The sequence below is a fragment of the Rissa tridactyla genome, chromosome 8 (genome assembly GCF_028500815.1).
Source record: "Rissa tridactyla isolate bRisTri1 chromosome 8, bRisTri1.patW.cur.20221130, whole genome shotgun sequence".
NCBI lineage: Eukaryota > Metazoa > Chordata > Aves > Charadriiformes > Laridae > Rissa > Rissa tridactyla.
In genome coordinates, this window is record NC_071473.1 from 3,522,617 (window position 1) to 3,666,795 (window position 144,179).

The 144,179-nt window shown below is 42.1% G+C and overlaps 2 protein-coding genes across 11 annotated transcripts; both read right to left on the minus strand.

Moving 5' to 3' along the window:
• Positions 1-1,030: 1,030 nt before the first annotated feature.
• On the minus strand, positions 1,031-45,792 carry GNA12 (G protein subunit alpha 12). Its single transcript, XM_054211383.1, has 4 exons — positions 45,006-45,792; positions 32,025-32,240; positions 9,527-9,577; positions 1,031-8,488 (listed from the first exon to the last, which is right to left on the minus strand). The coding sequence occupies exons 1-4, from the start codon at positions 45,324-45,326 to the stop codon at positions 7,919-7,921; spliced, it is 1,158 nt and encodes a 385-aa protein (XP_054067358.1). The 5' UTR covers positions 45,327-45,792; the 3' UTR covers positions 1,031-7,918.
• Positions 45,793-47,169: 1,377 nt separating this feature from the next.
• On the minus strand, positions 47,170-113,581 carry CARD11 (caspase recruitment domain family member 11). Of its 10 annotated transcripts, none has more exons than XR_008468004.1 (27): positions 113,312-113,581; positions 90,392-90,604; positions 89,646-89,783; positions 88,701-89,026; positions 87,449-87,628; positions 85,396-85,548; positions 85,177-85,302; positions 84,487-84,684; positions 83,787-83,966; positions 82,683-82,737; positions 81,327-81,442; positions 80,004-80,107; positions 77,497-77,549; positions 76,559-76,691; positions 75,798-75,999; positions 74,818-74,944; positions 73,460-73,700; positions 72,950-73,046; positions 71,752-71,847; positions 70,696-70,828; positions 69,963-70,142; positions 68,699-68,823; positions 67,751-67,866; positions 63,212-67,200; positions 58,767-61,210; positions 53,753-58,359; positions 47,170-50,613 (listed from the first exon to the last, which is right to left on the minus strand). XR_008468004.1 is itself a non-coding variant. In XM_054211381.1 (24 exons), exons 1-24 carry the CDS (start codon positions 113,322-113,324, stop codon positions 66,996-66,998), a joined length of 3,510 nt encoding a protein of 1,169 aa, XP_054067356.1. In that variant the 5' UTR covers positions 113,325-113,581; the 3' UTR covers positions 62,487-66,995. The 10 variants fall into 10 exon arrangements, 1 of the variants encoding a protein (XP_054067356.1); XR_008468007.1 differs by having other exon boundaries at positions 53,753-57,691; positions 58,258-61,210; XR_008468008.1 differs by having other exon boundaries at positions 53,753-57,694; positions 58,258-61,210.
• Between the last annotated feature and the right edge of the window lie 30,598 nt (positions 113,582-144,179).

Genomic DNA, 144,179 nt, shown 5'->3' on the forward strand with positions numbered 1-144,179 from the left:
GCACGGCCCCTGCTGCAATGCCAGGCTGTTCCGGCGGATACTGCCAGGAAGAGCTCGCTCTTGCTCCACTGAGAAACCTGTTAAACTCGTTCTACGTCCCATCTTGCAGGGCTGTAATTCACAGGAATATTTTGGCTCAGAAAAAAGGGCTAATTTGCTTTCACAGAGCTGACCGAAGAGATCACCTGGAGCTGGTGCTGAGAGCTTTTCAGATCAGAAAGTACTTGATGATACCTGGAAACCTCCTATTAGCACACACTGACTTTGCAATTCATCCGCCCTCATTTTCAGAGATGCTGAACACCGACAATGCACCTTGTTATCTAAAGGCCTCAGCACCTCCAGGGAAAAAAAGAGTTAACCATTCCCAAAAGCCTGATGTAGCTGAGGACCTAACATTTCCCATGACTAGTTAAAAGAACAAACAACGCTCCACGAAGCGTCTCAAATTGTGTACCTGCCAATGGAACTGATTAAGCATTAACAGTTCACACAAGAAACAATTAAGACTTTCCACAAAAATCTGCCAGATGTGACCTTTCGAAGTACAAGCGAGGAAAGGCTAATGGCATTCCTAAGAACTGGAGCTCAAATTCTGGCAGAATTAGTTGATGCCAGGACGGCAGTGCTGGGAGAGAGGGATACCCATGGCTCTCCAAAGGTCACCGGTTCCGCACTGCCACACAACATCCCACGGCACACGAGCCAGTCCAACGGCGGGGACTGGACCTGGACAAGGAGCAAGTATGGTTCCTATGGCTGTTATCAGATGCCACACAGCAGAAGAGGAATCCCTAACAGGTGTTGCCAACTCAACAGGCTTAATTGTCTTCTCTTGCTGAGCTGAAAATATACAGGCTCAAACTCTGGCTGTGTCTCCCCTTCCACTTCCCATCAGTTCGAACGCCTAAGTCAGCTACGGCCGGAGGAGTTGGAAGCTTTACACAGGTTAATGTTTCACCAGCCTTCGATTCCTGGACACGCTCGGGAAGAATGATTCAGACCAGAACTGGAGAGGTGCGAGATAACGTAAAGATTACAGAACAAGACTTTATTGCATGACAACCGTAGTTTCACGCAGTTCATGCTTTAATTTAGTCAAAAAGCGGCTCTCTCGCAGAAATTTTTTGAATAAAAGCAAAAAACGTCACTCTAGGCTTTGTTGAAAGATAAAACCCATAAAGAACAGTATAACAAGTCAAGTTTTAATAGATTTATAAAATTCATATATACAAAACAGTAAACTAAGTCACCAAAGCTATAAAATACACTTTTTACACATCACAATATAATTTTATCTAGTACACAGTTTTCATAAATTGAAACTATTACAGCAAGTAGCTGCTTCTATCGTGGATGCTGTTTTGGTGCTAGAAAGACACTTATGTGAGCAGTCTGGAACTGTGCTTTTATTTTATGCATTTTTCACCTTCTTTTAGTTCGTCACTGTTTTTTTAAAGTACTTTCCTGTGAATTGTTAGAAAATTAAGGCTAAACTCAGGCCTTTCTTGCCCAATGCAGTGAACTGGTTTAAAAAAAGAATGATATTGCATAGTATGTGTGTTACAATGCATAGGCACCAGAGAGCAAGTAAATTGCAGAATAAAAGATAACATTAATTGGCTTCCTAGCTACATGATTGTGTCACAAGATAACTTTGTGTTTTGTCAGTTTGCTTTCATACATATTGATTCCATAAACAAGACAACTCATCACAAGAGCAATAAATACTAGCCATTTTGTTAAGTGGAGTCTCCAGAAATACTGTTTAACATGTATCATCAATTCAAGCTCATTACGCATTCCAGATAACGAAACCTGTTCACTGGAAAAGCGCTCATTATCCTCAAGACAGTTAATGGCTTCAACGCGAACAGGAGTTTGAACACGTTTTCAAACCTAAGCCCACCAAGCACGCTTTCCAAGTCTTGTGAACTACCCAAAGGCCATTTCTCCTCCACATCCCCCTTCTCCCTGCCATCTTCTCCCAGCTTTTGTGCCCAGCCACCTGCACACAAGCTCAGCACAAGAGATTGTCGGGAAGCACTAGCAGAGAAGCAGCGCTATTCAAAAGCTGTTACCTCCCTCGTAAGATGCTCTTTCTCCAGGCCTACTCATCCAAAAATGTTGCTCTCCATCAGTTGTAGTTTTTATTCAAATAATGGAAACAGCCTCTTACCTAGCCGTTCCCCTGAAATACCTCTCACGCTCTGGTATCTTGAAGAAAGCGTAAGTAGCTGTTAGAAAGGAGTAAGAGGTGCTGTCTGGCCAGAGATCTGCATACCGTGTTTTAGTAGGAATTGAGTTTTAGCCCTCAGTTATGAACAGATGAAGAGAGATTTACACTGGAAGGGTGTGCAGCTACAGCCGGGCCAGCCTCGCCAGCCCGCCGCTCTCTGGAGTCGCTCAAAGCTGCCGGGGTCAGTGCAGACGGCATTTCACTTCAATACAGCCAGTCTTCAAGCACCATCAGTTTTTGGGATCTGTTTAGAAAATAGCTCCCCTCTCTTGCTCCCTTCCAACATACTTTGGCTTTTTTACCAGAACGCCCACCTTGGAAGTCACAGTGCTGCTCTTTTTTTCTCTCCAACTGAACATTTTCACATCGGAGAGAAGATACGACCTTCGGACATACGCCAAGAGCTCGGTTGTGATACAGTTCGTCAAGCCAGGCACAGAACCACAAGCGCTGACAATCTAGTACCTCCATACTTCCCACCCAATAAGAAAACAAGCATATCGACACATAGACAAACTTCAACACCGCTTTCCAAATGCCATTAGAAAGATAAGAACGTTAAGAATCAAGCTAAACTGTCCAGCCACTGAGATGAGCAAAGAGAGAGCATCACCTTGTTAGCAGAGCGGCAGTTTCAGCTCCAAACAGCCTGGCTTTACTCATTTCCATCTATGTAAAAGAAGGTTAGTGTTAAAACAAAGAAATGCCCACTTCACAGCACAAAGCAGAGATCACCCCAGCTAATTACAAAACAGGCAATATTAAAAAGCACTAGGTCTTTTATTGTCTTGCCAATTACTTCCTCACTAGGCTAGACAGTCCTCATCTAGAAGTGCGTGGAGGCAGCCCGGGCCTGGCCCAGGCCATGCCAGTCTTCCTGTCCCAAACGGATGCTCCCTAGAAATCTGTTAAAAACCCATTTACAAACCTAGGCACCGATGTGTTATGGTTGCTACTGAAACACCCAACCCACCACTTCCCGTGTTACAGAATTAATAGAGCGTATGAGGTAAAGAGTTGGCAGTGCTAGATTAAAAACCCTGACTACACCATGGGATTTTATACTAGAAAAATGGTATCGAAAAGAGGCTGCTACTAAACTTGCAGGAATCAATACAGTTTTCCACCATGAGGGACGAGTGCTTGGCTTACCTGCCAAGCTGCACTGTACGAAGGTGTTATTGCATACCGTGATTGTGTCTCAAGCTGGCATACATCAAACTGTATCAACCCGACAAGTACTCCAGAAAATTTGATGACACAAGCAAAGCTAAGGCAGGTGTCAAAACTCACGACCTGAAAGTCAGAGGGGTCTTCTACAGAAATCCTGTAGTTCCATGCAGCAGAATGTTGGGTTTTGGTTTGGTTTTTCCCCCCCCCCCCTCCTCTCTCCAGGAGAGCTAGAGAGGTACGTACATTGAAGAAACTCCAAAACATGAAGTTAATATCCACAGACATTTGTCTAAAGGCAGCAAAGGGCTTGTTTTCTAAAATGATATTCTGTGGAAGCGAGTTGTCTGTCGCTAATGAAAGCTGCTAAGTTTCTTCAGTGGTTCCATGTCTATTCTGTTAGTTTCATTAATGCTACAATTCTTTGCAGATTACAGTAACCAGGACTGGTGAATACCCAGGGGGAGAATGGGGACACAACGCACAACAGAATGGGACACATTTTTCAAATGCACCGTTTTTCATACCAAAAACTGCTTTAGCTATCCTAGTGGAATTACATTTTTCTCTGCAGTGCCACATATAGATGAGCTCTTCCTACTCCATTTCACTACAGGTTTTTTTGCCATTAGTTTCTCCACTCTGCTTGGCTGAGGTTCAGGCTTTAGTTGGCTCAGAAAGCCTGTAAACTGTCATCTTCAAGAGCTTCTTCATGCTTGTAACATGCCTAGTTTATGTTTTACACAGCAGTATTTTAATAAACTGAATATATTATCAAGACAAATAATCTGTGATTTCATATTAAATAAGATCAATTCTTTGTAGAAAACTGGAAGCATCTTTGAGTTGTAGTGTAAAGTTGAGCAGCCAGTAGTTTCCATTCCATAATCAATATTAATTCATTTTTTAACATTAAGAACTAGTTAATTGCTTCAAAGTGGCAACCGCCTATTAAATACGTCACTTACAGAAAACTATTCTTCCTTTTTAATTCACCACGTCACCTCATAATACCACCTAAGAAGTGTTCAGAGAATGACAGCACTGCAATCAGAAGGCAAGGCACTGACTGACATGCTCTCATAGCTTAAAGCCTGTCTGGAGGGCAACAAATACAAAGCAGTGTTTGATAAATGACTCCCATTTAGTTAGTTTTTCTACTTAAACTGCAAGATGACGTAAGTCTCTCCTGCAAGCACACGCTGCAAGCACTTCCTCTCTTTGTCCTTACGAGAGACAACCCATCTGCAACACCCCTCACTGGCCACTGACCTGTGGGCGTCAGAGGAGGGACAGCAAAAGGCTGCCTTTTTTTTTTTTTTTAAATAAAAAAGTAGTTTTTCAAGGTCTCCATCTGATTATCATCCTGCCTCTGACCCATTTCCTGACCAGCCAAATGAACAATAAGCCTATAAAGTTAACAAAAAGAGATGTTCTCTCCAGCTGTGTTTACCTGCAAAGTTCTCCAGGATGTCACTTAAAATAAAGTTTTTTATTTGTTTCTTGTAAAAGGACTCAGCAACCGACCAAGGCTGTCCCAAGATGTTTGTAAGACCTAAGCTACCTAAGCTCTGCTTTACTAATTAACTGATTTATCATAACGTGATTTTCTGGGTTTATTATGCTACAACCCATCTTGAAAAAAAACCCCCAAACCTCAGTTGTGGCTAGAAGTGGAGTGTATTTTGCAGAAAAATAAATATACCTGCCACTTTAAAAAAAAACCAAAAAGTCCTTTTCCCTCATGGGCCAGATCCTTTGCAAACTTGAGAAGTGCTTGACTTTTGCAAGTAGACTTTCCTGATCTTGGGTTCCTGGCGTGAACCATCACTATCAAAGTTCAAGAGAACATAGAGCCAAACTACTGAGTTTTCTCCCCAGTCTAGAGCATCACACTTAGGCCCATTTTATCAACAGAAGAAAGGCGATAATGGGTCTGAGGTGATCAAACTGGTTCCCTAAAACTCTGATTTAGTGTGCAAAACTGCCATATCATACAAACAAAATTACTAGCAAGCCTGAGAGCTCAATATGAGATATCTCGTGCTGTTTCTTTCCCACGTACAGATCAAGTTACTTAAAATATATGTTGCATTATTAGCTGTGTTCAGAGTTTTAAATCCTTAAGGTGATCAAGGATACAGAACCATGGATGAGCACGAAGAGAAAAACAGAACAGGAAATTCCGCACTATGCCTCCCAGCTAAAACTACAGTAGATTGAGACATAAAACTGAGGTAATTCTTGAGAAAAAATACAGTTGAAAGGGAATGTTTAACTCATTTGAGAAAACAAGCATAATATTAACCCATCTAGAAAATTCAGTGAAAGAACAAAGCTCACAGCAAACTAGGAAATAAAGTCAAGTCAACCAAGAAGTCAGGTGAGCCCACAACTGCCTCCTCTTTCCCAGAGTCTTGAGTGAAGTGGAAACCACTAACAAAAGCTCCAAGAATATCTGAAAGCTTTGCAAAAAGTTGTAGTCTTCAGCCAAATGAGCTAGCTTTGAGAAACAAACCTTATATGATGAGTAAACTTGTTTGCATCACTCTGTGTTGAAACATTTACCTTTTCAAATGTAATAATCTTAAGAGTTTCCCCCCATCTGAATATTACAGTCATGTAACATATTTTACCCCTTCCAGGTTAAAAACTAATAAATATGTAAAAGACAGAGTTGGTCCTGGCAAAAATAAGACTTGCTATAAGGAAGTTAATTCCTGTTTAAGTTTGCTCAAATTTAAGTTAGGTTTTCCCATCTGCAACTCTTCAGTTACTCCTTCCCTCGATACTGTGCGCGTTACACGGCGCTGAAATAGCTGCATCTTTTCCGCGCTGAAGCCTGCACGAAGAAAGCCAAGAGACTGCTACATTAGGAAACGACACAAAAATACTGATATGAACATCTGCAAGCTTCAGAGGGGAAGAAAGATTCCAGATTTTATCCAAATTAACATGAAAGGACAACGGAACAGGACTTTTTTGACCACATTTCCCATAGGATTACCAGCTGAAGTAAAGCGTTGCTTGTTTTGACATGCCATTACAGGCTCAAAGGGGATAAGAACTCCAGGGAATCTGCTGACTTTTTACGGATACAAACAGCCCTTCAGGTTTTATTCTTAGATAAAAACTAGGACAAAAACTGCACAGTAAACTATGTTTGAAAATTACCTAAAGGATAGCACTACAATGTTGATCTAAAAGGCAGATCTTCAGTTAGTCCATGTACCCCACTGTAGTAGAAAAGATCCGATACGTCTGTACACAAAAAAGGCACCTGACAGATCGTTAGACAGAGAGCTGGGAAATTAACAGTTCATATCAACATTGTTCATAGCCTCTTGCAATTTTACACACAAACCATTGCCCAAAACGGGCAACTCCAAACTCGACTGTACTCAGAATTACATGTGCATTAACTATAGGCTAAAGATCCCATTAAGACACAGATTAAAGGCTAATTTTACAGCAAGGTCTTGCTGCCTAAGTACATCAGTGCAGCCGTAAAACTGGGATCTCTAGGGTGTTCAGCCCTCCTATAAGGTCAGCTGTTGGGAACTAATCAAGCAGCTGCTGTACTACCAAAACCTTTGCTTAGAAGTTTAATCAGCTTTCAAACTTTTGAATATAGATAAAGCCCCATCACGCGAGACACTGAACCTTCACAAATATTGCCAGCTGCAGGTGTGAGAACAGAGCCGGATTTCCACGCAGTACGTCTCACTCGAGCACCCACTGTGCGGACACATGGTCGGGTGCTCTAGCACAGGCTGCTTCACCAAGGAAATCGGTTTCCCCGTGATGTAATACCCTTCACATCTAGTGCAAAATAAACCCTTCTCCGTATCAGCAAGGCCTTAACTTCCAATCCAATTTACTCCAACACAGGTTTCCTTCTACAGATTTAGACTTTTGCCTCAGGAGACTCACGCAAAACCTTCAGACAAGACCTGTGCATCCACCTTGGTAAGTGGATTCCAGACCCTTGGCAAAGCTGGACACGCGCACAAGATCTGGTTATATTCCTAAGGCTTAAGAACAGAACTTCCATTAACTTTCCCCGATACAGCTGCCAATCTCATTACGGTTAGATTAGTTTGATTGATTCAGCACCTCCAAACTACAAAAAAAGGCAGTTTGTACGACTAGTGTCTTCGAAAAATGAGCATATTCATTTAAAACAATGCATCTTCCATACATGGTTTGTCAGAGATTTCTTTTTTCTAAGAAGGCAGAAGGTGATTGTGTTATTCAGCATTCCCAACTAGGTACAGAACCTACAACGGCCAGGTTTCAGTAGTGTTTCTAGTCCAAATGATTCAGTAGCTAAGATCAACATTTGACTCCTTCAGCCTATAGCTCCTCTGTTTGGACTGGCTAGTTTACAGCATTCCTGAGCCAAGTAATTAGCATGGGTCCTACACCACATGCAAGGGCCATAAAGAAAGGATAAAAACTTTGATCTAACCCTCCGGCAAATTTTAACAGAACATGGGCTGCTCTCCTTCACTGCAACATAATGTCCTTCAGATTCTCTTGAAGGATTGTGTCCTTCACGGCATGAAACACAAAGCGGATGTTTTCAGTGTCTATGGCAGTGGTGAAGTGATGGAAGAGTGGCTTACTACGGTTTCTCCTCTTTCTGTCAAAGCACTGCACCAGATAACGTTGAACATCTTCTAGCCTGTGAGGGTCGCCTTTGAAGTCCGAGAAATACTTCTTAATGCTGACAGTCTTTACCTTCTCTACAAGGAGATCCATCTTGTTGAGGAATAGGATAATAGAAACATTAAAGAAAAGCTTGTTATTGACTATTGTCTCAAAGATATTCATGGACTCCACGAGTCTATTTGTGCGCCTGTCTTCCATGAGAACCTGATCATATTCACTGGAGGAGACCATAAACAAAATTGAAGTTATTCCATCAAAGCACTGGAACCACTTCTGACGCTGCGATCTCTGTCCACCTACATCCACCATCTTGAAAGGTATTTTTTTAATGATGAAATCATGCTCTACTATCCCCTTGGTGGCTTTTCTAGCCAGCAAAATATCTTGTTTGCTGGGGAAATAATTCTGTAAAAGAAAGGAGAAAAGCGTCAAAAAAAAAAAAGTCCTTCAAAGGTGTTGGCTAATGTCAGAATATTGAGGCAATGGGAAAAAATCAACAAGAGCCATGGTTTTTTTTTAATCATCAAGTGAAGAATGAATACTCAATTTCAAAATAACGGACTGTCGACCACTTAACACATTGGCAAACAGCTACAGAAGATCCTGAGACACATGAGAATAAAAATACAGGACTAATGCACTCATTCACATTTTTATCCTTCAAGCCTCTCATTTTCAAGCTGAAGTCTATTTTATCATTATGAAATTCTCAGCCCCAGTGTTACTGCCATTTAGGTGGGTGTTCAGTGAAGCAGATCACCAAGTCATCACTGAAAGGATTTTAAAAAAAAAAAAAAAAAAAATCTAGTTTTTCCACAGTTCATTACTCTCACAAAGGGCATCTCGCAAGTTTTAGTGGAAATACTTCTTTCAGGTTCACAGTCCATGACCAGCAAGTGCAGCAACACGTTCTACTGCAGGTTGTGGCCCAGCCCACCACTGTCGGGAGATTTGTTCTTCAGGTTATCACTGTTACTGTTTAGGAATATCAACACCCTGCTTCGTCCTCCAGGTCCCCTAACAGATGTTTTCATTACTGATTTTGAATCCTACAAGTACTTTTTTTTTTTTCTCTTTGTTAAGGTTTCATTCTGCTACCTTAAGTAGCTTGAGCCATCAGATCATCGTGAAAAGTGAGTGAGATCCAGAGACTGCATAGAAGGACTGCTAAGAGAAAATACATGCATAAATACAACTTCCATAAGCAGTATTTATTGTCTGTCAAAAAAGATTAAGCAAATACTAAGCCTGAGTCTCATAAGGCTCGAGTTTACTGTTTCTAAAAATCTTTGAACTTATTCAATGCACTGTAATTTAAAAAAAAAACAAACCACACCAACACACCAAACCAAAAACAACCCAAAAAGCATTAAATCATAGGACACCCAGGATTCCATTATCTCTTTGAGCTCTTTTAGTTCAGAAAGGGAAGGTATGTCTTACCAGCTGACCGATCCGATCCAGATTATCCAGGAAATATTTCACCGATTCACCCTGTGGAAAAGGAAAGAGACAGGAACTAAGCTTGTTTCTAGGATAGCAAATCCAACTGAGTGTTTTCACTTTCCAACGCGCACCAAGGCCTAATACAGCAACATCACGTGTGGAAGCTTGGGCAACATCACAATATGCTTAAGGAGCTGGAACAACAGAAGTACCACGTAGCTTAATTCATATAAACTGCTGATAATGAAGTGGAGCTGCCATAATTTACTACTGATGCGTAGGTAAGGTAGTATTTCTTCTGAAAGCAATTTTCTAACAGTTACTTCTAGAAAAGTCAAACTTGACCAAAGATCTGAATAAATGCTCAAATCTACCTAGTAAATCTTTACAATAAAAAGGAAGTGTTATTAGTCAGTCCTTCAGCTTAAAGAATTAGTTTCCCCCCCCGCCCTTGTACGATGAATGCAGTTAACTGACACTGGGTGGGAGTAAAAATGAAACACGTTTATTAGAAACCAATGCATTTTGTTTAAAATGCGTGACAGTGAACAAAAACATATCCTAGACTGGTTGGCATATCTTTAGAAAAGCAAAAGATTTAAGTCACCCACAATTGGTGATAATTTAAGCTAGATTTACTTGTCAAAAAAACCAACAAAGGAACGTTCTGAAGGACTTTCTCTTCTACAGATAGTTTCCCTTTTAGGCTCAAGAGTTTTAATAATGGATTTGCTGATCTTGTACAAAATCCTTTAGCAGTTATATTGAGGAATATAGGCAATGTTTACAAAGAAAATTTATTCTTGTGAGAAAAATGCGTAAGAGGGTTTTTTCTTTAAAAAAAAAAAAAACCCAAAACATTCCACACAAGCTTGTCTGTGTATCAGACTCAAATCAAGTGCGACTTCACACTAGTAGATACAAGAAGCCCTGCACAGATTTCTTAGAAGTAATAAAATTGTTTCCATATAAAAGCAGACTTTACTTCTGGAGGGAAACTATCTTTGGCAGAGCCCATTCTCCTTCAAACACTTCCCTTTCATTTCTTCAGAAGATGATGATGTGTTCAGCAAGAGAGCACTCTTCATTGTTTAGGACATGTGTCTTGCAGTTGCAGCCATGTCATAAGAACGATAAAACAGAAAATCTTGCTGCCTTTTAATACATTTAGGCAGCAAAACACATTACATACATCACAGATCAAGGCAGTGTCAGTAATGACCAAACTGACAGTAAGTGCCCTCACCAAGTCACTAATTCCGAACGAGAACATTCTCAAAATATCGTCTCAGATTCCAACAGCAACATAAATTCTTAAACCATGCATTCTCCTCCATATCATAGGCTTGAGACAGCAGAATAGAATTATACCCCTCCAGTACAACTGTAAATAGACGGCAACACAACAGTTCATTGTGAAGAATCAGACTGGAGATCAGAGGATTCAGTGTTCTGGACAAGTACATACTTTCAGCATAAGCCATAGACAAAACGGAGGTGTCTTTTCTTAAAGGGGAGGGAACACATATATTTGTGGAAAACTACCATGTATCACAAAGATTTACAGTGGACTGCTAGCAGAAAAAAAAAATTACTTTTTTGGAGGGGCAGGGGAAGGTTTCCAAAGAACAATTGCTCTAAGAGCTTCCTTACAATCATGAATTTTCATAAGGTGAAAGTAATTTCCTGTATTTTTTGGCACTCTGTTGTATCAGAGGAGATATCACAGACCGCATGAATAAGAGAAAAGGTCTTCCTGTACAGCATTAGTCATATTTAGGAGATGGTAGAGCCCAAAAAGAAAAGGTCACCGAAGCTACAGAAAACCCCTTCTCTCTCCATTGTGCTTTGTCCTACGCAGTATCTTTAGATATGCAACGAGACTGCAAACAGGCCGGCTCCGGTGCCATTTGTTCCTATTTTCTACCCAGTTGCGTTAAGAGTTCTTGCCGCATCCATACACCCTCCCACGCCGAGAGCAGGAAACAGCTGTATGCATATAAACTGCTGGGACACACACAAGCAAATTTACCTGATTTACAGCTTCTGCCTCCCCGATTTCCTGCCCCACGCATCAATCAGTTTAACATTTTGCACATTTTTAAGAAGGTAACAAAACAATCCCATTATCGAAAAAAAATACGTGTTAATTTCTGCAGTGATTTAAGGAAACTAGGTTTCTCTAGTTTCTTATGCAGCTCTCCATAACATTGCAATTAAGCCAAATAATTCATTTTGGGAAACTTTAAGCAGTAATTGCGAAACGCTTGGATAGCTGGGTAGCCAAGTCAGGTTGTGGAACAGGTGTGAACACCATATGCGTGGTCTGACAGACCTGAAAATGTCTGAATATTCTCTTCCAGCACAGAATTCAAAGTCATCCAGTACTTAAGTCAAAATAGCCGTTTCCAGTCAAAACAACAAATCTCTGAAGCTCCAGAGGGTCTGAAATTAAGAAAAGCTCAAAGCATTAAAGCACACAAACCTGAAGGGAGGAAAAACACACCTACGAAAAACCAAACCAACAACCACCCAAACCCACACCACACACTCAAACCTCCCTACTTTGAAGATGATTCCCTGATTAAATCCTGTGTTATGGACTATGGAAGTGGGGATTCAGTCCCTGCTCCACATCTTAGTCTGAGTCACAGAAGAGTTGGTGGCTTCTGGGAAGCGCGTGGGATATTTCAGTTCATCGAGCAGCACAGAACAACTGCAGACAGCACCAACCGACTCGATGAATAACTTGTAATGTATTTAAATGAGAAAAATATGGAAACTCCAGGTGTTAGGACTGTTTTGTATTAGTATTTTTTAATCAGAACAATTGTATTAACTGAACATTCAGTTAGCTTTTCATTTTTTCCTTGGCATCCGGGGAAAATAAATACCATAATTAATTAGATCTAGAAGTTAAGTTTGTTTAGCTTTATATCAAGCTGCCCTTGAATGCAATTTTGAATGCCATCAATAAATTATTATTTGTGCAAAGCTATTTCATGCTTTGGGTTTTATACACACATACAAACAAATATACATATGTGTGTATAAATATATGCACATATATAAAACATGCACACACACACAGAGTTTATGAGTTGTTCATCAAGGTAGGTTTCCCATTCAAGGCAAATTATTATCAAAATAACAAAGTATCAGCTGCCCCTCTCATGTTGAACTATTTTCTTCTCTTGACGACGCTGACCACAAGCAAGCTGGTTTGGCTCGTTCGGTGCCAATTCTTGGTGTTTCTCCTAAGTCATCTAGCTGTTCCCCTACATTCGAAAGCTGGCTTCGCACTTCAAATGCGCTCTTAGCCAGTTATTTCTGGTTGACTAGCACAGCTTTCTATAGAAGTGGCAGCAAATATTTGCAGCTGATTCATCAGATACTAAAAATATCTTTACACGGATTGACGACTTCAGTTGCATTAGTTTAATGGTTCTAGTGAAAAAAACTACATAGTTTTTTTGAACATTGCAATCTATTTTGAACCATGCTTACAAGCAGCAAAGAAGAAGTGAAAGTCAGAGTTATTTATACGCTATTTAAATACCTGAAGAGAGGTATTTAGTCTATATAATCTACCTAATAGTCTATTAGTATCTTTCCCATTTGAAAGTCCTATTAACAAACCCTGAGATGACCATCATTTATTTTGCTGTTGATACAAACTAGTTAGCGTTTTGGGTTTGTGGTTGGTTTTTTTTTTTTTTTTTTTAAATCCTCCTTGATAATAAAACAAAGTGTCAAAATGCTGTCTTCCATCCATACCCCGTGTTGCCGGGACAGTGGTGGGGGAAGAAAGAGTGACCTCCGAGTTATGAATTTTACGTAATTCAGATACTCCTTTTTAGCACACCAGAGCATAGTATAGACCATTAGTCTTCCTTAACTTCTTGCTCACCACACAAGCGTTACCACAAATGCCTGGATGATTCACTCTCTCACTGCTAATCTCTTCTCCCTCTGCAATACATATCCTCTGAGTAACAGTTTTGCCAACTGGGACCAAGTGAAGGAATAAGAGATGCTGTTCCCATTGTTCAGCGGGATGAGTCACTGCACATCTGGGAACTGGGGGAATCAAGAAACACAAACAGAAGACCTAAAATGAGCCCACAAGTTCCACAATGCAGCATGGCTATTGGATTATTTTTTTTTACATTATTATTATCTTTTTAAACCGTCCTATCTGCAGTATAAAGTTTGGTGAAGCCAGAGAAAATAGTGCGATTTGCTTAAAGACTGACTGGTGGAGGAGAAAGGGAGGAAAGGTGAAATGTAAACATATACTCTTGCTTCCTGAAATAGTACTCTAAAGCTCTTCTTTTATACACTAGACTATCTTGAACATAGCATTCTCAAGGGGCAAAAGCCACAAAATTAAGAAGTTTTTATTCTATATATTTTGTACTATGTGAATGTCATTTTAACATTAGTTCCAAATAAGTCACCATGAAGATAAGTAACTGAATTTAACATCTCTGTCCCTTCAGGCTAGGTTCACAGCACATAAGAAGTTAGCCCACAGAAATATTATAACTAATCTGGCATCACTGCCTTTGCCATTGATAGCCTCATTGCAAAAAGCAAGCAGAAAACACTTGGGCAGGGCTCCCAGGCAGTATTCATTTCATGAAAATAAATACACAACAGATCGTATGTAGATTGCTTTAAAATACCCCCAGAAACTCAGTAATAAGAAACGTTCTGCAAGGCTAGAATTTATCAACTTGTCACTTCAACCCTCAGCCAGTTATTCAAAGTGACAGTTGGTCAGATCATAGATGACAGTGAAGCATTCTATTGTCCAGTTCCCTAAAATACAGGCTCTTTTTAAACTTTTCCTTATGAAAAGCAGTTCCTCTAAATTCTGCTCTGTACTAAAAGACTTGAAAGGGGATCCTCTGTTCCAAATTGGCTTTTTTCCTTTCCTTGTCCCAAGGCCTTTTTGACATAATATTAATTTAGCCCTTCCTGATCATTCTGTTTCTAGCTGCTAAATTTAGAGTGCACAATTTAAGGTAGACCTGCCAGCCTTAGCCAGTTTCTGATGATGAATTAAACCACGCAGGAAGGAAATGTTATACTTCAAGGAAGCATATAATACACATCTAACAAAATTCCCACAAATACAGCAAAACACACGGGGAAATGGATACTGTAAGTAACCACAAACTGCAGCTGAATCTGCAAGGGGAAAGCGGTGATCTGAATAAAAAGAACAGCAGCGTTTGTATCCCACTCTCTGTTCAGGAGTCGTAAAGCATTCAGCAGCAGTGCTGAGAAATACAAAGGAAATTCAGACGACTCCATAAAGAAGTTTGGGAATCTCCCAGCCTTTAACCTTTGAGATGTCAAATACAAAAATGGCATGGACTTAATGCACCGCCACATAATTTCATCCACAGTTGGCCTTTATATAAGGGACTATTCCATTAGGACTGCCAGAATGCAATGCCAGTGCTAACTTTCAATGCTAACTTGCAAGTGAAATCTTTGTTTTTCAAATACCGAGACCTCATTTTTTCTGTGTTTCCTGGGATGCTGATCACCTGTTGATTGTAAGGGGTTTGCAAGTTACCAAGATGATTTATAAAAGCAAGATATCCAAAGCAGAGGCCCAAGGGAAGAGCACAGTTACGAGCACAGAAGTAGGATAAAATAACTAGGAGACAAGCATCTGAAAACGTTGGAGACTACATTAGACCAGCCGCATTTTTGGGTTCTGAGATTAGAACCTGAAACCTCACCAGCAAAGAGAGGTGCAGGAAACTGTTTTCTTAGTGAGACCCTCTGGACATCACAAGCAGGTTAACGTCCTGCCACCATGACACGTGTAGCCTTTGGAAGGGAGCACAGACACACAGCTCCAGTTTCTGCACCTTGTTTTCATCCAAGGGAAACAGCAGTCCTTTACAAACCCCGAAGACCCAGGGTTAAAACTCTTATGAGGAGCAACTGTAAACAAACAATCCCTCTCCTCAAACCCGAGGCTCTTCCCACAAATTACTTCTAAATCTGCACTTCTATTCAGTCTGACTGGCAACAGGGCATGGATTTACTACAGCCTAAAAGCGTGTTCTCTTCTCTGTGACAGCTGATGAATTAAGTATTATTTTCCAAGGAGATAAGCAAGTCTGTGCTTGTTAAGAATTCACTCAGAAGGATGCTGAAGTAACCTAAATTGCCCTGAAATGCTGGTGCCCAATCTACACTGTAATTCTGTTCTACAGATATACTACATCCTGTCTGGGCACCGAAATTTATTGACACAAGACAAACATCAATTTTTCATTCAATCACCAGTTCCAAGGCAGAGACCAACCACGTCTCCTTAGTTAAGCCATACAGAATTCTAACTATCAAATCTCTCTAATGTTATTTAACTTCCTCCTTAACAGGAGACTGAGCTACTGGCTCCCATCCAGCGACTCCAGTGCTTATCCAAGCTGCTGCTATCTGTACCCTACAAACATACCAACTACAAAAAGGACCGTTTGGTTCCAGGCTTCTTCTAAAAACTACCTCTTCTTTCTACTGCCTAGACATACAGTGTAGGTATCAGATGTTAAAGGCTGAAAATATTTCAAAAATTCATTATTTGTCAGCTCAGTACAAACAGATGATGCAAAAATCTAGTGTCCAAGTCAGGATGGCTTTCTGTAAACTCATCCTACATGGCACACTGGCCAAACTGTATGCTTTACAGCACATGGATTAAAAAAAATAGGCAATAAATATTTATTGAATTTCCCCCCAAAAGTCTAGGCTCATCTGAGCTCTCACATCAGTAATAAGAATTGTAGATCATTGTGACTGAGAGAAATTTTAGCCTTGCAGCTAAGAAACCCTCTTAAAGAGGAGCAGAGCTCTTGTGGTGAAGGGCAACTCCTACACGCGTTAGCTTTTCCCAGCTATTAAATACAGCAATACCTTCTGAAAGTGCTGCGAGGGGGAAAAAAAAGTTTTATTTTTCTTGAAATTCTAGGTGTTTCTACATCAACAGGATGTAGATGAGAAATTACTCTTGATACTACGTTAACAATTCTGTCCCTTTGACTCAAATACGCACACTAGCAACAGCGCCTGAAGGAGGGAAGGAATTTTCTGTTAATAGACTAAGGCAGGCTCACCCTACACCATCAGCTTCAAGAACCATTAACAAAAATCCCTATAGTTTTGATTTTACTCCTACTTACTGTCTCTTCATCAGTGCTATTCCTGTTCCACAGATTTGCAATGACTGTAGGAAAAGCAGGTGCAAACAGCAGAGAAAACAAAGATGCACAATACAAAAGGGTTAAAATATTGTGGTTTTTTGTTTTTAATTCTAGAAAAATCCTTAACCAGACGGACTTGTGCATTAACTACAGTGATTTAGCATCTCCTAGCCTTCACAGACTATCAGCTAGCAAGACTCAAGGAGTAGATGCAAGGGGATGTATACCCAATTCATATGAAGAATCACAGTTATGTTTAAACAACAACAAAAAAGCATCTGATGACTGTATCCGACATCAGCAGTGTGCCCAGCTCGCACACACCCATCCTGGCACGAGTGGGCGACAGACCTAGTCGTAAGCATCCCATGAAAGGATTCCTTCCTGTTTCCCTGCCAACTGTCTAAGCGAACACATTGTCTAGAACTGCTGCCAGAACCCTTTCATCTCAGACACCGGAGGTTCTCCGTGAAGCTGCACTAACGCACGCCAGCTCAACTTCTCATTCCAAGCACAGCCGGCTAAAACGCACAAGAGAAGGCAGCTGAAAGCAGCAATTTTGCCCCAGTTAAAAGAAAGTCCCGGGCTGTAAATGGAAGGATGGATCCAAGATCCTGGCCAATCGCTAGCAAGGTATCCCATTTATTCTCAGCGGGCAGCTGCCATGCAAAAACGGGCATTTCCAACTGACACATCAGTATTTAGAAGCAACTGGAAGTTTTTACAAGTCACCAGGAATGATGCACAATCAGGTTATTACGTGACCCTAGTCCCATGCTTTGTGTCCAGCAGCTCAGTATGCAAACCTGAAACTTGCTTTGTTTACAGAAGACAGCTGCAGAACTAGAATAGACATGGACAACAAAAAAAATACTACCTTGTGAATTAAATCTAGTCAGCAGTGCTGACTATCTGATCAAGACTAAATCACAAGTTTACCAGTGAGTTTCCCTTTCAGATCTTATCAGATCAAGGGATGGGAAATAAATATCTTAGATCTTGTGGGCTGAAAAAACGGCTAACACCAGCCATGAGAGAAAGTTGAGCTTGGACTTTTCCATGGCAGGTGGCCAGCTGGAAAGCTTAGCAACTTGCATGCGTTTACAACAGGCATAACCTTGAGTATCTCGCAGAACGATGCTTCCTTCTCCACTTCTACACCAGAGCATTTGTTGCAGACTGCTCTAATGCTCTGCTTTCTGTAGAAACATCAGCTCAGACGTGTTTTACTGAAATTTGTCTACCCCTGTTGTTAAAAGGTGACTATAAGGATTGGAGAGAGTCATTTATCCCCCACATTTATTTAAAAGTTTGTTTTAAAAAAAGATTTTCTCATTTTATCATAGAATGGTGGGTTAGGAGGGACCTTAAAGATCATCTTGCTTGTTTTTAGACGTGATCTAGACTAAAATGATGGTCTTGCAAGATTCAGAAAGCTGCTTGGAATCTGAAAGTTAGGTTTTAGGTAGAAATCAGACTGAGGTAAAATTCAAGTGAAGTCTTAGTTGCACTCAGGTGTGCTATTTGACTCCTACAAAACCAAGCATATAGGCAGTAGAGTGCAGAAAAAAAAAATAATAAAATTCTGCCTTGCTTACATTAGTCTGAAGTTTTTCCACCAGTAGGGTCAGCTATAGAGAACACAAGGCTCGCAAGTCTGAGGGATTCCTCAAGGCAGTTTGTGTTGTATTTTCAAAAAACATGTGCCCTAGGAACAAAAAAAACTTCTCCTTTTTCAATAATAGCTCAGTATTTGCTAGTTCTAAGAGACCGACCAACTTTGAACTCTGAGCTGCACCATTTCTGCCAGCTGTCACTGTGCTTGCTTTCCCGGGGACTTCTCAAATCAGTGGAATTTCACTTGCTCTCAGCACTGAGAAGCAACTCAACTTCTCACATTCACCCACTCGCACTGAGAGTGGTATTGCCTTCCATGAAGTCTGATCCTTACATGCACCTGTAAATCCCGTAGATCACTAGTGATCAAGTTGTCTCATGCCATATGCCAAAACCATTTATTTCATTAGTTCCCAGCTGTACTTTGGGTCCATGAGAGAGGGTTTCACCCCAGAAGTGACTGCCCTCCCTATAACCTCATCTCTCCTGCTCCACCACCTGGTACAACACCACATGTCGAGTCCAGCAGATGAGCAACAGTGAACCTCAAACTACCTTCAGTGATCCGAAATAAACTTCAGTTTCCATTCACAATCAAGTTTTCTCTGTGATCTAATTTATAGCCACTATCTCAAAACACTTTATTTATTCACATCCAGTCACAACATATGAATTATTCCAAACATTCTCTCCCCTACTGAAGATTATTTCAGCATAAGAAGAAGAGGAAGCTCTTCCAAATTTGCACTTAAACTCTTGCACTGTTGATACTTCAGTATGAAGATCTCAAGTAACCTAAACTTCTTTTTATTTCATTTCAGAATTTGTTCTCTTTCAAAACATTCAGGATTGCTTTTCCTGCATTTTTCACTTCAATCTATCATAGCACACAACTCATGTCATTACTTTCACTCGTGAAATCAAAACTGGAATGGATTTATCTGAGCTGAAAATTAAAGCTGTTCAGGTACTGATTCACTAAAGGATCCAGCATCCCTGAGTGAAGACTCACAAGGTAAGATGGGGCTGGTTTCTGCACGAACAACAGCTGTATTAATGGGCAACTCCATCCTATTTTCATGTGCATCTACAGCCAAGTCCTTTGACACAGTTCTCAATCGTTATAAAGCTGCTATCTCAAAGCTCAGGCTTATTAGAAATTACTTACTGTGGCGGAAAAAAGCGCAGAAGTAATGTTGAAGTCTTGTATCAAATGGAAAGCTTTGTTTTTATTCACCCTCACATGCATGTGCTTTATACAAATTAGGCACTATAAGCATCTGGAAACAAATCTAAAGATGAAATAAGCATTTTGAAATAAGTGACTTAGCTTCCATCCTTAAGGTCTCATCTACACATGTAAATTAATCAAATCACAGTGGAAACTGAAGTGGGTTTAACAAACTTCTACAAGCTGTTGAGCAGACTAGCCTTAAAAAAAAATAAATCCTAATTAAAGCCCTGGTCACATCCTTCTGAACTGTAGAGGGAGAAACAGTCCAGCCATGCAGATGGCCATCTGAATTCCTTGCAACTTAGAACGCATGTGCTGGACTGGGAGAAAGAAGCCAGAAAAAGGGGATATGGTAGGAGGTTCTTTAGCCTCCTGCCCACATCTCATGTCATTACGATTCAGTGCTGTACTCTCATCAGGCTGAAACTGGCTGCGTCAAAGTCTTAAATGCGCAGAATTCAGAGATGCAATTAAATGGGAAAGAGTTCCATCAATAAACCACTATTTTTTCAGTCTGAGATTTTACTGAGTTTTCCGAAGTAGAACTAAGTGAATATGAAGGAAAGCAAGTCAACTTAAGAGGCTTTGGGGGCGGGGTGGAGAGCGGACCTTCTAAGGACAAACACCAACAGTTTGTTCAGGAGGAAAGCCAAGTGAAGCACAAGTCTGCCACAGTCTGAACTGCAGGAATCTGTGTTGTATACAGAGGAGACATTTGAAAGGTGTCAATAAATTACTTCTCAGAGCAACATGTTTTCCACTCTCTCAAACAGAAAATCTTGCATGATGTTTCCAAGAAGTTTTCCTCCCCTCCCCCAAATCCTAAATCAATAATAGAGCAAAATAGGTTTACTCCACAGAGCAGATTTAAGTATAGCTGCAAACTAATGAGAAGGTGGAGACCGTGCTGCCTTCTGCCTTTGTAATGGAGAGCCTTCCCAGCGGGTGCACGTTCAGAAAAAGCAGCAGAGCATTGAGCTAACCTTACTCTTCTCCTTGGAGAAGACAACTTAACAGCTCTGCTCCTTCCATTAGTGTTCAGTTATCAGCTGGTCAGTTTGTGGCAGCATGGAGGCTTGAGAGATTTTCTGGAGAAGTACCATGTTCAGATGCGTTATCAGCCATCTATCTACGAAAGCCTCCACTGTCACACAGCTATCTTTTCACATGAACTCAAAAGTCAAAAGACAAATACTGTGCTGCTTCTCTCCCTCTGCTCACCATCTCCTCCACACTCAGTACCTGAGAAACGGAGCCTTGACTTTGAACAGTATGCAAATGCTTCAGACATCCCTGGAAACATCCAAGGTCAGGTTGGTCGGGGCTCTGAGCAACTTGATTTAGTTGAAGATGTTCCTGCTTACTGCATCTGGTTGGACCAGATGACCTTTAAAGGTCCCATCCAACCCAAACTATTCCATAATTTTATACTCTGATAACTTGGAACGCAAACATCTTAAAAACTAAACAGCATCCTTGAGGTACAGGCATCTTATTTTAGCATCAGGAAAGATTTATGGAGGAAAGGAAGAATGAAAGGAAGCATTGCTTGGATGAAGGATCAGCGAGATAAAGACCATCACTCCTGGGCAAGCACCAGGTTAAGGTGACTCATGATCGCTTGTGATGCCAGCTGCTTGTCCCTTCACCAACGCCACAGCACGTCACTACCTCGGCTGCGCTTACAGTCAGCCGTAGGGTTGCACTCTGCCTCAGATGAGTTTCCCAATTTACAGCAGAGCTTCCAAAATCACTTGTGCCAACATAAGCAAGAGCACAGTGCGAAGCAGAACTCCCTAAACCACCATTTCCTATTGCTCACCGTGATTACTCTATCACAGAGCTACAGCCCAAGTTCAGCTCCATCCCTGCACAACACATTGAATAAAACACTTAATGTTTTAAGGCAGAACAGACTTGTTAGAGAGACAGCAGGAGCAGGGGAAGATAACAGAAGAAAAGTATGTTAAAGAAAATTACAGTCTTTTCAAGTCATTGCAAAAGGAGCAAGATCTGAATAGCTAGCAAGAACACAACACAGCCAACTGAGCGAGTTATTGCTACCTAATGATCCTACCTGCATTTTCCTTTTCGGCTTTCTGCCAGGTCCTGCCTTTTAAACAATATACGCTCATTAAACATAATTCACTGTCAGTGTGACAAGTTAAGAACAACTTCAAATACGTGTTCTCTTAAGTACAAAAATCCAGAAGATATGCCAGCAAGACTTCCTCATAAAAACAGACCTAGTTTTGAATGTTTTGCATGTTTGTTCATCTGTGTTCGTTACTTGTTCTTGATCCTACACAGCTTACTATAAACTAGGATATTCAGGAAAGCCTGAAAGCATTCATTACCCATTATCCTATTAAATTCAGTGGCCCCTTTGAAAAATCCAAGCCTTAACCTCTTACTACTCTTCCTCAAGGGAACATTTTAGAGAATTTTGAAAGGCACTGAGCTCACCCTTGCTCGCTGTCCCACTTCTAGGTGGAGAGGACGAGGTCCAGGACCAATATGAAAAAGCTGAATTACTACAGAGAACATGTAAATGAGGTGGAAAAGGCTGACTTGTAAAACTGGAACTTTGTGAAGTGCACCGTCAGCACCGCTCTTCTGAGTGCACTGAGCCATGGCAGGGAGACAGGCTTAACAAAACCATTCACCTCTTCTCTCGCAGTGCCCCCCCCCCCTTTTTTTTTTGGCCTAATTTCCTGAAACCAGCCATAGGGTCAGAAAACTGCTAATATAGCACACAGCAAGTAGCAGGAGCCCTCAATTTTCTTTTACACAGCTAAGCCAGTCCTTGCTGGATCTTTGAGTGGCACACACAGCTTTAATACACCAAAAACTTTGATAACACATACCATGCTAACACAAATATAACGGTCCCTATTTCAGCTGTATCTTTGAGATTGAAGGGTTGAAACCATTCGGACAAGCAGAGCCCTTCCACTAGAAACAATACTCTTTGATTGTTTTTAGACTTCAGTGTAAACAAATATTAACACATGTCTCCGCATAATGCAGGTATTTTGTTGCAACTAGAACAAAAGTTGTCCTCATGTGCTACCATGCTTTTAAACTCTGCATGTTAATTACTTAATATATGAACTCTGTCCTGCTTCCACCAAATTTCAGTAGGAACTGTCTATTAGACTCCCTTAGTCATGCAAAGAGTGTATGTTTGAATGTACTTAGCTTGCTCAGATTTCTGGAACACATTCTCATTACTGGGAATCTCTACTGAGATACTAGTTGCCAATTTTGAAGTCTCTCGAATTATTGAGTTCCAATAGAAACTTTCTGAACATGGAAATTAAACAGCATAATCAAAACCTAAAGGCTGCTGACCGGTTAGATTTGTCTCTGCCCAGAACTTTCCTGCACACCAGAAAGGGATAAAGAGATTACTCCAGTGGTTTTTAGCTGCAGTTGGGTACTGGCTCAGACAGCCTGAACTGAAAGTTTCCTTCCTTGTTTCTCACAGCATGTGCCAGCATTTCTTGATGGGAATGCAAAGATTAATTACAGCTGTACTTGCTCTGAACAAATCCTTATATTCAATACAGTCCTGCAAGATTTAGAGTAGCACTAATTAGTGCTTAGAACAACAATTCTGCAAAGACAGACATACTGAGTATTTTTTCTAATTATTTTATGCATAATAAAATCAAAGCTTCTTTCCGGAAGCAGGGTGGCATTTAGTCTCAAGAGTTGGGAGCCAAAAGGACTTTTTCCAGCCTAAGAACATTAGATTTTGTGTTTTAGTGCTATTGCTGGAGGTAAGACATCAAATCATAACCACTACCACAGGCACACAGAGAGAGGCAAGGATGAGTACAGTGTTTATTCTGTCAATCTTTTGGGACTCCCAGGCAGTTCTCTAACGGGCTCAAGCACTAAGAAATAAAGACAGAAAAGGTTGCTCTTAATAAAAACACACAAGTAAAGAGAAATCTTTTAACTAGAAAAATGGCAATCTGTAGGCCAGATGCAAATTCTCATAATGAATTTTCAACATGGGAGCTGTATCTATGAAGTTGTTTCTCTCATTCACCTTAACCACACCAAAAATGCAGTCAAGATTTATTGGCACCCAAGGGCCAAAAGTAAAAACTCCTACAGGCAGCCTTACACAGTACCATAAAAATACAAGGCTTTTTAATCTACCTTCAAAAACCCAAAAGTTAAAAAGTAGGACCACACAAAGTCTGAGTTTCAACCTTTTGGTATCCAAAGACAGCTGGGCATTAATGAAGTGCATTAATACACTGTACGTTTCACAGACTTTAGAGGTGATTTTGCCCCAAGTTTTTGATCTTCAAATAAAAAAAAAATAAAAAAGGAAAAATTGTAGAGTGCCGGGAATTCACTGTACCAAGTACTAGAACAGCCAGTAGCACAGCTCTTTTCATTCAGCGTCCGTCTCAGTTCCCATATGGTAGGCATATCAATTTCTTGTTATCCACTTATTTATTATGTATGATCTGCTCGTTACTTTCCAACTTATCCTCCCAATTCCATGCAGGCTACATTTCATCCAGCTGTTGCATTCTGTCATAATCTAAGGCCAGGAGCAATTCATGGCAGGAATCCTTTTATTTTTCCACAGAGCATTTAGTACCGAGGGCTTTAATCCTTGGTTGAGACTTCAGGTAGGTACTGTAACAGATTGCTGTTCTCTTAACATTTTTCCGTTTGCACTGTTTTGAAAAGGGCATAATTCAGGCCTTTTCTGGTTCTCGTTATTTCTCCCCAATAGCAGAAAGTATTTAAGAACAGCTAATAACCACTTCACCCATCATACAGCTTTTATGGATGGTTCTGCTTGAGAGAATTGCTTCTCTTACTGAGAAAAGATAGAACACAAGTGGATTTTGCTAGAATTCAGAATGATTTGCAGCATAGCATGCATTTACGACCTTTGATTCTCCGAATGGTTTTGAATTCAGCCTACTTTAAATGCAAGTTCTTCTCACCTCTTGCTCAGTGGCACTTAAAGCAAAATTGAGATTACCCAGTGAAGCATTCCTTGGTGTAGGTGCCAGACAACGCGTTATGAAGCATCCTCGGCTCTGCCTCCTGCTCCAGCTCAGTCCTGAATTTGAATCTTGGTGACTGTCAAGACACACTGGTGCTGGTACAGCCAAACACGCTGCTCAAGGAGTTCTTCTGGTGGCAGCAGGCCCATTAACATATCTCATTTAAGCATTTATTTTTAGAATGCTGCAAATATTATAGGAGACTGAGCATTTAACTTCTGTAGATGCAAAGTGACAAACTATACAGTATTAGCCAATATCCACAGAATTTTGTGCAAAGGTTTCCAGCTGCGTTTTGCTTTATGTTACCTCTCAATTTTTAATAAAACCCAAACTGTAACTCACTAAGTCTCACCTCCTTTAACAAAATGCCACTTTTGTTTGGGGGTTCTTTCTTGAGACTTTGATCTGAAAAAAATTTTCCTATTTGGTTTTAGAGACAGGATTAGAAGCCAGGGACTCCAACTGCTAATCCTTCCTACTACAGACCAGCCACAATGCTCTGCAGTATTATACTTCAACAAGCAATTAAACTTCTTTTGCTGCACAAAGATGAGTCAAACTCCAAAGCTTGACCATAAAGTTTTGAGGTCTTGGGATTAGAGGGCAGAACTAGAACTAAGAATTTAAATCTGGACCTCTGGCACTTAATTGCCACAGTACTGGCATAAAGCCTTGCTTAGATATTTAACTGAAGACACACATCTCTGTAACTCACCCTGCTGTATGAGTCCAGAGCAGGACATTATTCAAGCTGCACAGATAAAGCCTGCAAGTTCACAATCTTTTAAGTTAATATGACATCTTATATCAGATTAAACCACTGTTTCAGAATCCTAACATAACAAAATCAGACTATAATAGACTATTACTGTGATTTTTATAACAAACGAGTAGCAAATTTAAGGAAAGGCTTAGGTTATATAGCACCATCATTCCTTAAGTGTAATAACTAAATTTAAACAGGCCTATTTACCATCCACAGCTTCACAGTTAGCTTTTTAAAAAAATAAATTTTCATGAAACATTGTTAGATACAGATGGACTTTACTTTCAGCATTAACACAGTGTAATTACAAAATACCAAGGCTTGGCAATAGCAAATGTAAGTTTCCGATTTGTAGTACTACTGTCAATCCATTGTTTTTTAAAAACAAACAAAACAAAACAACCCACAAAACAAAAACGTTTTGGCTCAGAGTGGTATGTCCCATTGAGATCTAGAAAAGAAAAAGATCCACGTAACTTCCCCAGGAATAATTTAGCTTCACAGGAGTTCTGCAAACTAGAAATACCCAAGCAAAGCTCAAAAGTAATTTGGCAAAGAGTTGCCGCCTAGTCCCAATTACGTGCATTAAATGGTAACAAGATTTCCCATGCTGGCACTTTGAACAGTGTGGCTATTTCCTTTGTACATCTCACCAGCATTGGTCAAGCCCCAATGGATTTCACTGATGAAACAGGGGAGTTTCATGGCTCTGAAAAAAAAATAATCAAATCATCCTTACAGAATAAGTAACATTCATAGCCTCTTGCGTAAGCTCTTTTTGCAAACTACTGTTTGAACATGAAGAGCTCATTTTTGTGTTATGGCCAATTGTATAAGCTGGAGCTGCTTTGACACTCGGTATTTCCTCAAAAGGAAGGGCATCAGCAAATGCATTATGTCGATAGCAGGCGCAAGTACTGCTGCATTTCAGTGCTGTGGCATGTATGATGAAAGAAGAGTAAAATGCTTAGAAATACGCATCTAAGACTAACTCTACTCTGCCCTTGCATCTTAAAGGCAAACAATCAGTTTGAAACTTCTTACTTACTGATTCAAGAAATCTCTGTTAAAGTGCACTGAAGAATTGAGACAAAATAGAGACCACTCTTGTAGATTTAACATGCCGTTTCAGAAGTCACTTACTCCTCATGGCAAGTGAGCACTCTGCTTTGCTGCCCAGCCTCTCAATTCACTTGCCTTATGGAGGCAGGCAAATGCTGCCACATAACCTCCATATGCTCCAGCAGCTGGTATATAGCCCAACTCCTCATCATCTCACATCGCTGCCGTACCTAATACTCCTGTACCAAAAATAAAGCTATTTAAGCAACAGTTTGTCCACTCTGTATCAAGAACTAGTGAGAATGAGTAGTGCCTCACCTCCATACCTCCCAAAACACACAGCTGGCTGCCTACGAGGCTTTGAAGCCACCTACTCCCTGCGTAAGGAGAATGCAGCAACAAAGCAATACTAAACTATACGGGAGGAGGCTGTTCACTATGCAACATTTCCAGCACACTATCTGTTCTGGCAGGCATGATTTAACCACTTTGATTTACTTCAAGTGTCTGCTTAGAGGGGAAAAAACCCAGTTAATTCATAGGGGAGTGACTCATGTCCTATTACAAATATCTCCCAAATCCCCACACCTCAAAACACCCAGAGAATGGTGAATCGATATAAAAGAAACAGTCTTTAAAACATTTTCCAGAGTCTTCCCACATCCAAGGCTTCAGAGGCTCTTAGTATCTGAAGTATTACTGGAAGTGTTCCATACAATTCCCTGTGCAGAGATCTAAAAATAGCTATGGACACAGTAGTAAGTTTTTGTCTATATTTGCAGGCCCCTTACTTCCCTCTCAGGAACCACTACTTCCCATTAATGTTGACTTTTTTATTATTTTTTTTTTTAAAGGAGCTACTGAAACATTAGAAATTCTTTCAACGGTGCAGTGAACACCAATAATAACAACACATCAGTAAGAACAATTGAATTTAAATTGATACTCTAGCAGTGGATCATTAAGATATTCTGTATATTAAAAATAATTGCATTATAACAGCTGCCTTTGCAGCCTCCTTGGATGGCCATGCTCTTCTGTATGAGGAAGGGTGGGTAGCTGTAAATACAAGTCGGAAGCTAGTCTGGCTACATGCAAATAACTCGGCACAATTGCCTTCACTGCAGAAAGGCTTTGGAGTTCAGAATAAATAGCCCCATCAATCCTGAAGAGAGGAGAATATGACTTGTACCACAGGAGGAGTTCAGGAGCTGTTGAAATACATAGTTACACGCCAGAGAGACTCGGTATTTTGAAAGGAAGCAGTAAAAATCATTCAAATAAAGACATTCCTTTGACTAAGAGTGGTTAGGATAGAGATTAAAAAAACCAAAGTCCCAAAACCAAAACAGTGTGCACATTTAAAAAACCTAATCTGAGAAAACATGTCAGTTTTGCTTTAAAGAACTGATGAAGCCAAATGATGGCCTTTGCAGATCTGCTCGTTGTCAGCTTAAGCTCTGTTAACAGTGCTAGCACACAATATAGATCTGTTCTGACCATGACAAAAGTATAATTTTCTTGCCTGACAAGCCCTATTTGTCCCATCTTTACCCACAATGACATGAAGCATGCCAAGCTGCAAGAAGTCAAAAAAGTAGCTAACCTCAGTTCAGATTTCATGGTTTTTCTGGACACATTAAACAAAAGTGAACGGCTTCTCACATTCTCCCACTAGAGACCTGGGAGAGAAAAAAAAACAAACCAACAAAACAAAACCCACCTGACCAAAGCAATTCCTATGTTGGCCTTAGTCTCCATGATTTATGAAATAAAAGGAAACATCATTTATGGGTGCAAAAAATCCTTGCAGATTATTATACGTGGACCGGAACTCCCAAGTATACCTAAATACTTGTTATTAGGCTCAAACTGAAGAAGCTTCCACCCTTTGAGCTAAATCATAATTGAAATCCCAAGGTCCTTTCCCCAAGGAAGTCATTCAAAATAGAATTTGTCTCCACCTGCTGGCAATGAAGAATTAACACCCAGTTGCCCAAACTACCACCGGCAACCTCAAACGAGCAAATGTTACAGGACATTTTGAGACACGTGATAAATGTATTCCTTTCTAACATACAGACAGAAAATGGGGTAGGATAATGAGGGCAAGGGAGAAGAGAGAAGAATCACATACTGATTACAAAGGAATTCCTATTCTAGCAGTTAAAAAATGAGGACAGAGACGTGACAATGTAACCAAACATACAATGAAGCTTTTGTCCCCAAACTACTTGGCTCACATACAAGGACCAGAGGAACTTGGGTCGGTGGGGACAGGCTGGGGTGGGGGAAGAGCGAGAGGCTGATGTTTGTGAAAAGAAAGTGAAATTGGTTAGTACGCTTTAAGAAAGATGGTAAAGGGGGAAAAAAAAAAAAAAAAAGGCAAAAAAAGCACCCTGCTATTGTAGAATCCACCCACTCACTTCTGAAAGGCTCAAAGACCCAGACAGGGATTTACAGCCAGCACTTCTAGGCACTGAGTATGAAGCAGAAAACATTCAAACGCCCAGAGGCTGCTTCTGTGGTCCTGGAAAAGCAGCTTTCAGATTGTACGAGGTTATGGTCAGAGCCATTTTCTTTCAACAAGTTTGCTGCTGCTGAGTCAGGCATTAAGCTGAGCATTACAGACCATAGGAAGACACCTGCACGCTGCAATTTTCAGCTCTAGTTAACCAACCAACATGTTTTTACTCTTTATTTTTAAACAAAGTCACACAGCTTCCTGGAGAAATAGAGAGTTCAAAAGCAGACCAATATAATCCTATGGCTTAGAAGCCAAAATAACAACAATAATAAAAAAAGAGCTGATGTTCAGTTGACTGTAAGACCAGGGTGAAGAAAATCCAAGTGCTGAGCAAGGGCAATACTTCAGACCTTGTCCACAAACATTCAGAAAAATCACAGTAACGTAAAGCTCCAAGATTTTGGTGATGATTTTGAGACTATTATAAAGACAATAAATTCAGTTCAAACCAAGTATATTCCATTTAATAGCTCACATATACTAAATAAGAAAGGGAGTCCTGATGCAGAGGTTTTCTTTAGACCTAGTTAAAATCAGTTCAGAAAAGATTTATTTTCTCAGAGTCCGCTATATCTGGCTTCTATTTATTTACATGAGTCTATATCCAGCAAGGGTTTAAACTAAATTAAGGTATGGGTTTATACACATCATATGCGAGTATAAATAAGGCATCTCCTTAAACCACCTGCTTTCTTTAAAAAGTTATGCAGTTTTAAGTTTTACTTTTTTTTCTTTTTTAAAAAGAAATTTTACTGCTGCTAATCCCCGTGTACTCAGCAAATCAGACTTCTGCTGAACCTAGAAGTGAGGCGTGGAAACTTGTTCAAGTTAAAGTCTTAATAATTCGATTAGCAACCAGTCCAGAAGCAGCATTTGTATCCTTGAGAACAATCTATTACATGTTAAAAAACCCCCTTATGCAGTAAGTGCTTTTTATTTACATTTGAGGTACTTTATAAATTCCTGTGCAATGTGCACAGTAAAATAATAGCACCCGGCATTTTCAAGTCGTTCGCACCCCAGATGCATGCAGCGGGACTGAGTTACACATTATTTCTGTAACACACCACACTGTTGCGCTAGTGACAAGTTCACAGCTCTGGTCCCTGCAGCAGTTTCAGTTGCCCCAGTAACATGAAACGGGTTATATGACTGCCATCCAAAAAGATGCAGGATAGAACCATACCACGACGCTGAAGATGACAGCATATTAAACGATCGCTTGCATGCCTGTATGCTTGGCTTTTATGGGGCTTTTTTATTTTTTGGTATTTCCTGTTTAATCCTTAAAGCCAGAGAATGCAGAGGTAGGCTGACTAGTCTTGGAATGCTATTTATTCAACAAACTGGACTTCTTTTTTCCAGTTTGATGCAATTTTATTGCTAACCGGTATAGGAATGAAACTCCCACATGATCCCAATCTGAATCTCCCCTTAAAAACAAAACCCATGCTTGATCATAGCATTTCCCAGAAAAAAAAAAGAGTTCTTAACAGGCTGTTGATGCAATTATTGCTTATTATACTGGATTCTCTTAGTAGTTGTCTCATGTTAAATTCAAGTTCCCTGTGGCATGAACCATCTTTTTATTCCACTTTTGAACAGTGTTTAGAACAGCAAAGTCTCAGTCTGTGTCTACAGACACCAGGAATTATGAATCAACTGATTTATCTCTCCCTTGCACACCTTTCCCCCCCCAACGCCAACATGGAAATCATTACATTTCTAGCCTAAGGAAATGACATTTATATAATCATCCTGTGGCAATTTTACCTAGTCATTTTATTTACTCTTTAGCCATTTACCAGTCTCAAGATACTTCAGACACAGATTTCAAAGGTGCAACAAGAAGACTCAATAGGCATCTTATAAGTGGAGACAGATGAGCACCTAAGGGCTGCAACATGAGTTTAATTACAGTATTAGACACTAGAGAACCCATGCAGAGGAGCAGCACGAGGAAACAAACTACGAGAATTTCACTGCCGAATTTCTCTAGTTTTTGTATAGCTATATTGAGATCCTTTGTAAGAATCTAAGGGAGACTATACAAAGTCATGTTTCTAACCTCTACCCACGTCCTCTAATGAAACTTTGATAACATATCTAGGCATGAAGAATTTCACCTTTAACTGCTTACCTTTTTTTTTTTCTTCCTAAGAAAAGCAGAATAAAGTTTAGGGACAGAACACCCAAAACAAAGAATTCTACCTACAGATTAAAGCAGAATTAATAAGTTAAAATCATAAAGATAAATTCATTAGAACAATTAGGCTATCACCCCATATCATACAGTCACTGTGGTACTAGGTCGCATGGATCAGTACCTTGTTTCACTGAACAGAGAAGAGAGAGAATAAAAGCACCTCCATCTTGTACACAGGAAGAAAAAGTAGTGGATTATGAACAGCTGTCAGAAACATATTCCATACCAGAAGTGCAGCTATTTTGGCACGAAAACATAATAACAAGAAAGCAAGGAAGATAGCGCATTTTTAAGCTCACTGTCATCTTTCAGTCGCTTATCCAAGTTTCACTTGCAGACGTCAGGATGAAAAGAAACAGTCAAATAGCAGTAGCCGGAATGGGCGTTGCATTCACTTCAAAAGATCTGCATGCAGGAACAGTTTGCCAGTATCAATATAGTGCAAGCTGGCAGGACTGGAAAGTTACAAATTAAGTGTGCCTTCATCAGTGACCTACTATGAACAGACCTACTGAGCTGCTAAAATATTTTTAGTTCAACCAATTCCTGCCTTTTTTGGTTCCTCTTGCTCTTCCAGTTTATCCAGTCATGTGCACTTTTCCACTCCCTCTTACTGCCATGTAGTTTTTCAAGTTTGGCTCCAATTACCACTTGTTTCTGCTGCCGAAGAGCTCAGATTTACAGCATGACTATGAACAGCTCATATAATGGCTAAATCTCGCACGTAGCAAGCAATCTTTCAACGGAAGAGATATTTATACAGCAGGGAACTTTTCTCCTCCCCCCATGACGATGGATGTACTCACCAGCTGATACTCGCTCCGACGGCTGAAGGCTTCCTTGATTCCCGAATCCCTCCAGAGCGCACCCAGTGCGGGTACGTAGAGCTGGAAGGTGGCAGGCTCGATGGGCATTCCAGCTTTGTTTTCAAAAGCCATCAAAAACATTCCATGTTTCTCATTCTCTGTGTACTGCCAAGGGATTCCCAGTTTGTCCCGTGCATCGACCAGAACCCTGCAGCCCTAAAGAAAGATTCAGATAAGAAAGTCAGTGATAAAAAGATTAAAGTGTAAAAGAACAAGGATTCAGAGGTACTTGAAGCTTTCTTTTTTTTTTTTTGACACTATTCTGGCCAGACTTAACTCGGGAGAGAATCATAAACATTGTTTATTGCAACATCTCCAGCAGAAAGAAGACAGAAAGAGCTTCCTTGTGTTAGCAACTTCGCCCCAATAAATTTCTCCAGGTGGAAAAAAACCCAAAACAACAACCTAGCAGCAACAGGTAGTTGCAACAAGCAATACTACCAACAGATAATAAAAGTAAACATCAAATGCACAAGAAAAGCGCCTGGGAACTAATGTATGATCCTCATAGCTGTAGTTTTAAAAGGAACACCATGCCTGAAACCATATTCTTCCATCTTTATCTTTGCATTTGGGTTTTAGATACCAAAAAGGGCATACTAGCTTTCTCAAGCATTAAAAAAATATTGTTGAAAGAACATAGCATATATTTTGGTGAAGCAAATGGATTCTCTTATCCAAAATTGAGGCAACGTAGTAACTTCCAGTGCTGGGTGCATCCACAAACCAGTGAAACATTCAGGTAAAAGAGATTGCAATACCAAACTACCAAAATCCAAAAAGCTTGTTGCTGTAAAGTACAATTTTGACACTATCTCCTTAGATGCTATACAAACACAGCTATCAAACCTTACAGGCTTCTGGAAAACTTGCTGTAAATGAGCATCTTCTCTTGAGACACTTCCACCCAAATGGCTACGTCCAGCAGGAAAACCCAGCAGCAAGAGGACTGAAGACACTGTAGATTTCAGGCTACTGGGCTCAGTAAAGCAGGTGCAGTATTCTGTCACCATCAGCTCACTTCTTGAATTTGCGACACATTTGCTAAGAAGTCATGACAGGTAAGTGTGGGCACTCTAATTCTGGAAAAGCAATCTGGAAAGAAAGTGACTTAGGTCTCATATTTAAGTTCAGATTACTGAGACTGCTTAATTTCACATTTTGCAGTTTTTATGGAAACTTAATTTCATATTCCTGGCAACGAGCCAAACACATGAGGTTAAGTAACTTTGAAACTTCAGTCTTGAATCTAACTACACCTATACTGAATAGCTTCAGATGGCCAACAGATATTTCTCAATAGCAAACACCAGTTTAACCGTGGACAGGTCTGTGATGATGGCTTAACATCTCAAGTACTATCTAATTCACAAGTAAAAGCTCTGGGTTATATTAAACTACTTTTCTCATTGTATTCATCTTTTGGCTTTACAGTTTATGAAAGCCAATAAAAGAAGAAAAACCCAAAAGTGAAGTTTTGTTTCCACAGTTACTCACATGAACCTCCACATTACTGGACTGATTTTTTTTGGGGGGGGCATACTTTAAGCTATCAAGACTGCACATATGTTTTCTTAACACTTGAACCTTTCACCTCTCCAGTCCTTTAACAGCACCACGCAGCAAGAACAGTAACTTTCCCAATGGAAATTAAGATTGGAGAGGGAAGTGAGAAGCAACTTAGTGTGAGTGTCACAGAATAGGAACTCAGAGTAAAGCATCGCTGTTGTCACTATGCAACAGTGTTCCTGAAGTGCAGCTTCCCCAAAATGTAAATATTTATGGTTCTCCAGTGATTGTTACTTTCCTTTTATAAAGTAGAGAATCTATTTCCCAGAATAGCATGAAAAGACTAAAATTGAATGTATTTTCAAACTGCTGCTTTAAATTCCAGACATAACTATCTAGTAACTCTGTCATACAGACCAAAAGCCAACTCTCATTCCTAGTTTCAGAGTTTATCCCTTTATTAACAGAACCCTTTAGATCTGCTGTATCTGAATGGTGTGAACAAATGTAAGCATAAGGGAAAAAAAAAAACCCACCACGTACAACATTTTGTCTCCGAATTGGCGACGCCTGCACTATGTCTCTTACCCTCAGACACTTGCAAACCCATCACTTGCACAGACCGCCAGCCCGGCTGCAATTCAAAGTCAGTGTCAGCTCCCCTTGCCCCCAGCTGAGAAATTCAAGATTAATTTTTTCCCAAAGCACGGTGGTGACCGAGACAGGCGGGACACGGCTAGTTCTAGGTATTTAGTGCCAGGTTTGTTTCTGCTCAGTGAGGAGTGTTTACGGAGAGAAACGGTTAATCTGCACCCCGTGTCAGCAGGCGATCCCCATCTCTCCATCATCTCCCAGCCGGGTGCGGAGCTCCTGGCCCACACACGCCAGCTCTGACCTTTCACCTGCTTCAGCTCCAGCTCTCCAAAGCCATCTCTCCCTCTCCATCTGACAGCTCCCAGGCTGATTTAACCCTTACACAGCCCACAGCTACCACAGTCCCTTCAGAGCCTCTCCAAGGAAAGACAGCAAGATCGCACAATTCCTGTTGGGATAAAGTGGCACTGGGACCTCAGTCTCCATGTGTTTCCCTGCACTGTCGCTCTGCCTTTTCCTGCTCCAACTGGAGATACAGGGGATCTCGAGAGATGGTTGTTAAGGAAAAATTCATCGTTTGTTTGGAGAAAACCACAGGACAGAGTTTCAATTGAGGGTGTAGAGACTGCCCCAGTCCCAGAATAGTCACTTATCTGCTGGCTGCTGCTCCTTGGAAAGGCGGGTTTGAGTCTCCCTGGGGCAAGAGAGGGAACCCAACTTAGACCTCACAGACCCTGCAAATTCAGTATCATAACGTTACCTACAGGGAGCACGTAGCATCAGCACCTTCCTCTGCTTGAGAGGGAGAAATGGCTATCACCAAATCACATACAGAGCCCCATCTGGGGCAAAGCAGCAGATTCAGATGTAGAGCCATCAGCATTGGCAGAGACGTAAAATGACGCTTACAGAAGGTCAATTTTAAACACTAAATGAAGAACATAAAAAATAAGAAACAGGTTAGCAGGAATGCTGTCCTACACATATCACAGGAACAGCACCTCCCAAAAAAATCAGAATTTGTGGAACACACCAGCTTCGAGATATATATACACACACCTAAAATGCATCAGAAGTAAAAGCTTTACATAACGAGCAAAATAGCCAATCTTTCTTCCCCCCAGCTCTTCACGGTTAAAAGTATTTGTGACTCAGCAAGATCCCCAGAAAGTGAATCTAAACTTAACATTTCACTATCTCCGCAAAGCGGTTCTATAAGTGCTACAAGCAGATATCAGAAAGATGAGAAGAAACAGAGAAATCGCCAAATTTAGATCCCATGTATTACTATTTCTGCATTTCAGAGTTACTGATTATACTATTTTTTTTGCAGCCAAAATGAGCATTTGATAATCCTTGCCCCATTAATCTGCAGTATAAGTTATCATAGAAAAGGTTTTCTCTTTCTGGGAGCACATTCAAAACACCCTCCATATCTCTTTCCTCCAAAAAGACCATCATGGGAGATAGCGAAAGAGTCACTTTTATCTGTAGTTAAACTTGCTGAAAAGTTTATATGTACTGTTGATGCCCAGAGGTAAAGATTTCATTTAAAAGGTTAAACTTAATTAAAATTCACAGAACTTCCATTTATTATAGAATGAACAGAATGGTTGAATGTATTTAATAATAGAATATATTTATCAAAACTGAATTTGGACTCAGACATCATTGGTACAAATAAGAAAGAAAATCCACCACATAAGTCTTATTGCATGTACAACACTTCCCCCTGAGCTCTAACAATGCAGGTAACACCTGACTGTTTTCATTGCAGTGCTCATTTCACAGTAAACCATTCCAATACTGCTATGACAGGTTTTCTGATTTTCCACTATTGTAGAAAATGTCAATTCAACCTTTCATTCAGAAGGCCAAACACCGTCAATTACCATTCTGTTTTCAAATTTGGAATATGGAAAAAAAAAGTGGCAACAACTTTTGAAAAGCTTCTGAACAGTTCAACTGATCTAAAGCTTTTGTGCTGCAAAGTAGGACCCAGAATAAACACAGGTGGAAAGAATGAAAATTCACAGATAAGGACAGTGTCAGGCATTAGAAAATGGCAAAGCAGCAGCATACTGGAAGCACCAGTTCAGGATAAGAAGTACGAAGTTCTCTGTTACATTTCTTTCCTAATAAATTTTACATATTCAAGTCACTGTATAAATCCCTGGCACGCACAAAACTTAGAACCAGAAAAGGTGTAACAAGCGTGACATGCAATCTAACTCACAAAGTATCGTATCCGACACGGAAGAAAACACTAAAGAGATCTAGAAATCCACAGTTTTGAAAAAAGGTAACTAAGGCATGATACATCAGAAATCTACAGAAATTGCAAACCACTTGGCGAAGGGGAGTCGAAAGAGACTGTTCCTTCCCCACCCTTTGCTACTCAAGTATAAGTGGTACAGCAGCACAGTTATCCAACAGAAGGCTGAACTACAAGAAGGGTTTTTCCTATGCGCCCCCCCCCAGTGAGACAAACTCATTTACATAGGATGCTGGCCAAAAGTATAAATGGACTTAAAAAGCAATCTAGACAAATTGCTGGAAGAAAGGTCCAAAAAGGACTATTCGATTACATTCCAGATGCAACCCCTGGCTCAAGAAGTTTCCGAAACCAAAGGCTGCCAATAACTGGAGGAGTACACCAAAGTATCACATTGCTGCCTTCTTGTACCCGTTTTTGGTTGTGTTTTTTTTTTTGTGTCAGAGGCAGAGCGCTCGATCCTTGGCCTGACGGAGCACAGCTGTTCGGCACGAAGTAGAATGTTTGCTACTCAGCAGCAGTATGAAGGTTTTATGAGCGTTTGCACAAATGCTCGTTACTAGGACTGGTTCAAATATATTTTGTCTCCTTTACTTTTGAAAGTGCTCTAGCTTTGAAAAAAAATAATCCAGGTTGTCTTACATTTTTAAATAATAATAAAATGGTTTTGTGGGAATTACTAGAAAGGTTATCACCAGATCACTAGCTAATGTCATTTGAAGCCAGCGAAGCTTGCTAATGCAGGAAAAGTGTTGCAGCAGTTAAAGAGCAGCTTGATTTAAGAATATCTTATGCGAGTAGTTACACTACTACATATAACACAACATTATCATTTTAAATTATTCATATACTCCAGTACTTAAAGGATTTGTTATCCTAAAAATCCCATACCTTTCACCAGACAGACCAACACGGAGGCTGAGAGAACACACCACAGTTAAGCACCAAACACACAATGGATGCAATAGGCTTGAGGGGCACTTGCACATAAGCAAGGGCAGGTTCTTCCATGCGCAAACCAACAGTCAAGTGATCAAAAGATCTGGTTATTCTACTCAAGTGTCTAGAGAGAACTTGCAAAACTACTTAGAGTTTGTATACAAATTGAAAAGTCTCCTACAGTGCGTTTTCTCAAAATAATTTTAAGGAACAATTACTGGGTATGAGATCACAGACAACAGAGTAACTGATACACATTAAATACTGCAGCAACTACTTTTTAAGCTTTTACCATTAATAAAATTGCTCAACCTCATACCAAAGTCCTAGATGTCCAGCATCTATATCACTTATGGAAACTATTGTCAGAGAAGTGCTGATCACTGCTGAGTAGTTGACTAGGGGACTCCAAGTCACAGCTAACAGGCGATACTGTCTTCTCCTACGGCTGTAAACCAACATGAACACTGCAAGCAACAGGGAGATTCAAATCTGTTTCCTACTGTGTGTTTTTCCTCATTGTTGTTGACAAGGAACTGGCAAGCCCTGGGGATCACAATTCACAGAGACCAATATAAATCTGAGCTAATGCCAAAAGAAGTGCTCTCACCTCGGGAAGATATTTCCAATGCACCCTTTACGCCAGTGGAAGAGAAGGAAGCGATGCAGCTATATGAACACAGGCCCAGCTGGACCCGCAAGTTTAACCGTACCAAAAAAACTGCAACAGCTCCATGATCAGTGGTGCCAAGACAAGAGAGAGAAAGCTGAATCACCCAGCCTTAGATGGGACTGGACTTCTCAGCAGCAACACTTACTGGCAAGTAATAAAGATGATAAAATGTAACCTACGTGTATTTTTAGAAAACATCCTTTAACCGTCTAAAAAAGACATTTTCAAATACAATTTGTAAAAATAAAGCTGTCAGTGTTTGCAAATATAGTGGTGTGCATTTTTTTTAAATTGCCATCTGGAACACTGGGAAGAAGGTGATTTACTATTAACAAAGTAATAGCAAGACAATCAGTTTTTCAGCACGCTATCGTAAAAGCGTTAGCAGTGTTTTTATTTGATCTATGTCCTTGGAATGTTATAGCCAAGCAGCAGCCAAGCACCCAATGTCACTCCGGAAAAGGTTTCCTATTACAGAGCAGCCAGTCTAACCACTAGGTACCATCAAAAGGGGCATCTTTCCCAGCAGTGCAGTTCCACCTTCTCCTGTCCCGTAGGTCTGCCATTCATCTGAGCCCATGAGCCAATCCAGTGAGCAAACATCACCAAAAACATACTCACTTATATAACAAGTGTTTTCCATCGCCTCTGTTAGTTTGATGTAAGGCAAGACAGAAGGTAGGGGTGGGAGCAGCACCAGTTAGCCCAGTTAGACAACAAAAAGGCTCAAAGCTATGCGTGTATTTTCACCATTCACATATTGCAGTGCCACTAGGTGAGAGGGAGGTAAACACTGAAGATGACCTACCTTCTAGCCGAACATACAAATAAAACATGGGAACAACGGGGAAGTGTCATTCATTTAGTCCACAGGAACCCAAACATTAAGAAACATTTGGATTAGCCACCAAATCTCTGAATTGGGAGAAGCAGTGATGTCTGCTTGTCTGAAAACTCTGAAAAGAATCCTTGTCTTTGACTGAATCCAGCAAAATGACAATAAATGCAGCAGAAGAAAAATACTCTCACTGCAAGCTTTACTTGCAACTAGGAACAAAGTAAAGAGATGATGACCTGAGAGGTGACAACTGGTGCGAGACCTTAAAAAAAAAAAAAGTTCTGAGTTAATGCTTTCAGAATTAGATTAACAGCTTTCTCCTTTTCCTGAGACCATCATACTAACATCTAGTTCATAATTAATTTGTGCTTTCAATGGAGCAGAAGTAGCATCTGCAGTTCCAAAAACATTCCCATCAGGTTTGGCAAGACCCTGTCATGCTGCCCTAAAATATACTGCCGCAGTACCCAGCAGATGCACTCAGGCAGAAGGGAAGGGCCTTCAACACCAGGATAAGACCGGTTCCTCAACCCCACGAGGGTGAAAGACACCCATGCAATGAGGAAAACTCTTCTGGCAACTCTACAGCCTCCGATTCCTTCTAGCTTTTTCTCTTGTATTGAACTTACTTTTTCAAACAATGTGCACTAGTTTGCCTTTGCTCCAAAGTTTTCTTGTAAACATTGTTAGTAGCACTGTTTGCTAATTTCTTTGCTAATACTGTTTCCAAGTTAATTATAAAATTGTGTGTACACTCGACCAACTGAATATAATATAAGCTCCCAAATTTGGTCACTCAAGGACTAAACTTTTGTCTGGAAAACATCAAAGTATGTGTCTACAGTCTCCAGGGACTAACTCATGTTCTGCAATACTAATGACTACATCACAAGAGCATTGTAAGCTCTATTTTGGAACAACAATGAATATTTATCACTTACTATTGACCATTACTCCTCTTCCACTATCCACCACGATGAAGACAGATTGCTCTCTCCTAGCCCAACCAAAAGATGCCCCGAATGCAAAAACACCACCAGGGCTGATGAAATGTATATTTATGACACAGAAAATACATCAACTGGAAGTTAGTAAGAGTTTAATTGATTAAATAAACCTGGAATAGGAAGACCAACAAGACTCATAGGTTTTTTTTCCTTTTCCACATGATTTTGTGAATATTATTTTTCACATTAAAATAACCACTAAACAGTAAAAGCCCAAAGCAAATAATCAAATTTAAATACCAGTTCTATCATGGAACTTTAGCACTTGTATTTTACGTTTAATGGAAAAGCTCCTAATTAGCTACAGTTCCCATAGAGTATTCTCCTTGACATTCCTTTCAAAAGAAGTTGTCCCAGCAGCAATGAGATTGACACTGTCCTGTGACAAACTACGCAAGTGCAGAGTTGGGATCTAGCTGAAGTAACAGACTGTGTGTCACTAACATCACATCCTAATGAGTTACCAAATTCATTTGCACATAACCCCAAGGAAATGTGGAGTCAAGTCAATTTAAAGACTGAATAGAGTTAATATAATGGAAAGACATATATTCCCCCTGCATTTGTAGGCTATTAGAAGAAATACATTTGTGTCATAAATGATAAGGTAATTTGGTCACTTAAAGTGTAGCTCCCAACTAAACTGAGGAATATTCTTTTCCCATTTCCCAGAGTTTGTATCTGTACCTGACTGAAACCCACAAGATGCAAGCAAGTGTTCTTGGTTTGTTTTTCAAGGACACAGGCACGACTTTATAGCCAGAGACCATCAATACAATATCAGCCCATTCGAGGTATACAGCGTACCTGCAATAACAAAGCAGCAGCAGCCGCCTAGGTTTAGTATTGGTTGCAGAAGTCCGGAGTTGTTCTTAAAATGGATTTCAGCACAGGCTACTTGCTTTGCCCACTTTACTGTCACTGATATTCAAGCTGTTGAGGAGAAATGCTCTCGGGTATGCCCGCAAGTATTGCAACTGCACTCAGAAGTCCCAAAGACATATCCTTAGGGAGTTTTCATGTTCAAAATCTTTGGTTGGCTCCCCCTCGATCCCACTCAGAGCCCACAAATGAAGTTACACACCATTTCCTGAGTAGTTCTTTCCTCCGCGATTCCAGGCTTTTCAATTCCTTAGTCATCGCAATTGAGGCCACAGACAGCGAGAAAACGCTCACGGATGTATTGAAACCTTGAGCTGGCCCTCCCATTTTCAAAATGGAAACTAACATTCGCAAAAAACTCAACAGATTATACTTCAGGGTTTTAAAAGCTGAATTTTTCCTCTCTTCAGATTGAGATCTCCCAAACAAGCTGGTGCAAGTACCACTCTGGTGCTTGTAGATTACTTTAATTATTTTCTTATGCAGCTAAACTGGGTTTTTTCAAGCAGCATGATATTCTCATACTTGAAACAAACAAAAAAACCACCCCAACACAGTTAGAGAAGGAACATCAGAGCCATGATTCATTAACTGTTATCAAAGGAATCAAGCAGAGTAGCAAGGCCAACCCATCTGTTTTGGAAGGTATCAAAAGATTACTCCCTCAGTTACAGTCAGAAGGCATCAGAATGCTCATGTAACACCACCAGCTATTTCTTAGATTTGAAATGTAAGGTACACAAAAGTTTTCCAAGTTCCCCTGAATATCCACGTCGCCTTAAAATTCATGCTGCAGCAGCTAGTCCTGTCCTATCCACTTTCCTTTTCCAGGTGGGTGTGCTAAAGTCATGAAGCCTGTGTACTCATACCAGAGCATTAACACTACTGCTTTTCACTTCAGTCATCAAAAAGTTCCAAAAAGTTACTTTGAAACTTAGCCTCGATTAACAAGCAAAACCCTAGTTAACCGATGACTATTTACCTTAAACCAAAGCAAAACTAATGTATTTGAAGACAGTCCCACAAATGCCAGAAAAAGCTAGTGAGGCTCTGAACCATCACCTGTACTAAATGGAAAAGTAAATTCTGTATCATAGATTTATTTCATTTCAGCATTTTGTTTCTAACTAGGGTTTCCCAAAGTGGGGGATGAGAAACAGAACAGAGTAAGGAAAGAACCCAGCATTAAGAATGCATCAGAAAAGTGAGATGCTGAAAACTCAAAATAAAGTGGAAGCTGACATCAATTCATACTTAGCGCTTATTTTCGAAGAAGTTTCAAGTTTTCAAGTTCTGTTCTCTGAATCAGTTCCTTCATTCTCCGTAAGCTGCCCAAATACTACTGAAATAAGCACTTCAGAATTATCAAGCACTATTGAGAGAGTAGTAATCCTCCTCCTTCAGAGAGAAGTTTAGTCATGGTTGGAAAATGAAAATTGACCATTTAATCCCAGAGATTTACACTGCATTTCTAACTCAGATCTCAGTGTTGTAGAAGCTTAACAGAACCATTGTCTGACTACGCTGAGAACTGTGTGGAAAAAGGGGCTAAGGTTGTTGCAGCTGTACTTCCCGACGTCAAACACATTTATATGCTATTCGATACGATCATTTTCATTTCACATTGTCCACATACCGTATGACAAAAATTCACTTTATATCCTTTCTTTTCAGTTAGATACATGGTGATCTCTGCTCCATTTAGTCTTAATAGATGGTCGTTCTAGTCTGAACGTCCTGAAAAACTGAAAAGAACCTGTAGTCTAAGCACTTTATGACAGAAAGAATGGCAATCAGGTTCATTTGACAATTTACTTCGTCAAAGAAGCAAAATAAGTTTACTTGAAACATTTTACGGTTTTCCACAGAACAAAGTTTAATACAAGCAAGTATTACCCAATTACCCTAAAATAAATGCAGTGACAACATCAGTCTGTTTTGAAAGCCCTGTAATTCTGTCTTTGTATTTGATTTCTTCTTGATGATTATGGCAGAATACCAAGGTGTTATCAGGTTTCTTTCAGATGAACAAAATGCAAACAGAACGTCTACTGCCTTCTCCCCACACTCTAGTCTCAAACCTCCTTCCCACCAGAAAAATCATTTAGTTCCCTTTGTTCGCTCTCCCTCCTCCTGCATACTCTTTCCATAGCGACCATTCCCAAGCCATTCCCCAAAACCTATGAGTGAAGAGTAAACCGTATTCTTATATCCGAGAGCCAGCTCCGTCATCCAGAGCAATAAGAGAACAGCCTGACAGATGCTGTCCACGTAGCTAGAAGGATAGCCTAACCTCACACTTCCAAATCACGAACTGCAAGGCCAAAAGGGTGTTCTGTTGAACCATATTTAGAAAGTGTTGAGCCACTTTAAAAATACTTCCAAATTTTAATTTGATGATTAGGAGGCTTGACGAGGTGTTCAGCTGACAACAGTCCAAGAAGTGTTGTTAACTACTGGTCTTGAAATCAGAACACCTGACTGCTACCTTGAGGACTTGGATTCTACTTCCAGTTCTGCAAATTTGCCCAGAGCCATCCAGCAGACAAGTGTTTCAAGTGCCGAACTCAGCCCCCCCTACTACAAGATGGAGACACTTACTTTCCTTTCCAAAGCACACTAAATTCTACTTCTGAAAGCTCTATACCTTCTGCATATATGAAATATTACAATAACTAGTATTGCTTAGACAGTTTAAAGGAAGAAATCTTAGATTTTTTTTCTGTTTTCACAAATCACTTCCTTAAAAGCGTCTGCTACTACTTTACATCAGTACAGTAACAAACAGATTACTGGCAGTACCAAAATATGCATTAAAACCTCCAAAATAAGACTCCTTATTTCTAAGTGCATACAGAAAAACTCATCAACTCATCACACTCTCTTTGCTTAGATAACATCAATGAGAGAAAAGCTTCTGAGCTTCAACTTCCTTGCAGTTAATCGGCTCCTGCAATACACATACATGTTCCTAAAAATGGACTAAAAAAAGGAAATTAGTCAACAATTTTCCCGTTCATTAACAGAAGCAAAAGCCCTTCATGGAATAGTGGCATTCTTAAAAATAAGAGTCATTGTGTGTGTGCACTTCAGTGCATATTAAGCTTCTATTCCAAAAAAAGTCTGAAAATTCAGGAGTAACTCTTGTTATCTTTAACTTGCACAGTTCCCTTTCCTTTAATTTTCTATGAAATCTCACGGAGCCTCAAAAATCCATGCCCGCATAACAATGGAGACAGTCCTACAGAAACACTCAGGCAAGAAAGTAGCAGTTTTTTTAGAGAGAGATTATGAGGATGAAGAAAGATACATTCTTAAGTGAGATACTTATGCATCTTCAGGCATTTTCTGAAATATAATAATTTCTACCTGCACAGGGCATCAAAGCTCATTTCCCAGAAAGAAACAGGATTTGTCAAAGCTGGTTTTCATAAATTGTGTGAAGACCAAAGGCTCTACTTGTTGGCTCTATCAGTACCCTTTATATTCTCCAGTCAGTACAGAAACATAGTACCAGCACTACAGAGCCTGCACACACATTGAACAAAAAAACTTTTCTCCAAAGGTACCAAAACAAATTTATCTCCCTTTCAGAGCTATGCTCCATAACATGCCGCACTACCCAACTCTAAGGGCCCTGTTTCTAAAGATGTACCAAGTAACAACCGCTTGCAGCCACAGCATCTATACGGGGACCCATTTCTTGGCCCATCTCGAGGTACACAGACACAGGGCACTCCGCAGAGGCACAGAAATTCCTGCTCATTTCTTCAAGCTCTGAAGTTTCTCCAGTTCTGACTTAGAGGATGCTCTCATAATGTTTTTTCCAGAGCACAAGCCACACCTATATCCTCCTTCCTCTGCGTTTCCACAAAGCTTTTCTCAATCCCCTTCGCAGGGAAGTTTCCTTGGAGCCCTTTTTTCACCGAGGCCTTCCGACGAGTAAGGCTGGAAACCTACAGAGCCGAGCCCCCCGCAGCCCCGCGGGCGGCCGCACAAAGGTACGCGCCTTCCGAAGCACCTGCACCGCAGAACCCCCCCCGCCTTTCCCCGAGAAGGGGGAGCCGTGGCCGCCCCGGCCGAACTCCCATCCGATTCTGGGCACGGCCCAAACTCCCGAACTGCGGGATGTGTCGGCGTCGGCCTCCCTCCCCCCACGACCGCTCCCCCCGAGCCCGGGCCCGGTTCCCCTCCCGCCCCTCACCTTGAGGATGTTCTCGTAGATGGTGGCCCGGAACTCCAGCAGCGCCTTCTGGTCGAACTCCCGGCCGTGGATGATCCGCATCTGCTTGAGGAAGGTGGACTTGCCGCTCTCGCCGGCGCCCAGCAGCAGGATCTTCACCAGGCGCCGTACGGCCCGTCTCTCCCGGGCCAGCATCGCGTCGATCTCCCGGCTCCGCCGCCGCGCCTCCCGCTCCGCATCGCGGCTCCGCTCCTTGCCCTCCCGCCGCGGCTGCTCCCCGCCGCGCCCGGTGGCCTCGGCCGGCAGCAGGCAGCGGCTCAGGGTGCGCACCACGCCGGACATGGCGGCTGCGGGACGGCGGGAGACCTTCACAGCGCCGCGGAGACCCCAGCCAGCTCCGCCAGCATCGGGCGGAGGCCACCGAGACGCTGGGACCCGGGAGGAGGAGCAGCCACCGCAGCCGGGGGCTAAGGGCCGGGACCGCCCATTCCCCTTCTCCCGGCTCGGCTGGGCGACGCTGTGCAGGGAGGGGAGGCGGGTGCGGCCCGGGGAGGGAGGCCGGCCGGTCGGCCGGGGGGAGGGGTGGCGGCGGCGGCGGCGGCGGGGCGCGGCCCACAGGCCCTACCCGGGGAGGGGGCACCGCCGCCCTGCTCCGAGCGGCGAGGGGGCGCCGCGGGGTCGGAGAGAGGCAAGAAGACGCCCCTGAGCCCCTCGGCCCCGGTTCAGCCGGCGGCCGCCTCCGGTGCCGCTGAGGCGCTGGGGGACGGAGGAGCCCCCAGCCCCTTCAGTGAGGGAGCGCCGCCGCCTGCGGAGGGAGGTGACCGCCCCGCCCTCCCGCCCAGATAGCGCCGCGTCTCACTGGGCGGCGAGAGTGTCGGTCAATGCTTCCTTCTTCCAATTGGAGAAGCCGCCATGTGGGGCGGGATTAAGCGGGCGGCAGGGCTCAAGGCGAGGCGGTGCCAGGAGGGACAGCGCGGGGGCGGAGCTTTCCTGCGGGAGGCGGGGAATGCACCAATCAGAGGTGAGAGGGCGGGACTCCGAGCGAGGTGATGTTGCGGGGGGGCGGGCCCGGGGCCTCGCTTTGGGAGAGGGCGGGTCCGCCGCGCGGGGCGTGACGTAACGTGAGGCGGGGCCGAGGCGGCGGGGCCTGCCCGGGGCGGCCGCCGGGCACGGAGTTAGTGACGGGCCGGGGGAAAACCATACACGGGGGGTTATTCCGCACCGCAGCAGTGCGGCCGTCAAGCTGCAAAAGTCACGCAGAGACATGCATCGCGCGGTCGGGCCGGTGGAGGGGGGTGTGTCCTCCGGAGGGACCCGGACAGGGGCCGAGGAGGTGGGCCCACGCCAGCATCGTGAGGGTCGACCAGGCCGAGTGCAGCATCCTGCACCTGGGTCACGGCAATCCCCAGCACAAGTCTAGGCTGCCGCAGAATGGACTGAGAGCAACCCTTAGGAGGAGAAGGACTTGGGGGTGCCGGTGGATGAGAAGCTCAACACGCCCCAGCAATGTGCGCTGGCAGCCCAGAAACCCCCCCGCACGCCGGGCTGCATCCCCAGCAGCGTGGGCAGCAGGGCAAGGGGGGGATTCTGCCCCTCTGCTCCACTCTGGGGAGACCCTACCTGAGTAACAGGTCCAGAGGAGGCCCTGGAGATGCTGGGAGGGCTGGAGCCCCTCTGCTGGGAGGACAGGCTGAGAGAGCTGGGGGGGGTTCAGCCTGGAGAAGGCTCCGGGGAGACCTTCCAGCCCCTTCCAGTCCCTAAAGGGGCTCCAGGAAAGCCTGGGAGGGACTCTAGATCAGGGAGGGGAGCCATGGGACGAGGGGAAAGGGTTTTAAACTGAAAGAGGGGAGATTTAGGTTAGATATCTGTAAGAAATTTTTCACTCAGGGCAGTGAGCCCCTGGCCCAGGTTGCCCAGAGAAGCTGTGGCTGCCCCATCCCTGGAGGGGTTCAAGGCCAGGTTGGACGGGGCTTGGAGCAACCTGGGCTGGTGGGAGGTGTCCCTGCCCAGGGCAGGGGTTGCACTGGATAGACTTTAAGGTCCCAACCCAAACCATTCCGTGATTCTATGATAAACGTGTCCTCATACAAGTACATGCAGTCAGAGCACTTCAACACTCATAGTGTCTTATTAAAGCTATTTTTAAAACCACACAAAGCAGCTGGAGGCCTGGCTGCCCCAGGGAGCTGCTGCCGAGCAACTTCAGCCTGTCATGGCAGGGGCTGGGGTCCAGCCCAGGGAGCGGCGTGGAGCCTCTGCTGTCAGCTGCAGCACGCTGCAATGCTCTGCGAGGAATTTAATTTCTTGATTGACGTTGGGTGTAATTGCTTGTAAAGCATATTGAGGCAATCTAGTACTGGGCCGATGATGAGGCCGGGATTAAAGTACCAAAGTACGCATCTGAAAGAAAATCCCCTCGGTCTCCTGATTAGGTACTGCAGGAAAAAAAGAGCATTTTTCGGAAGCAGCTGGTATGCGATCACCTAGCAGTGGCTGTGATCCCAGACCTTCTGGCTGCAAAATGAAATTCTAAAAGACAGGCACATCTCCTCAGTTCTATGAGATTATATGTTCCTTTCTGTATTCTTTTGTCTGTGCCTCCCATTATTCATGCCATAAACATCTAATCCAGTGTAAGCTTCAGATAATTTATCCTGCCCCAGGCCTGTACCAAACACTGGCGCAAGTGACACAACTGCAGAGCTGAGGGAAACGACTAAAATGACTAGGATTTCATAGAAAGTTAAGGATGTTAAGAAGCCTGAAGATGTCCCAAAGGATGAGGGAGTCACAGATTTAAAAAAAACCCCAAAACAATTAAAAAAACCTTTAATGGAAGTGAGAATACCGTGTGAGTATTAATCACAGTGAGATGCTGTTCTCAACTCTTCCCCAAGGAGCAAATCTTTTTCTCTTTAGCAAGAAGAGACACTTAAAAACAACTTTAGGTACCACAGAAGTCAGGAGGAGGGCAGCACAGGACTCTTAGCCATGAGCCATTCGCTACAGCACAGAACCATTCTTGAGAAAGTGACTTTCTCCTCCAGGATCTTACCCTTTGATTGTAGTTTGAGACTCAGCAGCAGCTGCTCATTCCGCGTATAAAATACTGCTGTAATTCACGACTTTCCCCACTGGATGTCATCGTTGCCCCACCAGAAGCCAGTCAGACCAGCAGGATGGAGACAAACAACCCCCGAGCCCCCCATACTCTGCAGACCTGATTTTTGCAACAGCTGAGCACTCAGGACCTGCTGGAATCCACAGGTGCTGAGCTGCCTGCAAATCAGACCCGATGTAACGGTGAAGTGCCCAGATTGATATTTTCTGATTAGCTCTGTTACTCCTGCCTCACTAGCTTTGTCTGTGCCCTACTTGAGGTCCTCTTCAGACTTCTGAGGTTCTAAGGGGTTTTGGCAGAGAATTCAAACAACTATGAAGCCTAGCTCCCGTGATAGGCCTGCGTCGTCTGTAAGGGAGAGTGAAATTATGGTATACAATAAACTAATCAAACAAATCAGTCACCAGACGTCCTTAGTTCTCTATGCATTCATCCATGAAAGCAGCTTTCAACAGCTCACATCTAATTGTCAAAAGGAAAAGGTCCACCCCTCCCTCTCTCCCCCGCAGCACTGTTGTTCCTCATCTAATCATTCAGAAGCTGTTCTAAAAACAGAACAAAACAGAATTTTGTTTACTACGGCAGATCTGCAGCAGTACGCCTTCTGTTGCTCTGCTGAGGGACTGGGCAGAACCTCACAAATGCACGTGATGATCCCTATTGATGTTTCTGCAGATGTTTCGTTATGAGCATAAGGAATAGGTGTAGGCACCCCAGTAAAAGCTTTAAGAGAGATGCTCATACTCAGTCTGAATGCCTTCCCTTTCTCTGTTTCCTTATTATCGGCCCAGTTCCATGCTTCAAGATTTCCAGTTCATCTCCCTTCTTTGGGCTTAGACTGAAATTAAAACAACTTATATTGATATAAAAGAAAATAATGTTAATGATTTCATTTTTCTATTCCTTCTTTTACCTTCTCAGTTTTCCAGCTTTACCATTTTTTTATTTCTACTGTTTTCCCCATCTCTGCTTCTTCCCATAACTCCTGTTCTCTTTCTGCTGAGATGAAGAAATGCTTGTACAGCTGCTTCTATTTCTCCTTCCTTCATCTCCCATAGATATAGAGAGAGGGAGAAGGAGCCTGAAAGATGGAAGAAAATAGAGGACTGGAGGGTAGAAAGAGAGAGACAACAAGGGCCACATTGTTTTCATTTCCCCTGTTGGCTGCAAAGCAACTGAATTATGAGCAGAAAGACAGGGAGCTCATGGGGGAAAGGCTGGAGCATGAACTTCTAAGGCCCTGGCTGTAAGGAAAGACAGCGGAACATTAAAGCTGAAAAGCTGTATGGCAGTTGGAGAAGCTAGTGGACTGCTTGTACACGAAGACCTTATTGCAGATGGGAGTGACATCTGGGCAGCTCTGTTAAATGAAGAAGTAGTTGTGGAAAAAGCACTGATAGAGAGCTCCACTCAGTAAGTCTAAATTTTCTGCTCACAGAAAGGCCAGAGGAGGACACAGCCTCACTGATGAATGCTGGCACAAAGTCTGTGAAATGGGGAGGGCTGAGATGCCTGACCTTGGTTCTTTCTATCTATTGCAAGCCCCCCTTGTTTCTACCTGAGTCAGGCATGGAGAGGATATATGGATTTAGCCCTTGGAAGGATGCAGAGCTATCATTTCAGTGTCTTGAAGCTCGTAGTTGACTAATCCCAAAGTCTTCACAAGTCCCCACCTGGATGATGGCCCATTCTTCATCCAGTCCACTATGACCCTGTAACTTAAAGCCTGTGTTCTCTCCTCCGAAAGAGTATTATCACCATCGGTGGAGGAGGCAGAGCGCGAAGGAGGTGCCACCACACTTCAGCTGAGAACGCTGCTACTGGACCCTAGAAGTTTGCCCGTACCTGGGACATGGCTGTTGTTTTCCTGAGCGCTGCCAGACACTGTCACTGCCAGGAAGAACATTTTGTTCAGTGAAACTGGGAAGCAAATAAACAACAAGGGGGATATGCCCACTGCCACGCAGCAATATCAGAGCTAGTGCTACTGTAATGTAAACTTCAGAGTTTAGGCGAGAACCTGGCAATCTCAAGACAACAGCAAGAAAGAAGTATGCACTAATGGAATCACCTGAGTTGATAAATCATCCACCTTCTCCTTCCTGACCACTGTGCTAGATGAGCAAACTGAGTCAAAATATCGAACTGTTGTTACCACAGGGCAGAAGCACTCCTGGCTTCGTCTGACTTATTTAAAGATGTTGGGGCCCTTGAATTGCTTGTTGTGCATTCAGATAGCAAAGCTGGTAGATCTGAGGAAGATTTATGATCTAAACTCCTTTTGCTTCTTCTCCGTTGTTGAGACTGTGACTCTCTTTGCCTGAGGAGGTGCTGCAGTACATATGCACTTGAAGCCCTTACTAAGCTGGTAGTTTTGTCATGTTAAAAGAGCCATATTCTGCTTATTGCATTCTCTGAGGTTTTATATGGCTTGTTCAATGACCTTCTCTCTGCACACTCCCCATGGCAGAATGAAAAGTGGAGGGAGACACAGTGAACGATGTTCTCCTGTGGAGGAAAGCAACAAGAACAGTTCAAACAGATCAACTATTTTCTAGTAACATCATTAAGTATATGGGAAACTTCCAGTACTAATGTATTATTTTTTTTGCTATAGGTGTTGAGACCTTTGCTGGATGCTTTCTGCAGGACTTTATGACCCCTATTGCAATATGCTCTTTCTCAGAGATCCCAATTCTTTGAAGTGATTGCAATCTTAACTCCCGTGAAGCCAAAGAAAACTGAAGTAGTGAGGCATGTCTCAAGAAAAAATCCACTTACTAGTGAATTTGTATCTCGGTATTGGCCTTGTCCCTTTTGACATTGCTTTGGTATACAGTTGTTTGGGATACGCATCCATTTTTTTGATTCAGATTTACCTAAACTCATTGAGCTTCCAACTATCAACATCAAGACGTTAAAAATTAGGTCCAGACAAAGAACAAGAGAACCCCGAGCAGCCTTGTAATAGTAAGACTGGAAGAGAAATGGACAACCAAACAGTGCTGTCGAATTATAATTGTTTGATTTCAGTGTATTCTGATTGTTAATTACTTTTCTTTTTCCCTTTCGCTAGCGCTGTGAGTACAGAGGCTGCAGACATTTGGTTCATACTGTTCGTGAATTCACAAACGTGGATTTTTTTGCAGTGACCCAGCCCAGCTGCCACTAAGCAGTAAAAATGCCAAATTATGCCAAAGCAAAATATGCCAGCTTCTTTTATTAAATTTGTAGACACCCTTTTTTCTTTTCCATGTGATATTTTCATCTTCTGTCCCACAGAGGATACATTACTCATATACATAAAATATGTGAGTCGTGACACTTCACGTAGTTAATTTTCACTATTTTCAGACTGCTTGACAGTAGCCTGTTCTCCTTCATTACACACCAGCCAACAAGTGGATTAGTTTACTTTCAAAACACAAACCCTCATATTAATCCCTAAACAATTAATTATTGAGAGAAGACAAGCATATTTTTTAACCCAGCCTGTGACTTTTCTACTTATTTCATCCAATAAGGCATGATCTGTGTAATGCCAGGCACGTCCTGCCACGTGTCCCGCAGGCTCTGAGTTCTTAGCGTGAAGTTCCCGTGACTGCACGCAGGGAGGATGCACCTTGGTCTGAGGGTGCGGAGAGATCAGAAAGTGGGGTTCTGCTCAAAGGGCTTTCCTCAGAGGACACAGAAACCGGGCCCGTGGGATCTGAGCGGGGCGATGTCCAACAGCCCTTGCTTTTGGACAAGAATACATCTGTCCAAAATAGGAGAATACGTCTCAATCTGGAGATGCATTCCTAGAGCAGAAAGGGACAGAACAGGCACGTGCTGGCTCCAGCATGTCTCCTTGGCTTATACAAGTACTCTGGCATCTCAGAAACAACTTAAAAGCAGACATAAGTCCTGAAAGTGTTTGACTCTGATTTGGAGTACAAAAGACTCAGTAATAAGTAGTTTTGCCAATTCAGGCGTGTATTTCCTTTAGTCATCTATGTCGTAAAAAGTCAGCAGAAAACAAGATGAGTGACATTAAGAGGGGGAGAAAAAAGGGCACAAATCTATAAAGTGCAAAAACAAAGCCAAAGAAAATGGAGGTCCCTGAGACCTAGCGTATTTGCTGTCAAGCTATGTCCATTTTTTCTGCATTGTTTTTAAAATGACTTTTCATCTGGTGATGCAGAGCCAAATATCTCCACGGGTAACATGTAGCTCCCCAAACTCGTAGGAAATTAGCAAGCCTTAATAAAATTTATGCATGGCTTGCTATTGCAGTTCCGCATCTAAAGGGAAAACAGATGTTCTGTTTAGTTATTCTCTTCATGTCCAAAGGAAAGCTGTTGGTTACAGGCTTTTTTTTTAAAAAAGTCTGGTGCTGAAAAGGTTACAAATGATGCAATTTTTACAATCCTACTCCAAGGCTCTCTGCTAACCTGAATTGCTGAGGTGACGCTCGCAGATGCCTGTCACCCACTTACCAGCCTCATATTTCTTAACACCTACACTTTGGGATGAATACATGGCAGAGAGTCCGCAGCATTTGCCTGAGCCCATTAAGGGGCTGGCAGGCCAGGCTTCCCAGCCCTCTGGCTGAATTCATCGTGAAGTTTCTGGGCCCAGGTTAGTTTCAAAGGAGAGGCAGAATGGATGCGCCTCTGAAAAGCCCGCTATTAGAGATGGCACTAAATGGGTCTCTCAAGGCTTCGGCATGAAGAAGAAAAATCCTGATTCCTCACCTCCTTCACCTGGCTCCCTTCACTTAGCACATGTTGTGCATTCTGCCCGCGTCGTTTTCCACTACACATTGCAGATGGGCGATCTTTCCTCTTTCCATTCTTACACAAATATTTCTCAAGATGTGCAAAAACACTGGCACTTAGAGTGAGTGTTTGCCATCTGAGAGAGCTTGCCACTGCAAACACGTCTGCATGCATCCACATACATCTGATATTCATTCTTTGCTTTGCAGATGGGTATCAAACACAGAGGCTTTCAAAATGCAAATTCATTGGGCTGCTCTGTTTGCTTGTTTCTACAACATGATTATTCATTGCTCCCCGAATGGGGGGGATCCCAAGTCTTCTTTATTCCTCTAAACATTAATACAAAAAGTGGTTCCTTGTCAACAAAAAAATTGCCCCAAAAGAACAGCAAGTGCAATAAATCGTAGCCATTGGCTTAATAACCTTTCAAAGTATTTTTCCAAGCAATCCTTTTTAACCTGTGAATATTCGTGGTCTTACAGATAACATGAAAGGATAAACACTCACGTGCACACCTAAATGTGACGAGTAGCTGATTTAGGGATTATTAGTCTCCAAAAACGGAGAAGGAAGGGACTCTGTCATTCAAAGAAACGATAGCAAATGAAGCAAAACCCAGGCGGAGGAATGCAGAGAAGAGCTGGCAGGAACTAACCAGATGAGTGATCAGCATTTTATTCAGACGGCGTTTCAGCGTCCACCCAGAGGAGATTAAGTATCCTGTCCTCTCAGTGCAGAGAAGGAGAAATAAATCAGGTTTTACCACAAGCGGGGTGGCAGGGAGTTAATTAGGAATGGAAAAAAAATATAATTCAGTTTGCAAAGGAATAAAAAATGAGCAAATGAAGGAGGTAAAATAGACTGAAAAACATGTTGGAACACACCTGGGAAACAGTGACGGAGGATGCTGCGCGGGGGAGCCGGCAGCCACAAGGGACTGCACACAACGGGTGACTCGACAGCTCCGCCAAAAGCTGCGATCCAGGAGCCAAATGCTGTTGCTCCGAGTTGTCATATGAAAGCAGACGTTTCCCGTGCCCCGTCTCCTGTCAGAGTCTCTCCAACAACAACGCGTATAAAAAAGACAAGGCTGCATAAAGAAATAAAAGGATCTTAGGTTTCCTCTCAACGTAGTTGTTAAAAAGCACAACCCTCATTAAAGTCAACAGGAATTGCTCCGCATCTCTTGTAATTTGCCTCCCCGGATTTGTGCTAAACTAGGATATGACACATTTTGCTATTAAAACAAGCAAAACTACACAAGAAAATTAGCAGAAGCCACAAGAAGCGGAACGGTGGTGAAGCCACCTTGTTGCCCCATATTCAGTGATTTCCATTAATGATCTACCAGTAAAGCTCAATGAAGTGAGCAGTAGACAGCGATACAGGATCTGCGCTGTGTTGCTGGAGCACGTGCACACGGACACATTAAAGCGGGAGAAACTTTCAGAGGCAATGCAGCATTTTTTTTTGCCCCCTGTTCCAAGCGGAGGTTAAATGTGTCTGGGGCGTGAACGTCTCTCGTCCTAATGAAGATCAATTCCAAACTAAGAGCCGAGTCCCTGCTTCAGTCAGCTGGGTGTCAGCACTGTGTTTCTAGGAGGGGCGAAGGCTTCTGCTTTGCACTGGGTTTAAACCCTGGGTACCAGTGGGTTTGGGGTCATCTTGCCTTGCAGGAGGCAAAGTCCCGGCTGCCGGCTGATGGGTGACATGTTCCCTCTGTGGAAAATGGCTCAAGTCCGGCTGCGTGCCATTCCAGATCTGCTGACGTCCCCTTTTTGCCAAGAATGCCATAGGTTGCAGATCACTGCTCGAGTGGAAAGGCTTGTGCGTGAATGAATGCATGACTCCGGCTTCTGGCTGAAATAGTTAATCAATGTTTAAGTGACTTTCTGCCACTGGTGAATATCAACATTCCTCATTTTGGGTAAAATCTGGGAGTCACATTTCAACAATATATTCAGAGAGCTTCAATATATTCAGAGAGCATCAATATATTCAGATAGCATCCGATGATGCAAGAGCACAGTCTGTGGTCAATCACCATTGCAGTAATTTAGGAGAGTGCAGGAGAAGGAGTGCTGTTTTGACTGTCTCCATGTTTGTTATTTATACACCATGTCATTCTGAGCTTGTTCTTTGCTTGTAGCTTTGGGCTGACAGTTCCCTGACTCCAAAGGCAATTCAGCCCCTGACATAAAGCAGAAGAACAATGCACAGTTCCTGTAAAACAACAGTGCTCCCCCCCCGCTGCTGTCAGAACGCAGGGATTAGATGCAGAATAATGCAGTCCCTGATCAAACCTGCAGCTGTAATTCAACCTCTGGACGCTGCTGATGCCATAAATTTGTGAAGAAAGTGCAGCTCAAGCGATTTGTGAACAAGAGCTGGTGAGTCCAATTGAATTACAGTTGTGGGAGCAGCCGGGATCCCCCTGCACCGAATCATTACTAATGAGAGCCAGAGAATGATTACTTACAATTTTAATGAAATTGAATTTTAATTTATAACCTTGGCTAGAAGAGAAGGAGGAAGAAACACACAATGAATATTTGTGGGTGACAGGGCAAAAGTACAACCAGAAACCCAAAATAAACGGAAGGAGAATGCATCCTCCTGGAAGAGACAAGATAACATTTTATCTTCAAAAATAAATTCTTATTTTAGCAAGTGGTTGTGATACAGTGAGCGCTGAAGAAAGCTACTCTATATCACGGTTCTGATGATGAAAGAGCTCAGAAAGAAAATGCTCAAATATATTTTCTCCAATCCATTTAAGATACTCAGAAGAAGGGGAACTCTTTAGCTGATTTTCAAACCGTCACAGCCCGTTGTTATGGCCTGAAATCAGCAGAATGGTTACTCCAGGCGCCACTGGCATTATAGCCAAATCATCACATGGAACCCTTTCTGAGCAAGTCTTCCAATTTCAGCGCTGCGTGGTTATTCACTATTGGAAGGAAAAGCATAATTAACACTAAATACTGTTTCAAATAAAATCACGTTCCTTGCTGTTTCCCATGTTGAGGTATCACTCTGCTATTTTAATATGCTTTTTAATATTGCACTGTTTCTACTGGGACCGCAGCGAGGCATAGGGAGGCTAAGAGAAGTGGTTTATGAAGTTCGTCTCAGAGACGGAAATGTGAGAAGAGAGATGGGAAAAATAGAGAACTTGAGTAAGGAACTCCAAATGGATGAATAAAGGAGCACCTGCAGCTCACAACACAGGCCACACAAGTTTGGCAACTCATACCATGAATCTGCAATTCAGGGGTGATCAGAGAGGCATGGGACGTGTGGTGGAAGGTCTGAGACTCGGGGCGTGCAGGAAGGGTCACACGAATCGGGCGAGTACTGGAGAGGTGCTGAAAAACGCTCAGGCTTTTGACTTTACATTTATTTTACAGAAGGTAAATCAATATCTCTTCACCCCAGTGCACTCGTATCATATGGCTTTCTGTTACAAGGTGACCAGGGCTTGAACATGTCTCTTCTGAACTGAAAACAGCTTAATCCACAGAGATCTTTTTTCTACAAAATGTCTAAAGCGCTGTATTACCTCATGCCACAGGGGGATGGGACCCAACCCAGCATTTTATTGTACACCTCGGGAACCGGCAGCTAGAAAGTATTACTACTCGAATAGTAAAACATGCAAATTGAGTGGGAATTCAGTGCTATTTGCATATATTAAACTATTTTGTTAAAACGAATAGTATTAAAACGAGATTTGCTATTCAAGAGAGGATTTTCAAAGAGACGGGGTAGTTCTACTGGGAGAAACATTACAAAATACGTGGCTAATACTGAAGGGTTATTCTCCTGTCTGTCACAAAATTCTTTCACATAAAAGTGTATTGTCATGCACACTCATTTACTCACACTCCCATGGCCTAATTGATTTTGGGAAGCCAAGCTGTGTCACGTCACCACTGGAGGGAGACATCATTCTGTTAAAAAGCTGTAAAACTGCTGCTGCCATAAATGCACTTCAGTAAGATGGGGTGAAAAAAATAACCTTAAGAAATACAACTGCTGAATTTGATCCAGGCTGGACACAGTAAATCACAGGTTCTAATAACAATAACAATAGAGCATGAACGAAACACTGCCAGATTAACAAAGATACTTAATGCTTCCCCTCGGATCAATACCGCTCAAGAGAATCCTATCCAGGCGTCTGAACTTAGTCCAGGTTAAAGCCACCACCAGCACCTGTATATTCTCCTCCCTTCTTCCTCCCCGCTCCCATCACTCACAAGCTGTGCTCGCAGAAACCCATTTGTGATGTTAAAGTCTCAGGCAGATATTTCCTAACCCTTTATCTGATGGTGACCTTAAGTGTGACCAAAAAATGTTCCTGTAGATGGCATTATTTTAGTTTTCACTTAACCCTCAGTGGCCTAGTGGCCTATTTTACAATCATTCAATTACCCCTACTGCTGCTGAAAAAACCCAGCGAGAAAATAATTATTTGGTGCAGCTCAAGGTCATCAGCTGGAGGAGGATGGGGAACCATCAGACAAGCTCCAAGTCATACCACTCAGCCACCGTCGGACAACCGACAAGTGTACGGATGTACTTCAGAGAGGGGCCAGGGCACTACAACTCGGCTCTAAAAACCAAAAGCTTCTGCTAGTAGAACAAAAAAAGCAGTTCTGCTAGTAAAAAAAAATAATAAAAGGAGTAATTCTACCTGTTGTCGTGTGGCTTGTTCCCAAAGAGGACAGCGTTGCACATGTCTCTGTAGACTCATTCTGTTGTGCGGTGCACGTGTGCTCACAGATGCGTGTTCGGACACGCACACACATTCACACTTTCTGCTTAAATTACAAAACAGCATCTCAGCAAGATAAAACACGTGATAAGAAAGAAATTCCTGCGTGAGGGACTCCCACATTTCCAGTAACAGTGAAGAGCCCATGGAAACTTTCCGCTCAGCTGACTGTTGTGGTTTCTGTTTTGAACTTTATTAATGACACACGCTACCACCTGCTAGCTGCCTCCTCACTCCTGAATTAGGCTAATTATGAAATTAATGTGGAAAACAAAGCTTTTTAAAAAAAATATATTCTCAGCACCTCCCCACGCAACTGCATCTCACACCTACGGTTGCAGCCAAACCATGGGTTTCCTGTTGTACTCATTGAACGGGGCAATTTCAGAATAAATATAGTTCAAACACTTCTAAATCTCTAGAGTGAAATCCTCGCTGTGCTGAAAATAGGACCTTCACCACATATTTTGAGAGTCTTTTCAGGCAGTTTTTTTTGGTTCTCAGTGAGCCTTGTTTATGGGAAGGAGACAATTAATGCAATCTTACAGCACGTGCCGTCCTTTGTCTTTTTGTTGACCCATGCGTCAACTTCCATAAACCACCACGTACCTCCTGACAGTAATCATCTGGTCTCCCCCCATGTTTTAGATGTGCTGACTGAAGTTTGCAAGATCCGGCTTGTGAACAGTGACCTAAGACATTAGAAACGAGCTAGGAAGAAGCAGGAAAAAACATCATTTAGTGCAAAACAAAACCTCATCCTGGAGCCACCCGATGGTCCGAGCCTAAGCACATGCATGTGCCTGTCCTGGATGCCCTTTCCCTGCACCTTCTGCCTGCTTTAGCTACAGCAATGGTTCTGGGCAGCGCTGAGAATTTGTAAGATGTCATCCTGGAGATGTTATTTTCAGATGTGCTCAGTATCTATGATTCTCGTGGGTTTCCCTAGGACTCCACCTCCAGGACTTCACACACTGGTGGAGTCTAATTATCACAAAATCTCCATACGCTGTTTTATAGCGGAGAAGGTCATGGCTTAGTTGCTGGAAGAAGGTACTGTTCTGACTATCATAATAGAAGTAGCAAGAGCTAAAAAGAAGAGAAATTCAAATAGGTACCCCTACTGCACAGTGCAGTTCAATCTTCCCGAGGCATACAAAGTAAATAGGAGTAATAAAATGTGATAGGAAAATCAATTGGAACAAATGAAGCACTGTCTGTGCTGTATCCCAGCTCTCCGTCCCATTGTTACCGCTTTGATTAATAAACAGCAATCTGATAATGAGCAAATCAGCTCGGCACCAGGATATGGCGAAGTAAATGCTGCAGATGTGCTACAATGACAAAGCTAAATCTGGCCAGCGTTGACAAAGGTTGTCTTTGGACGACTGTGTGGCTGTTCCAGGAGGCTGGTCGGAGAAAGACCACTACTACATCCACAGGGCAGGCAGCGCTCGGAGGGCAGAGCGGAGTGGGAGAGGAGCTGTCGTAAGCTACTGGATTTGATGTTATATTCATAAACACGCACTTAGAACCGAGCATCAATTTTTCACATTCATTTAAAAGAAGTTTACCCCACTGGCTTTCTCTGGGATGCAAAAATGAAGGCAACAACCAAAAATTGTCTCTTAAAACAGGATTTTAACAATACGGTAATGTTACTATAAAGAACTCCGACTAGGTCAGAGTCGATATCCAGCTTCGTTCCTTCTGGTGCATATTTAGCCAGAACTGAAAGGTAATGGAACTGTGTCCATTTATGCCAGGAATAAATCAGCTTAAGTATGAGTTATCCTTTATTTCTTATCACATTTGTTTTTTTCCTGAACGTTCCGGATGTCCCCATGACCATGGCTAGAGGTTGCCTTGTGTAGCCCTTCCTGAGCACTGTCCTGATGTGTCCTGGTGCCTTCTTAAGCACTACGTTAGGAGTTACTCTCTGAATAGTAGTTTTTGAGCAGGGGATTAAGCTTCAGCAAGTTTCAGTGCCTGTTTCTCTTTCCTTGCTGTTTTGCTAATGCCTTGGTAGATGCAATCACTGCAGGCTGTGCCAGAGATCCTTGCTAGTTCCCCAATACTTCTGTGAGCAAAAATTATCAGATTCACTGACATTTCAGACAGAGAGACAAGGAGAAGTGTACATAATTGATGTGAGACCACTCGTTGCAGTGAATTTAAATCAGAAAAAGAAAAATGTTCTCCAAAGGACTGGCTATACCCAACACTTGTCATCAAGAAATGGTTCTGAGATCTGACTGCTGACCACAAGAAGGCTTTTCTACCAACTTGTGAAAAAGAAGCTGATGGGACAGAGAATAAAGGAGGAAACAGTCGCATCTTAGTTCTCAGGTAGAATTTTTCCAGATTGCCAAGGTGGCAAAACGGGCATTTTGCCAGTGCCCTGGAAAGTCAGGATGGCTGCTGTATCTGAGGGAGGGACAGGTGGAGTGGTAGCTATTAGTGTTCAGACCGCTTTGCAGCAATTCGTTCACACCGCCTCTGAAAACAGCACGGGAAGCAAGCTGGGCTTCCAGGGCTCTTCCACGCTCCATCCCAGCTCCATCACTTTACACTGCCTCCCATTCTCCCTGGTGGGAACAGCCTGGTCCTGGCCCCAGTCCCAGTTCTCGTCCCTGGGGTGGTAACACTCCTGGGGAGGCTGGAGCTGAACTCTCCACCCTGCTCTCACCACGCTGATGGGGCTGGGGGTTGCAGGTACGTTACTGTCTGGCGGCCCTGTCTTTTATTTGCCCAGGCATGAATAGGATCCTATGAAAAAGCCATCTCTCCATCTTTGTCTTTCTGCATCTGCAGTTTGGAAGAAAATCAATATTGCTGTTTGTTGCTAAATTGTCAGACAGCTTTTGATGCTAATATCTGATGAAGCAAACATGCTGTTGTAGATATTTACTCTCAAACAGGTTCTCTATCATCCACCATCTGCTTTTAAAGGGTCTTTTTTCCCCCTTTTTTTTCCAGTGACTAATGGTGCATTTAACCCCAGAGAGCCTCTGATCTGAACATCAGAAAGTTTCTGCAGCAGAGGAACAGAAAAAAGGAGGCGGGGGAGGGAGGGTGGATGAGCTTCCTGTTGTTCTAACTTGGCTGACGGGTAGGGTTCTCAAATCTAACTAGAAATCTCACTGCTTAAGGCAGCCACCACTCAAACCCTTGATGCAGCCGCCAGACTTGCGTTACGCTCAGGTTCAGGGCCTTGAGACTGGAGCGGCGCAGACCGAGGGCAGCCAGAGCATCTCCTCCACCCGCCCGGACGAGCCACGGCAGCTCTCTGTCCACCAGCTCTGCCTGCACAAAGGTGTTCACAGCGCCGGCTTGATAAAAAGCATTAGTTCCACAGATGAGGACCACAGGGATGGGAGGCCTTCTGTTTGCTTTTGCAGGCTCAGAGATCAAGATTCCCACTAGAAAGGGTCGGGGGAAAGTCCATGAGAACGGCACAGATTCTTCAGTCTTTGGGTCCAGGCTGATCCCTGAGGGCTAGAGACGGTTTTGCAGAAATACCAGGTGTGATTTCTGGGAGCGCGGCAGGATTCTGCAGTACCTGAAAGACACGGGAGGAAATTTCCTGTCGGGGCCTTTCAGCACTGCGTTGGCTGAATTAGGTTTTCTGTTCAGGCAGGTGTCAGACAGAACGGTTACCCCAGCTCCTCCAGGACTCCCACACGGCGGTGCCAGTGTAACTCCCGCTGTGCCAGGAGGGGTGTCCCGGGCAATGGCACTACTGCCATCCAAGCTGCCAGAGCGAAAGAACCATATTCACTGTGCTTGAACCAAAAATCACACTGGGATTTGGGCTCCAAAGTCAAAAGGCACATTGTGTTGATCCATGGGAGAGCCTCCTTTTTCTACGGACAGGTCTGGTAAAGCACAAGGTTCTTCTGGAGTTACAGTTTCAATTTACACACTTCCCTTGATCTTTTGGTGCATTAGACCACCGCACAGAGTAGCGCTCTGACAAAGGATCTCAGGGATACCAACCCCGGAGCACATGGAGTGGAGAGCAAACAAGAACTCTGGAAACTGGGCAAGCAGGAGAAATGGGGAAAACGAAGTAACTTATAAGAGAGGAATCACAATCTCTTCATTGAATTCTTGTGTACCTTTTAAAGGTATATAGCACAAAATAGTGCTTTTTCAGAACAGATTTTTCAGAACTGGACGAGAGCAGGGGAGGCAGTAACTGCACCAAAGGGGAACACATTTGATCGGCTTCACAGTATAAGCTGATTAATGCTGAGTGACTCCTCATACTCAATTCAAATAATTGCAAATCCTAGAACGTTGCTCTCCCAGAAGTCCCAAACCCCTGACTGTGCCGTGCTGTTCCAGTCTCCAGGGGACGGCATGATCCCTGCTGCTGGAGCACCTCAGCCCTGTGCGGTGCTGTGACCCCGCGGCAGCTCCGGGGCTCCCACGGCCCGAACCCCCCAGCGCCGCAGCGGCTCCGCCGCAATGGTGTCTCCCTGACTTCATCCTCCCTGCGGAGCTTTGGAACCCTAGACCATGAAAATAGCTTGGCATAAAAGAATACAGAAACCTCTAACAGGTTTACAGGCACTTTTCCAGCTTTGGCAACTATCTTCACTTAAAGTTCATCGGCAAAAGTCTGCTTTGTGTGTGTTCCTACTCCCTGGCAAATTGCGCTGGCAGAGCTGTCTGTGCTGCAGACAGACCGATTGACAGCTTTGCCTCCAGCCAGAATCCTCATTCAAAGGAATATCAAATTCTCTGTAATAAAGTTTGCATGAAATTTTTACCTGCAACAATTCCCCAACGTGCTGAACTGCATGATACTGACTTATATAGTACATCATTTTAGCAGCAGAGTTAAACAAAATGCAAAGCCAGATTCAGTTTAATTTTTTTTTTGTGATCAGAGACGTTATACCACATCTGATGGCTATAAGCCGTTACTTCCATGGTTTTTGCCGTCTATAAACATCAAATGCAAAGTTTTCTACAAGCGCTTCAATCAAATCAAATGTTTAAATGCAGACTTTCAAAAATATTTCGACTATAAAAATAAAAAAATTAAAAACAGAAAATGTTTTTAGGTAAAAGACTGAAAGTACATGAAATATTGAAAAGGACTGCTTCAGTACTGTTGAAATACTTCAAACTTTTAAAAAATGAAATGTTAGAATGGAAACATTTCCATAGCCAATTGATTTGGATGAAAACACATTTTCTAACAGGACAATATTCCATTGACAAATTTTCCAACTGCATTTTCTAGTGGCCAATTTCTCAATGACATTTCCCAAAGAACAATCTACATCTGAAAACTTTTCAACAAGCTCTTGTGAGCTCTTAAAGGAAAGAAGAAGTAGTTTTCCAATAATAGATTTTGAAAGGCAGTTATTATTCTATGCTTTACACCTTTTTACAAAAAAGGTAGCATACCAAATATAGGCCAATGGCCTGGACTTCCTGTTAACTCCTTTTTTAACTTAAAATACAAATTGCTGAGAAATGTTCCCAGACTTCAATTAAAACCCTTGAGTGATTTGATTTTAAATGGACTGATATAAATGTTGCTTACCGTAGATCCAGACACGTCTCTGCCACGCAGCTTGGTCAGACCTCTGGCATCCAAGCACGGCAGCCAGTTCAAACTCGGGTCTCCAGCTTGAGTTTTTCATCTTTATAGACTAGAGTTAGTGTCCTGCTTTGGGGACCATGAGGTAGAGAACTTATCTGAATTTCAGTGGTACCTGCGAGTCCAGTTATTAATCACTAATCTTACACCAAGTGCTGCCTAACAACGCAAACCCACCCAAAGAATACTCCACCATGAAACTCCCATCTCTACCTTTGATGAGATCGAGCTGAGGGCCTGCTTCGGATTCAGTTGTGAGACTCTTTGCAACAAGCGTTTACAACATTTCCAATTTCCATTTTGTTTTCTAAATCATTGCTTCCAGTTTCTCACCCACGCCCTGACTCCTGGAACTGTGCCTAGGTGGGCATTTGTATACGTGACGAGGAGCCCAGGCTGGTACACGTGACACGCGTGTGTGAGGAGGGAGGCAGCCGGTCACTCAAAGCAATAAAGCAAGGGAGACTCAGCAGAGTGGCAAACACTGCGACGATCTACAGCCCAAGTTCCAAGGCTGCGCTTCAAATCTGCCAGTTCAGGACTTGGAACCCACACTGATTCCAACACTCTGACATTTAGGGAAATTCGTGGCCTCTTTTCAAGCCTGTAGATTTGAACGTCTTTGAAAAGATGCAGAGGTTATTTTCTTCCAGTTTAGATGGACAGCATTTGGGTCTAGATCAGAAGCCCCTTCTCAGCCAGGGTAAGTGATAGCGGCGCCTTTTGCTCTGTTGCAGTTCTGGGAACGTGCTCCAGCTATAGATTCATTCTTTGAGTTCACATCCAGAAGTCATGGGGGAATATGGTTCTCAGTCCTTCTCCACCGAGTCACAGAGGTGAGGGTTCTGCAGGCTGCAGCACGCAGCTCTGCCAGGGAACTTCGCTGGGCAGAGTCTGGTTGCTTTGCATCACGTGAGCAGACAACCACGATGCCTTCTACTGTTGGCACAGCTGGGAATTCACAGGAGATGCACTCGGATACCAAGAAGAAAAGTCTGCTCCATACATTCACTCCTCTCTCGTTTCACAGAAATAATTAGATCTCTGCTTGTTCTCTGCCTCAATCCCTTGTTCCACTTTTCCCATAAGGTGGTTTGGCTGTCCTAAATTACGGAGCAAAAGGCTAAATGCTAGAGGCCAGGCTAATTCTCTAGTTTCTTTCTATAGTCCATGAAAAAAACCCCAGACAGTTCGGAGGGCAATTAATCTCATCCTTAGATAGCCATCTACAGTAAGTTAGACAAATAGCTCTGTGGAGGTGTATCTCCATCCATTGTAAAAGGAACCTCCTTTAGACTTTGGCATATACCTTTCCTATGTCTGAAGTTAAGTGAGATAAATCACATCCACAACTGTTGTCTCTGTACAGAGGGCTCAGAAATAAAGCTGTGGTGAGAGAAGATCACTGCAGAAACAACCATGACAGTTTGAGATACTTCACTCCCTCTGCCCCACCAGCCGTCTGTTCTAGCCATTCCACCAGCTGTTACCGGTCCCCGCGGCACAGCCAGTGGGACGTGGACATCCCGTGGGTTCTGTGCAGCAGCCAGCTGGTTGCTCCTGAAGGGGTCCGACTGGCTGAACTTTTTGCTGAAGCAGCTGAGAAATGTTCTTACGGTCCCTCCCATTGCTCGGCTGAGGACTCAAAGCCACCACAAGAGGGGCAGTAACGAACCGCAGGCAGCTGTCACACAAGGCTGCATTATCGGGACATTAGGAATGAATGCAAAATGCTCCTGAAAGGCTCAGCTTTTCCAACTGATACTTTCTTATTTCTGGTTGAGCTACAGAGGGTCTCTGAAGAATCATCCAATTTGTTCTATATATACTCCAGTTGGTTGTTATTCTTTGCCCTGGAGGGAGTTGTGGATTGTGTATGCAGCCTGTACTTCGTAAAGAGATGGCAAAATAGTAGCATCCCCCTGCTTGCAGAGTCCAAACAGATGGCATTGGGCAGGTAAGGAGCTATTCTCTGAGAAACGCTGGCTATGAACAGTCTTTCAAACATTAATAATTTGAGAAACACAGCAGCAGAAAGTTAGATGGCAAGTGACATAAATGACTTCTAGAAGATACAATTAGTTAAAAAATGATGTGCATAAAAGAGAAAAGCAGAAAAGCACAATCACACAAGCCAACATGAAGTGACCCAGCCTACTTGAGAGATACCCACAGCGTCAGCAGCTCGTTGCAAAGACAACCTAGCATTTAATCCAGGGAGGGCAACCAGGCCAGATGTTTTGGTTGTCTTGGACTCTGGTTGTCTTTTTATTGCCAGCTGCTGCACCAAGATGGGATGAACACAGAAGCAAAGGTAAATTTGTTATTAAATGCATCTTAAAAGGCAGGGATATGGCAAGGAATGAAGGATCTAAGGATAATGAGATGTACAACTCGTCATCTGTAGGTCAATTTTTATTGCATTTCAGATCAGCAGTTGTGCAAGTCATAATTGTCTGGTCAGTTTTATTGAATCCATTTGGCAGTCTCAATACCATGTCTAACGTATAGTGGAAAAAATTCAAAAGGCTGAAGAGATTTAGGAGTCTAAGTCGCGCTCATTACCAGTGGAACTTAAACTCTCCGAGGAGTTAAGTGCTTTTGAAAACGGGATGTGGTCTTCTAAGTCTTGTACACACTTGTGAAAATATTACCCTTCTTGGCCACAGCACAGCGTGATGCCTGCTGGTCTCCTTGCTGCCAATCATGGCAGAGAGGTCAAGGACTGAGTGGCTTGCAGCGATTACTGGCTTATGAAATTCTTCTTTTCTTCTTCTCAGAACAGTCCCTCCTGTTGAGAGCAGGCATGTTGGCAGGCGAGGATGTTGTAGAGAAATACAGATTTCAGCAGAGAAACAGAGAAATCTGTTGTCTGGAGAAGGCACCATGATAATTTCCAGGAGTAAAAAATGTTAAAAATTGAGAGATGTACAAATGAATACAATGCAGAGGCAGGGATAAATTAAATGAAACACTGTCAGATCGGGAAAGATCTGATGTGCCACTGGGATAGTGGAGTCTATTTTGCCGTGAGTACCAGGACTACAAAGGAAACCTGCAAAACTGTTAAATAAAACTGAGGTTTAAAAAAGAAGGGAAAAGAGTCATTTTAATTAATGCCAGGAATAAAAGCTATTTTCTTCTCTTCTGATTAAAATGGTTATGGAAAAACAGGGTTAGAGAGCTGCTACGGCCATCACCAGTAGTGTTGCTGTTGCTATCAACCAGCCTTCAGCTTCCTCAATTGGGTGTGTTCAGAATGCCACCTCAGGGTGTACGGGGGGCACATCTCAATTCCATATCCTTTAGCCCAATCCCCATGCTTTATTTCTCTTAGATTCCACTTATCTGGTCTCACGAGAAGTTTTCAATGAACCAAATGAGATCCATATTTTCAACATAATAAATTACCCCGAGCTCCCTCTCAAGATCTTTGTCCTTCTCACATGTTGAACAGCTGCTGTCCCTTCAGAGATGCCGGTGGGTCAGAAGTTGCGGTGGTGGCTGAGGTCTGACCCACATCCTCGATCCCCAGCATCCGAGACACTGGCCGTTCAACACGGCTCCGGTTCCATTCCATACATGCATTTTGCCAGCAGGAAGTCCCCAGCCAGCCAGGGTGAAACAGGGGTGAGCACCGGGCACCTAGTCAGAGAATTCTGCGAGCCCCTGCTCCACCTGGGTATGTCCTTTTGTCACCAAAGAGCTCCATTTTACTTATTCTTTTTTATAGCTGATCTTCATCTATCCAGATGGTTTTACGCTGCTCTTCTCCGATCCGGTCTTTTATTGTTCGAATAAGATCTTCGATACTGCTCCATGCGTCTGCCTCCACTGAGGCATAAAGACATGGCAGTGCTTCCAGTTCTTTCTCCTTCAGACGGCACATACGTAAAAACTCATCTTCAGTCTCCGGCTTTGGCAATAGTTTCCTGTATCAAATGAGCAGACCAAAACTAAATGTCTTACATTTTAAGTTAATCCTGTAGTCCCAGCTGTCCCATCAAGAATTTATTTTCTACTGACTATATGCACGCAACAAAAGCAGTGGAGATACAGCTACTCCAGGTCTATCCTCCCCTTCCCTCCATGCTGCCCCCATATTTGCTATGGGGAAACAATTTAAGAGGACTGAATGCAGGGAGAGCGCAAGTGTTCGCAGCCTTTCCTCTTCCAGTTAGAATTACCTTAAAAACGCTGCGGGAGTGCTGAGCATGGAGAAAACCACATACTCTTCAGTCCCGTCTTCCCACAATGCTCACTGCTATCAGTGACAGTGAAAGAGTGCCAGATTTGGGGAATTCCTGCTTTCTCCAGTTTTAAGATTTCAGGGAGGAGTCATGGGAGGAAACAGTGCACATAGAGGCACCAGATGAAGAGAGAAGAGGTTCTTTATTTCTTTCACTGAGAACGTTATTGGACTTGAGAATGATCCACTGAATAGGATGGAATATAAAATATGCAAAGGGTTTGATATGTTACCTGAACCTCTTGATGTTTTTCTCCGAGACTCTGATAAAGAGAACAATAGGATATATCTTGGCTTTGATTAAATCCTTTGTGCAGCTTATTCCAGCTTCCAGGAGACAATGCTTGTTCTAAAAACAAAGTCATAAGAGTGTCACAAAGGAACATTCACTGATGTGCAATCTGGAGACAAAGGTATCCATACCTTATGAGGTCAGCTGAAAAGCTCTCTATTTACCATTTTTACTGATTTAAAACCTTTTAATCAAATATACATTTGAAGTCCAAACTCCTCCTCCTGGTTTACAACTAGTCAGTGAAATAACAGCTGAGCTTAATAGCTTTCTGAAAAGGTTTAAGACAGAAATGGATTGATCTAAAGATGAAGAGTATGATAAAATACCAGGTTTACATACATACACAAACACACGTACTTGCTCTTTCAGTAGTACTGCAACTACTTGTGAGAGAAAAAACCATCACTTTAATTCTCTTTTTTTCCCTGCTGTGCATCAAATCTGCTCTACTTGATATAAAATCTCTGTCTTTGACGTTGTTATCTTTGTGCTGTACACCCCTGTGTCTCTGTTCCAGGCTACCCTTTCTTTTGTCTAGGTCCTTGTATCTCCGACTCTCTCGCACATTCATATATACTTATGATATAAAAAGGAACTGAATAGGGGATGGAGTATAGAAAATGAAAGGATATTTTCCCGCATCAGTGCGGGTCATCACAGGGAATGAGTAAGAATATAAAAGGATATGGCTGAGGATGAAAAAGAAAAGGAAAAGCAAGAGCATAAATAAAAGCCATTTGGGAGAATACATATAAATCTGAGATTGAAGGTGGGCAAGAGAGAGAACGTGCAATTGTAACTTGGTCGGTCTCTTATTCAAGAAGAAAGATACATCGCAGACAGACTGAGAGCAGCCTATCGAGGGGATACCAAGCACTCTAAGCACCTTGGCAGTGACAGCCTCAATATTGGCAGGTACAATGCATTCATACGTGTTCGGATTCTTTTCTCTGCTGAAGATGATTGTCTCCGTTCTCTGCTTCCTTAAGAACTCTTCCTTTGTTACAATATCTGGAAGGAGGTGTGGATGAGGACAAAAATCAAGATTACAGCAACATAACCCCTAGAAAACTCCCCAACAGTATTTCACATAGGGTGTACGGATGGCTCAGGGAAAGAAGACGAGCAATGAATTGTCTTAACAGCTGCCTCATTTCTTCCGTTGAATTCAATTAAAGCCTAATCTGATCACAGCTGAGCATCTCAGCTATATCCCGCACCAATGAGTCCTTGGGCAATTACTACAACACTATGAAGACATTAAATTAAAACAGTAAATACAATTCCAGCACCTAATGTGGTGGATGATGCTGAGAAGCGCTAAAAAAAAAAAAAAAAAGAAGGTCTCTTCAGCACAGGCTCCTAAAAAGAAGGATTTAGTGTTCCAACATTTGTGTTTAAAGTTTCAAAAAATTTGGCTTAGGTTGCAATGTGTGATACTGGCCCCCTTGTGAATTGCAGCTCTACATCAAAGCTTTTGTTTTATGTTGCAAGACAGGGGATATTTATTATAATACTTAACTTTTCAGTTTCTCTGTCTGGGTAACTGTAAGACTGCGTACTATGCGGTGGGTATTCAATATTAGTGTAAAAATGAAACGTCAGCTGTGTTTAATGCTGTGTTGTATACAATCCTGCCCTACAGCAGTCACAGCACTGCATATTGCTTTAATAGTAAATACTTAGCATGGAAGAAAATCAGTCTTTCGAGTAGATCAAATGCACAATCTTCACAGCCTTGGACGAGATAGAAACCTAAAGTCGCTCTAGGGAAGATATTCCTCATAATAGCAAATACTAGAAACAAATTAATCAAAATTTCACATTGCCTAGATATGCAGTATGCAAACAGTATGCAAACAGAAAGAGCACTCGCAGCATTTCAGTCTCTGAGGGGCATCCTAGCAACCACGCATGGATAATATTCATAGACACAGAATCTCATAACCATGTGCACTGGCTGTCTCAAAAACATTCAAATATCTCAGATATTCTCAAAAAGCAGGATTTATAGCGACTCATCACACTGATGTGACTCGAAGTACCTCAAGCAACTATCGCATGTGCACGCCCCTGCATGTGCGTGCATATATACGTTCATATTTCCAACACCGAGGGTTTAAAGCCATGGTCCTCGTTTATCTCGTTACCTGGCTTGCATATGTTGAATTCCAGGGCACCTCCAGAGTTGAGAAGCTTCTGTACCAAGGCCTTGGCAAGCATGGTGGGAGTGAAAAGCACGGGGCGCCTGCGCTCACAGTGGATCGGTCTCACCAAGCTATACGGGATCAGACTGAACTTCTTATTGATTTCATTTTCGGAATCCAAATCTGAGTAAAGAACAAGATGTTTATCTTCTGGTTTCCTCTCCACCAGTATTTGGAGAAAAAGGAGAAACACACGAACCAGAAATGACATGGTTAGTCATGCCGGTCCTCCTTTCTCTTTTGCCAGTGTTGTCTTTACAATATATCTAGTAGTATGATGTCCAACCTAACAATAAATAATTCAAGTGCCTTTTGCTTTCAAGACATTATTTCATACTTTAAGAGGGCACTTGCTTGGAGAATCTTTCTGCTTATTAACTTGACTTACTTTGAGTTAAATGTTTTTTGGACAAAGAGCAAGAAAGCTCTTAGGAAGAGCTGCCAAGCGAACAGGAAGTTTCAGTGTCCTAAACTTGCTCATGAAGGCTTAATGCTCCAAGCACTTTTAGCAAAATCAGTGTTTGGTTACAAACGTTGTTGAATTTTTGCACAGAGTGGGCCCCAGAAGCTAGTAATAGGAAAGACTGGTGACATTTTTTCACGGCCATGCTGTTATGTAGGTGGCCTTTGTATCAGTGCCGCGTGTGTAAAAGCTATTACTATTTTATAACCATACCTTCCAGTTTATCAGGCGACAGCTTCTTTGCTTCAGATGAGGTCCGTACCAGACCAGAGGGCCAACCAGTGACGATACGGACGCGCTCATTGCTATTCATACGCTTATATTTGTTTTCAGACCTACTGACAAACTGAAAAGGTGAACAGAGAGATTTGGCCCTCATTTCTTACATTCTTTATGCTCCCATGTATTCATCAGCCCACACTTGTTATCTCTGAGATCTGAATTACCTATGTCTGTCAAAGACAAGGCTCCATGGATCCGTTGACTGAATTCTAAGGCTCTTTAAATATCATAGATCTGATTCAGAGCCTTTGTTAATCCCCTTTGGGATTTCTTATTTTGTTCTCTGCTCTTAAGCGGCATGTTCTTTCTCTTCGCAGAGCTCCCTGCTATCGCCAGTGCAAGCACCGATGTGTCCACAGCAGAGTAACACCCTGACTATTTGCACAAATGTGTTACAGGTTATACCCAAAACTCCGCCTCTTCTTTGCTGTACCAGAGAGACTTAAAACCTCCCAAATGGCACATTTTTACATTGAGAAATAGGCTTCATGCTTTCATTTCCCATCCACCCAGCTATTCCTCTATCCATTCCTCCTCCTGTACGTTTGCTAACCTCCACAACCATCGTCCTCCACCAGATGTTTTTACCTTTCACCCACAGAGTCTCTCTCAGGCTCAGAGTCACTGGCCCACAATTAAAGGGCCATTTTCCGATGGGACCTCACCCAACAGAGATTTGGGGATTGGGACGAGCCCAATGGATTTGTCCTTACGCAAAACACATTCAGGCAGACATGGTTGACCCATCAAGATACATTAGTGACGGAAGGCAGGCACTTAAAAATACACACCCCGCATCACAAGAGCGGTTAGAAAACACAACCCATTCGTCTTTTGCATATATTAAATCTCTTTTTGATAGGAAGAAATCCCAATACAACCTCTACACCTGAGGTGGGGTTGCCGGGGAAATTAGGAGAGCCTGAGAATATCTGCTGTGCGGATCCACTATTGCAGATGTTGCATCGAGGATTTGAACTTTATTACCTGTAATATTTGGCCCAAGAGAAAGCTTGCTCTGGATAGGCGAGGGCTGGTTTTCGGGTCATTCTGTGGGGCGTGCTCCTCTGGCTGCAATGTGTTCTAGTGAAAAACAACATAGGAAATTTTCTTTCCCTCCCTTTTTTTTTTTTTTTCAGTTTGTTGTTTTGGTTTGGTTTTTTTTTTTAATCACAGCATTCAAGAAACAGAACAAGCAAAAGCAGATATTTTATATTTCCAATCGAAGGGATAACGCTTGATTCATATCTATCCCAAATGCAAAGTTCTAAGGAAACTGTAGCCGCAGCCCGGCCTACGCTGAGAAACCCCGTTTCTGTTACTGCTCTTCCACACTCCTTTCCTCACAGGAGACTGCTCTCCACAGCTTATGAAAGAGGTAATTTCTGCACCGAGAAATAGCATGCAAAGCTTTTGCTTTCTCTGGCATGGCTGTCAGTGACCTCTGTCCCTTTGATCAGCGGGGACTGGGGTACAGAAGGAACGTGTGACACTTAACCTTGGCTGAAACCAAATGCAAGCACTGGCTACAGCGTCTCTGCAAATGCTGGAAGCATGTACGTCTCCCGAGCTCTAAAAATAACTTTTGGTAACTAATACACCAGGAAGTTAGTTTTAATTATGTAAAGATGGAATTCTTGGGTCTAAAGAAAGACAAATCAAATTACTGTCACTGAGGGGAAAGGAGAAATTGGCAGGGCTGTTGTGTGCGGAGACCTGATAATCCCACTTCTCTCCACAGCATGTAGGTTGGAAGAGACAGGTCTTTCTAACATGGGACCATGACAGCTCTGTGGATTAGATGCTTGTTCACAGTAGAAGAGAAATAATGCTGATTACTAACTCCAAGGACACAGCTTCTTGTCCTCATGTGGATATGAAGATGCGCTAGGGGCTTACAGGCAGAAAAGAATGAAAAGGACTAAGACACAGAACAGATATTAAAGTGTCTCATAGCTGGAAGGGTTAATAGTGTGCTGGAGCTAGGTCCATTGCCAGAGACAATATTATTTAAAGCAAACTTTAAAGTAAGATGCCCATTTATTTAAAGTAAAAGATGCCCGTTGTCTGGGACAATCAAAACCTACACAGCCTGTAAAGCAGACTTTCTGGGAAATTAACATAATGAACAACAAGTATCAGTGGAGTAGCAGGTGTTAAAAAGACCTTGTTTGCAGATACTGACCCGGAGTCCCCGAAGGGTGTTATATGAGCTTTCTGACTCATCTCTGCTGCCTCTGTGTATCAGCCGCTGCAGCTTCACCAGAAGAAGTTGCTGGGCTCTGGAAGAAAGGATGGAATCACATAGATCAAGATACCTTTGAAACCACTCAGAAGAAGGCTGGACTGCAATAGTTCTGTGCCCACAGAAAAGATTAAATAGAAATAGCAGTGAGGACTGACTGAACGGCACAGTAAACGCAGGAACAAAATAACGAGCAGGACTGCAGTGCAGTTAAGGATTAAAGCATCTCCATGGCATATTTTCCTATGATACTTTTTGAGAAACCCACATTATTCTTTCAGGTAACATCTGCAGCCTCCTTTCTAAAGCTTTATATCTCATATTGCAGTTTAACATCGCCTGGCCTTATCTCAAAAATTAAGGCATATACCTCTTTCCTTACAGCAGTTATTGCTTTCCCTGTTTACAGAACCACCGCGCTCGGTCGTGGTCCCTCAGCATCACGCTCACCTGCTGTAGCTGGGAATGGTCCCCATTTCCAGGTCCCTGTCTGTGAAAGGGTCGACTCTGGCACACAGCCACTCGCACATCCCCTGGTACATGGTGTCAAGAATATGGACAATCTCGTCACATTTCACTGACAGGGTACAGCCGTCCAGCTGGCTGGAGATGTTCAGATTGAAGCGGATATAAAATGAGTCCCCCGATGTGATCAGCCCTTCTTCCAGTTCCGCCAGCAGCCTCCGGTAACCTGTGGCAGCCAAGGAAGGGGTGAAGCACGATCGCTGCTGCTCAAACCTCAGGATTGCTGCATTCCTGGGCATCCTCTGGGAGGAGCACAGCACAGAGTTCTGAAGCTCCTCCGAGAGAGGGTTTATACTTCTAGAGTGCCAGTTACACTAATTACAACACGGTCACGGGCCTGAACCTTAAAGACACTAACGGGGCATTGATTTGGAAACAGTTTGTGGTGCTGGTATCAGAACCTGCGAGAATATTCTCATTACCATGATGCTTTCAGGTAACTCCATTTTCAGTACTCCACACACGACCTGTGAAACTTCTCAGCAAAGATGCAGACACAGCTATAGCTCTATCCTGTAAGTACAGCTTGAGTTCTGCCACCAGTTTTAATGGCAAGCTATTCCCTTTATTATTAGCTTTAATTGGCACTCCCACAATCTATAACATGCTTTACCTGCAGTTAAGTGGTGCTCAAAAAAAATTGCGATAGCCTTTCCTACCTCTGAAAACATCAAAGAAAATCAAAGACATCACTTCCTGTGTGATCTATGCAGCTGAGATTCTATAGCCAGCATTAAAAAAAAAAAAAAAAAAAAAGCCCACAAATTTATACACACCAGTAAAAAATGGATTCTGGGGTGTAATTTTTGATCCATAACCTGGAATTATCATTTCAGGCCATGAACACTAAAATCCAATTCTGTTCACCACACACGAACTCCAGCTGTTAAAGATAAGATAAAGCCACAAAGGTAATAAACAGGGCAACTCCGTCAGGTAAATGCTAAATCGACTTCAGCTGGATAAAGATGATTCAGCTCGCCACATTGTATTACAGAAAACTACGTAAAAATAAGCTCAATGTGTTTTGTGAGCCATGTCATTATTGGCCCACCATGTAAATTCTTCAGAGTCCTGCAGTGACAAGCATATGGACGGTTTTTTGTCCGCAGCCACAAAGCTAAAAGCTGGAGCAGTCACACAGAGTACCTGTAATTAACACCAGTGGACACGCTTCAGATTGATACCAATACAAAGGACATTCTGGTTCCGTCATTCTCATCCACGCCAGTTAGTATAATAGACCTGGGACTATGTGAGATGAGAAATACTTTTGCTCTTACCTTCGTGATTTGATTTATACTGGAGTGTTACTGGACCACTGCACCTCTGAATTGTCCAGTGAACTTCTTCCTTTGTGCAAGTATCCAAGGGAACACTCTGATTTTCCTCTTTGATGCAGGCCTCCAACTAGATATGAAAGAAATATTACTCTCCAGTGCGGGTTCAATCTCTCAGTCAATTATACCATTTTTTTTTTTTAGCGGCATAATCTTTTTCCGATTAAACAATGCAGATACTTCGCTGTCAGGATTACGTTCTAATGATTTAATTTCTTTTCTCTCAAATTAGGGGAATGCTAGCAGTCAACAGCACTGCAGCTCTTTGACAATCCCAGACTTCCCAGTAATAAATACTGCAGAAATATCAGTTGTGGCTGTGGTTTTTTTTCCCCCTTTGGAGACATTTTAGTAGAAAAATCATTTGGGAACATTGACAATGGAGGGAAAACTAAGCAAAGAGACACTTTGGAGAAGCGCTGTTGAACTCCTGCTTACGTGATGCTGGGGAGGGCTATGCAGGTGTGCGGCCCTTCTTCCCATTCGTGCTGCAGCTGTACCTGTTTCTGTTCATAACACGCCTGGTCCCAGGACAGGCCACTCTAAGGAATAGTTTAGGAGTCATCACGGTAAGCTAAGTAGCATGAGCACCCACCCTTTCAGGCAGGGAAGGAGTGGGAAGTTGAGAGCAAATGCCATTCTGGTCCATTCCAAGGGGCTGTGCTACACCATACAGCAACCAAGAAAGCGTCAGTAGCTCTGATCTCTTCCATACAGAGCTACCCTAAGGTGCAAAACCGTGTTTGTGTTTTGGATGACTGTAAATGCTATTTGAATAGTCAATAGCACATTTTCTCCCCCATGAGTCGTATGCTTTTGTCATTAATAGAAGATGAAAGCAGAAACAAACTGAAGTATGGTGAGCGTGCACGCACGTAGGTGGACAGACATCCCGTGCTGTTTGTGGATCATTTTATGCTCACCATTAGGACTTGGTGTCCCTCCCGAAGGCCTGCTTTCTCTGCCAGTGATCCTGCCTTGACAGAGCTAATAAAGCTCCCTTTGTCATTGCCCCCAACCAGGGTGATTTCTGACTTGAGACTCTCTCCATTCAGTGTCACGCGCTGGACAGTATGGCAGGAGTTTCTAATGCGATCAACGGACGTGACAGAGGGACGAAAAGGTCTGTGTTCATGAAAAGAAGTAACAGTTAGGCAGTGATCTCAGCTTTTAACCATAGTTAAATGATAAATGAGAGATATTTAAACAAACATTTAGTGAATCAAGCACTAGGATCTAAGGACTCAAAAAGAAATCTTTCTCATTACTGCATAAGTTCTGGAGAAGAGCATCTGGATAGCTTCAACTGCTCTGACGTGACTGAATAACTCAGGTGAATAATAGTACCTCACCTAGCAACCTGTGGCAGCAAGATAACAAGATCACAAGGATAAATCTAAGCCTCTAGAACATTTTGTCTACCTGGAAGTTTTTGAATTTTAGGATGACCTTTCTTGGTTTACAAGTTATGAAAGGGTTCCAAAATAACATGTTACACTGCTGCCAACATAAAGAAGTAAAGATTTAGCACAGTATCACGAGATATTTGTGTCAAATAGCAGCTTGTGACATCATATTCCTGCCATTATATCTTCAGCAACTAATAGATAAATGGAGGATGTCTACTATAGTAGCCCTTCCCCTCAGTCTCTGTCTAAAGTAGGTAAACTGGCATCTCAAATACCTTTCCAGAGAGAACTTTCTAAATATGGAGCTGACATGCTCAAGCTCATAGGCATCCAGGCCTTCCGACTGATGAGAAGAAGAGGAAGAGTGCACCGAAGGAGCTCCGTGTGATTGCCTGTCATGACTGTCATCTGAAAAGAGTAACAAGAATGCAAATGAGTCCTAGATAGAGTGATGAAGAGGGAAAAGGGGAAAATGGATGTTTGATTGATCCCAGCCGAAGCTGAAGGAGGAAATTCCTGATGCAGAGGCATGATTCATGTCCACAGGCCATGGCAAGGAATGCCAGTCTTGCTTACTGGACCAACCTCGTCACTCTCACAGAACAGCAAGTTGGAAGGGACCTCTGGAGATTGTCTAGTCAAACCCCCTGCTCAAAGCAGGGTCAGCTAGAGGAGATTGCTCAGGACTTGTCCAGTTGGGTCCAGAACATCTCCAAGGATGGAGACTCATCAGCTTCTTTGGACAATCCTGTTCCAGTGTTGACCACCCTTACAGTTAAAAAGCTTTTTTTTTTTTCCCCTGTTTAAATGGAATTGCTTGTTCTTTAGTTTGTGTCCATTGTCTCTTCTCCTTTCATTGGGTAGCACTGAGAAGAGTCTGTTTCTGCTTTACTCTTTCCACTCTCAATTTGATGTTTTCCTTATTTAAAGGCTAGAGGTCTTCTTATCAACCTGCAAACCTCAGCCAAGGACCCTCCATCTACTCATTGCGTCCCATCCTTCTCCTGCTTAGTTCTTCAGGAATAACTACTTGCTTATTCTCACCACTAGTTGCCCCTTTGTTTTCTTGTTATGATGAGCTGACTTGATTTTTCCTAAGTCTGTGTCCCATCTTATTTAGACCAGGAGTCGATTACTTGGCAGTATCTGCAGCTGGTGAGTTAATCGCATAGATCTCATAGTTAAACTACATCCATGATATCCTCTCGCTTACCATCTAGCTCCAAAGCATCATATCCAAAGCTGTCATTGTCCTCTTCAACCAGGCTGGAATTAAAAACAAAGCATGAGATAATGGAAGAGAGAGAGTGTGACATGTTCACTTTCCAGCTTTTAGCAGATTTCCAACTTCAGCAGACTTCATTAAGCTCTGAAGGAGGAACTTTTTGTGTGAAAAAGAAAGATATTGGGGGTGTCGCATCAGGCAGTGGTGCAGCTGCAAAAAAATAAGCAAGTACCGTACTTGTGGGCCAAGGGAAGGTGTAGGAAAATGGCAGGAAGACAGTACGTGTCAGCCAATATGGGAAGCATGTGAAGCAGCAAGAAGATTCAGAAGGAAGGGTTGTTAACAGCACTGAGGGAACGAAGATTTTGCTGAAGACAAAGGGAAGCTACTGACTGATGGTCTCCTATGTGTGACTTACACCACACCTGCTTCAGCACCGAGACGAATGGTTGCATAGCATCTGCCGTATATACACTGCGGGATGGGTTTTTTCTGTGATAGATCAAAAGTGTCAGAAGCTCACCGACGGACAGAGTGAATGCAAGGGAAGCGACTGAGGTGCAGCAGTAAAGGAGTAATTTACCTGCTTGATTTAGAGTACTTGAAGCACTTTATAACAGCTTAATGGTACCTTGGATGGTTAGTCAGATACCCACGGTAACAGAACGGCAAGGTGTACCAAGCTTTATGCACAGAAACTCCTACGCCGCAGCTCTGGTCCCAGCCCAGCTCCCACTGACACAATCCTTCCTGCTAAGGGTGGCTAGATTGGTTGGCCTTAAAAACAAACAGTTAAAATTCACCAGAATTTTGCTTTTAAAGGGATATTGGGGATGTCTGGCCAAGTGAGTGATCTGTCTGCTTCACTAGAAGGACTTCATTAAAGCATGTCCTTTGGTCGCAAAGCTGTTTAAATAGCAGCGGGTTGTTTTCCCCGTTCAGAATGATTTGTAGGTCTCCTGTGGAGCTGATATTCCTCATATTTGACTTCAGGTGAAGGGTGAATTTTTGCAGCCAGTCGGGGGAGAATCAGCTATTTTTACATCATGCATAAGCAGGGAAATAACACACCTTCTTGTACATATTAAATTATGATCTCACTTTTTTTCCACACAAATCAAGACCAGATGAACTGTGAAACCTGCAACTTGGCATGCAAATAGCAATTATTTTGGATTATGTTCACAAACAAGTTAAAAAACCTTCGCAGGCTAATTATAAAGTTATACACTACAGTGAACTTTTGGGCATGCTCTTGAGATACTTGACGTCAGTGATTATTAGCTCAATAAAGTAAGGCCGCATTCAGACCTTGCTCCAGGTAAACGTTCAAATCATTAACAAAACAACCCTTTTTCTCCATCTTGAATTAAAACAAGACACTTCAAAAAGGAGCTTGGAGGACAATATAGGAGAACCTAAGGGAGACCAGAATAAACTCTGCCTAAATCCTCAGCAGCCTCAAAAATTATGTGGGAGAACTAGCTGAGGATGCCCTCAACGGAAAGCTGTCTTGCAAAGCTTTACATAGAGAAAGAAAGGCAAAAGCAGCAGTCTGCCAGAGATGGGTTTGCTTTGAAAAGCATTAAAAAAAAATCTAAATAAAGTTCTAATAAAGATTAGATCTAAAAAAATACATCTAATGAAGATCTAAAGCTTCCACATGTATTGCTTTGCCTGGTCTTTGTTCTTTTCTCCTTCCCCTTGGGACCTTTAGGGAACGTATTTGTATCTTCTGATATTCCGGATGCAAACAACACTGATGCTATTGACACCAAAACAGAACGTCCAAGTATTGCATTGCTAGAAACCTTTTAGAAAAGGGAGGGTGAGGCAAGCAGGGGCTCTCTGCTTCCCATTCCCCAGCCGCCCCGATTTCCCTCGCAGGGGAAGTCCCCAGGGCCGTGACCCAGCAGAGTGGAAGCTGCAGCAGGAGGTGAAGCAGAGGACAATGGTCTCTCTCCCCTCATCGCCATGCTGAGACACAGAGCCCTGAGCCCGACAAAACCCACTTCCCTCCTCCACTTCTCCTTCACGTTCTTCACCGACATTCCAGCGTCTCGGCTCTATTTTGGCAGCTTACAGAGGAGAAAGAGGGGCTTTGAGAGACGGGGAAAGGACAGGGACACAGACACAGGTAGCGGGGAGCTGAAAAGCAAAAAGAGAAGCCATATCAGCCTACCAAGGTAGAGCACATTCCCCGATAACGTAGGTGCCTCGTCATTTCAGTACTGTTTTGTATTATGTACATTAAATAAGTCAGTGCTGCAGCGGTACCACGGTGTCATTCACCCCAGCTGAACTATCAGACACTCCTGAGTGTTTTGGACAAAATTAGGGGTGAAGGACTGCAGCCCTGAGAAATTTAGAAAGTCCGTCCTGCTGCCTAATCAAAGCTCTCTATCTAGAGACAGACACAAGGACGTCTAAGGCCCTGCTTGCCTCCTCCTTGCGACTACAAGTTCCGGGCATATTTCGCCAGCGTGGCTACCTACCTGCAATGAGGGGCGTCCTCTTTGCAACGTCGGACTATTGAATCGTTCCCTGGAGGCTCAGGAGTGGTAGACATGATACTGTCGTTGCGATTTCTCAGGGTTTGCTTTTTTTTTTTTTAAAAAAAAAAAAAAAAAAAAGGGCGACAGAAAGGTTATGTGTCTTAAATGTGCTATCATTTCTAACTCAGAGAAGCGTTAGCCTGATAGCTTGCCAGTGGTACTCTGCACCGTGAAGCACACACAACAGTAAGGAAAATCGCTCCTAGACACGCAGAATGCTACGTATACCAGAGCATTCACATTCATATATTCCAGTATTTTAGCAACACGCACAGCTTGTGTGCTGGCACAGTACCTTTTTCTGTGACCACACGACTGGCTGATTTACCTTACCAAAGAATTTTTAACTTTACCCTTGATGTGTGGAGTCTGTGTTGCACAGATGACATACAGGAGCAAGAGGATGAAAAGCCGAATGTATGCATGGTTATATATATAAATAGTAGGAATGAGGAAGAAAAATACAGATCTCCATACGTTCAGTTATTAATTCAATATACTGGAAACTAAATTCTGAACTGTACTACGGGGAAGACTGTGAAAAGTCATCTAAATATCCAACAGATATTCCAAAGAATATTCCTAACCCAGCTAAGCTTATTACGAGTGGCAGGGAGTTCTTTCCTGGCTATTCTTGGATATAGTTTTAATTTCCTGGGGGCAGCGTTTTTCACGGTGTTCTAGAAAGATGTTTTGTTCTTTGTTATTAACACTCTGCGAGAGCACTCTCTCTGTCTGCTCGTCCTGCTGTGTCAGTGCTCACATATGTATAATGGAATATCTTCCTTGGGAGATTACGGGGACACAGCAAGCAGGGAAGAAATGGTTTGCCTATGGTATGTAGAAGTTTCCAACTGTGATCTGCACCCCTTTTTTTCACGTGCTGTTACTTATAGACAGGAAAAGCATTAGAGAACTCACAAACAACCTGAGCATTTTCTTAAATAAATTACAAAGCAGCTTTTAAAGAAAATCTCTTCCTTCTAACGGTAAATGTGAAATGGCATAAGGAGACAGCGAGAGGTCATAAGTACCTTTGAAATATCTTTAAATAAACACAAACCAATTCTGTGATTTTGAAAAAGGCTAATAAAATGGTTCTAACGAAATGCTGGTAAAAGGATTACGGGAGCCTCTGACAAGGGCCTTGGATGCGATCACAGCTGGGATGCTAGTGAAGTGCTAATGCCGGGTGGCGAAAGCTCCGAACCACATTAGGAGAGACGGTCATAGACAGGCGAGGGGCACCTGAAGGCTCCTTACAATTTTGCTGACTTCACAGCTGCTGATGGAGTTACTGACGGAAACAGAATTAGAGGAACTCGTGTCTGTGCGGCCATTGCTGGCGTCAGCCCCGTCTTCCTCCTGTGCTCTGACTGCTGCGCTCACGGATGACAGAGAAAAATACAGACACCAGGGGAAAATGTTGTCAGATCACTTTCAATACAGAGCCTTTCACAGACTTGCAACAACCCTTAGGATTATTGTCCCACGTCAGGTTATCTCGTTTCCCCCCACCCTGCGCTGGGCAGAGGCTGCAGGACGCGCTCCATTCCCGGCAGCCCCGGATCCCTTTCCTTCCCCGGCCACTTCCCGACACAGCACGGAATGCACGCCACTCCGGACAGCCTCTTGCCAACTTTTTCTTTCAACTCTGTCCTGTACCTTTTTATTAGATCTATGAATACTATTTGTCAAATTAAAGAAGGATTGTTTTATTAATTTATGTTTTAACTCCACCACCTGAATCTGGTAGCCCGCAATGAGGCTGGCTCACTGAATTCCACTCTTTTTACAAGAAAAAAAAAAAGTTACAACAGGGACCAAGAAGCTTGAGATGCCTCAGCAGCCCCAGGCAGCACAGCGTGAATGTCTTTGTGGGCTCTTTCCCTTCCCCAGCGCCTCCGATTGGTACCAGTGTTGCACGTTACCCGATACCATTAAATATGGGGTGTAATGTCTCGCGGCAGGAACCATGTTTCCCACCATATTTAGTACAAGAGTGAGCATTGCTGCCGCGCACGACAAATAAAGGAAGTGCTGCCTAAGATGGTGCTTGGTTCGAGAACAACGTTACACAAATAAGAGGAATTAGGAGCAGCTCGAACATGAGAATACAGCAACTAATTGGGTGACTCGGCAGCTGGCTGATGGGTAGGTCAACCCCCTTCCCCCAACCTTTGCAGTGCTTTAGATTTAAAATTAATTCCTTTTTGCTGAAGGACCAAGGAACTCTTTAGGTGATCACTAGTCTTTTCAGCTTTTTCCCAACAGCGAAAAGAAAATAGTATAAAGGGTTTTAGTACAGGTATTACACTGATGACTTCAAAAATTCTGTGAACTAAAAGGAAAATTGAGTAAACAGAAAATTCAGGTAAGCTGCAGGATGAAATATTGCGTGTCCGTGGAGGCATCTCTGGATGGAGAGGGCATTCAGGTAGAACACTTGACTACTTTAAATTACGACATTGTTCACTGTGAGAGAAACTGTCTATTTTACTGGCTTGGACTTAGTTAAGAATTTCCCCAGTTGGCATAGTCATTAAAACAACTTAAAGAGATGAAGTGAACGAGACAAAGCAGCAGAGAAGGAATAAGGACATGGGTGCTCTTTCTGACCTTGAAACTCTGATGGTTTGTTCATGCTGACAGGGGATTTAGCTCTCGGATTTATCTGAAAGAAAAAGGACAAAAATCAACACAAACGCAGAATATTTGCCACATGCTGCAAACCAGATATTTTCACCCCTTTTTTCACCATTATGCTGCAATATATTTGCCCTCCTTTAAACCACAGGACCCAAAATTTAGAAGACATTTAGGTATCTAAATGCCACTGCAGTGAACGAGAATTAGCAACCTAACTCCTTTTAGAAGTTTGGCCGAAATACATTGCAATTTCCAGCTTCTGCTGAGGGAACAAAGAGACAAAAGGTGAAGTGGGTGCCTTGGGACTGGTTTCAGGCAGCTGTTAATACAACAGGCATCCTTTTGGAGCATGCAATGTGAAAAATGCAGCTCTAGTGCCATAAGTAATAATGACAGTCAGAGCACAGAAAGGTTATGAAGGGCAGGGAGAATTCTAATGCAGATGAAAGGAAAAAGAAGCTCAAACCCCAAATGTTAGATTGTATTTTTTTTTTTTTTTTTTTTTTTTTTTTTTTTACAATTCATGAATATAGCATCAGATAATAGCTGTGTGAATGCAGCTAGTTGGGGAAATCATGGCCCTAACTCATGCTATCCCTTACTCTTAAGTGAAAGGAAATTGCCATAATTTAATTCTAAATTAGGCAGTTAATTTTGCTCTAGATTGTGTCCATTTCTTTTTATTATTCCTTCCAGCTGATGCGAGCTTTTCCACCGATGCTTCACTTTCCACCTTCAGTTAACTTGCGTGCTGGACTTCGGGCGTTATGTCATTTTTTTTTTCACTACTGTTAAGGAGGCAAAGAATCAATTTATTGACAACGCTCCAAGAATGTGAATGAACAGCAGAAGCAAGGAGAATACATAAAATGGGAAGAAGGGGCAAAAAATGGCCTAAGAAGCCTGATTATATCTGCTCCTCAAGATGCAAATCACCACGGGGCAAAACCTGACGTCTCGCTATCATATACAAATCTGTTCTTATCTTTATAGCACAGCACTTTCAGAGGCATGACTGCAGCACGTGTTATGTTTCCCTGTACTGTATCATTCCAGCCTCATATTAAGACACACCTGGATTCCCTTTAGATTCACTCTTCTCTTGAGTCGAGCTTGATCAGGCAAGAAGAATTTGTTATCTTCTGGGGACTCTTCAGAAGTGGAGGAGTCATCTGCTTCCTGACCATTGGCTTTTGGGCCAGGAGTCCCAAAGGTCTGGGAGATAATGGTAATGGGTAGATTCCGTGGTAAACTCTAAAGATCAGAAGGAAACACTTTACTTCTGAGAGCAGTTTGCTACAACTCCTCATGACCTCCCTTTAGAGCAATCCGATTGAACTTGCTGTGACTCCAATGAGTCAGAATTCTGCTCACAGAGAATGTGGCTCCAGACCCACATCAGTAACTTAGACCGATGTTTGTGGGGATTTCTGTGCACTGGGGCACATTCCTCAAAATAATTATTTGTGGTTTCTATCCTGGTGCAGAAATCCGTTGCCTTTCTTAATTTTCTTCCCTTCCCTTTAAAATCAAGCTGTGGAGTGCCAGCCTTTGAGAAGCTACGTGCACGAGACAGACAACGTGAACCCCACTGTACTGAAGAACTCCTAGTTCTCACTCAATAACTCACAGCATTGACATTTAACAGAAGAAGATTATTTTTTTCAGCTAATTCACGGAAGGAATTAGAAGAGTCCCCTCTCCATTCCACACCAAAATGTTTTTAAGATCGAGTCTTAAAAAAAGAACTCATGTCTGTCTTCCTCGGCCCTACCTGGTCGTGAAAGTTATTATCCTTAGAGAGCCGTCGGAGCTTGCACTCTAGGTTGACAATGCAAGCTTCTTTCCGAACCACCTCAATTCGGAGTTCGTCGTTTCTCTCCTCCAGCTCTCGAATCTGCTTCCTGTATTTATCCTTTTCAATCAGACAATGTGAATACTGTGTCTGAGCCTCATCACGCGAGCGGAATGCCTGCAGCGGAGAGAAGAAACCTGTTTTGCACCTGGGCACCAGACACCTTCTCCTGCTGGTTCTGTTTGTAAGGTGTTTGGAACGGGGACTTCAGAACTGGTAACCGTTCACCAATTAACACAGCAGTTAGGAGCAGGATGTGCCACAGTAGTACCATTAAAAATTATGATGATGAGGGTGGTTCATTTCCAGCTCCCTCTTGGTTGGTGGCAAAATGCTCCAGAGTGCAACCCGGATGACTTGACACTAACATAAAGCCTGCAGTAGCTGTTGTTAAGATCTTGGTTCTGCCTGCCAGATGCTACGCCGTGGAAACAACCCAATATTATCCTATGTTTAATTACTGTAATGCAAATTCCAACAAGTAGCAATTTCTTGTAACTGTTTATTTTTTAATGATACTTTGGGTCCAATTACCCACAGTTCCCCAAAGTGACACATATGAGATACAGGCTTTTGCTACTGATTTTCCCCACGTTAACTGTTAGATACCTGGTCTCGCTCCTTTTCCACCTCTTCTAGCTGTATCATCACAGTGTTCATACGGTGCTTGTACATCTCACAGTCTTTTCCTAGTGTTGAACACTTTAACTCCAAATCTTCTTTCTCTTCGAGATACTGGAAATGACACACTGTTAACCACCACTGCTCTCAGAGGTCTTTTGGGCACTAGCCTGAGATATTCCATCTTTCCATCCTTCCATTTCTCACCTTGTCTCTCAAGTCCTCCACATGACGAATCTCCTCTTGGAGATTAAAGATCTTGTTGACCAATTCATGACGATCTTCTAGTGCCTCCTTACGGTCATGTTCCAGGATATCCAAAATGGCTTTGTCCGAATCTGGCAAACTCCGCTTGTCAGCCTGAGGAAAGATATTTTTAAGAGACAGGCCAGGGAAAGCGAAAATAGTATTGCAGGGCGACAAGTAACAAAGGCAGTAACAAACAAGAGGAATAGAAAATGAACGTGGTATCACAATGGGAAAGCAGGAGAAGAGACGGACATTTGTTCATATTTTAAAATAGTGTCAGAAAAGACGAATAAAGGCTGCCCTGCCGTCAGAATAGTCTGATGAAAGAATTGTTTTACTGTTTTATTGTACTGGCTATAATTCGATCCATTTTGGATGCAGTGACAATTCTTCACTCCAAGCCCTGCATTCAGAACTCTTCTCTATTAATCAGCTCTCGCTGAGCACAAAAATCACCCTTTGCCAAAGAGCAGGGCCTAAGAAAACATTCAGGGGAATTTTGAAAGCATGCACAGGCTTTGCAGGGCTGTGCTCAGAGAATATTAAACGTGCCTGGAGTAGCTTGTACCACTCCTTCATCTCCTATAGTGTCCAGCAATATTTTTTCTTTCAGATTTAAAATTAACAAGATTACCAGAGCAGGTTCCAACACATAAACAATTAACCATAAATGGAAGATGAAAAAGGCATAAAATGCAAGCAAGTAATATGCCTATTTATCTTTAAAATGCCTAGACTAAGTTGAAGATTTCGGTGACATTTTGGTTACCTAATATTTCTAAGTATACCTAAGTATTTCCAAAACAAACTGCCTTTTGTTTATTTATACTTTCTCTTAGGAAAATTTCAATCCTATCTTTAGCTATTTCCTGATTCTTTCTCTATTTCTTTAGGTGCTGGAAGAGCACTTCAATTAACAGAAGAGATGGGCCAGAACTCCCAGAACCTTCTATACCACACCGTTTTTCAACCTTTGAATCGGATTTGTATTAGAACTCAGAATCGTTAGGCGCTGCCAGAGACTACAGCTGCCTCTGAAGAGCATTCTATTGATAACTTTTTAACTGTCATTTTGAAACGCCACAAGCCTTCTCCAGCACTCTCACATGTATCCCAATATTTGGCTACGCTCTTCACAGAGTAACACAGTGCTGAATTTGCTGCATATCATCCTTTTTCCCCTCTCTGCCCAAACAAAGGTTAGTTAAGATCCCTGTGCAAGTTACAGCAGGGTTCTACAGGGCATTCCGGTCACTGGTGACCACCCAAGTACAGAAACCTTTATTACCCGCTGCTTCATTAAGACCTTTTGGCACAGATATGACAATAGGCTACCCACAACCGCCTTCAGAAACTCCTGGGCTGGCTATTTAACACAGCTTTGTAGCGACAGACTGCTACAAAGAACCACAGCAAGGCTAAAACACGGAGCTGAATGCTCCGCAATTAAACGGCTGCACTCTGCACCTTGAAGGAGCCCATCTTGCATGTACAGCTTGATTTATTAGATGACTTTCTTTTTTTTTCGTTGTAGAACTCCTCCTCGCACATGTGTTCGTACAAGGAGTACTGCAGACAGCTGGGAGCTATATAACCAACCTGTTTTCCAAATTTTGCACTCGTGCTTATTGTAGCTTTGCAGGTAGAGGTTTCACCCAACGCTTCCTAGCATTATAACAGGAGTATGTGTTGGGCAGAGACCACGCCACCTCCTCTTGTCCATAATTACCAGTGTCCCTGTCATATACTCAACTCCCCATCCCTTACTGAAAACACGTGGGAGCTGTCACCACCCGCTGCTTCTCTGTCCCACTCTGACGGCCTCCTCCAGACGCTTGGATCCCAAAGGGAAGCTGTGAGGAGATGTGGGTATGTGAGACAGTCTGGGAGGAGAGAGCGGGGGTGCCTGGAGTCAAGAAGTGGTCAAAGCCTGATGAATCCACCATCTGAGTAAGCAGGAGGGGTAAGCTGAAGTGGCTGGAATTTTAAATGTAGCAATCTGCTTTTATACCTGAATGATGGACTGTAACTCTTGGATTTTAGTCTTCATCATCTCATTTTCCCGCTCCAGCTCCAGAACCTGTTCTTTTTTGGGTCGGTTTTCGATATCATTTTTCAGCTTCAGAGACTGGTTCCTCTCCAGCTTGCATTCCTCCTCCACCTTGTTCAAGCGATGCTTCAGCTGGTCGATCTAAAGCAGCCGGGGAGCAGTGAAAAGGAGAAAGAGGGAAGGAAAGGAAAGAAATCATTCCTAGTTCTGATATTTACTGCTTCTGAAAACACTCTCACTTCCAGGTGAAAACGTACTGTCATAGGTGGAAAAAATAGCTTAAACAGTGAATGCTGACATGCAGCAGATGACTGGGTGCATGTGCGTGTGTGTTGAATGTCCACAATTGAAGTGTTGAACTCTCAAGCAGAAGGCTACTATTTGCTAGTTACAACTGGTATGGGCTGGTTGTACATTTTGGTAAAATCTGGCCAAAAAATCCAGTGGCACATCCTCAGTCCTGCAATAAATAAAGAAAGAGATATGAAACAGAACTAACACTTAGGAGGCTGACCACACACTGTGCTTTTGCACATAGAGTGTTTGGATTGGGAAAAACAGGGGCTTTGAGCTCTGTATAGGAAAGAGGGGTTCCCAAAAAGTAGTTTGGGACAGAAGGGGTCCTGGGAAGAAGGTGGTGATGATCGTGGCTGGAGGAAAGATTTGAAAGCGGGGGAATATCCCGGAGATCAGAGAGATGCGTGGGGATGAAGGACAGGGGATGCCCGGGGATCTCACTGTCCAGATCCACTACGGCTAGTTGTTTACTCCGTATCATCTGCGACAGACACACACAAGCGTGAATTTTATGGCACTTGAAGCATTTCTCTGTATTTCCTAAATGGCCTCAAGCTGTTCCAATGCTCTGTGTGAGACTTTTTGAATAAACCACCAGCAGCTGTAGTGCAAACCTGGATAACTGCCCCAAGTTATTATTGAGCCTGAAAAGCTAAAATTATGTTTTTAGCAAACAATTATGGTTTTAAAATTTTGGTTTTAAGTATGTTATGTTCTGTTAGTCCAAGTATCTAAATTATCTGCCATTAATATACATCACTGTAGTTGGAATTTCTGTACAGCGATGCCTCTAATAAGCAAAGCAAATGGGAGCTCTACACCTTCCTACTGTCAGAGAAGGTCTCATTTAGCCAAATGCCACTGGCCATCCTCCATTGCTGCTCCTGATTAAAGCAGCACAGAGCATTTATCTCACCTCTAACTGGAGGTCTCGGCTCCTTATCACAGCCATGCTCTTCTCGTCACTCAGCTGGGCATATCTCATGGCCAGATTGTAGTTCTCATCTTTCACCTTGACCAGCTCATCATTGTAGTTGTTCCTCTCCTCCTTCATCTTGTTGTATCTCTCCTGGAAGGTCAGCAGCTCTATCTTGTTCAATTTTAGCTGCTTTCGCTCATCCTCCAACTGGCGAGACTTAGCCAAGAGTTCACAGCGCTGCACATCTTTTGTCTTTACTTGCTGCTGAAGCTTAATGATCTCATTCATTAGGAAATGGGTAAGGCCTTCGTGTCCCTCCTCCACTGAAAATGTTTGAACAGCTCATCAACGTCTAATAAAGTAACTTTCTACTAAGTACGATCAGCAGAACGGAGTAAGAAACAAATGTCCCAGAATATGTACAGAGGTGCAGAATACGCACAAATACATACACATTTGTATATCTAACTGGCAACAGTGCAAATATTACACAGCACACAATTACCAGAATCAAAATACGCATGCATATATCTTGTGGGGATAGAATATGAAGCCTTTACATTTGTCTTGTTTCAGCTGAGCTGACAGGTCTGTCGAAATAGCACAAATTTTAGAAAATGAATCTGTACAAGAACAATTAATCTGAATGCTTCAAATTTGCTGCACATGTGTAGGTCATCAGTGTAATTTAGTCCACTGTTCCAACATTTCTTCTCTTGAGATTTCTTGTAATTCAATTTGAAGCTCTTCAGCTTCATTCAGACAACTGAGATGTTCCTTTTCTTTATACATTACCTGTTGCCAGCACATTTTGCATTGAAAGGGACTGAAGAACTGCAGAATGCTACTACAAGATCAGCTTTTATTTCCATTTCTTGCCTGAAAAAAATCAAACCCAGTCTTCAAGATAGTCCTTATTGCTTTGGGATTGATTCTACTCACCAACAATAGTGGAAAATCTCCGCGTAGGTTCTTTCCCTGTCACCAGTTTGTAGAGCTCAGGGTAGTAAAACTCTAGGCTCTCTAAGAAAACTACATAGCCCCTTTGGCCCTTGGTGTGGAGGATGTCCAGCAGTCGGCCTAAGTACAGAGACCAGAGAGAGAGAGGTGACACGTCAGCAAGTACAGTATCCCTGAAGTCAAATCTTAAGGGTCGTCTCTGCCACAGCAATGCGCTGTGGAAAGTCTGGCTGATTAACTGAGTTCAGCCGAACTCATCAAGTCACGCCGCGTATTCTTTAAGTTTGCGCTGGTCGTTATTCTGGAGGAGCGCGGGCAAATTGGTCTCTGGGACAGAAATTTCAAAAGACACGTTATTCAGTGCAGCCTGCACCAGGCAGTACTGAAACGCGAGGATGGCAGACCCTTCGGTAACAAACCATGAAGCACGGCAAGACAGCTGAAAACCTGCTCTTGGAACGGCAGCGGCTGCTGCTTGTGTTAACCGAAATATTTGCCACGGCTTTGATGGGAATAGGAACCCCATGAGCTCCAGTCTGCGCAGCACTGGAAAGAGTCTTTGTTATCAAAACAGCAGCAGCAGATCCCCCCTTTATATTATATCTCCTGTAGATAAGACATAGGGTTTCCATTTGATAATCTGTAACTTGATACGGGCCCCATCCAGACTTGGCAAAATAATACTGTTGAGCTAGGGATGCAGAGGTAGCCATTCACAAAATAATTACCTGCTCGGTTAATTTTGGAGGGCAGCATAAGTGAGTTAAGCACCTCATCCTCATCTTGCTCATCGATTACTTTGCACTGCCGTAAGTACGGGGTCAGCTTGGCTGGATTGATGTAGCGGCTCAGCATGTGCCGGTTGCATTCTACGTTCTCCCACAAAGCTTCCTCCTCATCTTTCAGTGTCTCCAGGCAGTCATCCATCTCTGGCTCTCCTCCTGAACGAGAGAAACAATTGGCAAATGAACATCAAACAGGACAGTTTCTATGCTGTTACTCTTTTGTGCTTCCACGTCACATAGGATGAGTTCAGAATCACTTCTGACGAATGCTGAATGTGCCCTATATCGAAATCATTTGGACTGAAGCGCAGCCTGTCCACAGCTCATCTGGAAAGTGACAGTTCAGAGAAGTGCTATCGTCGGTCTATGAACTATTGCATATTGCTCTCCAGTGATGAATCTGCGGCTCAGCTAACTCCATGAAGGTCTCTACAAGTCAGAGAATCCCTCTTGATATGAGAAGCAAGGGTAGAGGACACGGCGCGATGCAAGCAAGGCTACGAACACGCAGAGCTCCGAGCACAGACAAATCCTTGCTGCAGGCAGCTAGGGCTCACCTTCTCACCGCCTGTGTCCCTCCCGGCTGTACTGATTTGAACCTGCATTTTGGCCTGCCTACCTGTGATGAGCCGACACACGTACACGACCGCAGCACAAGGACAATTAACTCATAAGCAGGCAGTTCGGTACGCGCCGAGTGGTCTGCGGGCACCAACACAAGTACCTGTGCGTTCAGACCCTGCCTTTCTCCGCGTGAGTGGCTAAGCGCGGGCATTGTGTCGCTGAAGTCTGGAAACGTTCTTGGCTCATGCAAACGTTATCACATGATTTTCTGAGTGCTTGCTAAGCAATTTCCTGCTGACGCCTCATTTGTAACCAGCTCATTAGAGAAGGTTACAAGGCAGGCGACAATGAGCTCAGAAAACTCGTACCAAAGTTAAGGGTAAAGAAACTTTGTAAAAATCTTTCCTTCTTAATTTTGTAATAAATGTTAGCCTTTGAAACAAGTCTAATTTTTGCATTCTAGCTTTGTCCAGATCTTGTGATCCGGGTGACACAAGGAAGACAAGCTTCTATTTCAAGTCATTTTACCCCATCAGAGACCGTGCTATAAGAACGTGCAGTTCTTAGGTCACACGAGGTGAGAGCTGTGCTTTATGAGACTTTGCTGGTAATCAGTAACTAAAGGCCTCAAAAGCAACATGTTGTTTTTCTTGGACCAGAAGAGTTCTCTCCATTGTGTTATAATTTCCTCAGCTTCCAGCTTTAGGAACTGCAGTGAATGTTACAGTGAACATCACTGGGCAAAACCAGTTATTGATCTGGATAGGCGGGGGCTATTAACTCCTCATTTTGGAAACTAAAACCAAAAGTGCTAATCTGCTAAATAATGCGTTTGTCAGTGTTCTGTCATAATGAAATGCAGAACAGTCCGACAAAATCATCTGTTCTTTGCTTGATGCTTTCAAAGGCCTTCCCCAATTGTCCAAAATCCTAGACTGGGTTTTAATATCTTGATTTAAAACAATCGGATGGGTTCCTCATACTCTGGACAGGTTAGGGGAGTACTGCCAGGGGGTTTGTTCTTCTCCTGTGCTCCGATAGCTCTCCCAGAATTCTTTTCTTCGCAGCTTCACATCTTAGGAACTGCTTATTTAGCATTTTCTCTGCTGCTTGCACGTGGATTTCATTACTCCGGTGGCTGCTATTAAACGATCCGGGAGAGACAAGAGTCCTCAGAGGGCGAGGAAGACCAGGGCTGCTCAACGGCATCCAGAATCACGGGGGCATGGCTGTAGTTATGCGGAAATCTCTCTGGTCTTATGAACTCCTCACAAGCTGGATGAAATTCTTACTGAATGCCAGTATTTACGTGTGGTAAAGATGACACTACAGTAATGAACAGTATGAAGGTAAAATAATAGAAAAAGCTATATAAGGTAGGTAGCAGTGGGAGGAATGCTAAAGGTGAAATAGCTTCATCTGAAGTAGACATACATTCTCATGAACCTTACTCTCCACCATTTATTCTGGAAATAACTGTATTTCCCTTCAAAGGTGAATTTAACAAACTACATAATTGGAGAAGCTTAACTTTTGGGAGCAGGAGGCAGTAAAGCAGAAGGTCACACAGTACCTTAGACATCTTACAGCCACAGCTATCGATTGCATCTAGAAAAAGGTGGGTTGCAGGCCCTTTAATTTCGGGGAGCGTACCAGGAAGCTCACAGATGGAACCCAGAGCACAAAAGAAGCACTTGCCTGAATTTCATAAAATGCAAGATATCTTGTAATCTGCTGCACTGAACCAGAAATTATTACACACTGTCAGCAGTTCCCTCAGGACATTAGTAAGGGATTTCTCCATTAAATGATTCAAAGAAGAGTTCACTCATCAGCGTAATTCTCAACAAGAATACATTTTTTTACCTGACATTAAAAATACCTTTATCAAACAGTCCCTCGTGTATGGGCATAATACATCCATACTGTTATTTTGGGGACATAATGTTTAATGGGAAAGTAATAAGTATATTGCACGAGTGGCTAAGAATTTTAAAAGATTTCTGGTAGCAAACTCCTGTCAAACGCCGTCTATTATCAGGAGGAAGCCCTTCGAAAGAACGTTTAGTGGAGTGGTCCCTCACTGACACGTAGGAATTTCAGAGTCTTCCTTTTGCTTTCTTCTTCGGATTTCCACCCTGGAAATGCCCCACCAGAAGCGCAGCCAAGCTCTCTCCTTCTCCTCCTCCCCCCTCTTTTTAGTACAGCTTATTCCTACCTCTCTTGTGCTTCTGGGGCCAGGCTGGTCTAAGGGTGTAACCTCCAGGCACAGCTCCATCAGAGAGCGGAGCTATTCCAGAGCCAACGGCAATGGGCAGCTGGTATTAGCACAGCACCTTTCCTAGTCAGCACCTATTTCCTTGACTTAGTGTTTAATATAATGTTGACTAGGAAATAAAATGCTTGTGAGTGACTGAAATTTTGGTGTGCTGGTCAAAAAACAGATGTGGCAACTGAAACTCAGTGGGAAACCAATAAAGGTATTGTGTCAGTGGCTTTTTTTTTTTTTTTTTTTAAAAAAGATTTTCACTAGCGCACGCATTTTCTAGGCATTTAAAAGATGCCTAGAAACCAATGGGAACTCAGTGGGAAACCTGCCCAGGGAGGTGGTTGAGTCACCATCCTTAGAGGTATTTAAGAAAAAACATCTAGAAGTGGCGCTTCAGGGCATGCTCTAGTGGCAGAGATTGTAGGTTGTCTGGTTGGACTCGATGACCTTAAGGGTCCTTTCCAACCATGAAGATTCTGTGACTCTGTGATTCTGTGATTAAAGGTATTGTAACAGTGGCTTTAATTTTAAAAGGTTTTCAGCAGCACATGCATTTTCTCAGTGTTTAAAAGACTTATTCCCTGTTTCTGTCCTTCCTTCCCATGATGATAATGCAGAAAAGTTGTTTTCACTTGTAAAATTAAAAATGACAGGTTTAAAAATGTTTTCAAGCGTGTAATCACTTATTTCATCTGATCTTCATTATTACCATTATCCAGTTTCTGATTCCAGCACCTCTTGAGTTGTAACCTAACACATTCCGAAGTTGTGATGTGTCATAGAAATACTACGGCGTCCGTTACCAATCACAGGCGTGAAGTCACAGACTTGGACTCACTACAACAGACATTAACCAAAAAGGAATAAGAATCGCCACCGCAGTTAAAAAATTGCTCTCCTGCTGCTCCTTTCAGCAGTGAGTATACACCAGAGCTTTTAACTGCAGGAGTTCTTAATCCGGTAATAATCTCAGCTAGTCCCATCTATTTCAAAGGTCTCCGTAGATGCAGACAAATAAGAGAGAGAATCCCTTTTTACATTAAAAGAAACACTCTACTCCCCTCATCTCCTTTTCTCTCTCAGGGACTATCCTTCTCTCGGCTGCTACACACAAATGAATCTTTCCGTGTGTTTGCTGTTTTTCTGTTATATTTTTCAACTGAACAAATCACCTTGCAGTTAAAGCTGTTCCCTGTTCTCACTCAGACTCCACGCTCTCATATGTCCGTGACACTCTCCACTGATCAAGGGAATAGAGCCTGCAGGCTTCAGAACCAGGGCTTCTACAAAGCGCTCATCACCAGGTCACATCTACAGCTCCATTTCTTGCGATTCATTTAATGATGGTGCAGAAATTAACCCTTTGGCCATTTAATTATTTGCATCCCCCTGCTCTGAATTCTTCTCAGCCCGTCGATACTGCGAAATCGCCATGTCGCAGACTGCAAATGCGGGCTTCAGCTACGGTTTCTGATCTCTTGATATCTCCTTTGTGAAACGTGAAGAAAGGGTACTGTCTGCACACTGAGAAGCGGGAGGAAGTTTACTTTGGAAGAGGCGATCTGTGTTAATGTTTTGGACTTCTGCATTTGTCGCAGATGTTCACAGACTGGCAGTGTTCAAAGAGGAACCACAACACACAAATGATAAGTTAATAAGAACAGAAGGTTATGTTCAATACTAACTACGTGTATATAAACCAGGAAAGCATTACATATAAATTACCACACTTGAACGCAAAAATAAAGATGAAATTAGCACTTTAAAACTGTGTATATAATTACCCTCAAGATTGAGGGTATTGTATTACATCCTCTTTCTATCTCTGGATTTCATGGTGCAATACCCTTTCTGCCTCGAGCCTGCGTAGCACCTCACATGATAAACTATAACAACAGGGCGGGTTTCTCAAAAGCTGCTTGTATGGATACGTGCAGGTTTCCAATATCAGAGAACCGCAAAACCACAAAGGGATTTAGCGCTATTTTTAATTTTAGAGGAAAGTCACAGTTTAAAGTGTGATAAGGAAATTATGTTCCTTTGCTTAAGGACAGGAGAGCTCGGTTTGCACTCCTGGCTTTCTGAAACGCTGAATACCAGCAGTTTCCAATTATGTTGGCTGCACTGCTGGATGTTCTACGGCACTGAAAACCACTCTTAAATGGCTTAAACGTTGATTAAGAAGATTAAGGTTGTTTACTTATACTCGCAAATTCTTTCCATGCAGGTGCCTAAATCTGGACTCCCAAAAGAGAGGAGACAGTGTCTTCATCTGCCTTTATGAATTTGCACTTTATATTAATTCTTTCTACCTCAGTGTCCCTTACAAGGCTGGTAAGAAGTGTTTTTATGCCAAGGCAGGATTCGTTAACTAGTGACTGCAAGGCACTTGGGATCACTGAGATGGGGAAGTCCTAGAAAAACATTTATTATTAGTGCAGTTTTATTACTTCAGGTTTTGCAGGCCTTAGGACACTTTCTGAAGCCAGCAGCGCTGTTGAATGGCCTGGGCCCTATTTCTGTCCTAGGGCACAGTGGCTGCGTGTGGAAAGAACCATTCTGTATGTATCAGAATCCCCTCTTTATATAAAAGATTCAACTAGCTTACTGAATGCCACAGTTTTAACAAAATATAAAAGAAAAATATAGAATAAGAGATACCAAAGCAATAAAAGAGCAGGAAGCTTTAAACACAAAATAGGATTATTTTCGCACAGAAGTATTCTGTTCAATTCCATTGAGTCAATCTTCTTGTTACACACAACGTACAAAACCCCCCCAAACGCTAGCAGATTTGCAAGGCTTCAATGAGGTAAAGCTAGATCTTCAGTGAAGCCAGATGACGGCCGTAGTCATAAATACTACTCCCATTTTCTGAACACAAGAGAGACAGAGGTAACAAAAAAAAAAACAAACCCCTCGCTAACTGGTTCAAAGAGCTCTGGAATCATATTCATCTTGCTTCTGCAAGCAGACGAGGGAAAGAAAATTCCCCTCATTTTCATAACTATTAGCTCAACAACCAAGTGAAAGAAAAAGAAATAAAAAATTCTATCAATCACGTTAGTCTTATTCAGTATCTCTGCTCCATGAAAAAAAAAAAAAAGAAAAAAGAAAGCAACAGAGTAAATTTGTCTCTAATCAATATTCCTGTCCTAACAGAAGAGGGCCAGAAGAATTAATAGCATAGGAACTTTCTTTAATTATCTCTTCCTTTGCTTTTATTTACTCTTCTAAGAACAGATCCATATAAAACTCTGTCTCAGAAAAAAAAAAAGGTAAAGCCTACAAAAAGCACAGATCAATTATTAGTATTGTTAGTCAGTACACCCAATGATTTGCCTAGTATCACCTAAACCAGACAGCACTGTATGCAACAAAGGTACACAACTTTTTCAGTACTGCAGGATAACATTGCTTAAGAGCTGAACAATCCTTGCACTGAATTCCACGCTTTAGCTTTTGTCTGCTTTTGAAATTGCATATGAAATTCTATAAAATACCTATCACCTTCTGGAGGCAAAAAGCTATTTACGCATTAAGAATGTTGTTTCGCACAATGAAATATTGTTGCAAAGACCTTCATCAGTGCAGTAATACTTATTAGGATCCTGTAACAATCTCTGTTTCATAAAAGGCCAAGATCTACGCTTTCCCATTTTGCACTCCATCTGGTGAGAATATCTAAAGTCTACGTCTTCCTCAAGTCTGCCAGCTTTAGACCTTCAGAGCTCTTATCAACTTATCACACAGGAAGGAAATGACTAATTTTGTCTCAATAGCAAACCGACAGCAGATTGTGGTACCTCAAACATGCAACATCCAATCAGATTTGGCTGTAGAACATATATTACCAATAATAAACAAAGAAAATGGAAAAATCCTCCACTACAAGTAACTTAAATGATGTTTTGACGACTCTGTCATTTTTCTGTGTCACTATTTTCTACCTACAGTGAAGATGCTTCCAGCTCCCTCAGTAACACGCTGTCTAAGCACTACTGATAGTGGAGCACTTTCAGAGGGTGGGTTCATCTCACCAGTTTGAACCAGGCATCTAGTTTAATTTAGAAATCTAGTTCCTCTCTATCAAATGGAAAATGGTCTGTTCAAAACTTCATTCCACCATTTTATACTTCTGCCTTAGAATGCCCTCAAAAGATTGGTTTCGAGCCACTACTAGTTGCTTATGTCCCCTCTAAGGTCAACGCAGGGAGATTTGTCCCTTCAGATGGCAATGTCTACAGTGGAGGTTAGATGGATATTATTCTGTTTTCCCATAGTGTTTAAAAATCTGACAGACAGATTTCAGAAACTGTCAGTACTACCATTATTAAATGATAATATATGTGAAAGTAAATGAGAAATGAGAGAGGTGAGCAATGGGAGATGGACGAAAAAAACGAAGAGGAGAGAGAAAGATGAGATTTGGGGATGAAAAATGGTGAGGTCACGGGAAAAGGAAATATAAAAAGGGAACGGGAAAAGAAAAAGAAAGTTAGAGAAAGAGGAACTCAACAGAATGAAAGTGATGAACAGAAGTGAGATAGAGATGAGAACAGGAAAGGCTTTAGTAAAGGTAAAGGGAAGGAATGTGGGGCGTGAAGCAAACGAAGGGATAAATAGGGAAGGCCCTGCCGCAGATCCTGACACATTAGAAATTATTGTTAGTTCTGAGCATGCAAATCAAGATAATGGCACAATAATTTAAATAAATAATTTACCACAGGAATTTGGTGCATCTATTTTAAAGGATTTGCAAAGTAGCAGTGGAGGGCTGAAAGCCTGACATTTAATAAATGCTTTAATCTACACATCCTCCATCCTGTTACGCATGATGATGAGGAGGACAACAGAAATCACTGTGCTAACGTAGTACAAATATGTTTATATAGCTGGCCTTTTTTTCCTTGAGTGCAGCATTAGCTACTGACACGAGCATTTCCTTTCAACTAATGTGTGCTAAAAGCCAAGATCTAAAAAAGAAGCTGTCATCCTCAGGCTGCCGAGGGCTCAGGAGATGCTGGTCCAACAAATGCTTCAGAAGCCATTACTGGGTCCCAGGTTAATTTTTTCTTGAGACTGATTCACTCTGTTTTTACAATTGATAATGAGATTGTCACTAGCTTAGGAGGAGGAGGCACAGCTGGGGGCAAGCTTATAGTCCTGTGTGACTAGGAGGAGTCCTGAATTAAAAATTCAAGTTGCCCAAACATGCAAATGGATTTGATGATCGTAGGTTAGATCCCAATAAATGCGCGCTCACATTATGAAAACCAGCACGTTTGCTGGTACAGAGAGCCAGTGTTCACGAGGGATTTGCATAGACTGAACTACATAAGAACCTGGTAAGGACAAAGATTCATTAGCTGGTACGTAAATACGAAACTCGCACAACCCTTGCACAGATAGCCTGATTCTCATTGATGTTACTAACACTTCACTTCCATTCATACAATGAGTCACATAAAACAGGAAAAGAGAAAGAAGTGTAGCTCTGCCATACAAAACTCTACTTAGTCTGCTTATTTAAAAAATGGACACTTCCTACAAACTCTCAGGTTGTACCGGTTTAAAAAAAAAAATAACAAAAATCACTCAGAGAAGAACATCTTCCATGCAGTCAGATAATGATTCCTTGTAGGTGATACTCTCATCCCCGAACAGTCAAAGGATAACGCAGAACACATTAGATGGGAGGACTGCACTCTAGTTTAACAATCTCCAAATTCCACAACAACTGACAGCAAATGCGTAGGCCGCTCTTCCAGCGGAAAAGGTTACGCTCCAATCTTGAATACTGTCAGATAATCTCACTGTAATTCACCACGGCCCAAGAAAGTTTGAAAATAATATTTCCTATAGCAGGCTTTATAACATGGCAGGAAAATAAGCCAGAACCCTATATTATGAATCCTGTGGTTAGTCAAAGTACACAAAGAATGGACAAATAAGAAGCCAACTCTCATAACCCTCGTATAAAGTTCAACCTTAACAAACAATACTCCAAACACATGAAAAATAGCCCACATGCAAACTGTTTACTGTATTATAACAGCGGCACGCATTGACTGTGATGAGAATACGATCCAGTTAAATATCTCAAATGCACTGTGCAAAGGTATAATTGCTCCCCACCCAGCTCTGTGAAGACTCGTCCATTCAGTGGTGACTGCTATGATGCACACGTACATTTTGCTCATTTTATGTAAACACACAACTTCATGTGGATAGACAGATATCTATACCTTATTCCATTTTTTTCACCTCTTTGTAACTATTCCTTTAAAATAGACTCTAAGTTTAAAGAACAGACTGCTGTCTTGCACATGCTAGTTTGACTGCAGTTTGGAGAATGACATATGTGCTTTACATAACAAATACCTGAAGTCTCTCCACCTCAAAGTCACCAGAAGAAGTAAGCTTCACTCCTAGGCGCAGACTGCCACAGTCCTTGATGTTCTGCTCATTGACAAAATCCTCCGTCCTTGTAAGCTTGCTTAAAGCTGCATCAACATCTCAGCCAGCAGAGCACAAAACACACAGGAGACAACTGGATGCCATTTGACAAGAAAAAGTCTACAATAGATCACAAGCAGCCTGGCCTGGGAAGGACAAAACCTCACCAGCAATCCGCAGCAGCTTGCTCTTTCACTGCTGGAAATTAGAATTCTCCTTTCACGTGGAAATTATTTTTTTCCCCACTTGTGCTTTCTGGTCACCTTCTCTTTATCTTGCTCTGTGTCCTCTCTCTTCTTGTACCGCTGTCGCGGGACTGTGTCACGTAGCTCCGGAAACATCCACCCACCATCCTCTCTCTCAAACTTACCGGCTATATATAGTAGATAGAAAGGTGCTGGGGGCTGCTTTACTTCCCTTTTCTCCTGAACAGAGGTTGTGGGTAACTTTCAAACATGACACAATTGCAGAGGAAAGTCTTAGAGGAAGTGTTCTCATAGCGGCAGAGAGCCGTGTGCTCTGGAGGGAGCAGGAGAGACCTCCATCGGGTCCTGCTTTCCTGCAGGTCCTACAGCTGGGCTTCATTAACAATTCCATGGCACCAAAGAAGCCTGGCTGTAAGGCCTGCAATTAAGAGCAGGAAAGGAACCTCTGGAAAACAGAGAGACAATTCACTTTCCATCCTGCAGGAGGGCTCCTTTAAATCACTTCTTTAGCAATTTAAAGCAACGGTTGTCTGATTCTTTACTTAACGGGGCCGTACTTTATTTCCGCAAGCAGTAATCTCTCTCTGACCTTGTCTTGCTGTCTTGGGGAAGAGACAATACCAAATACTTGGCAATTCTATATTTCCTACCTTCAAAGCATTGCAAGGAAGAATTAAGTATCTTCTGTTTCTTTCTCCGTAACTAAATCCATTGCTCTGATGATATAGAATAAAATGCCGTCAAGATTTCGTGTGGAAAACTTATCCCAGAAGAATTAACTAACGACTGGAAGAGATTAAACTCTGTTCTCACCAGGAAACTCTGCCCTGTTCAGTTTATGGTTAACATGTATTTTTTTAAAAGATCAAAGAAGCAAAGCACTAAAATAGCAAGAGATCTGACTATCCATCTTCACCTGAGCGTGGTTCCTGAGAATGAGTCAACATAAGAAGTATGAGAATTTTATTGAATTCTCTGCGGACTGTGGAAATAAATATTTGTGAAAATAGCAACTGTGAAGTGATGCCAGAATTACACTTCCTCCGTGAGCATCCCAGTCTTTAGGCACAGGCAGCTGCTCTTAAAACAGCATCTAGAAACGATATTACGAAAGCAAGATTTGCAGGATTACACGCACCCAAATCCCGATCTTTAGGAGATGATGTATAGCAGTACAAAGGGCAGTAAGGCATCGCAACCAACTAAAAGTCAGTGGAAGTTTTGTTTTATTGTCCTAACTTACTTATGCCCTGAAGCGCAACAATTCCTTATGTGCTCTCTGCATTAACCGAACCTCACAGCATAAAGTATCACAAGCTAACAACAAAAGCATTTGCAGAATGTGCAGAAAAGCATTTGTTTTAAATGCAGGGTTGTATTTGTGTATGAAGTAAGGTTCCATGCAATAGGAGCGCTAGGAAATGGCTCCCACATGTGAGAATTGATTTCCCCTATTTCTCATTCCTACTCAAGGGCACAACTCGTAATTAGGGTCAGATTTTCAAAGAGCGTAGGTGGCGTTTAGGCATCAAAATAAATGGCCAGATTTTTGCAAGACTTGCCTCAGAGTGTGGGATAAGATAGCGTTATGAATCACAGAGCTGCTGCGGGTTAAGCACTTTTAAAAATCGGGTCTTTCCAAAATGCTTAAATTGTAGCTGAGCTCTTTCAAAAATCTTTTCTCGACTGGAGCATTCTTCAAATGCTAAGTATTTGAAAAACGGGCCTTTAAAGCTTCGTGAGGTGCTAATTTTTACATGAATAGGAAACTGCTATATATAGCACCTATAAAACTGTCTGGCAGCAGTATTTAAGTAGTTCTGATTCTCCAGTACCGTATAAACTCTCCGGTAGTACACATTCCACAGGGAAGAGGGCAGGCGCTGTGTGTCAGAGCTTACCTGCATTAATTCTAACGCCTCTGAGTCCATGAAAGAAGTATTTTGCTAGCTAACAGGTGATGGTAAACGCTGCTGATGCATCCATCTCTTTTCAGCGTATTGTCTCCAACTACAATCGAGACTAAGAATTAGTTGAACCTTCTGAGACATAATAGGAGTTCTTTCTACATGACTAACAACATTTCTTTCTATAAGGAACAGAGACAAAGTTATTTTTCTTATGCTCAAAAATTAATACAGTGTAGAAATTATATGAGGTTTTAGATTAGACTCTCCTTCCATCATTATTTGCTCTATTTATCTTTTTTTTTCAAAGCCGGTAAGTTCAGCCTTGCAGAATCTATACTGCTGACTCAGCTAACCGAGCCCAAACTCATAAAAATCTATTTTAAAAAGGTCCAATGATTTTATTTTCTAATCGTAAATATGAAATTTAATTAGCATCTCATTGCTAACGAAGTCACCATGGAAGACGAGACGGAGGAATTAGGCACAGGGATGGAACGTCAAGCGGAAAACAAAACAACAGTTATGCAAGAGCCAGTTTAACTCCTGCTTTCGTCCGCTCAGGTTTCAGATCTTTTCAGAATTGTGTGCTGTGTTCACAGGTGTCCTTCTGTGATGGCAAGGCCCTTCCATCTCCTATGGCAGGAATTACTCTAGCATGATGTAACATGCAAAATACAAAATACCAACAGATAAGGTTCACTCTGGATTAGACAGAGAAGCAAGACAGAGCAAGTTGGACCTGAATTCAAAACCCTATTTTGTCATAGGCTACCCAGGTCAGTGTTCCTGATCCTATAGAAGCAATACACTCATCAACTGAGAAAAGAATTCATATTATTCCCCAGGGCACTGCAAACATCAGAAAGATTAAAGGCGTTTTTTTAAAGGAAGCACATGGAGAATTTAAAAAGCCTCTTTAAAACAGGAAATGTGTCCAGCCTTTTCACTATCAGCATTCCTAGAATGTGTGTCCGAGGCTGACATCAGCACTGATGCTGGCATCACTGGGTGAAATTCTGGCTACTGGGAGCTACCTCTACCATCTTCTCTCGGAGTTCCTGAGAGGACAGGAGCTCTCGGTCTGTCTTTGCCCACCCACGCCTGTATGAGAGGGTTACACGACACACTTCCCTGCACAGCAGCACCTGGTGAAGGTGAAGGCAGGGACAGCCTGGAAGGTTTTCACACTGAGAGGGTTATCAAGCATTGGAACAGGCTGCCCAGGGAAGTGGTTGAGGCAGCCACTCAACACACTGGTGTTTGTCAGTGCGAGGTTGATGGTTGGACTCGATGATCTGAAAGGTCCCTTCCAACCTGGGCGATCCTATGATTCTATGACAGCCTTTCTTCTACTGTTGCTCCACGAGGTGAGGGAGCACAAAATACAGAGCCTCACGTAAGAGAGGACTCGGAGAGAAGTGGGCAAGTACCGTGGGAGAGCTCTGAAAGGGCTGATGAACTACAGTAACCACAAAGCTGTACTTTCTCCTTACAGTCACACTGAAATCGTTCATAGCAAGTTGGTGTGGGAGGAAGTGTTTACAGGACCTGTCCTGCGAGCGAGTAATTATTAATAATTCCTGGATTGCTAGAAAAGCTTTTGGAGTAACTCTGTGTGAGGGCACACCCCTGGGTTGGTCTCAATGACAACATTCTCTAGGGTAAAAAGGGCTGTATTAGCGTTGGTCCTGGTTACTTATAGGTGGGCAATTTTTTAATATTTGTATACTCCCCGATGTGACTTGAAAGCTGGAAATATCCAAGCACGTGGTCACAGCTCTATAAAAGCTTACTGCTTTGTAACGTGACAAAACCAGCTCTTCTTCATTATCAGTAATGGAAAGCAGAAGTTATACATCAAGCAATGTTCTATGTAGTAAGACGGGAGCAATTCGGGGACAGTGAAGTTTTCTTGGATGCTGTCAGACTTATTATCTCTTGACGATTTCATAATGCTTTAAAATTACTGTCCGGCTTTCAGGGCGGCCGCCAACACAGGAGTATTTTCATACCGGTTTAAGGCTCAGCAGACAGAGCGGGTAAATGACACTCGTGTCCACAGTGCCAAACCAAGGGCACAACGTACAGGTTCTGAGGATCAGCTCTCCTGCGGTACCTTGAGCATCTCCCTCCACCTCCCACCTGAAAGCCTCCCAGCAGAAGCGACAGTCTATATTCTGATGAAAAGCAGCAAGAATTCTCTTTAGGAACAGTTCATTTGCTAGATTCTGTCTTCACTTTCCTCCTTGCATACAGCAGGAAAAACACGGGCTCTGAGAAAGTAAAAATATGGAAGGAGAACCATATATCTTATTTTGGCATCCTGACCATTTCTCTCCCCTAGAATTAGCTCTTCATGTCCTAGTATCCCTGCCTGCTTGAAAGTAAGGAAGCTGTGTATTTCACCTTTCTAGTATTCAAGTTCTTTGTCTTTTAAAATATATTCAATATATAAAAAATAATGGTGAAATTTGCAAATGTCCTGTTTTCAAAAATGATAAAAACACGCAGGAGCCTATGTTCTCATTAACAGATATGAGGTTAAGGATTCAATTCTGACAACTTTTGGAGTCTGAAGCTGTTCAGGCATTTTTGGAATGCTGTGCCACACAACTCAGTGAGTCAGCAGTTGCAATGAATCTGAATGAAGAGCAGAGATACTGCAATATTCGGCCAATATGTCCTCGTACCGTTCCACAAATTCAACAGTTTTTTAATCACTAGGAAATAGAAGTCTTATCAGAAAAATAAAATTCAGGAAAGTTTTAAAATAAAATTTGGCCAAGCTTTAATTGTAGCGAGTTGAAATCTGACCTCAAAAAGTAAAAAGAAACAAAAAATGTCTGTTAAAAATGGACTTCTGTCTTTTGCTCTCCTTCGATAATGTTTACTCAAAATGCAAGCCCAAAAATATCAAAAAGTCACTACCAATTTATATTTTGCCCGACTTCATATACACCAGGACAATTTTACATTGCTGTTACTACACTGTCATTCACTTGGAATAGCAAACAGCCACAACCCAGAGATGTTATCGTCCAGAGCGAGTTGGGAAACACTGCGCGTTATATTAGCAGTCGATGAGGCGAATGGCGGAGTCGAGGTGAGCTGAGCAAGGCCTATTGACTTCAAACAACGCAGAGTCCCTGGCGGGTCCAGAGGAGTGGTGATGTCAGTCTCTGTAAATCAGACTTACCCCAGTTCAAATTTCAGGAATAACTCTTTATGATTCTCTCTAATATTTATGACATCACTCACCCTAGCAAGGAAAAAAAGGAATTAAACTTTCTCACTCCACAGGATCGGAAATGGGTAATTCTGGTAAAGCATATTTTTAAAGGACAAAGCAAGTTTAAAGCAATAACCATATTCTCCTTTTGGATTCTTATATGCAAACTTTTAGCACTTACCCAAAATTTTCACTGTAACTTTTCAGGACAGAATGGTCCAGCTGGTGGCTCATAACCTACATCCAACCATCACAAGGCGTTTACTCAATTCACTACATTTTTCTCTGGAGGAAATAAGGATTGCTGGCTGGGGCAGCAGACAGCTGCGCGTCTCCTCTTGGACTTGTGTAAGGCCAAATTCATGGCAGAATGAATTTCTGGTCCGAGACTTACGGAGTTCACTGCTTCCACGTGAAGGGAGGAAGAAGGTGGGAAGTAACCCTCTTCCAGACACGTACTACGGAATGCCAGGCAGTGGCATTGCACAGCCCACAGAGTCTGATGCTCTCATCTGACTCTTCACAGCGGCTCTACACGAGGGACCAGAGGATCACTACTGGACCGCATCATCTGAAACACACCACAACAACCCGTCCTACCACAGCCAGCTGTAGGTGTTACGCATTCTCCACAAGAGAAAAGAAAAGGGAAAGAACCTCCCAGATGAAAATATGGCTTCGTCAGTGAGGTCTACAAACCTCGCTAAAGCAACATGGCCTGTCTCTGCCTTCCTTCTCATTTTTCATTTTTTCATTTGCTCTGCCTGATGCATTGCTTCGTTTCCCTTAGGATCAGTCACAACCCAGAGGTGACAGATACCCCTGGCTCTAAAGCATGCTGTATAGAGAGAAGTTTGTTAGTTATCTTCACTCACCTGACGAAACTACTGTATACGGGAGGGTAATCAGAACCAGGGAGGAAGAGGAAAGGAGATATTAAACAAGACAAGTGAGGGGAGTCAAATGGGTCCGACTGAAGTTAGAACTTGTGACGCCCTGTGAGGACCAAAATAACAGTAGCAAACCACCCTCTGCCTTTTCTCAGGTTCTTTCTTCATGAGAAAGTTGAACGTTCCTAGTTGACTGTTCAAATGGTCTTTACTGTTCCCAGTTCCTTTGTGCAGAGACTGTATTTAGATCTGGGCTGATGGCATGAGCTATTTAATAGGTTTGCATCCAATACTTCTAATACAATCCTGCTCAAATAACTTTGGATTTATGCACTATTACCATGTTATAATGACACAACTGCAAGCAGTTTGCATTTTTCTGCATTGCAGAAAGTGCTGCAATGTATTAGGAGCTTGTCACTAAATTCACAGCTTCAAAGTGGCACTCGAATTCCAACCATTTCTGTATTAGACCTAGCATTCTGTAATTGTTCTTTGCGGGTGAGAAAGTTCAGTCCTTCCAGATACCGTATTCTCATGGCTTCTAAAGTAACCGCGGAGCCAGAGAGAACCCTCCCAGGTGTGCAGCCCTGGCTGACCAGTCATTCAGTGACGGTGGTGTTGTCAGCAGCATTTAATCCAGCAAAACCGCCTGGATACTGCTCTCACTGCGGATATGGGCAAGGCACAAAACCACCATTCTGTAGTGTAACACTCCGCATGAAAATGCCCAAGTATCATTTTTCCTTTAGACCACAGACTCGCAGATTTAAAAAAAAAAACACCACCTGAATCAGTGTTTCCAGGCTTACAGGAAATGTAATACTCCTTCACTTTTTCTAACAATTAAAGCAGAAGAAAAACATACTCTTTTCTGTCCTAACACAAAAGTTTAAATTTTTTTTGTTTGTTTCATACTGCATTGATACCTTTCATGGCATAAATTGCAAAAATGAGAGAATAAAAGACAGAAGGAAATTAAACTTTCTACAATAAAACATGTTAGTCTTGGGTCTTCCTGAAAAATATGTTACTGGAAATACAGGAATATGTTACTGGAAGGACGAAACACACCCAAAATCTTCTTAAACAATTAAATAGTGAGGCTTATTCTGACTTGTTTTGGCAGGAACTGTGAAAGAAGAATAGCAGTGTAGTAGCAGAGTCTTATCTTAAGCTTGTTTGCTTGTTTTTGACCAGGAAAATCAGCTCAGCAATAGTAAAGAAGGTGGAAAAAGCGTATGGAATTTTACATTTTCAGTCAGTGGAAGGCATTAGTGAAATGAGTTTGATGATCTCACTAGCTATGTCATTATAAACTATGAAAAACACATGGAATGGCAACTACCTTGCCGTGGCGGTCAGGGACATGGTTTAGTGGTGGATTTGGTAGTGTCGGGTTAATGGTTGGACTCAATGATCTTAAGGATCTTTTCCAACCTAAATGATTCTATGGTTCAGAAAAAGCCCGGAAACAGAGACGCAGCAGCAGGTGCTGGATAGACACCGTGACTTGTCCTTTTAAAGACTGGGAGGCACCAGTAGATTTGGGGAGGATCCATGCGAGATTACAACCAGGGAGGAAACTTTCTTTTAAACACAGACTTCATGCACCAGACCAGTTTGGTCAGTGAATGGCAAATGTCACCTGTATTTTAATTGAGATGTTAAAAGCCAAAAGCCTTCAAATGATCTTATAAATGTGATGATAATTTTTCAGTTGATGATCAAGGAGAAAAGATTCAGTCAGCAGTTGCGCTGCAGTTTGGAAATGAAGTATATTTGGTGTAATCTTTAGAAAAAGAGATGAAGCAACGTTCGGGTGTTTTCCCAGTTTGCTCAGGATTCAGAATTCACAGAGGCAAACATTTGAAAGGTTTCTTCGTTGGTGTTTCAAACCCTGGAGGAACTTACTTTTGTGCTCAAGTGGATTAAAAGTGTGTAACAACCTATTAAGCGTACTCATACTGATTTCAAGTATGGGCACAGATAGATTGGAAATGTTTATACACATACAGAGCTGTAAAAAATGAAGTGGAAACAATCCATTAATGGCTAATGATAACCACATATGTACTGTTAGCATACAGCTTTTTCTGCATTCAAATGGAAAAAAATCCTTATCCCATTTTAAACAGAAACCCTGTGTTAAATTTACTCTTCGGCACCTCAGTTACAACCTGAGGAAAATTTGCCAGCGAACGACCGGCGCTCAGGAGGCCAGCGGGAATCCTTCTGCTGGTTACAAGGAGGCCCTGTTCCTCCCCTCAACTACAAAAAACAGGGCAGGCTATCAGACTTGGGCAAGTAACAAGTATCTTTGTGCAAGGCCAAAGTGGCCTCAGGGACCAGAACAAACATATCTGTTAATACTACACTATGTTGCTTTACACAGACAAATTCACTGAGGCAACAATTACTCCAAATACTATCACATCCACAGCTGTATATACATTTATCCTTTTGACAAAACCAGAATGTTACAGCATTTCATTTGGCATTTCTGATAGATTTCCAGTGAGATTTGACAAATTTCTCTTTCCTCTTGAGTTGCTAAACAGATTCACTGAAGTAGACAGCATTAGAAAGTAATGCCCCATCCAGCACTGAAGATAAAATAGGTTTTGCGGGACTCACATAACAAGAATATTCTCTTCAATACACGTTCGGCAGTGATAGCAGACAATGCACAACACGTTGCCAACCTTCAGTGCTATTAGTAATGTACTTTTATGAGCTGTGGAAAAAAAACCCCGTGTGTTTGCCTTTTGTATAAAAAAGTACAAAGGCTTTACCCGCTGGTAAAACGTTAAATGCACCCCCTGTAGGTCATTAGGCAGGTGAATTCACGGTACTCACAAACTATCACCATTTCCAGAGCCCAAATATTTGGCAGAAGATTATGAAGGAACAGAGGTGCTTAAAATCAAAGCTCAGAAAAGACCTTTATGTTTAACTAAAGTCAGTGTGAAAACCTCCAGCCATGGAGTAATCCACTGCCCACAGCTGGGACACACCGTGACGGGGTATATGGCAGATCCGCTGTTTTGTTAAATTGCACTTTAAACAGCCTGGCACTGAATTCTCCTTTTGCTTGAGAGGAGCAAAAGTGAGAGGGTAATATAGGGAGAGAATACTGACTAAAGACGTAGAGAGAAAGAAGCTTTTATCACTCGTTGGATGTGTGCCATGGAGACCAATTATATACATTTGACAGCAACCATTATAATTCCAGAGTCCTTGAACAAATCACAAGCAGAAAGGTTACCTTCCTGAAAATGTTCATTGCCATTAAATAACTGACCCAGACTAGAGGGTGAAGGCAGCACTTAAGAGAGAGTTTGGGTGAAGGGAGGAGATGGAGAATCTTATTACATGCACACCTGAGAAAACCCCATCATTTGTTCTGAAAAAGGAATCGCAGACTCACTGCAGATACTGTATTCTCAGCAAAGCGGACAGTGTTCTGAGAATGCAAATCCTACAGACAGGAGTGACAAAACAGCCGAGACAAAAATAATTTCTCGCTATCAGTGGCAAAACTCGACTAAACTTGATGAGGTTTATGGTTTTAGCCTCCAGTTTGAAAGTCAGAAGACCTGCCCCATTTCCTTGTTCTTTTAAGTTTAGATCGCTACGGAGGCTACTTACAAAGAAAGCTGCCATAGGTCAAGTTCCACCATCAGTTACCCAACCGTAATGACCACATCTAAGGAAAACATTCGTATTTCATGAAACATGCATTTCAATATCAAAGAGAGAGTCGAGACATCTGCTAATAAATGGGTAGCTTGTTCTCTCTCAATAATACAGGCAGGCTATTGGGAGAAATAAGGATCTCTATAAATTTCATCCTTTGTGAGCAATTATTCCATATATCTGATTAAAAATTTCACCAAGCAACCATACAGAAACCAAGGTCATTTAGTATATCGCATTCAGATTTCTTCAGCATATCCCAGTTATTTGGGATGCATCCTTCTAGGAAAGGTTCAAATTGCCTTTAATTTTAGCAGATACATGCAGTCAGATGGTTCTCTTTTCACTCATGTTGAAAGTTTATTTTTCTCTTAATTCAGAGTTAAATCTAATTGGAAGTAACTATTCGCATACCAACGGGGAGAGAAATGTGGTTCTCAATTTGTGTTCTGGGGTTGGCCCTCTCAATATAGCAATTTGCTGGGTAGGATGGAAAGTTTCCAGGCTCTTTCCAACTGAAATTTCTCCTCTGCCAGACCCATGACTCAAGAAACTAGACACACACACACACACACGCAAAAGAATTTCTGGCTCCAGGTCCCCTTGCAACTGTCACAACCCAGCTTTGACAATGCCCATTTTTAAATCAACATACAGCAAACTATCATGATAAAAAAAAGGAAGGAGGGGGAAGAGAGAGAGAGAGAGGAGATGTTGTCTCAGCCAATTTATTTCTGGGAGACATCAAGGCCTTACAAAAAGAACCAGTAATAGGGGCACAGAATACCGAAAAAACAAAGCACAGATTCATCATACAAGTTTTGCAGAATGACTAAAAGGAACACAAGTACTTTTCACATCACAAGGTGAGTTGTAACAGAGTAAGAAAGAGTCATATCAGACCTGTATGTATAAAACAACATCTCTTATTTTATTGTTCTAGGCATGTGGACTTTTTGCAAGATCCAAAAGACAAAGATATTTTAATGTACCCGCTTCTGTATTCAGAAGAGAATGCTAACAGCTCAAAGGCCACAGTTTGCTAGCTCTGAATCAGAAAGGATATATTATAATTGCAAACATAAAATTTAAGCTCCTTTCACTCATAAGGAGATGGACAATTTGAGAGAGCAGGACAGATCGCTAAGAGAATTCTCCCCCATAATAATTCTCTTATTAATTCAGCTGAGTTTAACAAGCGATCCTTATTCAGTCCCAAAAGCCCACATCAGAACATCCCTAGAAATAAATCTTCAGTCTCAATAGTCCTGCTTAAGAAGGTGAGGCTAAAAGGCTTCATCAAAGAAATGTACTTATTTGTCATTTCTGGTTCAAAGCTTACAGACTTAAGCAAGGAATAATACCAGATATTGTCCTTGGATGCAGTTTTTAGCTATGCCTGATCTTGGTGACTCACCAAGATACCTGGTATAAAAGAAATGAGCTGTTTCCAGATCCTAGGAGCCACGTTACTTCCACTACAGCATTTGAGTTGAGAACCTCTACCTCTGAGATCTGGAATCCCGTAGGAATCAACAGGACAAAAACTACGCCAGTATCGGACCAGAAGTTCTGCTGTGGGGCAGGAAGTTTAAAACTTAATAAAGTTTAGTATTTTCAGTGTGGTTTCAGTGTGGAAAGACTTAGTTTTCTTTCTAGTGATTGCTGTGAAAGGAATGTCAATAATGCGTATTGTTTTAGTTGTTGCTACGCGATGTTTACACTTTTCAAGGACTCTTTTCAGCTTCCCATAAAAGCTGAGAAGGAGCATAGACAGAACAACAGAATGACCAATGGAATATTCCCTACCATAGCTGTCGTGCTCAGTATATAAATGGGGATTGGTTCAGAGGGGGAATCCGCGGTCACTGCTCGGGAAGGGAGGGGACCAATTCACTGGGTGGTGAGAGTGACTTGTGTCCTCATCGTCATCGTTGTTGTTGTTGTTGTTATTATTATTATTATTATTATTATTATTATTATTATTATTACCCTTTTCTGTTATTGTTCTATTAAACTGTCTCTATCTCAACCCAGGAGTTTTTTTTCTTTCTCTTTCCCCTCCTTTTCTCCTGCTTCTCCCTGCCCTTCTGGGGAAAGGGGGAGAACTGTGCGAGCAACTGCATGGTCCTAGCTGCATGGCTGGGGTTAAACCACGACAAAAGGCTTATGATGAACTAGAACTATTTTTACAGTTTTCCAAAGACATTTTGGATTGCGCTCTCCCATTTTTTCATCTACCTTCAGTCCCATGACTAAGCTCTTCCTCTGCTGCAGCCTGCACATTCTGCAAAGGAAAGAGGAGCTGAGAGACTGTAATACTTCCTCCAGTTCCCCTATAGGTACTCAGTGGGGATGCTAAGACAGCAGCGAGTAAGACCATCTGCATCAGTAGTTCCTCCCAAGATGAATGCAACATCAAGATAAAAACAGATAGAGTAACCCGGTGGAGAGCTGCGGTTAGGACTTAGGAAGGAGTGGGATGATAGAAAGAGAAGGGATAGAATATACGAAGTCCGGGAGGCTGCATCTGTGAGAGGAGAGGAAGCTACGGTGTGTTATAGGTGTTAGAAAATTCTGGTTGTGAGACAGAAAGAAACAGAGACAGGATGACAGCGGTTATTTGTTGCGAATGCCTAAATATGAGTCTGAGAACTGGAAGGAAGCTGTGCAAGTATAAAAGTTTTGTATTTGAGGATGCATCCCCAAATCCTGCATGCGTACATGAAAGGGGCAGACAGGGAAGCAGCACGTGTGTGCAAGGACGATCCAGCGGGGGAGCAACACCAGTGTGTGTGCAAAATGAGCCTTGCAGGGCAGCGGTGTATGCTGTGTGCATGAGAAAGCGGAGGGAGCAGGAAGTGGGAGTGCGTGCGAGAAGCTGGAGGAGCGACGGGAAAGGGGAACACGAGACAGAGAGGGAACTGACAGAGGGGAAGGAGAGAAAGATTAAGAACACGGGGGAGGATGTACAGTCTATTGCACAGAAAGAGAAGGCGGAGGGAAAGGAAAGGAGCGAACAAGGGGAACATTTGTCACACAGAAAATACGCTTGATGAAAAACAGGCATAAAAAGATGGTGAAAAAGATAGTAAGAGATATATTAGTGTTGCAAAAAGAATAAAGGAAGTGAGAAGAACAAATTAAAAGATTTAAAAAAAAAAAAAACCAAAGAAAAAAGGTTTTATTAGTTGACAGAAAGCATAAATCCCCAGTGAAGTGATTTAAGAAAAGGCTAGGGCACAACACACCAAAGGTAGAACCAGAAATTCTACCCATGGGGGAATTGTCTCTCTACTGGAGTCCAGTGCTGATGCTCAATCCTTTCATCTCCCCTCTCTAGACCTCCATTTCCACTCTCCTCCCCAGCGCACGCTTTCTTTAAGAACATGTTTGTACCTCCAGCGGCAGCCCCTTCACCTCACTGAACACTGCCCTCCAAGTATCGGCGCACGCAAAGTACAAGGAGACCTGTTGAGGGCGAGGAAGGCGCGAAGGCAATCAATTTCAAAGAAACGTACTCTTGAAAATGAATACAAAAGAGGTGAAAGGTGAAAGTGGAACTTGTAGTGATTAGAGTCGAGTGCTGTCCTAGGCAGCAGTGAGGTGGAGCTGCTCTGACAGCTGCTTTCCTTACCTTGGGTGCTCATGAGTGACCGGGCTGTCTCGCTGCGGCTGCTGCAGGCTGAAACTCCCTACGTCGCCTCCATGCAATCGTCGGTCTCTCTCCAGGAGGCTCGGAGGGGTTATTTGTGCTCGGCAGCTGCTGAAAAATAAAGGAAACACAAGGAGAAAAACACCCCCTGGGCCCTAAGGTGCCAAAAGTTTAGGGAGAATCAGGAATGAAGGAAGCAAGTGCACTGGTGTCAGAATGAGCAGAGAGCGACACAGAAAGTAAGAAAAAGTGTGTCAGAGGCTGGGAGGGGCGGAGAAGGAAAATGCAAAGATCTGACAGGAAATCAGACTATAAATCTGCTTAGGGTTTAAAAAAAACACACTTCTGCTCCCCAGCGATACAGCCTGTTTGCAAATGACTCTGCACGCAGGTGACGGCGGAGCCCTGAAGTACCACGGTAAGCAAATGAAGAGGCACTTTTGCCCCTTCCCCAGGAAGAGCAGTGGGCAGAGGCAGCGGCAGCACAAACGACGGGCTCAGAGAGAAAAAGCGGGCTCAGAGAGAAAAAGCAGGCTGTCGCAGCTGCCTCACCTCTAGCTCCCCAGACTGTTCGTGCCTGTTTGCCTCAGGCTAAAGGGGACGTGCTGGATGCCAGCCCCGCTGGTGCTGCGCCCCTCCGGCCACGAAGCAGCAGCCCCTGCTCCTCAGCGCATGTGCTGGCTAGAAAACAGGCAGGAAAGAAAAAAGTAAGGAAGGACTGAACAAAACAGAGTTTCAAGAACAACAGTTCCAGGCAGAAGGAATTCTGGTCTTTCCCAAGGTTTTGAGGGCTTTTCAAGAAAGCATCTATTTTATTAATAGCTGCTTTTGCTAAAAAGGTAGTCAACAAGTTTTACGTTATGATTATTTTACAGATGAATGGTAGTTTAAACAATATATTTTCCAAAGGGGGTCTCTGCTGACATAAAGAAGCTGCAGTCCCTTCTATCGCTTTAACACTGGACTCCAGGATTAAGGCCACACGTGCAAATCCAACCTTTGATGCATCTCACTGAGGGCATTTACCTGCCGGGCTGAAACTAAGAGCCTCCCTCCACAGGCAAGCCAACACGAGCCAGTCAGCCCTCTCCCTTCCAGTTCTCCCAGTCCTGCAGGACCAGGAGTCACCACCACCACTGCTACAAACGTCCTTCAGTTGCCATCTTGCTGGGGCATCCTGAGTCTGAATGGTGCTGTGCTGGGTCTTGTTCTGCTGTTGCCTATTCGAGCCCCAGGGGGAAACAAGGCACAGATAGTGCTCTACTCCCAGTCCCTCCCTGGGCTTTACCCTTTGCGCTGGGTGAACACACACAAGTGAAGCCTCACTGGAGTCAGCAACAGATCTTGAAAGTGTGAGAAATTGGAGGAAAGACCCCTTGGAGGAAGACTCGCATATGGGTAATAGGGATGCGCGTATGCGACTGCCTAGAAGAAAGCAACCGTGCAGATGTGTGCATGGGTATGGCTTTATCGCATGAGAGAAACTAACAGAAAAAGCAGAAACACTAGGAATAATAAGCGTAAGTGACCGATGACAGATAATTTAGAAACGTGGGAAGGGAAAAAGCATGATGACAGTAATGGAGTGAGAGAATAAGAAAGGAAAAAATAGTTGAGAATAAAGGAAAACACAATGAATGGAAAGTAAGTATAAAAGTACAGCGGAAAAACTATCAAAGGATACAGCAGCATCAAAGGATACAGACTGGAGGAAGTGAGATGATCAAGTGAAAAGAAGAAATGTAAGGGAGAAAATACATGGCTCAAAGTGGTATTACAATAACACCCAAATGTGTTCTTACCAAACTGAAAACCTGAACCCCATGAAAATCATGAGGGAGCAGAATATGTTCCAGGCAGCAAAATGTGTGGGGCAGCTCTGCTCTAATTCTCCCTTATCATTCCTGTAATTACACATTTGCACCTGTACCTGGACTGACGAGGGCCTAAGTTTAGCCATAAGGATGATATTGAAGGGGATCCTGGAAGGGGCTCCCGTTCGATAGATCAATAGCTCAAAGACTAGGGAAGGCAGGAGTTTCTCTCTCCCACTGAGCAACAGCAGAACATGCAATGCCTCCACCGATTCTTTTCCAGTGAGGACTATACTGTTATATGCTACTTAGGTTCTTGTGCAACTTCACCAAAATTCGCCTTTGAGCAAACCTGCCGGCTGCATGTGAGAAGGCGCAGGAAAAGCTTCCTGCTTTGAGCAGCCACCAGTCCCTCCGTGTGACAAGTGCACGGGTGAGGTTCTGTAGTTTCTGACTGGGGGAAAGCCAGGGATACTTTGGACAAAATCTGTGAAATACAGCTCTAAGAATTGTGGCCTACAATTATTCCATCAAAACCAATACGAGTGATTTCTGTGCCCAGCTTTCTACTGCTTTCATAGAGGAAGCTGATTTGTGCACGCAACAGAGGAACCATTTTAAGCACAACCAGAGAAACTGGTTCTCTGCTGGCAGGAGGCTTTGTGGCTTCACTTGGACTTTAAAAACCACAAACTTTCCACACATGGTTCCTAACCTGAAAGGAAAAACACGCTAGAAATTCAAGTCAAAACTCACCAAGTCTCTCTATAGCTTTCTCCTTCTGTCCTTGATCTCTTCAGCAAATAAGACACCAGACAGTATAGGCTGCAAAACTGCCCTCCAGAGTCAAGCAAGGTGTTAGATATCTTTTGTTCCTGGTTCTGCTTTTGTTTTGCTTAATGTTGCAGATTACAAACAGCTTCCAAAAAGTACAACTGTTCTAAAGAAGATGCCACGTTTCCCTGGGCCTAAAGTGATGCCCTAGAGATGAGGCAATCATCCAGTGGAGCCAGAGCGGCTTTAAGGAATCTATCACTGAACCTAAAATTCTCCTCATCATTAAGACTTTACCAGCAAACTAAGATTAGCCGAGCAGGATCCAGTCATCAATCACAAAGCCATAAGTAACTGCGTATCACCTTTATTTTGTAAGAATTTACAATCTTGATCCCAGTTTTCAGTCTTAAAAAATTCTTTCAAGCTATAAAAATGTTATGGTTGAGGTTACAGTTCCTTGAGGCTGGCAGACTGAAGCGATGCGTTTCACACAATGTAAGTGTAGAAAGTAATTGTGTTCTCTTAGGCAACTAGAAAATTCAAGAAATTCCAGATGCTCCACCTAAAATACAGAAATGTGGCAAAAAAGCTGCAGAATTTGAATCAGGGAGTTTCCTGATCCAAATGTGGGGTCTAGGACCTCGACTGGTTGGGTTACGTATCTTGTGGAGAGAAGCAACAATGGAAACTTACGTACAAAGTTGAAAAATAGACATCTAAAATGAGCACTGGGAACATGGCATTGAGAAGAAGTCCAAAAAGAGCTTTCCTAAGCAGTCTGGCTGAAGAAAAGAACACTTGGAAGTTTGATTAAACTTCATTATTTTTGACCCATTCCACTCAGGGAAGCAGGATTTTTTTCTTTTTTTTTTTTTGTTTTTGGTAAGAAACCCAAATTGCCTCAAAGAGATACCTGACTTTGTTATCTATTTCCTTTTTCATAACCAAAAAAATCCACTGTAACTTTCAGTTTAGTTACCTGACCAGTTAAGGGGTGACAATATTTTTTTGTTTGGTTGGTTTTTTAATGGCTTCTCAGCCTTCTTTCATTAAACCTGGTACAGAAAACGATAAATTACACCTCTGCCTGCAAAGGAACTCCTCTCACATGAAAGCCACCTGGCAGGACACAGCTGGTGTGTTTGCTGTCTCCCTCTTTCAAAGAGACTTCAGAAAAGGAGAGTATATTTAGTTCCTTCCAATTGCTCTAATCCGGCGTGATCTGAGCCCTCATGGTAAAACCTGAATAACAAGTGCATCTTAAGCCCTTTGATGGGGCTGCACCATCTCTTCCCCAAGGCTTTTACTTTGGGATCCTTGCACGAAAAAGACAGCAAAATTTCAAGGTTATTCTGTTATTCTCTTGGGGTGATCAAACAGTGGAGAAGACTTGGCATCTTAGAAATTCCTCCATATTGTTGCTGGCCTCCCAAGTATTTTGCTCGTAGTGACTTTCTTACCATAACATTTTTATTGGGGTCTACAGGGAAAGCTTCTGGCTGTCCCACAGGAATTATGTAAAATTTGTTTATCCAATGGAAGTTTGTCCTTGTATACCATGACTTCCTACGGAATGCCTTTTTACAGAGTTGACTCATCAGCACTCAGGAGGGCAGGCCATAACTCAGACATGGAGCTGCTAGATAGCTTTAAGTACCTGCAGACTTAAGAGCTGGGGAATAAAAAAAATCAGCATTTGGAAGCAGAGAAACTCTAGACTGTCCAGCTCTTTATCTGCTGTTCCTTTTCTTCTATTCCCTTCTTCTCCCAAGAGAGCCATCCTGGCCCATGAGGAGACCGCCCTTGACTCCTTATCAGTGTAACAGTCCTGAAAATCCCTGGATACCAGAAACGCATTTCACAAACTAGTGATTTGAGAATTAATATATTGCGTTTCTCCTGCATGCCTGAACACAGCAGCACCGTATATATTGTCAACACAAGCCCTCCAACTCTTTAAAGTAAGGAAATAGAAGTATTAAATATTTTCCACGTTTTACATATTTTATGTTATCAGCCTTGCTCAACTATCCTTAGAGACTATAGCTCTTACTTATAGATGCTCACAATTTATCATTTTTCTCTGGAGATCTGACTTCCAGAAGAGAAGTATTTCCCTATTCAATTCACCAGCCTGTGGATAAGCAGCTGTTAGTGTTCATCTGCCTTTTCTAGGCATTAACATCAAAAATGCCCCTTGATCTTAAAAAGCGACACACAGCAGGGTTTCTTTAACACCTTTGGGGGTAATGGTTTAAATCCAGTAGGGAAATGTTCTCATCTATAGGTTTATGATACACATTTAAACAGTGTTTCAATTGCCTGAACTATGAAATAAGATGACAGCCAAACATACATCAGTAGGGAACAGATAGCGTAAAATCCCCTCTTTCATTTGACGGTGTTGGGGATTACGTATTTTTGCACAAAATGTACAGTCTCTGTTGAGTTCAAAAGTATTACGGGATTTATCTGTCTGTGTGTTAGTATATTCACCTTCTTTTTTAGGAAAAGTCAGGTTCGAATGCATTCCAGGAGCCGGGTTGACAGCCCACAGCACAGTGGATGGTGCCTGGCCAAAAGACCACCCCTCCACTGAAGCGAAGAACCCAGATCTCTTCTGCCTCTCCTCGGCCCAAAGGGACTCCGTGATGCTCTTTCCAGAAAAGTCAGAGTTAATTTAGCGATTACTCCAACCGCTCTCTTTTCATTATACATATATTATTCATTAAAACTGGGTATGAGCCATAGCTCAGGTCCTTATGCTGTTCCTTATGCTCTTAATTGTATGTCCATAGGGCTTAAAATCCAAGGATCTTTAAACTTTCCAGACAACTGGTTTAGTTTCACAGCAATCAATGAGTTAGATATTAATATCCATACCCACACTCAACAGATGATGAGACAAAGTATTGGGGAGATAAGAAAGGAATACTTATTCCCCCTTAAAAGTGATAAAAATACAGTTTTTTTCACATAGTTCAGTTTTAAAAAAAATTCTTATGGACCATTTAAGTAAGACCTGGCAAAAGTTAAAAAATCAAGGCAAACACTTATAAAGCAACATTTTTTGTTAAAATAAAGAGGGACAGGAAGCAATCTAAACACTATTACTGAAAAAAAAAAACTTCAACAGAGTTCAGATCATTGTCACTGGAAAATATACTGAAAAAAATAATTTTAGTTCAATGGCTTTTGTTAAAATAATTCTAAATAAATTAATCAGTCCCATATCTCATCTTTTGCTTAAAACACAAGGTCATCTTTCCCCACTTATGCAATAGCAGCATTGTCAATGTGTATTCTGATTATTAGAGTGCGAAGGGTTTAACATATCTGGAATTTGAAGGATAATCTATCAAACCCGAAATTTAGTAGATGCAGGGAGAGGCGAGTTACTCATTCTTGCTTGTTTGCTTTATATTGGAAGGTTTCTTGTCTTCTTTATAGGTCAACATTTATTCTAATTAAAAATGTATGCATATTTTTAATAGAGACAAATTGAAAACAACTGCAGAGTTTTAATGGCTTGCATTCTTTAACATTTTCTCCCTTTTTACCCTGTACAGCTTCTTTAAAAGGTCAGAAGGAGGAAAACTCGTACTAGGTGCTGTGTTCAGAGAAACAATATACCTCACAGAAAAAATAATATTAGGGTTAATTAATAATATAAACGATGCAATGATGCAATATCTAAAACAAGAGTTACATATTCCAAAGTTTGAACACAATCCACGTAGTTTGAATGGTAAGGGAACATTTTCCACAGTTTAAATATCCAGAGAACACAGCACAGACCTGGAAGTTAAGGACTTTGAAACTTCCGTTACAGGTCTTAGACAGACATCCTCCGATTCACATAATCTAAGAGTGCTTCACTCTCCTCATCTGTAGAGAGAACCACGGCACCTCTGAACCTGAAACTGTTGTATAAATGAGAAGTGTCAAAACCAGAACATGAACCCCTTCACATCAGCATATCATAAGTAAATGTTAGAAAACCAAGAATTACTCAATATATTGAGTCAAACCGTCAAACCAATTCTCTGCCACAGAACAGATACTGCGTCTTCCCAAAGTTGGAAGTCGAACCCATCCTTAAGGAAACACACCTCCTCTCTTGCAAAAAAAGCACTGCAGGAACATGAGTTGGTTTGTCACCGAGGAGACGTGGATAAGGATGTGAAACAGGCATTTGCCAAAAGCAACTTGGGCTAAGTCAGTAATTTGATGGAAAAGTTATGAGGGACCAGCAGTCAGACTGAGGTATTGCCGCGTCGTCGTGCCTTATTTCTCTTTGCTGCTTCTTTTAAATAGAACAAGATTTAGCCAACATCATCTGCACAGGTATTCTGCCACAACAGCAGTGATCACTGCTGAGAGCAGAGGTCTCGGGGGCAGACCATGAACACGTGATGTGTCCCACGCAAGAGGCAGGAATGTGGGAGCAGTGCCCTGGAAGAGAGGGCAGAAGCAGCAGGTAGTGGAGAATTCTTGAGCGGTTTTTAGCAGCCTGTTAGACTGAACCAGCTGCATGGCTTACAGCACGGCCCTGAGCTTATAAAAGTCTTGATGTTATACTTGATCAGTATGTGTGATTTCTCTATGACTTGTTACTTATAAATTATTTTTTCATCCCGGGATGTATTTGTTCTTCCAGGCTCTCATGTTCATTTTCCGTTTTAACTGTGTAGCTCCCAAGGGAAGGACGCTAAGCATTCTTGTGGAAGAGCTCTTAAAATGCATATAAATAGTGGTCATATATCACTGAAGATTTTACATATGTGAGATTAAACATAGCCATAAAACTATATGACTGCTATTTATTGATCCATAAATGAATACCTGGTTTTGAATTTTTAATACTTCTCTTTGAAACAATGGTATAGATTTCTGAAAGCTATGCTTTCTCACTGCATGACAACTCTGTGTTAGAATATTAAATACTTTTACATCTATATATAGGACTTTCATTTCACTTCATTCCAGTTCTCATATACCCACACACATTACAGGCCATAAACTTTGTAATAAACAGTAATTCACTTGTCATTCGTGGGGTTAGTTCTGATTCAACTGATGTAACAGAATGTAGATTCCACATACCAAAATAAGTAATGGAAACGAAATTAATTTAAGCTTACATAGAGCCGAGTCTAGTTTTTTGTCTGTAGATCTAATTTGCCACACTTGTAATAGTTTCTTAAATTTATTACATTAAGAGCTAATGATCTTTAATAAAACTGAAGTCTGGTTTTACAAGATATTGCACTAATTACCTGGTTCAATGTGTAAATTACCTGATTCTTGTGTAAAACACGCAAGACCACTGCTGAGCTTCCCGACCCCCACTCATTCACAGAAGTATGCCAATGTTAGGTTTTGTATGTAGGAGGGAAAAAACGCAGAGATGGACACAGACCCTTCATCTAAGAGTTTTATCTGAAAAAAACTATTTGTCTAAAATTTACAGCACGGCACAGTGTCCGTGAAGAGGCTTGGGATAAAACAAAGAACCAATATTGTCTATCTCTGAAAAGACAACAAATGATGCATTTACCCTATTTTAGCTCATCAAAATATGAAAAACTGCTTAGAAACTTTTAGGCTTAAACTTCCAGTGAGTAAAAAGCGTAAATTTGAAGTAACTCCAGAGACTCCTAAATTGGCATTTTGGTGAGACAAAGAAGCAATAATGTTAAGAGTATTGACAGAAAGAGGGATCTACCATTTTATATTAGGATTTAGGGAATTATACATTCCCCTTGCAACTACTGCATCAAATTGTTATCCTTACATGATGAAACAAACTATATTCTATATTCTACCATGGATCCGTTGAGCTCTTTCTCTACTCCAATATAATTGAGGAATTTAACAGTTAGTCACACTAATCCTGAAGATTTATCTACAATGAAATAGTTCTTTCTCAACCACTATACAGTCTTTTACTAATTACATACCTGTTGTTAGAGAATTGCCTGCCTTTCTCCTGAACAGAAGTCATGCGTGTCTTATACTGCAGGTCGTTGTATTTCTCTGGTCATGAAAAATGAATGTGTGCGTGGGAGTATATTTGCTTTCACTGTATTTAACAGCTCACTAATAGGTGATTGAAGTTTTTTTTAGCATCATCCACTTAACAAACAAGAAGGAAAACTTCCTTCAAGAATGGTCAGTAATCCTTCTCTAGCTGTGCGAGCTTCCCAGGGAAAAAAGCCAAGTGTTCAAACAATACTATGGTTGGGGTCTTGAGAGACTAACGAATTGACGATAGGTTGTCATGAAGGCCAAGAGCTAAAGTACTGGGAAGACTATCGCTCTTCACTGACACATGAGGGAACTGGTTTCCTGGTGAGCATTCTCTGCAATCTGTGTCCTATTCTGTTCTTACACAGCCTGACTCTGGTGAGTGCTACATGTAAGATGCTCATAAAACGTTGGAGGGAGAAGTTGAAACACAGAACCTGATTTTTCACGGCTTATAGTTTTAGAAATTGTCTTTTTATATAACAATTTATTTCAGTAAGAGTACATTCTTCAATTAAGTACATATTATTTCCAATATGGGAATGAATTCAAAAGTAAGTAAATAAAAAGGAAAAAAAAAAGTGGTTGCCTGAGGCAGTTAAACTGAAGTGTTTCATGCATGTGATCAGGGGTCAGAGTCCAGCAGAGCTTAAGCACCTCAGGGGCCACTTTCAGGAAGCACAATGCTACAGAAAAACATGAAGTCCTCGCCTGGCGCTTACACCATGTGTGGGCAAGAGGAGTGGGAAGGGTAAAACGGGAATGAAACAAAAAAGCTTGCATTTCTAAACAGGCTGGAAACCTTTACACTGATGCTATCTTTAGTTCCGCCTGCCAGAGAGGCGAGTAAGACAGATGGCAGAACTGCGGCCGGCTTCTGAAACTGAAACAAACCACTGCACAAAGCCTGGACAGGCACCAGGAGATGCCCTCCCGTGAGAGCCTTGAAACAAACTGGGGTCTAGTTTCGGACTCCAGCTTTCTCCAGCAAGGTATTTCTGGTCATCTCTTTAATGCGTGACTGGACTTCTCGAACATTTGCAACTCAGCTAAAATTACTACTCACTGGAGGATCCCTATACACTTGTAAAAGTTGAGTATTTACTTTCTGATGTAGTACAAGCACAATTAACATTGGTCAATAATATCCTACTGTAATAGCGAGCGTATGTAAAATATTCTCTGCATAGAGTTAACCCAACACATGCTTGTAACCAAGAGACAGACTGCAATTTTCTGGAATCTAATGGAGGATGAGAAAGAGGGTGGGTAATGCTCCGTAGAGGGGTATAATCACATTTAATTTATTTTTTTAATACAGAAGGGCTAGAAAATGTTTCCATTTGGACACAGCCTATGTATGGAAATACAAGCAAAGTAACGAGGTAATAATGCAGTAAACAGGCAGGATGTGGAGACAAAAGAGGAGTAGTGAGGAGGGGTACATAAGTTGCAGAAAACTTAACTCTTTGCAAAGACAAACGTACAAGCCGTTAGTAGCCATCAGGTGAAGGTCTGGTGGCCAAACACTATAGCTCTCCATAGTTTTGTATAGCCAAGAAAGCAAAAAAAACTACTGGAAAAGGAAGGATAGCCAAGTTGTTTTGTAACTATTTCAAACATACAGAACACTGTCCTGGTCCAAAAACTATTCAGCAGTCAGTGGCCTGAGACCTGTGTGAGAAATACTCTGGTACTTGGTGACTCCATAGAGAAGAACAGAGGTGGCAGCAAGGGAGAAAGCTCTAAATATGGAATCTGCAGGGAGTCAAAAAATCATACAAGAATATTACACTTGAAAGGATGAAAGTGAAAGGGCAGAACGGAAAACCAAACCTTGGACACAAAGCGTTGGTGGGACGGGCTGCTGAGCAGGTGTAGCAGAACCAGTAATGGTGAGAGCACAAATCTGCAGTCAATGGGGGAGATTTTACGCTGATTTCTTGAAACAGACCGGGAATTAGTTTACATTTCTAAAGATAGTGGTAGTGTTCTGCTTTCAGCAAAAACTCAGAAATAGACATTTGCTATAAATAGTACCGTACACTTCTGTGAGCCCTTCATCTGCAGTTCTCAACAGTTACCATTTTTCCCAAAGAAAGGAGCTCAGTAATATTGACTCACGCATGCAGAAAAAAACAGGGCTTGAAATTTTACAGAACAGACACAGACATTCTCACTACAGGCAAACCAGAAGTGACCTTATAAGACATGGCACAATTTGATCCTTATTACATTAAAATCGAGGTCCAACCTTTTTTCCATATGGGATGTGGATGCCTTAGGTATAAGAAACAAAATAAATATGGTAGTAAATAAAGGCCTAGTAAAGATGAATTAACAAGGAAGAAAAAGTGAGGAGAAAGAGTAAGATGATGACATAATGCTTTCAGCAGAAGATTTCACTTTGCTGAGTCTAGTCTAAACTGACAGCCCTAGCTGGAAGCTAAAACTCAAGTGTTCAGAGGAGTGGAGAAGGAGAGCTCACTTTTATTTTTTGCTGAGTTGAAAAGTGTCACTTTTCATTTTGCTTTTATAGTTGCTGGAGACCATTACTGCTCACCCCATATTGGCTTTCCCTGCCCTGGAGAAAGTAAATGACATCTGAGAATGCAGTAACTGTGTGGTTTATCGGCCCATTACATGGTACCCCCACAAAACTACTGCAGGCTTATCTGTAACATTTTAGCTTTACGTCAGTTGGATGAATCCGTGTACCAGGGATAGCTACTTTTGTTTATATAAATCTCCACAGTTTTACAATAGGGAAGCAGGAACACAATGTCTGCTATGACAAGCCTAGAGGAAAGCATGGTCATCACAGGAGACCTTGCGGGAACTCGCTGCCCTTGAAGAGAGGAGGGGTGATAGGGAGAAGTATCAGGGTACGCAGTGGAATGAGTACATGGTGTAGACACTGGGCAAATCTTATTTCTGGAATGAGGCATATACATCCTTTGTAGCTGAATTCAGAACGTCTCCATAAGCTGTGAGGGGGTGAAGGTGAAGCAGTAAGGAAGGATTCTTTCTGGCACGACCCTGAAAGCAGAGAAAGGGGCACTACAAAGGCCAACTGCTTCTTTTGGATTACAGAATTTAGATTAATCCACCGTGAGGCTTTCAATGGAGGAGACACCCTTGGGTATGATAGCACCTCTGAGCACTCATGTGGAAGGGAGAAGGAGGAAGAGGAGGCAGCACTCAGCTATGCTGCTGGAACGGTCAGAAGCAAAGTGAAATTAATTCTGTTATGGTGCAAAAGAGAGTAAGAGAAAATGAGAATAAGCATTGCCTGTAGGTTCAGTGACGGGATGATGCCAGCGTTGTAAAGTCAGAGATTGTAGGATCAATGCATAAACACAACCTGCTGCTCTGCAGTTATCTGTAATTAAGGTAGCCAGCAATTGTCCACTAAAATACTGCGCTATTATGACTAAGGAAGAGGACTAAGACAAAGTTAGCATTCTGGATCTCAATTCTGCAAAGTCTCATGTAGGTTCTTACCCTTCCATACTATGAACAGCCCTCTTGCTGTATCAGGGCATAAAATTAGGGCAATTAATAACCCTCTGCAGGATCAGGATCAAGGATTGTATTTTAAATCCCATGTTAATCCAGGAAGGTGGCTTCATGAGAAAGACGTTAGAACGAAGTAGGCTGCAAAGCATATTCCATAAATTCTATGATCCTAGAACCCACACAAGCTGCACTATTCATTAACATTTCTGGTCTTCCCCAAAGTCATCAGAGATTAACACGATTGCTGCAGCAAAGGGCTGCAAGTACTATTGAGAAGTAAAACGTTCACATATATATAAATCCAGACTAAATTTGATTGCCTTTGTAGAGCATCTCCATATTTATATTGATATATCTGATATCATAAAGTGGTAAAAAGAAGACACGAATTTATCTGGATTATTTCCAGTGTTGAATGTATCGACAGCGTAAAACAGCAAGGTAAAAGCAGGAGAGAAAGGAGAAAGAACCTACGTCATAAATAGCTGTGAAAATCCAGCGTTTCCTCCAATCCAGGGTAAGATATTAGACACTTTATTATCAATGCATTAACAGACACAGAGAAAAGCAGAGGGTTTGGGGTGGGGCTTTTTTTCCATATGAAAGGTAAAAATAAGAGTCCTTCCTTGGTGTGATCGTATGACTTTTCACTGCCTCAGGCAAGTTGTATCAACCCCCTGCCACCGGATATCTCACGTTACTTCTGCGTGGATGCAGAGCAGGCCATCTCATACATTAGCTTTTTATTCAGACAGCCAATGGCTTCAAACATACCATGAGTACTAAAAATAAAACCCAGCAAATTTAAATGGAATGTTTTAGAGTTTACAAACTCGTAGGAGCTAGCAGTCAAAATCAAAAGTGAACTTTCAGGCTCTGGATAAAATGAAACGTGGATTAAAATACACTTCTGCTCATTTCTTTGGTATTTACTGTAGATTAAATGATTATATTTGCCTCTTTTTGAGATTTTTTTCCCCCCTCCCCAACTGCCCTACTCGTTTCCTTGTTCCTGCATGAAAAGAGACAATTCCATTCCTTAGTTTGTGTGCAAAATCATATGAAAGAGATTTGGGGTAATGTAAGGTAACTTCGCCTCCAAAACCAGCTCCCTATTTGTTTCCCAATGCTGACTTAAGAGAGCAGGCAATGATCTGAAAATATGAAACCAGAGAATGTATACACTTCGCAATTTCAAACTTCTTATTCCCGTATATGCCCACTCACTTGCGGTGTTTGCTGTCTCTGTTTAGTCATCCCAAAAACCAGCAGCACAACTGTCTCAGCTGCCTTGGTATTACTTGCTTATTTCTACCACCTGGAGGTGTGACAGGGGTTTGTTCAGCCAGAATGTGCTTCAGAGTTGGGGGTAGGAGGGCCAGCAGCAGCTCTCCTTCCATAAGCAAAACACTTTCCTGATCCCTCAGCTCTTATTTGCACCTGATGTGCCAGTTCTGTCTGCCAGTGGGAATAGAAACAAAGTCTGTGAGTGCAGTTTTTTCCATTTATCCATCAATTAAAGCAAACACGACCTCCCTCTCCCTCTGCCCCCCTGCAGTCATCACTCCCCCCTGTACCGAACGGGCGCAACAGCTCTACTGGGGTCTGCTATTTCAAAGACTTCATTACTTTTACAAAATATGTTGCAGCACATTTACCAATGCACTGTGAAGTATTATAAATAATTAAAACTAAACCATTCGTGTCAGAAATAAATGAACAAAGCCCATTTTGCAATGCAGCATCCCTGATTTATATTTATTGCATTCATTTAGAGCATTTGTTAATTCACGAAACCCAGCAGTCCACACAGACTGGGTCTCCAAAACATTAGCGGCTGCTAGTGAGGTTGTGTCTTCTCTTTAGGTTCATAAAGGAATAGATCACTTTGGGTCAATAAAAAACACACAGAATACACAGAATTAACAAGCAACTGCTTCTGGATCTCACATTCGGTGTTTTCCAAGTGTATGCTATTCTGAACGTCTCTTTTTAAGAAGCTTATCTGCATTTTGCATTTGCATAGAGGTACAAGATATGCAGAATCACACTCCAATTAGAAATGATTTGAAATGCAGCTATAGCTAATATCTACACCTTGAGAGACTGACACTATCTTGGCTGCTCCCTGACTTCTAGTGCCCTTGTTTGTAAGCATCATAAATAACACTCCTTCTTTTTAAAGTTTCAATTTCACGAGGTGAGAATCTCTTTTGGGTCTCTAGGTTATGGTCCTGGCAATCAGACATTCTTCCCTTAGTGCTGCTGTTGTTGTCCTTCTCTGTATCACCGATATAGTTCATAAGAAAGCTGTGATCGAATACAGGAGAGGATAGATAAGCGTATCACCTCAGAACTACAGCCAGTAATATACAGCCATACTGTCAAAACCCTTACTCTTTTGCTTCAGCTCATTTTAAAAGATATTCTGGGTAGATGCATATGCAAATGTGTAGCCAAATCCCTGCATTAAATACTGAAACAATTCCTCAAAATTAAAACAATCATAATGAGCTTAAAAATTGCATTTAAAACTATTTTAGAACAAATATACGGGCACCTGTGGCAAAAGAAAATCCTGGGATAACCTTGGACCCCTCCAATTCCGTTCATTCATCACAAACCCAGGTTTCTCTTTACAGCTCGGTCCCTGGCAGCAATGACTCCTGTAACAGAAGGATATCGTCGGGCTTTCTTTACTAGAAGAATGCCCAAGAAAGTTGGAAAACACAAACTTATGTGACAACCGTGAGAAAGCAGAATGCTCACCTCTCTTAAGTGGCTTTTCTTACAATTCTGCCAAAAAATTTCCGAACTCTATGACTGTACTTTTTATACTATGATTAAATGAATTCATACTATTCCAATATTAATTATCCTACAAAATTTTGCAACTGCTGCAGAGCTATCTTTGGTAAAATTTCATAGGTTTATTGATTGTGTGTCAATACTTTAATTGCAAACAGTTTCACAGATGGAATATTTTAAATCTTTCCTAAGGTTTCTACAAGCTTCTCTGGGCTAATTTTTCTTGCCATTTAAAGAGGAAATATATTCTCAGAAGTTAAAATGGGTACGAACTGGTAAGAAAAGAAAGGCTTTGCTTCTATTCTGTTCTATTCTATTCTATACCATTCTACACTGTTCTGTTCCATTCCTATGCTTTTCACAACACGGAAAGTGGAGAGGTTTGTAGACCCACCCACTGCACTTTTCTGGCAGTTTCCCTATCCGTGAGAGTGTAGTATACCCTTGCCTGTATTCCAAGTGCCCCACAGAAATTAGTGCATTTAATCTTGCTACCTTATCACGGCAAAAACACCTATAAAAACGAACAGGATGCAAAATTAGGTACCATACCCTTTAATTCTGAAAACAACTTGCTATCATGCGTGATCTTTACCAGCACAAATAGCTCCTTGATACCTGGGCAAACTACCAATTACAAGGGCACTGCTCCCCAGAGTGGATATTTGCGCATGTAGCCCTACAATCTGCAAAGTGTGCTCAATCTTGCATAAAAAGGACTTTGAGAAAAAAAATATTCCTTGCTGACACAAGTACAGCGAGCGGGGCTTTTCTGCTATGCAATGGGGTGCTTTACGCAAGGAGATCCGAAGCAATGACTTAAGATGTAAGGAGACCGGAGGAAGCAGATCATCTGCTCTGATTTATAGTGAGAGACAAACTTCTGCAGAGCCTCCGTTGTGAAGGTCTTCATGGAAGAGCAGTTGAGCTCACTTGAATCCTTGGGCAAGAAATGCCTGTGTCCACACCTCCACAGACAGGACTTGATACACCTCGCTCAGACACCAGACATAGATTTCCCTTGTGTTCAGCAGGACAGGAGCAGGCATTTACTGAACGTGGAGTCTGGCTTCCCCCAGAAGGTCCGGACTTATGCACATAATTATTATTCTACTCCAATCATCTTTATGCATGAACTGGATTTATTTTCTTTTTCTAAGCTATTATTTAATACAATAGGCAGTGCAGAAACTAAGAAGCTAATACAATCGCTTCTGCTGTGTAGTGCATGTTTATCTGGCTGAAAATGTAAAAATGTCAGAATGCATGAAGTATATCAGAAGTGTCACTAGGCCTGTTTGGTATGCAAAAGAGCACAGGAGAAGTTATTATATTTTTAAAAAGTATTTACTCCAAATTACATTTCTCCTACTATACCTTCAGGACTCAACAGCTAGTTTTTAAAAAATGTTCTGACTGATTTTTAGATACTTATAAGTAATGCAAACCAAACGATTAACAAGACTCAGATTCAGACTGAGATGTAAATATGCACAACAGCTTTAACCTAAGCAAGCCTGTCATACCTGAGTTTTTAAACAAATTTGAACAGTTAAGGTGCCTTCCAGAGAAACTGCTCTGATACCGACTTTGAGTTGACTAATGCTGCAGAGACTGAAATCTTCTCAAAGGACCCACGTTTCAACAAATGCTACTCAGTTTTAACCCAAAATGCCCCTTATATTTGGCATTGCTAACTTTCTATTTTATACATAATTTTCATGAGAGGCAAGCAGCTCCAGAAAGATCTACCATGGTCACTGAGTACTGTAAATTTTTTATATGTGTGAACTTTATCAGGAATTGCAGTTCAATTTTGATCTTGGAGAGTTATGCTACTGTGACAGTTAAATGATGCAACGACGTTTGAACCAGTAACAAGTCAAACAGAATATGTGACTCTTCGTCTTCAGCGAGAGAATCGGCTCTACCAGCAAACGGGCACTGGGTCAGTCAATGGACGTGTGTTATTCCAGGGCTTCCAAGTGCCCTTTAAGCACAGCTGAAAGCCCATGGGCTAACAACGGTCGGGGCTGAAAGGAACAACAGGAACAATTGGGGCTGGAGGACCTGCCGCCTGGCACCAGGCTGGGATGCAGAAGACACCGACTGTTGAGTTACAGTGAGACTTTAGTCTGTTGTATTTATTGAAGAATGCTTCAGCCACTAAAGCAACGGCAGCAGTGTATTAACACAATCACCATAATAATGACGACTCTTCATTATTGAAGAAACGCTATTTAAATCACCCCCTTTTGCTATTAAAACATTAACAAAAATCCCCATTAAGTAATCTGCATTTCACAAATGATAGTGACCTAGGTCTTCTGCTGCTACAAGCATAACTCGCTTTAGGGCAATGGGCTCTTAACAACCGTCAGTTTACAGCAAATGAACATTTATCTGATTTTTTATTTTATTGTATTGTATTTCTGTAATGGTGCTTGAAATTAACATTTTTACTCTGTTTTTTTCACTCTTTTTTGATCATTAATGTGGTAAATTATACCAGCAAAATGAGTTCAAGAGTTTCATCTGTGTCCTAAAAACCTGTTAACTTTAAGCGTCTGAGTAGAAACTGTGCAGCATGTTGAGGTTGACTGTCTTCTTTCTGAGGTCATATTTGGGCCTATTGACCTCAACCAAACTGACTCCAACTCAAATATTCACAAGAAGAATCCTATCAAATTAAAAGAATAAAACGAAAGAGGAGAAAAGAGCCTAGACACAGGGTTAGATAATCAAAGCTCAAATAATCTATAACTAGTCAAAGTGTTTCAGTGCCATCCGCAGGACACCTTCCTGTGAGGCCCCTATTGTATTCTTCAGATTTTAAAAAACCTCATAAGTTGAGGTATTCAGCAAGCTGCTGGATATAATTTATCTTGCTTTAATTTATTAGAACGCGTCTCTATATCACCGTTCTTATTTTAACAAAGAGGTTTTTAAACTGGTAAAACTAAATGTATATTTAATTTATTTCACCCAGTAAAGAATCCTTGAAAAAATCAATTTCCATTTACAAAGGCATCCCAGCAGGTTGGAAGTCCCATTACTGCAGCATTGTACCTCTTACATCCAGGTTTATGTGACATATGGTATCATTTCTTCTCCATGATTCTATTACTTTTGGAAAACTATGTTAAAACATCATTATAAATGTAACTTAAAACCGACAAAAGCTGTGAAAATCAAAGTTAGTGCTGATCACTGGCAGTTTTGGTTGTACACCTCATGATCAGCACATATATTTTCATATTTCTGCCATCATATGACCAAGCAAACTTCTTATACTTCACCCTCACAACTACTGAGGTATCACCAACATCACTATTTCTAATCTGCTTTTTTTTTTTTTTTACCCTGATTTTCAAAATCTTCACTTAAATACTGTGGTACAGACCACACACAGGTTGGCGGGGCTGGCTGTTATGTACATGGGAAGACTTGCAGAACTCACATTGGGTTCCCCTACTCCTAAGCTATGCAGCCGCTGAAAGTGTTCCTTGGAACCACGCTTGCCCAGGTCCCAGGACCGATGAACATCACATTAACACGTTTAGATAGCAGCAGTTATTCTAGTCCACAACTAGAGTAATGAGGACGAGCAGTTCCCCTCCAAGGTGATGTACTCAAAAAGTACAAGGTTCCATCTCATCCTTCCCTACCTAAATTCCCCTTCCCCATGCTTTGTTCAGGGTGTGTGATTTTGTGTTTAGGTTTTTTTCCTTTTAGATTACAAGCGAGGAACCATTACAACCATTCATAGCTGCCATTGTTCTCAAAGCATGTGTTTGAACCTACAGACACCAAACAATTCTATTCTAATAAAGTGTTCTTTGTGTAACCCATTATTTTCACAGGAATTTAATTCAGTTTCAGGTTGGGCCTTAATTTCACTCTTAATTTTATACTAAGTATAAAAAAAAGTGTGTGCCTGTACACTCATATAATGCACGGTGCTGTGAATTACAGGGCTTTAATTCCAGCGGGGTTTCTGATGACACCATAAACTATGGGAGAGGGGATCCAGTGGATCATGTAATCAACAGGACCCAAAGCATAAATTACAGCTCTGTAATTCAGACCTGACCTGCTTTGTATTTCAGACAAAATATTGGTACAATTGCTGTGCAGTTATCAGCATTTCAGTGCTACCGCAGCTGTTCACTCTGCTACCTCAACGACATACCCTAGACGTACCCAAGTCCATTGACGTTCACTGCTCCTGGCTCCTCTAAGTATTTCTGGAGAGTTCTGATATTCTTGTACACGACATTTTGCAATCAATGAGCACAACTACAGGATGAGTGCTGATTTAGGTGTATAACGGCATACGCAGGAATTACGAGGGCTTTTTCTGGAGCTGTAATGTGCACAACATTGCAATGAATAATGCTCCATTCCCCAAGCTAGCATAAGAAAAACAGGGCTGTAAAACTAATCATTTCACAGCCCAAGAATGACACAGCTGAGGTTGCCTTTATATCCTTGATTCACCTGAAGGTGTGTGTTGCCCCTCAGCCACAGGAGCACAGATTTCAAAGGCAACGAAGGGAATCAGATGCTCCGTTGAAAAGTATCACTTACTGTATTTAATTCTACAATCCTTCTGTCTCACTGAAGGATAGATGGTGCTTACTAAAGTCATACCTGAGCAAATGTAATCAAGTTCTTAAATTTGAGTATATCCTTAAATCCCGTTTCCTTTAGTAGGAACGTAATGAATCTCTGATCTGATGAGGTGTGATGTTTACTTTAAAATAATATCTTAAAGCTGAAGAGAAAAACGCCTCATATCGAAGCACTTTCTCTTTCTGATCTGCAAGAGGACTCAGAAGTGAAAAGAGGAGGAAGACAAAAATTTGTGTTCCTTAAGAATGCACATAATGACCAAAAGCAAAAAGAATGAAGATAAGATTTCCAAATGTGGGAGTAAAGTTTTCTCTTAGTTATTCAAAGAATTAATATGTAGACTACACAATAGAAATTTCTATGTTCAGTATAAACCCTTAATTTTCATGTGCTAAAGCAAAGTGACTGAAATTTGGAAAAGGAAATCACAGGCAAGACAGTGAGAGCAACCATTCCAGCCCATGGATAATAATCTACCCATGAGACAGGAGGCATTCAATTTTTACAACCTGGACCTATGTCAGGTGACTGGGATCAGAAAATAGAGGGCAATTTGCTCCTAACACTCCTTTGTTGCACATTTTTTACAAGGTTTTAACCTCCAGCAACTCTGGGATTTGAAAGGAGGAGGTATCTCCCTTATACTATATCCCTACATCCCACATCAGACTAAGAGTAAATTCCAGCAAGCCATTAACTGTGTGTAAATCAATAAAAAACAAACAAACAAAAATAAATCCCAGAGGCCAAACATATAAGATCAGAATTTCCAAGCACTTCTCTGATTTATGGACTTTCTCTACTAATTCTAAACCCAAGCCTGTTATCAGCCCTCAAGCAGCGCATCAGGAATGCCACACAGCCACTAGTCTTTATCCTTATCTTCATCACCATTTCCCCTCTGCCACTTCAACACAGCACAGAAAAAGCAACAACTATTTACTATTGGATATTACTACAGGCATTTTTGCTCGTTATTTGAATATCATGTACTTGATTGCTGCACACACGTTTCTTGTTACAAATATAGTTGTCTTCTTCGTGTATGAATCTTTAATACGCTATTGTTAGTAATGCCCAAGGATGCACAACACGTAGAGCTAAAGGACATAAAATACAAAACATCCAGAAGCTGCAAGGTGCTTGTGTGTTTGTGTGCACGTGTACACACACAAAGAACAAACAGCAAAGAAGGATGCATTTTTATAATTTGTCCTGTTGGAAGACTGACAGTGCTGCAATACAGGACAAGGCGACGCTGTACCCTGACTACACAGAGCTGCAGAAGGGTTCAGTAATGCAGCAACACGATGGCCAGAAGCAAAAACTCCAGGAGGAACTGTTGCATCAAACTACTACAAGTTGAAATGAACGTGCAGAGGAGGAGTCGCACAACGCTGACTTCTTCCAAATATGGCGTAAGAGTATGGTTTTCCTCTGCAAATCTCTTTGAATAGTTATGAGAGGTTCAGGCTTCTTGTGAGCAGTCATAGAGAGAAAATGAGTATTTTTGTAACATGTTGGTGGTGATAGCATCTGTGGAACAATGCCATGGCATATGCCACAGAAATGTATCACTAACATAAAGCCTTCTTCTTTCCACACTGAAAATAAAAAAAAAAAAGTGAGACACAAATATTTCATATTTAGAAATGCGTGTGTTCAAAGCAGGCGGTTCTTCACCCGGAGTTGTGTGCAGGCAGCTCCTGCCCTGCCTGCGCTGTTGCAGAGCTGCTGCAGTGCCGGTGCCGCAGTTCAGCCGAGCCCGGAGCCCCAGCACATGCGGCGCCGCGCGGAGGGGGTGTCACCTCTCCGAGAGAGCAGGCGAAAGTAATCCCTGCTCTCAGCCCACTGACTGCAGAACACTTACATCAGAAACAGAGTTGGTTCCCTCCATGTAACATCCTTCATCACAATATCCACTAGAATAGCCTTTGGCAGATCTCAAAAAAAAAAAAACCAAACCCCAAAAAAAAGGCTGACATTTCTTTTGGCACTTCATAATGCTGGAGAATTTCTCAGGGGGTGATCAAAATAATTAGCACATTATTAAGTACTGAAGCTCATACAGCATAAATCATCTTCACCCTAACATCTGGGTCTCCAAGGTCTTATCTTCTCATAGGAAGAAACCAAATCCAGCGTTCTCAGCCATGCTGTCCCGTGACACACCAGAAGCCAGGACTTTGTGACAATTACTGTTCGCTGGAGTTGCTTTTCTGTGGCTTGAACATTCAGCACGTTTTTAGCACATGGGCTGTTGAGTCTGTATCAAGTTAGGTGTCCTGCTGGCCATAGGCAGGGAGAAGGTTTGCAGGAAAAGTTTCGAGGGGAAGGTGCCGAAGTGTAAAGAGGCTTTTCACTAAAATGCAAGGGGCTGGGGGAGGGCAAGAGCTCAGGACGTGAACTTCCCTCCTGCTGTCATCCCAGGTTGTGTAAATATTAGCTATGTGAACCGGAATAATGGCTCGATTGTCTGAGAGGATGACAAGTGACAGCTAAGAACTGGGTCAGGATCAATCACTATTTGCATACCAATGAGTTTAAGTTCTTTCTTTTCTCGTACAAATAGATTGAAAGGTAACATTTCTCACTTTTAGAATAAAAAGCTTCAAATGTCTTTCACACAATGGCATACGTTGTATTTTTAGAAAATTTGTTTAGTCCTCAGGAGCTCTGCTGAAGCTGCTTAATCGTGATTTGAAACTCATAAGTCCCAGCTCCACCAACTCTGCTAATGTATCTTAAGCAGTACCCCTCGCCTTTCCAGTAAACCACTGCGCTTAGCAATGTGTTTCTTTCTGGCTCTGGAGCACTCGCTCCTATTTCAGCCCTAAAGTGCTGCTTCTTAACTCTTATGTTTTTCAATATATTTTGGGACTGGCATTTGTAGCTTGCCTCTCATTCAAGCCATAGGCCCCAAATCCAAACACGTGGCACTCCTGCAGATTCCCTCTTTGGTCATCATTAAAACAGAGCTTGAATTCCACCCTGTTTCTGTGTGGCAGATTTATGACAGAAATTACAAGAATCATTCATCTTTCTCAAGTTTATAGTATACTTCACTGCTGGACCGTTACCTCTCCTAGAGAGGCTACTTGCAGTAAGGAAATTGAAGAGAGGCGCAGCTAGATGGAAACTTTTATCATTTGGACACTGTTCTTCTCCTTATTGATCCTTGCCTTAGTTCAGCCTGTGCCCCCTTAGCTACCCTAACACTACTTATTTCTAATGAGGGCAGAAGCATCAGTGAATTATGAATGGTGAATTAGTAAAACTACCACTTTCTATGCTTATTTCTTCAAGTATTTTAATATTTAAAATAATTCCTTCTAAATATTTTAAGAACTTTAAATTAGTAGCTGTAACCTGATCTGAAAGATTAGAAATCTTTCCTCACCAATGAAAAGCAATACCAAGTTATTTGTATATTTATTGTTTGTTTACAGTCCCCAACAAGATATTCCCTGGAAACTGATTCCTATTGCCAAAAGAATTTGAAATCATAATACAACATCCATGCTAAATAAACTTGTATTATACCTTCATCAAGCAACTGCAACACCACTCACTTCTTGTCATGCACAAACATCCACCCAAACCCGTGAAATTTTAAATGTAAATATTCCAGAGTCCATATAAGCAATGCATCTAATTCTCACATCAGAATGCAGATAGGTGAGAATGTGTGCGCAATCATATCCAAAAGGAATTTCAGGTGATGTAAAACCTTAAATGAAGAGCTCTGGCCAAATGCAGGAATCACAGTAACTCAAGCTTCTCTCTCCAGACAAAATGGAAACTCAGAGTCAGAGTCATGCACATATGCTAAGACTGATATCTTTTTTTATTTTATTTTTATTTTTTTAATACAGTAGCACTACAAGTCACATCTGGGTGCAACCCCATTGCTCTAGGTACTGTATGTCCATACATCACAAAATAGCTGCTTAAAACGAAGCCAGAGGAGAGCTAAAGGGATTCTGGCATAAGGGGAAAGGAGAAGAAAAAAAAAAAAGAAAAAAAAGTGCAGCCACGCTGACTTTCCTCATTATGGATGGCCTCTTCTCCTAGATTTTTAAACAAACTTAAAGCTTTTGGGCTTCTTTCTCCTTCAAATTAAAATGGATGCTCCACTAGACATTCCAGGAACACACACATTCCTTTGATTGCATTGGGAATCATCTCTAGGCCAACAGCCAGCAACACACTGGGTCCTTCAGATGTCACTTCTGCAGCTCATTCTGTTATCAGTGAAAACTGGGAACAAATTCCAACTAGTGCAAAGTATCCATCCAGAGGGACCTGACAACCTCGAGAAGTGGGCCCATGTGAACCTCATGAGCTTCAACAAGGCCAAGCACGGGTCCTGCACCTAGGCCAGGGCCACCCCCAGTATCAGTACAGGCTGGGGGATGAAAGGATGGAGAGGAGCCCTGAGGAGATGGACTTAGGGGTGCTGGTGGATGAAAAGCTGGACATGAGCCGACAATGTTCACCCTCAGCCCAGAAAGCCAACCTCATCCTGGGCTGCAGCCCCAGCAGCATGGCCAGCAGGGCGAGGGGGGGGATTCTGCCCCTCTGCTCTGCTCTGGTGAGACCCCACCGGGAGTACTGCATCCAGGTGTGGGGCCCCCAACATAAGAAGGACATGGACCTGTTGGAGTGGGTCCAGAGGAGGCCCTTTTCTAAGCATTTGGAGATCTTCACAAGTATATGTCCATCTAACTCACACTGGTTTCATTGCAACCTGTGCACTTGAGCACCTGAGAATTCAACTAATGCAGAAATGAAATCCATGCAAGTAGTGTAAGGTTCCTGGAGATACCGCTTTGCTAATGCCCTAAAAAGAAAGATGGAGAAAGCTCACTGGTTTCCAGTTGACAAAATATTTACAACGCCTCATGACTAAGTGTCATCTTATTGCATTCTCCCTGCTTCATTCCCTATGAATTAAAAGATGTGTCATCAATCAGTTGTACTTTGGGTTCCACACACAACTTCATGGCCTGCCCTCCCAAACCCATAGCCCAAGTGTGCCACCTAATGGCCCTGGAGTCAAGAATGCATTTATACTACTAGTTTAGCAAATAGAATCTAAAGAAAGCATAGCTTCATTTGTTGAGGTGGAGTCAGAGTTTTATCGTTGTTTTTCTGAAGGATCTATCCACTAGTAATTCTGAAGCTCCAATGAAATAATTCCTTTAAGGCACTTCAGAATTTTTAGGTAAGCAAGGATTTGAGTGTGAGTATGAGCTTAAGGAATTCTGTGTAGCTTTAATCTCACAGTCAAAACCTCATAGGTTACAAGCTGCCCAAAAACTTTGATATCCTGGTTGCCTCTATTTACTCAAAGTCTCACTGCTAAATGACACCAATTTCAAGTGAAGTTCAGGTGAGTGGCAGCAATAGATCCATCCTGCTAAATGAATGTGTTATTTCTTTTATCTGTTAAAGTACTTACACAGGGCAAGCTCAATTTAGCTGATATCATCTGCTCAACAATGCAGTCCTATAGTCAAGATAGGTGTGTGCCTTAAGAAGCATCCCAAAAAAAAACATGCACAGAGGAGCTGTGGAATAACATCTGCAATGGTGATACATATGAACTCAAAGAGAATATAATTACGTTATAAAATAAATATCACAGTAGCATACACTACTGTGTAGGCTTGGCTTAGTTGTCAAGAAAAGTTCTTAAAAATACTATCCATCTAAAAATACTGTAAAGGAACAAAAAAGAGAAATAATATTGGGAAGCATAGGTACTTTATAGTCATTTACAAAAAAAAGCATTGCAAATGTGGTGCAGGGGCTACAGGTTAAGGAAATGAGTTACTTATTTGGTTACGTACTCAGAAACTGAACACTGGGAAGGAGGTTTGGGATTCACGTTTACATTTGAATTTAGAATAGCTTATTGTCAATCCCTGTTTTCTACCACTTAAAAAGATACTTACATTTGAAAGGGATTAAGGATTTATTATAAACACAGTATGCCAGCAGTTGAACAAGGGATGGAAAATACTCCTTGACATCCAAATTATTTTCGCATGTACTCAGTGCTTCCTTATCATTATTATTAACTAATAATGTAAAATCTAAATCTAAATCTTGCCAGACACAAAACTGTATAGCAAGACAATGTTTATATTATTTATTTTGAAATAATTTATAGTAATTCCCCTTTTCTTTCCAAACAAGCCTGAATTCTGGGCCTTTCTTTCCAAGATCTACTTTGTCATCCTGTTTACTTTAGGCAGGATGAACCCTATACACCTTTTGATTTTGATACATTCATCCATACCACGAGATTGCTTTCTCTTTATCTAATGTTAACAGTAGTAACAGAACAATTATATCTGGTTTATAGAGCTGTAACATTACAGAATATCTCCATGATACATAACTATGGTGCTTCAGGAGGAACAATTACTGAAGAACTGTCTGGACTGTATCAGTGACGCAAGTACAGCAATAAGGAGATGCTCGCGCATGCAGTGTGCTCCCAACAGACTACCATGAGCTGAGACGCAATGGAACTTCATATGTAGTGAAGTACAATGTTAAGTACGAATGTTCAAATCCCATGCGTTCCAATGAATATGTTATACATGCTATGTAAGTCAAGGCGTACACGTTAATTTAAAGTCTAGTGCCACTCTGCATACTTTGGAACTCTTGGTGGGGGGGAATAAGTCACTCTAGATAGAACAACACCCTTCCACCTCTTTTGAAATACCACTGGTGAAAAAGATGCTTGGATTTCTGCTACAATGACCTTGCTCCATTTATTCGTAAGTTCTGGAAAGAGATTACATTATTACAATTTCATAAGGGATTTCGGAAAGCTTGAACATAAAAGAAAAAAAAAGCATCTTATTTACTAGGGTATTTAGAAACCACAATACACAACTAAATTCATGCAATTGTCACCTAATCAGACACTTGTTTACAGCTGCCTCTTCACTTAGCAACTGGTAAACTGTGCCAGCCATGTTGAGATTCCAAAATCCTGTGGAAAGGGCTACTATAGGAACACACATGGGAAACCATCAAACCAGTAATTTTAGGATGCATTTATGTCCTTTAGTCCAGGCATGCTATTCCTAAAGCAACCTCCTACCAAATGCTCAATCAAACATGAAACTCTAACCCTCCCACTGTGAAGGAAGCTGCTCTGGGGATTCCATGGGATTTCATTTCCATGCCAGAAGCCGCCTGGGAGTTGCCTGTGCTGTACAGAACTGAACTTGGTCATCAAAGCAGAAAGCAGGCATCGTGCAAAGGAGAGATGGTCATACGTGTTGTCTTCCCCTCTAAGCAAAGGGTTGGAGACATTTCTCCATCAAAGTACACTTTTTCAGTTTAACCACACAATCCTCAATTTGCTATCGTGGTAAGAGATGGAAGGATGTGCAATAGAAATATTTCTTTCTCTTTTCCTATAAACTGTTGATTTTTTTGCCATAATGATGAAGCTGGTATAACACTCTGCATGCTGCCAAAGACAGGAGGAGTAGAAGGATGAGGCAAGAATGAGTTGAGTCAGGGCAGATGACAGAACTAAGTAGCTGACACCTGGGGTTTTCCCTCTCTTTTCCTTAATTCTCCATATTCATGCTTGGACAACTCCACGCAGAGCCATATAACCCTGCCTGCCCTGAGCTGCAAGGTTCTTTCCGTTTCAGATCTCATTTCTCCGACAGGCTGGCAAACAGAGAGGATGTTAGCTCACAATTTTTTGTCTCTGGATTGGTAGTAAAACAAGGAAAGGAAAATAAAGATAGAAAATATCCAAGAAGAACTAAGGAAGTCACAGCCAAGGCATTTCTGTAGAAATGAAGTCTAAAAAAGATATGGGTCATGTATAGTTCTTGTCACATCCAAGGCTGTTCCACAATTGGCTACATTAAGACTGGGAATGGCTGCAGCTCATGGAGATATAATAATACTTCCTTTATTGTGAAAAGAAGAACAAGACCATCCCAGCCCGTCCCATCCCGTCCCATCCCATCCCATCCCATCCCGTCCCATCCCATCCCATCCCATCCTTCATTTGCTGTGTTGTGCAATTTGTATATCTTTTTAACAAACAGAAGATGTGTTTACTCCACCTCATTACAACTGACATTGGCAAAAGGAATTAGTTTTAATGGAAAGTTTTTTCCACTGCAGGTGCCGGTAATTAGCAAAGAAGGAATCTGTGGACGTTTGTAGACACAACCTTTCCCACTCTTTATTTGCAGATAAACTTCCTTAATGTATGGCTCTTATAATGTGTGCATATATCCTAAGACTGCAATTCTGTAGATATGTTTAAATTAAATCAGTGGCAGCTTTCTCTAGTGGCAAAATATAAATGAAACTTGCACAGAAAATAAAAAAAGTGCTTTTACTGAACGCTACTGAAAACTGCATGAGGTTTTTATGGAAATTTTTCACACCACTCCCCCTTTCATTTCCTGTTGTCATATAAATAATTCACCAGCAAAATCCTCATTCTGAACAAGAAATGAAAAAATTAAATAAATGGAAGATCTACAGATATGTATGGACTCTGCAAAAGTTATAATTTTTTTTTGTTTTGTTAAACTAGGTAGTCACTTGTTAGCAAGACAGCCTGCCACACTGGGATGAGAGGAAGGGATTGCAAAACTTGCAAATAGATAAAACTGCTTGAGAGGCTGGAATTTGATTTCCTTATCAGACTCAGAAAGTTAGCTGATGCAAAGCAGAGCGCAAACACTGAGCGTTCGTATTTTAAGCATGCAGAGAAGAAATAGTAATAGCACAGTGATGGCTCTGAGTTCATGGCAAAATAAGTCACTAAAACAGGTGAATAATTCAAATTTGACATATCTGCCAAGGTAGGGGAATGGGCCAGGTGTCTTCCTGTCAACAGCAAGCAGTTAGTAGATTTTCCTCCATCCCTATCATGCTCCAAAGATCTTGAAGTCAGAGAATCTTGTTATCTGAATAATCCAGTTTTAGCTCAGTGGAACAGAATTTGCAATTATAGAATGTTTCTGTAAACTTTCACATTACTCATGTTAATATTACTCATCCCAACGTGACCTGTAAGCTCAAAAACCATTTCCAAAAGAAGGATCTCGGCACTTTAGAGTGCACTCTGCTTCAACACATGTGCTTGTTGAGCCTGTGGATCCTTCCAAGACTATTCTTCCTATGGGGGGAAGAAAGGGGGAAACCTTCAGCATCTCAGTTTGATAGTGGCATAGTTTCTTCCCCCAAAAAAAGAGAGAAGGAAACCTGCAAAACATTTTTCATTCTCATTCAATGCAGTCATAAAACTGCCTGGATGCACCTGCCATGGCTGCACCTACACTGCTCTTTCAGTAGCCACTGAGCAAAGAGTAGGTTAAGAATAACAACGAAAGCCCTATTCCCACTGACTTGTAAGAGCATTCTGTCATCAACTCAGGGAAAAGCCTGCTGAGATCTCTGAATAAAATCAAATGTGTACTCGTGTTTGAAATGCTCCCAAGAAAGCAACAATTTGCAGCATTAAAAGGTCCTAGTCCTACAGTTAGTTCATCCACCCCTATACCGCATTCATGGTACAGAGAGAAAAGATCGGTCAGGGGCCTTGGTTGCAGAATGCGAGTGTCTGCTCAGGAAGGGCAGTACCTTGCCCATCGATAGCAGATGGTGCCTGTAGAGCAGGAGAAACACTTGGCAGCGTGTCCTAGGAACAGCCTGGGATCCAGAACGCTCCCAAGACTCAGGAGCTGCAGTGACACTGCAGCCAGCCTGGCCGGCTCTGTTCTAGCTGCTCTACGGGGGGCTGACTTCTTTTGTCTGGGCTAGTACAAATGAAGCACTGAAATCTGGGGATGCCTAGGTATGGATCCTGAGCAGCAGCTGTGCGTGTTAAGCTGTTACTGGATGATCAGAAAAGGAAAGCCTGGTTCTCAAACAGAGGAGATGTCAGCTGGGCAAGCAGGAAGCTCCTCTTTCAGACATAAAAGCCTGATGCATCCTGAGAGTTTACTCTAGTTAGGGAAAATAAAGGAAAGGGCAACCAGTTCTCTTGCTACTTAGGATGTGATTCCCTCAAAATAAACTACATCGCAAAACAAATAGGAGCATAGTATTTTTATCTGTGTGCCGAAAAAGAACGTATAATAGTGTTTTGTATTGCTGTTTTAATAATGACTACTTCTTCCATGGTATATGTGGGGAAACTGATGTCATCAAAGGATAACTGTCTCAACATTATGAAAGATTTGAGGGGGCACATTCTGTCCTTAGTACTTTCAGACAACCCTATTTAAGTCAATAGCATTGCACAAATGTAACTACGGGTAGAATTTGATCAGCAATTTATAAATGATCATATATACTGCTGGAGTCTGCAGCTGTGTTGTGCTGATATTTAGCTGCTCTATTGTGAGCCTCTGACTCCGATATGAATAAATACAGAATGCACAAGCCAGGTAAATCTCAGGGGGACTGCAAATGGATTTTCTTGTTTGGCTTCCCCCCCACCCCCACCCCCAATCATTCCAATCTTCTTTATTTGCAACAAAGGATTTTTTGGGAGGAGGAATACAGAAGAACCTGATGAAAATAACAGCTAGGTACTTCTGAGTTTCGATTTTCAAGCAGCCTGGTGCAAGGTAATTACACTTACATCACACTAACAAATTCTGTTTGTGCAGAGCAGATGAGAATCAGTTTGTGGCAGAAACAAAATAAGACCATTATAAAGATGATTTTGGGTACTGCGGAGTTTTTATGAAATTTCTGGAGATAGGGTCCCATCTGTCTTCTCCAGGCTGATGGGAACAGAGCACATTGGTGACCTTCTCACTTCGGATCGTTACAGTTCAGTCCCGTACACTGACTGGGATCATTAGCTAATTCTATACATGGAGAGGGAAAATATAGGACATGCCTAACTGGTGAACTGCAGAGGATCCTGTGCCGAGTACCCTTTGTTCTCAAGTCTGCCCGCATAACCAACCAGCTGTGATCCAGAGGCACTGAGACATGCAGGGGGGGCTGTGGGTGCTGGTGTTTCTGCTGTTCCCAGGCCTCCATCTAGCCACCCCTCCCGGGTGACACGAGACAGCGTGGCTGTGCCAGACCACGTCAGAATACACACAGAGCTGAAGCAACAGCTAGCCATGCCTAATGATGTCTGCACTCTCAGCCTATACCGGGTCAAAGAAGGAAAAGCTGCCTTAAATTTAGCTAAGGTATTTTTCCCGTCACATGAAAAGGTTTTTATAATCCAAGGC

Coding starts and splice junctions, on each gene's coding strand:
- GNA12 (XM_054211383.1), bottom strand. CDS start 45,326: ATGTCCGGCGTGGTGCGCACCCTGAGCCGCTGCCTGCTGCCGGCCGAG. Junction 32,241..45,005: donor TCTACGAGAACATCCTCAAG/GTGAGGGGCGGG, acceptor ATCTTTCTTTAG/GGCTGCAGGGTTCTGGTCGA. Junction 8,489..9,526: donor TGGATCGGATCGGTCAGCTG/GTAAGACATACC, acceptor TTTCTTTTACAG/AATTATTTCCCCAGCAAACA.
- CARD11 (XM_054211381.1), bottom strand. Junction 87,629..88,700: donor GCCGAGACCTCCAGTTAGAG/GTGAGATAAATG, acceptor CGGCTGCTTTAG/ATCGACCAGCTGAAGCATCG. Junction 84,685..85,176: donor TGGAAAAGGAGCGAGACCAG/GTATCTAACAGT, acceptor TCTCCGCTGCAG/GCATTCCGCTCGCGTGATGA.